Consider the following 144,179-nt stretch of genomic DNA (forward strand, 5'->3'; position numbering starts at 1 on the left):
TTGATCAAACTACTGTATACCAGTCCAGACACTTCAGTTTGTATTAACAACATTTTTCTATATGCAGATGATATGGAACTGTATATATCAGACCCACAAAATTCCGCATCAGCAGTCCTGACAGCAATAGCAGAATTTCAAAAGATATCTGGACTCAAAATTAATTTGAATAAAAGTGTGCTTTTTCTTGTGGACTTTCTAGCACACAATGTTATAACGAACACCTTCCCATTTATCATCACATATCAGTTTAAATACCTAGGGGTACGCATCACAAATAAATACACATTTTTATAAATATAAATATTTTCAACAAAACTTTGCTGTCTGCATGGAAAAACCTAAACAAGAAATGCATAGATTGTCTACTCTCCTTCTTACTTTGGCAGGGAGAATCAACACTGTCAAGATGAATATTCTTCCCAAACTTCTTTTTCTATTTCAAAGTATCCCCATATACATTAACAAATCATTTTTTAAGAAATTAGATTCAATCATAACCTAATTTATTTGAAATTTGGAACATCCATACATCCAAAGGGTGACCCTACAATGACCTAAAGTAGAAAGTGGCATGGCACTACCTATCAATTTTATTACTGGCCAGCAAATATACAAGCTATAAAACATGGAAATTGACACAAACTGATGAACACACACAAGCTTGGTCTGCAATAGAAATAAAATCCTGGAGTACTTCTTTATATTCCTTGCTTTGTACCCCAGTAAATACAAGTTATCGTCAATATACTAACAACCCAATTGTCCTTCATTCATTTAGAATATAGAACCAATGTACCTCATATTGCACCTCTACATGATAACCACCTTTTTCCACCCTCTCAAACTTACATAGTTTTTAATGTTTAGAAAACAAATGGGATTAAATCATTTAGAGACTTGTATATAGATAATGGCTTTGCATCCCACAAACAATTTTACTTCAAATTAAATTTCCCATCAACATAATTTTTGCACTACTTTCAAATTAGAAACACTGCTAAACAGAATCTGTCAAATTTTCCTCACCTGAAACTTCCTCACAGCTAATTTCTATTACAGAAAAAATACTGATCAATCCTGAAAACTCAAGCAGCATTTCTATAATATATAAAAATATATAAAAGTTCCTTCCTTTGAAAGATCTGAGAATACTGTGGAAAAAGGCTCTTTTACTTAACATTTCAAAAAAGCTAGCCATGCACAGAATTCACTCTAGCTTCATATGCACAAAGCATACAATTATTCAACTTAAAATCTTTTATCGAACACTTCTGTCTCATTTAAAATTATCCAAAATGTTTCCAGGTCAAGATCCAGCCTGCAAACATTGCAATCAAGCTCCAGCCTCACTGGGCCACATGTTTTGTGCATGCGGAAAAATAACATCATTCTAGACCATTAATCATTAAGTGCCTATCAGACAGCCTAATCCATCAACAGCTGAGTTTGGTGAACTCCCAGATGGGCTTAAAGTGGAGGAGGACAAACAAACTGTAATTGCCTTTACCTCAGTACTAGCATGCAGACATATCTTGCTCAAATAAAACAAACATAGCCCTCCTGTTTTTTTTTTTTTTTTGCTCTTTATTTCGCCTTATACAATTTCTTGTATTAGGAATTTGTTAGTTTTCACATACCTCTTGGGGTCAGAGCGCATGGTCATCCATTGTACAGTGCCCCTGGAGCAATTACAGGTTAAGGGTCTTGCTCAAGGGCCCAGCAGAGTAGGATCTCTTTTGGGAGTGACAGGGATTCATACCGGCAACCTGGATACCAGCACAGTAGGTAACTAATGTTCCATACAATTTGAAATTGGAAAAAATCTAATTCTCACTTAGAGGACATGTTCAAAACCTGGCAAGATCTAATCAATAACATTTTCAACTAAGCATTTATATTGGGGGAAAACTATTCTCTTCTTTCATCATACTCTGTTGTACACAAGTTCTCCGCTCGGTTTTGCAGACTGGTGGCACCCAGCGTCAAAACAGTATTACTGTTCCCGTGTGGTTTATTTTTCTTTTTCAGATCCATATTACTGATGCGGCTTTATAAATACACTGAAATTAAGCGCATATTGTTTATTAGTTTAATGCATGTGATTGTAATTAACCTGTAACAATATAATGGTCCACAGAGTGGTCAAACTATTCTAAATACCATAGCTGCTTTAACGTTGTTACTCTCACTGCACCTTCTTCTTCTTCTTTCAGCTGCTCCCGTTAGGGGTTGCCACAGCGGATCATCTTTTTCCATATTACTCTCACTGCACCACTTGGAGCATCTGATCGGAAAGAGGATTATCGGTATACAGCATCAAGCACACGCTGCCTCAGCCATGGTGTCAATTGAACTGCTTCTCACACGGCAAACGCTTCAAAACCTTTACTGTAAGGACCTTGCAGTTCAGAAACAGTTTCATCCCAAGAGCTCTAAACACAATCAATCAGTCCATCAACTGCTCCTTGTAGAACTGTTTGTACTTATAAGTACAATTACCTCACTGTAAACTTGCGATACAGTTATAATATTGCACAACCTGAGCCACTTTATAAAGCGTGTGTTTACATATGATGACAATATCATTTTCAAGATGAAATGCATCAAAATATGTTTATTAAATTATACAGATAAAAGATTAACTTTATTTAAATAATCTATATTGTTAATAATTAAAGGACACGGTGTCGCTACGCTAGCAAGGATCTGGCGCTCCGTTCACGGATTGTTCCTGCATGCCTCGCACTGTATGCTTCACTGGGACTGGCGTGAAGGATAGAATAATTAAACATGTACTACAAAGATATTTCAATGCTCCTTAAATGTTTTGAAGAATCGACATTATAAGCTTACAGATGGCTTAACATCTACTACAGAGCTGATTGTGTGGCAATTGGGTATTTGGAGAAAGAAAAGGAAGGACAGGAATTGGAGGTTAGTACGTTTGAAAGAGACAGCACTGCTGCAATAAATTATTTTATCGAAGGTCGCACACAATCACTGCGCCACCGTGTTCCCATGTTTAATAACATGTTTTAACTCCTATCATCATAAAAATGATATCACGTATACATCTCAGTATTTTAGTTATTCAGAGAACTGTAATATCATGAATGTAATGGATTCTGTGTCCTGTCGGAGGTAGAGAAAGCCGGTTTAAGAAGCACGTAGTGATTCACACACATAGAGCACATGGAAGATCAAATACAAAACAAAGCATTTAACGTACTACTTTAGTTACAATGGGATTTGAGAAACGTAAATTAAAAGATTTTAAGATTAAGTTTATGATGGTCTACTTTAATGACCAAATAAACTACGTGACTAAAGTGGAAATTTTGAGATTAAAGTTGACATTTCCTGCTTTTTCCCCACTGTGTGCATTTTTTTTTCTCTGTACCCTAATAAGCTTTCATATGACACTCAGATGGTGGGCTACGGCTCGCCTTTTCACTGCGACTTTGATATGCGACTCTTTTTTTATTTCAGGCACTGTGCGACTTTGTGAACTTGAGCTTTCGAGATTCTCCGACACGCTATGTTACTCGATCAGCTTCCTTTTCTTATTTATACCACTGTTTAAACCAACAAACAGTATGTTTTTCCTTGCTACCACTTGGTATGCGCTGAAATTGTTCTATTTTTCCTCATGGTTTTGCTATTGTCTTTTCACAGAATGCTGAGCTTAAGGGTTATTTATATTGACTTATATATTCAAAGAGGAGTAATTCTGGGAGGAGTTGGGGCGGGACAGCATTCGTGTGCATGTGCGTTATTTTTCACGTGAGATTGGGATTTATGTAGCGGAAGAATGTGGAAATTTGCGTACGCACAGATTCCTGCATCTGGATTTTTCTGTGCATACATACATTCCCGCTTTTGTGCTTACGCCATGTTAAAGTGTGAGTTCTACACGCAGCGTTATGCATGAGGCCCCAGTTATGGGAAATTCTGCCTGGCCCTAATAATGTCACTTCCAGTTCTGGGCCCACTGATGACATCACTTCTGGTTCTGGCCCCAATGATGATGTCACTTCTGGCTCCGGGTCTGATGATGCCACTTCCGGTTCTGGCCCCATGGATGACGTCATTTCCTCTGCTGGCCTTTAAAGCCACCATCTTTTTGCCACTAAGTCAGTTCTGTTCTGGACTCTAATCTGTACACATCTTTACAACAAATATAACTATTTTTGCATCCAGGAAACAATATACGGGTGGCTGCCCCAAACCTTTTTTATGTCTGTTTTTTATGGTCCATTCTTGTGACTATATATATATATATATATATATATGTGTACAGTATATATAGCGATGGGCAGCCACGGCTACTACCCAGCTGGGACGCCATCACAGAGTGGAAGGACCAGGGGAGAGGGCATTGGTGAGGCAATACCTCCACTGGAAAACCAGAGGGCAGCCCTCCTGGGTGGCTGTGGCACCATGGATTCCTGCAGGGCATGTTGGGAGGTAAAGTTTAGTGAAGCCCTGTTGGGTTCCATGGGGGCTTCCAGGGGGAGCTGCAGAGCCCTCTAGAGGACCTCCATCACACCTGGAATGAGCCACCAGGAACACTCCTGGGACCTGAATAAGAGGAGCCGCCTCACTCCATTGAAGAGCCAGAGTTGGGAAGAAGAAGACAAAACGTGAGAAGTGGTGGAGGCGGATGTACTGGCAGAAAGAAGGGACTGTAAATAGATGTGTTGCGGTGGTGGTAATGTGTGCACGTTTTGCTATTTATAAATACGGGTGTTGAGTTGAACCTGTGTCCTGCCTGTGTGTGTTCGGGTTAGGGTGGCTGTACTCCCCCGGTGGCTTGTCACTATATATATATATATATATATATATATATATATGTATATATATATATATACTAGCAAAATACCAAGCTTCGCAGAGTAAGTACTGCATTAAAATTTTTATTAAGAAGAAAATTAAACCTTTTCAAACTGAGGGAAAATATACCAATAATTATTTGTTAAGGATCTCTTTGTATACCACATTGTGAGTTCGGTCCTCCAGTTGTAATATGACCAAGCTGTGCACTGAGCCTACTCTTGAGCATGCAACGTACAGTTGGTCATGTGAACAGTAATCTTGTTTCAAATCTCAAATCTGCTGTCATAATCGGTTTGAGTTTCATGGTTTGTTTCAATTACGACCGTATTTGTAGGACTTGTGTTGAAGAGACTTTCGGCATCTGTCAAGCGTTGTAAGTATACAACCAGTTTCATTGGTAACTTTAAATCCAGCTTTTGAAAGTTTAAACATTCATAAACATCAAAGTGTCCACTACTGAAATCGTCACCTGTGAATCTAAGATGTTTAAGAGGCATTGGCGGTTGTCAAAAGGTGTAAAATATTTGGCCATTTCGGTACACTTGAAAGCAATAACCGAACAATTCACCGGCAGCCATCAACTCACATGCAGATGCATAGGTGAAGGGCTTAAGCATTTCATTCTTATAGTGCTCCTGTATAGAATAATTATCTCCTGTACTGTCATCAGTCCACACCTTGAACCTGTCCCAGTCATTCAATACATAAGACACAATGTTCCTCAAGAGTGAGCCTGATATGGCCGTGCAATATGTAACAAAGAGAATGGAAAAGGTAGATGCCGTCTCCGGGCATGAAAACCACTCGGTAAGTGACAGTTCTTTGATCGATGGTGATCACCTCGATAGACATGTTAATGGGGGTATGGTTGGAATGATAAAGGAAATGAGTACCTGAACAATGTAAAGTAAGTCTAAAATACCTACACAATAACTATAATCGTAATAAATGAACAATAAAACAGCGGAGAAGCCATGGATTAAATAAAAAGGCTGTAGTTATCAGCAGGGAGACGTGAATCCCGTGGTGAAGCAAGGAAGGGAATGTTGAGACTGGAGCGACAGGCGGCCTTATATAGGCAGGCAGCCAACAACGTGGGAGGCGTTGGGATGGGGGACCTCACATGGTGACCGAGCTGCTGTACATAAGTAGGATTCAGTTAGCGTTGGGAACCCGCGTACCAAATTTCTTGAAGATGGGCCCATAAGTAACAAAGACCATTGAAAAGAAATAAGTACCAAATTTCTGCCTTCTACCTACACGGGAAGTTGGAGAATTAGTGACGTTGGAAAGTTCGATATGGTGGCTGACAGTGGCGTCATTCCACCGAAATAAGTACGTACATTGGTTTCAGTTAGTGCAGGGAAGCCGCCTACCAAATTTCATGAAGATGGGGCCATGAATAAGAAAGTTCAACATGGCGAACATTGTCAACCGTTATGCGTAGAATTTTGAAATGAAAGCTGCTTAACTTTTGTAAGTGAGCTGTAAGGTATGAGCCTGCCAAATTTCAGCCTTCTACCTACACGGGAAGTTGGAGAATTAGTGATGAGTGAGTGAGTGAGTGAGTGAGTGAGTGAGTGAGTGAGTGAGTGAGTGAGTGAGTGAGTGAGTCAGTCACTCAGTCACTCAGTCACTCAGTCAGTCAGTGAGGGCTTTGCCTTTTATTAGTATATATTGTCACAAGAACGAGACATTGACAGATAAAGAGTTGGGGCAGCCACCCGTATATTGTGGTATCCTGGCTGCAAAAGTCGTTTTCTTTTAACAAAATACAGAGCACTGAAGTGCACACAACCGAGTCCAAAACAAGACTAAAGAAACAAAGGAAAAGGGGCAGGTTTTAAAGGGGGAGACAGGAAGTGAGGTCGTATGGATCCGGCACGTGGTCTTCCACCATTGGCTCAGAGTCGGAGGTGACATCAGAGGGACTGGAGCTGGTGTGGCCGACTTCCATTGGCTCAGTCCCGGAAGTGATGTCAGGTGATCCAGGTGAACTCCCCCGGGGATGGTCTACAGGCAAGGGAGAAAAAGAGTCAGTGCACTCTGCCACACCCCGGCATGCCTCGAACTGCCTTCACTCAAGCCCTTTAGCTGCCTCCCATGCGCACGTGTGTGACAAGGCCCCCCCCTTAGCCCAGACCCGACGGGTCGGGCGACCTAACCGAGAGGTCGTGAACCCGAAAGAGCATCAGCGTTGGCGTGGAGCGCCCGGCGATGAACGAGCGAAAACTTGTACGGCTGCAGGTCAAGAAACCCACCGGGTGACCCGCTGGATTCGACTCCTTGTGGAGGGCCATCCACTGTAGGGGTGCATGGTCCGTGACAAGGGTGAATTCCCGCCCAACAGGTAGTACCTCAGCTGAGTAATCGCCCATTTAATCGCCAGAGCCTCCCTCTCCACCGCAGCATACCTGGTCTCCCGGTCCAACAGTTTCCGCTCAGGAACATGATGGGGTGCTCCACACCATCGACGCTTTGGCTCAGCACGGCGCCCAGGCCTGTGTCCGGCGTCCGTCTGGAGGATGAAAGGCAAAGAAAAGTTAGGTGCCATCAAAACAGGTGTGGACGTAAGGGCCTGCTTTAAGTCACCAAATGCAGCCTGTTTTTCAGTCCATACCACAATGTTCGGGCCCTCTTCTTTGTTAAATCAGTCAAGGCGCCGCTCTCCAAAACCGGGTACAAACCGGCGGTAGTACCCGCTAACCCGAAAGGCTTGGACTTGCCGCTTGGTTCATGGACGGGCCATTTCAGAATGGCATCAATTTTGGAGCACTGTGGCCTTACGGTACCCGACCCACCAGGTAGCCTAAATATTTGGCTCGCTTAATCCAAGAAGCATTTCTTGGGATTAATCCGAGCCCGCCTCACCAAGTGTCCGTAATACCGCTTGGACATGCTGTAGGTGTTCCTTCCATGTGCTGGAATAGATGACCACGTCATCCAGGTAGGCAGCACTGTATGAGTTATGAGGTCAAGCACTTTGTCCACCAGACGCTGAAAGGTTGCTGGAGCCCGTGTAACCCAAATGGAAGGACACGATACTGCCAGTGTCCGCTAGGGGTACTAAACGCGTTTTTCCTTCGGAGTCCGTTAAAGGAACCTGCCAGTACCCTTCGTCATGTCAAGTGTGGTCAGGTATTGAGCCTGTCCAAGCCTCTCGAGGAGGTCGCCCACGCGTGGCATTGGATAAGCATCAAATTGGGAGACTTGATTAAGCCGACGGAAGTCATTGCAGAACCTCCAACTTCCGTCAGGCTTACCGACGAGCACAATGGGGCTGGACCAGGGACTATAACTTTCCTCAATCACACCTAGCTCCAGCATGCGCTTGATCTCAAGCTCCACTTCAGCCTTTTTTGCCTCGGGAAGACGATACGGGCGTTCTCGGACAACAACCCCGGGCTCTGTCACGATGTTGTGCTCAATCAGAGAGGTCCTTCCGGGTTCTCACTGACTACCTCCCAACGGTCCGGATAACTGTTTCCAGCTCCTGCCGCTGTCTGGGACTTAAGTCCGTGCGGTTAAGGTCGTGTGTGTGAGCGAAGAGTGAGCGGGCTGGCCGGAGGAGGGATCGGGGTCCCTGTCCTTCCACGGTTTCAGCAGGTTCACATGATAAACCCGCTCCTTTGGCCGACGATTGGGTTGACTCACCAAATAGTCGACCAGTCCCTTCCTCTCCTTAACTTCGTAGGGGCCCTGCCAGTGGGCAAGCAATTTAGAGTGGGAGGTAGGCACTAGGACCATGACCCGATCTCCCGCGGAACTCCCAAGAGGCGACGCGGTTGTAGTACCGGCCTGTGCTGCTTGAGCCTCCTCCATGTGACTTTTAAGGACAGGCCGAATTTTTCCAAATCTATCGCGTAACTGCGCGATATATTCCAGTATGTTTGTGGAGGGAAGAGCCTCTTCTTCCCAGCCTTCTTTCAAAATATCTAATATGCCCCGAGGTTGTCGCCTATAGTAGTTCAAAGGGGAGAACCCGTGGAGGCTTGTGGGACTTCCCGATAGGCAAAAAGGACGAGGGGGAGGAGCTGATCCCAGTTCCTTCCATCCTCGCTGACCACCTTACGCAGCATTTGCTTGAGAGTTTGATTAAACCTCTCTACTAATCCGTCGGTTTGAGGATGATACACCGAGGTCTTTAAATGCTTTATTTTCAGTAATCTGGCAGTCTCCTTGAACGTTTCCGAGGTGAAGGGGGTCCCCTGGTCTGTCAAGACTTCTTTGGGGATCCCCACGCGAATACCCCTAGTAATTCCCGTGCGATGGCTTTAGAGGTAGCTGAGCGCAACGGAACAGCTTCGGGGTATCGTGTAGCGTAATCCACGAGGACTAAAATGTACTTGTGTCCTCGGGCTGAGGGCTCCAGGGTCCCACCAGGTCGACCCGATTCTGTGGAAGGGAACGCCAATCAGTGGAATAGGAATGAGAGGAGCACGGTCCCTCCTAGGAATTTGTCGCAGTTGACACTCCGGGCAGGAAGCGCAAAAGCGACGAACCTCCTCATTAATTCCTGGCCAGTAGAAACGGAGCTTGATCCGCTCCAGAGTTTTTTCGGTGCCCAGGTGGCCACCTAGGAGGTGGGCGTGTGCTAGCTCACAGACCTGCCGCCGGAAGGTACGCTGCACTAGCAGCAGCCTCGTCTCCTGCCCGTCATGCATTGCTACACGGTAAAGGAGGTCATTATCTAGCACAAAGTAGGGGCCCTGTGGCATCGACTGATTAGTGCGCTGGCCATTGACAAGGACCACTGCATTTTTTACAAACTTCAGGGAGTCATCATTCCATTGCTCCCTTCTAAAAGAAGCCGGCGTTTCTTTAAATTGGAACCGCAACACGGAGAGAGGGTCAGCGCCGACCTCAATGGGCGTGGTTTCTCCGCTCCGCCGCGGCGTTGGTGGATGACGTGTTAGCCCGCGACGGCCCGGGAGTTGCCACGTCAGTCAGGGCGACCGCTTCGTCTCTCTCTGCCGGCTGATTACACGGCGTGGAGGCAGCTTGAGACGGGTTATCTCCGCCCATAACGAGGCCCAAATTAACCCCGGAGTGGTATGTGTCTCACCGCTTTTGATTTTAGACCAGTCCCGCCCTAGTATCACCGGGTGTGGAGGATCAGGTAGGACGCTACGGTGAGCTTACTTAACTGACCCTCCGTAACTGATGACACAGGGCGGACCTGTACCAGCGGATGTCTCCGTGGACACAGGTTATACCGGTCTTAAATTTAGCCACTGTTGCGGTTGCACAAAGCGGCGGGCAACAATGAAATGTTGCTGCCGGAGTCGAACAAACCTGTGGTCTTGTGTCCGTTGACGATCACCACGCCAGTATGTGGGACCGCCAACGGATTAGCCAGAGCACACCAACCCTCCTCACCCTCCACCTGCATTCCTCCTTGCCTCCAAGCGGTTTTGCGCCGCTGCCCGCGGACGCCAATACAGGCTCCGGATTGTACAGGGTGGGGCTAGGTCTTGGAACGTACCCCGGCTGAGTTTGACATGAGGACGGTTCTGCTCCCCTAGAGTGTGAGGCCGCCCTCTGCGTCTCCATAAGCTCTATGAGCTCAGCATGTTCTTGAACCGCCGCCCCAAACCGCTGGGTGAAGCCACGGGAAGCGCTTCCAGGAGCAGATAGCAAGCTACCTGCTCTATTATTTGGTAGGGCGTGTTTTCAAATGGCCGTAGCCAATGCCCTACCATTGCCCATAAGGACCAGGCTTGTTTGTTGGTTGGCCGTTCAGGGTCCAACCTCCATGTTTTTATTTTATTCACCTGCCAGTCTGGGGCACCCCTAGGTGGTAAATGGGGCTTTGGTTTCGCAGGGAGGCAGGCACTCTCCCCCAAGAGAGCATACTGAGTCCCTTTTGCCTCCCTCCAGGGCAGCCCAATTCTGTGAGCCCCACCCGCACACTCCCTGGCCACTCCAGATGGGCTAGTTATGAGTGCCGGGAGCGGAGCCCGCACCGGGTCACGCCGAACCACGGGGCACCCTCCCCGCCTGAATACTCGCCCCGCACGCCCCACCTGGGTATATTGCAGGTCCTGTCCCCTTCTCCTCCGGGACTTCTCCATCCTGCCGACTACGCCACTGTCACAAGAACGAGACATTGACAGATAAAGAGTTGGGGCAGCCACCCGTATATTGTGGTATCCTGGCTGCAAAAGTCGTTTTCTTTTAACAAAATACAGAGCACTGAAGTGCACACAACCGAGTCCAAAACAAGACTAAAGAAACAAAGGAAAAGGGGCAGGTTTTAAAGGGGAGACAGGAAGTGAGGTCGTATGGATCGCACGTGGTCTTCCACCATTGGCTCAGAGTCGGAGGTGACATCAGAGGGACTGGAGCTGGTGTGGCCGACTTCCATTGGCTCAGTCCCGAAGTGATGTCAGGTGATCCAGGTGAAATCCCCGGGATGGTCTACAGGCAAGGGAGAAAAGAGTCAGTGCACTCTGCCACACCCCGGCATGCCTCCGAACTGCCTTCACTCAAGCCCTTTAGCTGCCTCCCATGCGCACGTGTGTGAATATATATATATATATATATATATATATACAGTCAAAGTAAAAAGTATGTGAACCCTTTGGAATTATCTGGTTTACTGCATGAATTGGTCATAAAAAGTGATCAAGTGATCTGATCTTCATGTAAGTCACAGGTACTGATTTACACAAATTCTGACTGTAATGAGTTTTTTGAAATGTTATTAGCTTAACTTTTTCCAACCTTCAGTTTCACAGTTTGAATGGTTTATTCAATATAGTTAAACATTCTCTGAAAATCTGTGTATCTTTAGTTATAGGAGACTGTGTTTGTTCATTATTGTGACTGACATGAAGATACAACCATGTTTTATGCCTGTATCTTAAACCTCCTTTCATTTGAGCTCTCACTTGCACCACTATTTCCTGGTCTAATTCTTTTTGTCCTGCTTAAGTGTTAACCAAACAATATCTTGGTTACAAACATACTGAATTCCATTTTGCATTCTTGCAGTCTTGAATTTCAAATTCAAAACAAAGAATAGATAAGTTATAAAAGTTTAGGACATGCTAGATAGGGCTCTTAACATCTTGGCTCTGCACAATAGAGGGATTCTTTCTCCTTGCTTAGCAAGGCTACAGTAGGTACTTCACCAAAGCCTGGTAAGATGAGTTCACCTCATGGGCCAAGCCAGAATGAGTCATACTAGAATTAGGCATCTTATTTTGAGTTCCTCACATTTCTAAAACAGTATATTTCCTACAATTACTAGCTCTTAACAGAAGTAAAAAAAAAAAATCTAGCAGATCTAGCCAAATGGGAAGACAGGAGCTGTGGGACTATGCCAGAAGACTCTTCATCTTTCTTTGCAGGGATCACTTAATCAGAAACCTAAGATACTTTTGCAGACTGGTGCTGTTTTGTTACGGGAAAATGGTTCCAGGGATATGAACATAAGTAGGCAAAGAATCAGACAGAAGAGGTCCAATACTTCTATTTTATTTACTTAATCAACTATAATAATCAAACACATATAATGCAGACATACAAAACAAAACAATACTTACAGACATACAAAAAGACATAGAGCCATCATCCCAGACCAGTAGACTGAGGGGGCCCGCTTGTCAGTCTTGTCAAAGGACCAACTCATTTTGCCTTTCATTTACCGGCGGTGCGCTGTCCCCACGGTTGAGCCTCCAAAGAAACTGAGGGCGAACCTTCCTTATATACTAATTGAGCGTCCTTGCCCAAAGCGGCTTACGTGTAAGCAGTGTATACAGAAGTGATTAGTTTCAGCACACACACCTTCCACGGACGCCGTGTTGTTTTGCACTTGGTCCTGATGATGACGACACCTGGTACCAGGAGGCACACAAAAATAAGAATTGCGTAGTGAAGCCCCTTGAAGTGAAAACAAGTCAGCATGACCCTCTGGCCATATTCCCAGTACTTTTCCTTCTTGAAGCTGTTTTTATGCTGAGCCACCAACGCCCATCTGCTCTCTTGATCCCTCTCTTTAGAAAAATCCTTCCATTACATTCGCCCTCGCTCAGCGCAAAACCCAGCTCTTGCCCTTCTTGTTCTGATTGCAATTTTTCGTAAAGCACAAAATACATAACAGTTAAATATAGTCATTAAAGCAATAATAATAAAACAATTGTCCATAATAAATGCTTTTTCTTCGCTTGGAGAAATATTTTTCCAGTGAAATTACAATTTTTCTTCAACCCAGGTACTTTGCGCACGAGAGGGTCACCTCCCTGGGGAGCGGTTACTAGCACTTCACCCAAGGAGTTTCTTCTGATTTGGTATTTCATCATCCACATTGTCATTAAGAAAAGAATAAAAATCTTTAACTGAAGGTGTCCATGGTTCAAGAAATTGGATGCACACCTGTTTGACAGCAATTCTAGCAATAACTAATTAGGAAACTAGTAATAAGCAACAACGTACTATTAAGAGAGTAATTTCTGCTTCACTAACATGAACCCCCATAATACCCAGGTTCAAATAAAGTTAATACTAATTAATATTATTGGTGATGATACAGATGGCATAAATATTTATCTTAAATAACTCAAAAGTTCTCAGTTTTAGGTTGCCACCGCTGTGCACAATGATAATCGGAGATAAAGTCCTTACACACCTCACCATGCTCACATTTATTTTAACCCATATTTACTCAGAGCTCTGGCCGTTTATATGCACACGGCAGCTTCAGCAAATCATAGTTGAACTACATTACCCAGAAGTTCCATGTTTTGCTTTCTTACTCCCAAACACACGCACGCACCCACAGAACAAACAACAGGCACGCTCACACATTTTTAGCACAAACATATTTACACACACACAGAGAACAATTAATGCTCAGGCATACACATTGAATAAGTTCAGCACAGACATATTCATATACACAGACATTAGCGAGCGCCAGGTACCTTTGATGTTAAATACAGTGCACTTTTTCTTTTCACAACATTATATTCTTCTCAACGCTTGTTATTCTTTTTGGTGCTATCCTCCTACATTTTTCTGAAGGCTGCTTTACTTATCAGACTATAATATAAAACAGCTCTCATGACGTAACGGATGTTAACTCTAACACGATTCTACTCAGCTCGAAACGGCGCTGGTTTCTAGATCAAGGAGACTCCATTGCCGAAATGACTGCGATTAACGAGGAATTGCTTCCGTGGCGATCCATTCATGCGACAATTAGGGCAAATCCAACTATCAAGAAATCACGCGGTTCGATACTACAGCAAGACGGCACTCTCGTCAAAAAGACTAAACTGTCATTGAGAATATTAACTCAAAACAAACAACATGTAAGCTTCAACATAAATCACAAATAAACTCGAATCATGGCATAAGTGCTAACTACTGCGCCACCACACACTTTAACACTGAGCGATCGTTGCTTAATCTATATGGCATTCTCTTTATACATTGCTACGTGTACTGATAGCTGCTCGCAAATTTTTAGCCAGGTATTTATCTTGGCTATGCATAAGGCTGCCTTTTTCATTATCCTCGCCCGCTGTACCCGCGGCAATAATACAGCTACCTGGGATTCGGCCATCGAGGCCCGCCCTAACGCACCCACCAAGTCCATTTGCATTTTCTTAAGCGCGGCTAGTACATTTACTGGTGTTGGGGGGCCTAAACTTTGCCAATATTGTGCTAATCCCCCCCTACATCTCAATTCTCTGGCGCAGTCTTCCCACACCGTTTCCTCCCAACCGGGAAGAGGTAAAGGAGCTGCCTCAGGGTCTTTATTCTTCTTCTTAAACATCTCTGATTTCTTTTTGCCTCACTCAATAGTTCAATATTTTACCAGATTCCCCAAAATCCTGCAAGTGACGCCAAAATGTTTTGTTACGGGAAAATGGTTCCAGGGATATGAACATAAGTAGGCAAAGAATCAGAGAGAAGAGGTCCAATACTTCTATTTTATTTACTTAATCAACTATAATAATCAAACACATATAATGCAGACATACAAAACAAAACAATACTTACAGACATACAAAAAGACATAGAGCCATCATCCCAGACCAGTAGACTGAGGGGGCCCGCTTGTCAGTCTTGTCAAAGGACCAACTCATTTTGCCTTTTATTTACCGGGCGGTGCGCGCTGTCCCCACGGTTGAGCCTCCAAAGAAACTGAGGGCGGAACCTTCCCTTATATACTAATTGAGCGTCCTTGCCCAAAGCGGCTTACGTGTAAGCAGTGTATACAGAAGTGATTAGTTTCAGCACACACACCTTTCCACGGGACGCGGTGTTGTTTTGCACTTGGTCCTGATGATGACGACACCTGGTACCAGGAGGCACACAAAAATAAGAATTGCGTAGTGAAGCCCCTTGAAGTGAAAAACAAGTCAGCATGACCCTCTGGCCATATTCCCAGTACTTTTCCTTCTTGAAGCTGTTTTTGCTTGAGCGACCAACGCCCATCTGCTCTCTTGATCCCCCCCCTCTCTTTAGAAAAATCCTTCCATTACAGGTGCCTTGTCAGAAGCATTACACTTTCTGGTGTACTGCACTGGTCATCTTCTTGGTGCAAACCAGACAGTGTTCATCCCTTTCATCACTATATCTAAATCTATTAACTATTTACAGTATATATTTATATATTGCAAGAGTCAGCAACAATTCTGGCAGCATTAGAGCAAAAATACACTTGTATACAGAAATTCTCAAACACACATACTGTACATTCACATATTAGAATATTGAAGAAACTTGTTTTCTGGCTGTGATACATTGTAAGAATCAATTTTTAATCATCTTAATCTTTAGAACTATGAAGTAACAACTGAACCATTTAACAATGATAACAATGAGTTCAACTAATCAAGAAACATGTGACTAACACAAAACTAACATTCTGTTCATTTGTGACCATTAGATACAACCAGCACTGTATATCTGCCAAAGCGCTCGCTAATATTCATGTAATTCATATACTGAATCTAATTCTTCTCACAAGGAGCCTAATTTCTCATTCCTACAGTACTTTAATTCACAGTCTATATTTTGAGGCTACTTCATTTTTAAATGTTTTTCCATTCAGAGAAGTTTTCTGCTTTGCTTCATGAAGGAAGATGAGATATCCTTTGCACAACTTTTATATTAACTATATGTCTTTTAACAAGGTGGTTTATCATTCAGCTTGCTCATGGAAGAGCTACAGTAAGACTGCTTTTGAATCTTCTCTTTTATTAAAAGACTAGAATGTAATGCCCTGTCCTTTAAGGCTGTTTCTCCTTTCTTCTCTTTTGTACCACACTTCTTTTAAAATCTCCTCTCATTCATTGATTCAGTTGATGGGGGCAGGTAGATGTCTTGAGGCATAACTAAGGTTCAGGTCAGAATTGTAGGTATTCCTGCAAGAGAATAACTGTCCTACATGAATAATCACAATTGTTATCTAGAGTTCAGATTCTGACCAAGAATTTGCTTAATTGAAGTATGTAATACAAGAAAAAATTACTTACCAATTAAGAAACTGATTGTAACAATAACTTAAATTCACTGCTAACGTCTGAGAACAAGTAACGTAGAAGTACTGTAACATCAATTATTTATATATTATATTAAAAAAAAAAGAAAAAAAAAACACTTAGGCCAATCAAAATCTAATCTGTATCTCCCATGCCGGAAAGGTTGTCCTCCTCCAGGGCACACTAGTGGCAAATCTATGCCATATTCCATCCAACCATGTAAGTAGCTGTTTATGGATGAAAAGTGGGAAATTATGTCCCTGAGGCTTTCAAGGCATCTTCCACAGAAACATAACATTGAGCACAAAAAAAGAAAGAGATCATATAGTTTGAAGCAAATGTGGAAATGTGATACAGGGATTGTACTGCAAGGCTGTTCAATACCCATGCTCTGCATATAAAGTAATCTCAAAGCCACTGTGGTTTTGTTAGTTTATTGCCTTTACATCATAACTTCACTGCATCTATCTGTAAATCACAATAGGCTGTGGCTGCAAATGTCATTGCTCCTTCTCTAACTCTGGCATTTACCACAGTGCTGATATCTATTCATCCACAAAGTCATCAGAATTTTCTTTTTTGAATCTCATTGCCTTCTTTGTGATTTTTTTTCCTTTTGCCATGACAACCAAATTACTTCAGGAAAGACAATGGCAGAGCTTCTCCTTGTCAGGATGCTGTTTGTGAGTGGCTGGCTGATTTTCAAGTCTTTGTGCTACTTCCACTAACACAATCTAAGAGGGTTTGTGGAAATTTTAATTGCTTTTTGTGTATAAAGTAAACAGGTGTACACAAAGTTCTCTTTTGATTAAAATTTATGCACAGACTACATACAGTAGTTGACTTGAACAAAAACAATACATCTGGATGTTTTCCAGTCTATCCTTTGATTTAGAGTGGACAGCATGACCTGCATAAAATGTGTATTAGTAAAGACTACAATATTTGAAAAGGCTCAAAGAGATTATCCTGTAAAAGGAAAAGCCATCACATTGCCCAAATGTATCTAAACAAGGCTTTCATGTTTCCCCTCACAATTTGCAAAGAAACTGATTGCTTTTTCTATTTTGTTACCATAATGCAAATGCACTCATGCTTCGATTGCACACTTTTTCTCTCAAAAGCTAAGAATAATGGACGACAAGACAAACACCTCTTTGTATTCAAGCTTTTATTCTGAAATGTATTTATGAAAAATGTTACATTAAAAAATATATATATTTGAAAAGCTGTATCTTGCAGAGACTGTAAGTGCTGGCTGCAGTTCAAAACAATTTTCATGGTAATACTATTGGCGGTAGTATTAATTTCAGCCAAACATTTTTTAAAGACAATTTTCTCTATACTCTATATTTAGTTCTCACTGAAAATATGTATCAAACTTGTAAGAAAGCCAAACCAATTGTTGTTTGAGTATTTTGACTTATCACAAGTTTTGTTTCTTTGTAATACTTAACATAATTTGTTATTTAACTGCTATTAATAATCCATCTATATTTTCAAACTGCTTTGTTTATAAATATGTTTTTAAACTCAGTCTGGAAAAACTGGGTGGAAGGAAAATTTCACTTCTTAATGACATGGTCGGGATCCACAGTGTATACTCAGGCACACAACCACACTCTTATACTCTCTTATACATCAAAATTCATAAGTATGTCTTTATCCCTTTATTGAAGGTCATTAATCTTGTAAGTTTCTCCAGCTTACTCCCCGCTCAGTCTGTTTCTCAAGAGCCCCTATCAGAACCTCTATTGCCTCCAACATCATAGGAGCAAGAACATACCCCTGACAAACCCCAGAATCAACTGGGAATAAATGCATATGTTCTGCCTCCATTCTGCACAGCACTCTCAGTACCAGTGTACAGGCAGGCCATGATATCCAGCAACCTCAAGGGGATCCTGCGAAGTCTCAGGATGTCCCATAGGGCAGCTCGATCAACTGGGTCGAATACTTTACGGAAATCAAAGAAGGCTGCAAAGAAACTCTGCCGATATTTGCATTTGCGCTCCATGAGAACTCTCAGTACCAGGATGCATTCGATGGTAGACTTCTTAGGCGTAAAAACCAGACTGTTCCAGTCAATTTTAGGTGAGCAAGTGATCACGGATCTTATTGAGGACAACCTTAGCAACGACCTTACCCGGCACTGAGAGCAGTGTTATCTATAGTTGCCGCTATCCAAGCGATCACCTTTCCCTTTCCAGATAGGGAAGACAAGCCCCATTTTCCAGTCAGCTGGGATGACGCAAGTCTCCCTAATGGAAGCAAAGATTACTTGCAATGCCAGGAGTACAGCCTTAACACCAGCCTGGAGAAATTCACTCCGGATACCACAGATCCCTGAAGACTTCCCTACTCTCAGCTAGTTCATCACCTGTGCAATCTTATTAAGACTGGGAGGTTCACAGGTAATTGGAGGATCAGCCTCAAGAGCTGTGGACCCAGAGATATCCAACATCCTAGTCGAAGGATCAGCTTTAAACAGCTGCTCAAAGTAGCAAGCCCAGTGGGTCACAACTGCAGCGTCATCCATAAGGACAGATCCATCAGCCGTCCCGACTGCGACTCTCCGAGGAACAGATTCAGATGAACATATCAATTTGATTCCTCTGTAAGAAGGACATGGGTCACTAGACCATAGATATTGTGTCACTTGCTCACAGATTCATCTAACAAATGTCTCCTTATCTGCCCTCAGAGCTCTTGCAGCTGTCCTTTTCAGTTCCCAGTACAGATCGGAGTTGCTATCAAGTTGTGCGCTGCGACTCCTTTTGACGATATCCTGAGTGCCCTGCAAGATGTAACACCTCCTTCTCGGAACACTGGTAACACCAACACAACACTCAGCAACCTTCAGGGTCTTGTCATGGGAGGTCAGATTATCTCAGGGCACAACGTGAGCTACCACAGCTATGCTGATGACACACAGCTGTACTTATCAATAGCACCTGATGACCCAGATTCTATTGATTCACTAACACAATATCTGACTTGTATCTCAGAATGGATGAATAGTAACTTTCTCAAGTTAAATAACAAGAAAACTGAAATCTTAGTGATTAACAATAATGGATACAATGAGCCTATTAGAAATAAACTGGATACATTAGGATTAAAAGTCAAGACGGAGGTAAAAAGCCTAGGGGTAATTGTTGACTGTAATCTGAATTTTAAATCGCATATTAATCAGATCATTAGGACAGCATTTTTTCACTTAAGAAACATAAGTAAAGTTAGACCTCTTATATCACTGAAAGATTCTGAGAAATTAGTTCACACGTTTGTTTTCAGTCGACTAGATTACTGTAACGCACTCCTCTCAGGACTACCCAAAAAGACATAAATCGTTTGCAACTAGTGCAGAATGCTGCTGCTAGAATCCTAACTAGGAAAAGAAAATCCGAACACATTTCTCCAGTTTTAATGTCACTACACTGGTTACCTGTGTCATTCAGGATTGACTTTAAAATTCTGCTTATGGTTTATAAAGCCTTAAATAATCTCGCCCCATCGTATATATCGGAATGTCTGACACCTTATATTCCAAATCGTAACCTCAGATCCTCAAATTAGTGTCTCCTTAGAATTCCAAGAACAAAACTTAAAAGAAGTGGTGAGGCAGCCTTCTGCAGCTATGCACCTAAAATCTGGAATAGCCTGCCAATAGGAATTCGCCAGGCTGATACAGTAGAGCAATTTAAAATACTGCTGAAAACATATTACTTTAACATGGCCTTTCTATAACTTCAATTTAACTTAATTTAACTTAATCCTGATACTCTATATGTTCAATTCATCATAATAACTACTCATGGTGGCTCTAAAATCCGTACTGACCCCTACTCTCTTTCTGTTTCTTTTTCCGGTTTCTTTGTGGTGGTGGCCTGCGCCACCTCCACCTACTCAAAGCTTAATGATGCTCCAACAATGAGGGATGGATTAAAAGGCAGAACTCTACGTGACCATCTTCATCAAGCCCTTCCGTTAGAACCCTAAATCCAAAGAGGACTGTTTCATTTATGTTAGGTAGACACAGAGGGGACTGGGTGGTCTCATGGTCTGGAATCCCTACAGATTTTATTTTTTCTCCAGCCGTCTGGAGTTTTTTTGTTGTTTCTGTCCCCCCTGACCATTGAACCTTACTCTTATTCGATGTTAATTAATGTTGATTTATTTTGTTTTCTTATTGTGTCTTTTATTTTTCTATTCTTTATTATGTAAAGCACTTTGAGCTACTGTTTGTATGAAAATGTGCTATATAAATAAATGTTGTTGTTGTTGGAGGTCTCCCACATCACATTAGGATCAGCAGTTGCACCTAAATCCATAAGATCCTCACACGCTTGTCAGAAACAGCCCGATATTGGAGTCTAGGTCTAGCCTCATTTTCCTAGTAGGTGGTAACCTATTGGACCTAAGCTGGATCTTCACAGTAGCAGTCTGTGATCAGAATTCACAAACTGGGCACTTCTGTAGACCTTGTAGTTTTGTAAGAGCCTCCATTTTTTTTTTACAGTGGCTGGAGTGCCAATCCTGCAACCAACCTCCATGATTTCCCTACCCAACATCTGTGGATTGTCTACTGGCTTTAAAAATAAGATACAGTCATATGAAAAAGTTTGGGAACCCCTCTTAATTCTCTGGATTTTTGTTTATCATTGGCTGAGCTTTCAAAGCAGCAACTTCCTTTTAATATATGACATGCCTTATGGAAACAGTAGTATTTCAACAGTGACATTAAGTTTATTGGATTAACAGATAATATGCAATATGCATCATAACAAAATTTGACAGGTGCATAAATTTGGGCACCCCAACAGAAATATTACATCAATACTTAGTTGAGCCTCTAGATGCTTCCTATAGCCTTTGATGAGTGTCTGGATTCTGGATGGAGGTATTTTTGACCATTCTTCCATACCAAATCCCTCCAGTTCAGTTAAATTTGATGGTTGCCAAGCATGGACAGCCTGCTTCAAATCATCACATAGATTTTCGATGATATTCAAGGCAGGGGACTGTGACAGCCATTCCAGAACATTGTACTGCTCCCTCTGCATGACTACCTTTGTACATTTTGAACTGTGCTTTGGGTCATTGTCTTGTTGGAATATCCAACCCCTGTGTAACTTCAAATTTGTGACTGATGCTTGAACATTATCCTGAAGAATTTGTTGATATTGGGTTGAATTCATCCGACGCCTCGACTTTAACAAGGGCCCCTAGTCCCTGAACTAGCCACACAGCTCCACAGCATGATGAAACCTCCACCAAATTTGACAGCAGGTAGCAAGTGTTTTTCTTGGAATACGGTGTTCTTCTTCCACCATGCAAAGTGCTTTTTGTTATGACCAAATAACTCAATTTTTGTCTCATCAGTCCAAAGCACTTTGTTCCAAAATGAATCTGGCTTGTCTAAATGAGCATCTGCATATAACAAGCAACTCTGTTTGTGGTGTGAGTGCAGAAAGGGCTTCTTTCTCATCACCCTGCCATACAGATGTTCTTTGCGCAAATTGTGCTGTATTGTAGAACGATGTACAGATACACCATCTACAGAAAGATGTTCTTGCAGGTCTTTGGAGGTGATCTGTGGGTTGTCTGTAACCATTCTTACAATCCTGAGCATATGCCGCTCCTGTATTTTTCTTGGCCTGCCAGACCTATGTTTAAAGGCAACTTTGCCTGTGGCCTTCCATTTCCTGATTACATTCCTTACAGTAGAAACTGACAGTTTATACCTCTGAGATAGCTTTTTGTAGCCTTCTCCTAAACCATGGCACTGAACAATCTTTGTTTTCAGATCTTTTGAGAGTTGTTTTGAGGATCCCATGCTGTCACTCTTCAGAGGAGAGTCAAAGGGAAGCACAACATGCAACTGACCACCTTTAATACCTTTTCTCATGATTGGACACACCTGTCTATGAAGTTCAAGGCTTAACAAGCTAATCCAACCAATTTGGTGTTGCAAGTAAACAGTATTGAGCAGTTATATGCATTCAAATTAGCAAAATTACAAGGGTACCCAATTTTTTGCACAGCCAGTTTTTCACATTTGATTTAATTTCATACAACTAAATACTGCTTCACTAAAAATCTTTGTTCGGAAAACACCCCAGTACTCAGATGTTCCTAGGATATGAAAAATATACCACTGCTTTCTTTTTTGTTGAAAGTAAATAATTATGCAGGCCTCGAGGGTTTCCCAAACTTTTTCATATGACTGCCTCTGCTGACAATCAGTGTTAGTGTTGTGGCAAAACTGGACATTCAGGAAAAGAATAATACTAGTGTAAGGTATTACACTGCAGAAGTTATTATAAAATGGACACAATGAGCATGTTTGTAAACAAAAAAAAACACTCAACTAATACACTGTAGCAAAAAAAAAAGACTTTCGGAGAAACAAAAAGAAATGTCAACAAGATGAAATATACTGAGGATATGCAAAGTAACCCTCAGTCTGATGTTGAAGAGACCTTAAAGTTTCAGGCAGTAAAAATTGCTATTGAGTAACTTCACAGTTGGATCGTGCCACCGTGAGGATGCAGGTGAACACTGGAGCTGCACTGTCACTGGTGTTGGAAGTTGTTTATACTAAAATATTGAAGCATCTCACCTGACAAGTGACCAAGTTAACTTTAAAAACATATACCCCAGATTACATTCCAGCGAGGATAGTAGTGAATGCTAAAGAGGAAATTACAGAGGAAGAAACTACCACAATACATTGTTAAAGGAAGTTCTCTGGCACTGCTGGGCCATTCGTGTCTGGGCATGTCAAACTTAAATGCTTCACTTTTTCAGTGAGCAATGGTTCAGATTAGGAGTGGGCTGACAGTAGTACAATACTACTTGGAAAACCTACTTATAACTGGAAGAAATGAGCACCAGCATCTGTAAAACCTGGAAAATACATCTGAGAGAATTAAGGAATTGGGATTAAGAGTTCAGGTAAATATTGTACTTATGAGTTTTTTCAACCTTCTGTTGAATATTTGAGTCATGCGATTAAAAGGATTTCCCAAGGTACCCTCAAATATGAAGACAATCATGGAGGCCCATTCACCACAGAGTACGAATCAACTGAGATCATTTTTAGGACTACTAACTGGGTAGTAATTGATTGATTGATGCTACAATCAGGTTATGGCAGACAACCTTTTCTTTCTTTCTTTTTTTTTGTTTCACACCAAGCTCCTCTGTAACCAGCCACGTGGAAGCCTTATGCTCTGTACTGTACTCTATACTATGTTATTTTAACAATACACTGTAAACCATAGGTATTACCTGTTCATTTTGTATTAACAAAATGAAATTATATAAGCTTACTGTTCAATGACAAATAAAAAACATTAAAAACTAGCTGTGCTAGCTGAAATCTATGTAATCAACATAGACCTCAGCACAGACATTTGCAGTGCAATGCAATGCATATGTCTTTGTTATATACCATTTATTATGGGGTTTGTATTAATGTTTGTGATGTGCCATCTATTGGAATAACAAAGGCAATGCATTTTATTACTAAAGATGTGTGTGATGTGCCATCTTTTGGCATGACAGAGACATAGCAACTGGATAGAAACACAGATGCACAGACATTTATCCCTTTATTAAATTAAAAATAAAGTCTTTGTAAAACATGCTTTTTTAAACAAATTAAACATGGACTCAAATATTTTTCCATAATACACATGCTACAAAAGAAAATAATTACAAGCAACAATTCTAACAAAATGTTCATCATATTTATCAAGAAAATACAAGACTAACATGTTTATCAAGTTTATACAAAAATTCAATACATTTGGCTCTTAAGCTAATATGTTGATTATTTACTAAATAACAGAGGAAAACTATTCATCTATTCTTTTATGTGAGCTGCTGTACTTAACATAAGCTTGTTCACTATTCACACTTAAGACATGAAATGTCTGTTTCAAGCTATGGATAAAACTAAAGAACCATAAGTCATTTTTTCATTTCTGCCAAGATGTACTTCTATTTCCTTCCACTCCAAGTTCAGATGGACAACATATACATCTACTGTTTCTCTCTATGCACAGGATGACTTCTCAGATTCTCTGTTCCCTGTTTATTACTCCACTTCAGTTATTGTAAAAGCTAAAGTTTTGACTGTCCGCTATCTATTTACAGGAAGCTCAACAAAATTACATATGGAGTTTCTCATGTACCATAATACTTCACATAAAGGAGCACTACAACTATTACCATAAAAATAAATTTACCAATCATTTGGGTGAAATTTGGATAATTTTGATTGACAGTCGATCGATTGAAGCATCACTACTACTAACATATCATGCCAAGTTTGTTTATAATTTAGCTAGCATGCTAAAATCACTTCATGAACTTTAAAAATAAATCAACTAAGAAAAGGCTTTCAAAAAATACCAAAACAGCTTTGATACAAACAGAAGCTTTCACACCCTTCAGACCATTACTGCCCATTCAATTTGACAGTGACGTATCAGCCTATGGTGTAGCTGAAGTTATTTTACATATCATGGCATCTGGAAAATAACTTCCAATTGCTTTTGATCAAGAACATTAAGTAAGACAGATGCAAACAGAACTTGCAGTTATTTATGGAGATAAGAAATTGCACCAATTTCTTTGGTAGATGATTCTCTTGATAGATCATTATCTCTTGACATTCATTTTTGGAACGCCAAATTCTTTCACTGGCTGGTAGTCGAATGCAGCATTGGGCTGCAATTATCTGGGCATCAGTATTACATAAAAATGGTGGTCTGAACACCAAATGCAGATAGACTATTTAGATTTCCCTTACATGTCGCAATCTTTGAGCTTTCCCTGAAAGATTTTTTACTTGAGAGAAATACCTGCAGCTCCTGTAACTGCAGCACTAGCCAAAATGTTAAATATATATTGATCCTGTTCTGCCTAAAGTGGTGGATATGCTGACTCATCAGTGGAAAAGGAAACTGACAAGGAAATTAAAACCTTATCAAACTCAGTAGAAGGAGCTCACAGTTCAAGAAGAATCAAGAAGAAGAATTGTGGGACTACAGAGTATTCATTCCTCTACCACTAAGGAAGCAGGCACAAGATCCAAAGTTTGCATGAAAAAATTATATGCATTTATTTCTGGTGGCCAGGTCTAGACGTAAACTGTTGAGGAGACGGCCACAGCATGCTACCCATTGTCAGCAAATGAGAAATGCTCCTGAACAGGCTCCCTTGCATCTATGTTAGTGGCCAGAAGAGTCAAGGGAGAGAACTGATGTAGCTATTCCCATGTCTGTGGAAGATTGTATATTCTTGGTTGTAATAGGTGCACACACTACATGGCCCGAGGTTGTCATTATGAAAAGAATTACAGTACATCCGCAAGGTGCACTGAAGAACTACATTCTGTCTTAGCACATTTTGGACTTTCTCAGTAGCTTATAAATAACAACAGGCTCTTGATGTTTATCAGAATAATTCAAGGCATTCATGGAAGGCAAAAGTATTCAGCACATCAGTCAGCACCATACCGACAAACTAAAAATGGTCTCACTAAGCGATTTGTTCAAACAATGAATCAAGCCAGCAAGTCTTCTCCAAGATATGGAGAAGGCTTGTTGATCAGTTACTGCACACTTCCAGGGCTACTGGAGGGCAACATAAACTGACCGATCTAAATCTAGTACTTGAGATGGGGCAAGATACTGAACTAACAGCTGTGGAACACCAGTAAGATCAAATAAGAGTCCTAGGGTGTCCGCTGCTGACATGGCATTACCTGATACAAGATCTATACAAACACCCAAGACAGAAAAATGGACTTTGTTGTTATCTTCAGGTTGCCAGTATTCTCTATGAAAACAGAAGGCATCCAGACAAATTGTCTCTAGCTTATTAATTTGTCGACTAACCCTCTGCATAAGAGCACAATAATCCCCAGGGTTATTTCTGGGAACAGAGTCTACCCTCTTTCCTAAGGTTCTTTTGGTCAAGTGTTTAATTTGTTGAATTGGTTCATTTGCTGTTTAGAAGTTCAGAGGTCAGTTCTCTGATTATAAAGAGGGAGAAAACTTAAATTATATGGTTAATGTTAAGTAAAAATGAGCTCTGAGTACATGGCGATAAGAAAATAAAATGCTATAAATTGCCCCTTACCTGTCCTCTTCTTGTGTGTTACTTGCAGCTAATACCAACTAATTGTGAACTGCAAGAGGTAGGAGAGAGCAACATTGTCCAATATCCTCCTCTCTGCCAATCAATCATGGCACAAAATGAGGACACTGAATTGCAGTAATAAGTGATATAAATCAACATATTGTCCTTACCCAAAGTATATTTGAAGTGTTAATTACCTGTGCCAATGGAGAGACTCAAATAACAAAATACAGAAGGTCCTCGGGTTATGACACAGTTCTGTTCCTACAACAGTGATGTAACCCGAATTTGATGTAAGTTGAAACACACCCTAGCCTAAGTCACTTACCTATCCTAACACATTTGCAAAATCACAATTTACAACATAAAAAACACAACTAAGCCTCAGAAAAAGGAAAAGGACATAAATATACTGTACTGTACACTGTACTGTAGGAACAGAAAAAATGACTGCAAAAAAATTTTTTTTAAGTTTTTATGGGAGTGAGCGTTGTAAACTCGAAATGTTATATGTTGAGATGTTTTAACCCGAGGACTCCTTGTACTGAAATTGGCAATTCATGAAGCTGCTGTTATATTGAAAATTTTGAAAATGAAGCAATAAGCTGAAGCGTATCCGTGAAGACAACAAAAAAACATCTTTGCCAAGTCCTACTAAAGGTGGTTCTCGAAACCGCTGTCATGTACAGCACAGGAAGTTGAACTTTGAACTGTGAAACTTTAATTAATTGACTATTTACTCATAATAATAATATGTTTAAATAATATTAAGTATGAAGCTTCAAACAAATTAAAGTGAAAATAAAAGTATAAATAAGGAAACATTACTTATGTGGGCGGCACGGTGGCGCAGTGGTAGCGCTGCTGTCTCGCAGTAAGGAGAGATGGGTTTTCTTCCCGGGTCTTCCCTGCGTGGAGTTTGCATGTTCTCCCTGTGTCTGCATGGGTTTCCTCCGGGTGCTCTGGTGGTCCTCCCATGATCCAAAGACATGCAGGTTTGGTGCATTGGTGATTCTAAATTGTGTGTGTGTGTGCCCTGGCTGGCACCCTGCCTGGAATTTGTTCCTGCCTTGCGCCCTGTGTTGGCTGGGATTGGCTCCAGCAGACCCCTGTGACCCTGTGTTAGTATATAGCAGGTTGGACAATGACTGACTGACATTACTTATGCAATGAAAAGTATATTTTAATTATGTGTTATGAAAAGTAACTGTTAATTTCAAAACAATTGTTACATCATTTCAGAAGGCAAAGTCCAAAGTGGAACAAAAGTTAATTAAGAAGTGGGAGCAAAAATTTCTTTTGTAAGCTGAATGACATTTGAAAGATTACACTGATAATGCTGAACATAGAGGGAAGGTCTAAATCTGTGCCATTGCTGGTAGAATGTTACAAGAATATCCCTTTTTTGTATTTTATTTTTGTGCTTTAACAAGCAGGGTAAATTATTTTAATATTAATTTGATCTATATTTTTACATTATTTTGGTCATAGGGGCAGAGGTGGGATGTCAATTTAGGGGTTTCATAAAAAAGCTAAGCAGAGTTAGGAATGTTAAATAGAGGCCTGTGAGAGAATGGCCTACAACAGTTAACCAAATCTGTCAAATGTCTCAACACCTGTTGCTAGGACCAGTGATCTAGAACTGCATGTGAGCTTTGAAGGATAAGATTGGTATTTTTCAAGTTAAAGTTAATTTTTCACAATCATGATATATATTAGTTTGCCACATAAAATTGAAATTTAATGTGAAGAATATTTAAAAAAATAACTAGTCCACTTTTGTTTCCTACTGTCCCACTGTGAAGAAAAGCTTTAAAAGTTATTAAAATTTACATTTTGTGTATCATTGTACTTTGTACACAAATCAATAAATCTGAACTGATTATTGCACATCACTTGTATAACTGCACTATTAGGCAACTGTTTATAATGTACAGTATGTTGTTTAAGCTATTTGTTATTTGTATGTTATGTTACAGCTTCAAAGCTAACAAGGTAAATTCCTGTACATTAAGTACTGGAGAATAAAAGTGATTCTGAATACATTGCACTATATTGAAAAAAAAGCCTTAGATTTATGAAATAGCCAACATACCTGTATGTTGGTGTTTCCAATGAAAACAATAAAAAGGACTCGTGAAATGAAAATGGCATAGTGTACAACAGACCAATTTATCAATTTTTTAAATGCATGGTAATTTGCTCCTGCAGAGGATATAGTTGTAAAAGAATTTGGGATAATATAAATATCAATAAATACACTGGGAGAACATACAACCTCTGTGTAGAACTTGGCACCATGGGGCAGGAATGAAAGCTCTGCACTACTACTCTGCCTATGTTAAAACATTTGTACTAAACTTGCTAATCTTCAACACAACTAAATTTAAGTGAATTGCCAAAGAGGCCGAGTGTGTGCATCTGCCATGCGATGGAATGGCACCCTATCAGAGGATTTTTCTTGCCAGGCATCTGATACTTGCTGAGATAGGCTCCACCTGCACTGTGACCCAGGCATGAATAAGGTAGGTTGAGAAAATGCATGGAAAACTACTGAAATGCATTATACTACTATAAATATCAATAACTGATTGTTGAATGGAATATATTGAGGGCAGCAATTATTATTATAATCATCATCATCATCGTCATGTCTTACATTGAAGTAGAATGGGGTTTGCATCCTGGGTTCCCTGTGTGGTGTTTACATGTTCTTTACTGGTGCTCCATTGTCCCAACTCATGCAGTTTATTTGGATTAGTATTGATAAAGTTGTATCTGATGCTTGCTTGGATAGGCCCCAGATGCGCCATGACCCCTCACTGGATAAGCAAGTCAGGAAGATACATTAAAAGTTATAATGTATGTTCAGTTCTTGTCATTTGATTGTATGCTACATAAGTTCTCAATATTCTCTCCCACCAAAGGACACGTGCGCTTATCAACCTAGCAGAAGCAGGCAAAATAATGAAAAAAGCTCATGTATAAAGAAAGAATATAAGTCACTAGCCATACGCCGCATAATCAGGCCGGTTTTTTAATAATTTTTAAGCACAGGGAGAAAATCAACATTTGAAAAATCGGTAATGTAATAAATCAGCAAGAAAAGCAACACTGTAACAATGCACGGAACGAACCAACACACAATCAATCGTCCATGTGGTGCTCAGGCGCAGAGGGTGAAACAGGAGGAGAGGAGAAGGACATCCATTCCGCTCCCTCCGTCATGCTAGTCTCCTGATTTCTCGTCCAGTATGCACTGCCTACTCATGTGCCCACCTCCAACTTGTCACTCGGGTCGTTGTCGTCTTTGCACAGTCCAGATGCACCTGTGACTCACATAGACTTTTCATTGCTCTGTGCGGTTTTGGCTGCCTTTCTATATATAATCCACCAAGACACCCGACCACGGTAGTAGCGAGGTGGGAGGGGGGTGTCTACAAAGTGCAGGAGCATCTAAGAAGACGCATGTTTGTCATGGATGCGAATTGCTGTATGTAGCATGTAAAACAGTTTGCTATGATGCACGCGGTCGTGCGTCGTAACCGAAAACTCGATTTTTAAAGACTGCTTACTTCATTGTGACGACTGTAGGTGAATGAAAAGATGTAACTCTGGAGAGGGCAACATACAATACAGCGTTTTACACGCTGTATACAGCGATTCACATTCGCGACAAATTGTTTTACACGCTGCATACAGTGATTTACATCCACGACAAATATGAATCTTCTTAGATGGTGCTGTTGCGTCCACCCACGCTCTCGAAACATACACACTGCCTGGTCATGTGCCTGCTCGCAAGAGCAGCTAACAGAGACCCGCCCACCAACTGTAAGACCATGGGATACCCCTCGCAAACTGCTCTACACGCCGCATACAGCGATTCACATCTACGACAAAGAAACTGTTTTACACACTGCATACAGTGATTCACATCCGCGACATGATTTTTCTTAGATGGTCCTGTCGCGTCCACCCTTGCACTTGAAGCATACACACTGCCTGGTCATGTGCCCGGTCGCAAGAGCAACTGACAGTGACCTGGCCACCAGGTCTAAGACCATGGGAAACCCCTCGGAAACTGTTTTAAACACCACATACAGCGATTTACACCTGTGACAAACATGCCTCTTCTTAGATAGTCCTGCCGCGTCCACCCTCATTCTCGAAGCATACACACCGCCTGGTCATTTGGTGCCTTTGTGTGAACCGGTCAGGCACAGAGAAGGTCAGCTGCTGAGAGAGCATTGCAGGGCCTGCATTGGTGAAGCAGGTGAGACGGTAATGAAACAGAGGCACAGGGCTTATTAGTTTTTAAAGACTGCTTCCTTCATTGTGTTTTAACCTCTGTTTTTAAAGGATTGTTTTAAGGATCCCATGGGATACCCCTCGCAAACTGTTTTACACGCTGCATATAGCGATTGACTTCCGCGAGAAACATGCCTCTATGAACAGTCAACGTGGCTCAAAGGTGCATGTGGACTCTACGACATATGAACATAAATGACGCAGTTTTTCCTGTGTCGTCGCGTCCGAGTTGGTGGTCGTGGTTCTGCGAGTTGTCATCGTATCCAATGGTCTTAGAGTTGGTGGGCGTGGCTCCTTCCTGCGTGTGCCATGGGTGTCTTACTTGTCATCGGCTTAGTAAATCCACGCCCTTTCCGGCGTGTTTTCCATGGGTGTCTTGCCTTAGTGAATTATATATATAGATTGTAAGTGTGACTTTTCAGATATTATTGTCTAGTTGTTTACAGAACAGAGACAGCTGATCACATTTGGGCATCATCATTCAATGTCAATAACAGCATTTTGTGATGATTTTTTTAAGGTGAATCCATGCTCTTGGCCCTGAATGGTGCCACAGAGGAAGACAACCGACACTGTAAAGTACACGGATGATCTCCATTTAAAATTGCTGAATCATAACAATGGTTTGTGTTTTGATTTTTTCTTTCTTGAAATATTATGGATGCGCCATTTTGCAATATGTGTTTAATTTTAAGACAAGGGTCAGTACTCTAAAACATTTTTGGGTTGAAAAAAAAATGTATTCTGTTATGTTTAGGGCTTTTCTTCAAAATGAGACCCCCAAACCAATTAGCTCCATTATCAAATGCAAGAGCAGGCTACTTTGTTTTTTTATAATTTATAAAATATGCTTTACTTTAGAATGCAATTTTTATATGACATACTAATATAGACTATGACTATGAAGAAATACCTCGAATTAGGAAATACCAAATATTTACTTTAAAGGTCCTAAAGTCACCACTGCCTTCACATCTCTCATTCCTTAGTCTGAGAAAGAGAGATGGATAACCTGGGTATCCCTCCAGACCTGGATCTAGACAATGTGAGCATGGGTAGTATTTCAATAAAACTTGCCTTAACATGCATGATTTAATGGTTGACAACTGGAATGTGTAACAAGGCAGTGAGTCTAAAGATAGATAGATAGATAGATAGATAGATAGATAGATAGATAGATAGATAGATAGATAGATAGATAGATAGATAGATAGATAGATGCTTCATTAATCCCAAGGGAAAATTCACATTTTTAATTTTTTTTTAGATAGATACTTTATTAATCCCAATGGGGATTATATGCTACATGATTGCACAATTCAACACACTTTATTTGCATTATACAGCAACACATTAACAGAGTGCAAATGCTTACAAACCAATTCATTGTCTAAAGGCGCCTATATAGCAATGTCCATGCACTCAACTGCTCTGATTATCTGATTGGGAAAACCACATGTTGCTGTGAATTGTGCGGTGATATTTGCCTGTTCAACCACAGGGTAAGAAAATCCTATATATCTAGATGGCAAGCAGATAATACCATTCCATACAGCTGGTATGACGTGACTCAGTGATGACTGAGAAATACCTAATCGGTCTGCCATTTCACATTGAAAAGCGCCTGTGGCTAAAAACCCAAGGGTGGACAGAACTTGCAAATCTCAAGCAAAAGAATGGTTAGATACCTACCAGCCCTAAAATTTGTAAAAGCCTTACAGAAATTGAAAATGCAAATTGAAATGTTGATTAGATTCATATAGGCTACCCATTTCCACATTATACCTCAAATTAAATTATGTACACTGCAAAATGTTTCTTTTATTTGAACTTATATTTTTATAATTTGTTTTAACTATCAGTTTATAAAGGAAAGTTATAAGGAAGTAATATTTTGCATAAATTTAGGCCTGTTTAGTTTATTTGTGAAATATAATCCCATTCATCTTTAGAAAGCAGAAAATATTTTCCTGAACTGGATTTACATTGATTTGCAAAAAGCCTCTGAAGTATGGTGTCTTTTTAAAAGAAGCTTTATACATGTATTGGTCTACACACACATATCAAAGACTTTTTGTCAACATGAAGTACCCTCTGTCACTCTTCTACATGGAATATTGTACAGGGACCCGGAAAACACAAAATAAATAATTTATTTACTAAATAACTAAACAAGAATAGTTTAAACAAAAGATATACACAAAGACGAAAGAAAAGATGAACAAGGATTAAATTTATTGCCTTTCTGGGAATCACAACACAAGTCTGGTTAACTTTTTTGGTTATACCATATTTTCGGGCACCACAGAAAAACTCCCCCAATCATCTTCAAGTTTCCTTGCATCCTTTATCTCTTCATTTCCTTTATAAAGCATAATTTCTTTAAACCAGACCTCTGAATTCTCATCAAATTCTCATAAAAGAGAAGTGATGTTCCTACTCTTCCCCCTTTGTCCAAATCATGTCGTTTCTTGACATTAAGGTCTCTAGCCTTACTCTTCTTTTGTGAGATGGGTTAGGTTCCCCTAATGTCTGCCGAGTCATCTATTTGCTAATGTCATTCATAATTTATTTCCTTTTCGTTTCACAAGGTTCCATTGTCAGAATCCCTTTTTGACTGTACCCGTCCTGTGTGTTGGCATGTCAACATGCACTATTATTGTCAGCATGTGCATCACTCTTTCTTATAAAGCCTTACTTTGCCCCATTCTTGTTGCTTCCTCTTTTGCCTTGATCCCCTTGTCCAACGGGCTACCTATTAATACCAACAATGTTGTAATCTCTTATTACAAATAAAAAAGCACAATTGGATTTACAAAATTACTCCTACACAATGTAATTGCAATCTAAGTATTTATGTTTAATATTTTTGTTTTGTTTTATCCTTTACTTTTCCAGACACTTCCCCATTTTTTTAATTTAGCATATAAGCTACTGTGCATGTGTATTTCTTCTAGGTTTTAATCAATGGCCTTCTCTGTACAGTACTTTATGCAATAAATACAATAGATATATAAATACAAATATTTTCACAAGCTTTTAATAACTTACTGTTTCATGCCTTCATCCCTCTGCTGTAACAAGTATCAATGTTGCCATGATTATTAACTTTGTCTTAGCATCTTTGGTTGTAACTAACAATTCAGAACCTCAGGGAGTTTGAATGAAGCTAAGTGGCTTAAAACAGTATGCCCTCATTTCCAAGGACAGTTTTCACCCTGTTCATCAAAATGAAGCTCAGTAAACAAGAAGTCTAATTAAAGCAGCATATGGCCTATCACCCAGAGATTGTAGTATGCCTTTAGACACTGATGTCCTGTTTCACCCTTAGGAGATATGAGACATTTTTTTTCAGAACACCCAGCTGTTTTGTTAAATTAAACTGGCATGAATCCCAGAATATTGTATTTCACATTTTCCATTGCATTCTACCTCCTAGAACCTGGACATTGCAAGGGAGTATTGTGGTCTTTGTTGTGAGCCATCATGAATTGGACAAGGAGACGAGAAATTCTACATGGGGTATGTCTGTCTTTTGGATAAGGTTAACACGCAAATTTAAAGAAACATGCTTTAACACACCTATACATGACCCTTTAGCTGTAGTGTTGGACCGCAATACATATTTACCAAGGGCTTCCAAGTAGCCTATTCATTTTATACAAAAACGGTATATATGTAAATTCAACATAATTAATACAAATAGACAAAATTTACTCTTTAGCTGGTCAACATATTGTTTGATGGAAGTGCATATTGTATATTTTCTCTTTAATAATAAACATAGAAATTGTCAGGCTCACCTCAACGCACAGCTTGGACTCTGGAACAAATCTCCATCTCCGGGTGTGGGCATACTTATTGCCCCCAACTTGAAGCCTGTACATTGGAGTTTACCCTGGTGGATGAGAGGGTAGCCTCCCTCCGCCTTCGGGTGAGGGGATGGGTCCTGACTGTTGTTTATGCGTATGCGCCGAACAGCAGTTTGGAGTACTCACCCTCTTTAGAGTCCCTGGAGGGGGTGCTAGAGGGCATACCTTCTGGGGACACCCTCGTACTGCTGGGAGACTTCAATGCTCATGTGGGCAATGACAGTGAGACCTGGAAGGGCATGATTGGTAGGAATGGCCCCCCCCAATCTAAACCCGAGCGGTGTTATGTTATTGGACTTCTGTGCTCATTACGGATTGTCCATAACGAACACCATATTCAAGCATAGGGGTGTTCATATGTGCACTTGGCACCAGGTAACCCTAGGCCTCAGTTTGATGATCGACTTTGTGGTCGTGTTGTCAGACGTGCGGCCACATGTCTTGGACACTCGGGTGAAGAGAGGGACGGAGCTGTCAACTGATCACCACCTGGTGGTGAGTTGGCTTCGATGGTGGGGGAGGATGCTGGTTAGGCCTGGTAGGCCCAAACGTGTTGTAAGGGTCTGCTGGGAATGTCTGGCAGAGTCCCTTGTCAGAAGCAGCTTCAACTCCCACCTCCAGCAGAACTTCGACCATGTCCCGAGGGAGGTGGGGGACATTGAGTCTGAATGGGCCAAGTTCCGTGCCTCTATTGTTGAGATGGCTGACTGGAGCTTTGGCCGTAAGGGGGTTGGTGCCTGTTGTGGTGGTAATCCCCGAACCCCTTGGTGGACACCGGCAGTGAGGGATGCCATCAAGCTGAAGAAGGAATCCTACCGGACCCTTTTCTCCTGTGGGTCTCTGGAGGCAGCTAATAGGTACCGACAGGCCAAGCGGAATGCAGCTTCGGTGGTTGCTGAGGCAAAAACTCGAGCCCGGGAGGAGTTTGGGAAGGCCATGGAGAACCACTTTTGGAGATTCTGGTCCACCATCCGGCATCTCAGGAGAGGGACGCAGTGCAGTGTCAACACCGTATATGGTAGGGATGGTGCGCTGCTGACCTCGACTCGGGATGTTTTGCGTCGGTGGGAGGAGTACTTCGAAGACCTCCTCAATCCCACTAACATGCCTTCCAATGAGGAAGCAGAGCCTGGGGACTCGGAGGTGGGTTCCCCCATCTCTGTGGCTGAGGTCATCGAGGTGGTCAAAAAACTCCTTGGTGGCAGGGCCCTGGGGGTGAATGAGATACGCCCGGAGTTCCTCAAGGCTCTGGATCTTGTAGGACTGTCTTGGGGACAGTGCCTCTGGATTGGCAGACCAGGGTGGTGGTTCCCCCTTTAAAAAGGGGGACCGGAGGGTGTGTTCCAACTACAGAGGGATCACACTCCTCAGCATCCCTGGAAAAGTCTATTCGGGGGTTCTGGAGAGAAGGGTCCATCGGATAGTCGAACCTCGGATTCAGGAGGAACAGTGTGGTTTTCGTCCTGGTCGTGGAACAGTGGATCAGCTCTACACCCTTAGCAGAATCATGGAGGGTGCATGGGAGTTTGCCTAATCAGTCTACATGTGTTTTGTGGACTTGGAAAAAGCATTCGACCGTGTCCCTCTAGGAATCCTGTGGGGTGTGCTCCGTGAGCATGGTATACTGGACCCCCTGATAAGAGCTGTTCGGTCCCTGTACAACCGGCGTTAGTGCTTGGTCCGAATTGCCTGCAGTAAGTTGAGCCCGTTTCCAGTGAGAGTTGGACTCCGCCAGGGCTGCCCTTTGTCACTGATTCTGTTCATAACTTTTATGGACAGAATTTCTAGGCGCAGCCAGAGTGTTGAGGGGTCCGGTTTGGTGGGCTCAGGATTGGGTCACTGCTTTTTGCAGATTATGTTGCCCTGTTTGCTTCATCAGGCTGTGATCTTCAGCTCTCTCTGAATCGGTTCGCAGCTGAGTGTGAAGCGGCTGGGATGGGAATCAGCACCTCCAAATCCAAGATCATGGTCCTCAGTCGGAAAAGGGTGGAGTGCCCTCTCAGGGTTGGGGGAAAGATCCTGCCCCAGGTGGAGGAGTTCAAGTATCTCGGGGTCTTGTCCACGAGTGAGGGAAGAATGGAGCGTGAGATCGACGGGCGGATCGGTGCAGCGTCCGCAGTGATGCGGGCTCTGCATCAGTGTGTCATGGTGAGAAAGGAGCTGAGCCGTAAGGCAAGGCTCTCAATTTACCAGTTGATCTACGTTCCTACTCTCACCTATGGTCATGAACAATGGGTAGCGACTGAAAGAACAAGATCGTGAATACAAGCAGCTGAAATGAGTTTCCTCCACAGGGTGTCTGGGCTTTCCCTTAAAGATAGGGTGAGAAGCTCAGTCATCCGGGAGGGGCTCAGAGAGAGGAGTCAGATGAGGTGGCTCGGGCATCTGATCAGGATGCCTCCTGGACGTCTCCCTGGTTAGGTGTTCTGGGCACGTTCAACCGGGAGGAGGCCCCAGGGAAGACCCAGGACATGCTGGAGGGACTATGTTTCCCGGCTGGCCTGGGAACGCCTTGGGATTCTTCCAGAAGAGCTAGAAGAGGTGGCTTGGGAGAAGGAAGTCTGGGCCTCTCTGCTCAAGCTGCTGCCCCCGCGACCCGACCTTGGATAAGCGGAAGAGGATGGATGGATGGAATAAACAAAATAATGGCCAGAAAACACATGAATACAATTAAATAGAAACTATTTTGAGAAGCATAATACTCAGGATAATTAGCATTCAGTATGAAACACAGCAAGAATAATCTTCAGTCAAAGAACACTTTTCCCAAAGGTTAAACAGTGGACCATCATTAGCACCAATACACTGTGCAATGACCTTTAATGATTACATTGCCAATTGCAAATATAGGTCATAATTACATTGAGATCTTACCTGTTCAGTAGAAAATGAGAGTCCACAGGAAGGGTAGCAACAGAAGAAAGAAAGAAAGAAAGAAAGAAAGAAAGAAAGAAAGAAAGAAAGAAAGAAAGAAAGAAAGAAATTTAATTAAATATTGTTAGATTTTTTTCAACAAACTTTTGAGAGTCTCTTTGTTATTAAATTAATAAATGAGTTATAGAAACATGACATTTATTTTATATATCAAAGCACAGATTATTTCTCTTAATATTAGGTAATACCGATCTAATACAACACAGAACCACTTTTATTTATTTATTTGCAGTATTTATTTATTTATTTAGATTCGTATACATACTTGCACTGCTAATTGTATGATTTTGAGACACTAAGACTGCAAGAATTCAATATTCTCACACTTTTATTCCACAAGCTATGGTGTTTCCTCTGGAGAATCCTCACCATCACAATGGGGTCCATTTAGTTTTTCTAACTCTACAGAATAATCCCCGACAAAAAAGAACCTCTGCCTATGTTTAAATGTATGGTACTATGACACGGTATTTACATTTAAAAGAACAAGAAAATAATAATAAAAACAAAAACAATTTAAATTAAAAAAATAAATAGTGAATAGAAACTGGGGAACTAGTGATGTGATTGACTGAAATCCAATGCTTTTGAAATGTAACTTTTAACTAATCAGCTAATGAAATTTGTGATCTTTATCTTCAAAACTATAAAGAAACACAAAGATGAAAGAGAATGTGTAATGCTAGTTCCATGCTAAAATTAAAAACATTGTTACAAATAATTTTTTATCTTCAAGAAAATGCTTAAAAAACTACAAGTCAAACATTCTGTATTTACGGGTGAATTTTGACCTAATTTTTCCTTTTGCAGATGCATACTGAAGCTGCCCTATTTTTATATTATAGCAATGACACTTCTATTAAAAAAAATTGTCACTTTATAAGTAAGTATAGACAGTTAATGTGATTAAGATCATATTACTTGCCATTAACTCTAATACAAAAAGTATACATGCCAGAATAATTCTTACTGACTGATTTTGAGAATTAATATTTTTAATTTTCTTATCAAAGGCACAATAAATCTATAATAATAAGAAGCAACTGCTTAGACATGGGGAATGTTTTACAGATTTATATAGCTTAAAATGTATATTCTTCCTTCTTTTTCTATGGCACTTTGTGGTTAGTTATTTGGACACAGGTAAACAAAAGGTAGTGAGTTTGAACACTGTAACGTGACTTGAGTAACACAATTTCATTGATATGTTACAGATTTCCTTTATTTGTTTTCTTTCTAGCTTTATTTAATCTTCTTCAATTAGCCACTATGCAAGTATATTATTGTGGATGCCTACATGATGCAGTTAATTTTGAGCTTAGTTTACCGAGCTTTAAATGACACACAAAATTATAAAATATTGCATTTCTAAGATATATTTTAAAGAAATGTACATTTTTCTAATGTGAATTGGAATGACCTATATTAACATGTTTGCCATCTCCTTTTGTGTTAATTATTCCTCATGTTTTCACTTCCTGTTTTCCTCTGCCATAGTTAGTCAAGCTGATAAATCACATAGCCTGGCTTTTTTAGGGCGTGCCATGACCTACATATGCTGTGTGCTGAGCAAGGAACTTACAATTATGATTGTGACATCCTTTAGGGTTAATTATGAGCCAATACTAACTCATAGCCATACATTGTTTACTGCCTAGTAATGACAAACTCTTGGCCATCGCACAATGATCACTTAAGTCTGTTTATGAATGTGTGATATATAAAAGGTCTGCTTGCATTCTATAGAGATTGTACAACTGCACTAGTTTACAGGTTGCCTTATTTCAAGCTTCAGAGTCCTTTTCGTTTTTCATTTTTAGGAGCTTTTTTTGTTATTTTTTTGTAATTCTTATGTGTGTTGGGTGGAGGTTGTAGTACTTCTATATTTATTGAGGGCCTGTAAAGGCTAAATTCCCCCTTGGGACAAATAAAGTACTATCTTTCTTTTTATCTACATTGTGACATTTTTCTTTATAAAACCACATCTGCATCTGCTAATTGGTTCCTGTTTGTGCTTGATGGGTCTACAATTTTTTCCTTACCATACCATGTCCTTGTTTTCCTCTGCCATACTAATTTCGTTTTCCTCTCCACTTTTTAAAATGTCACTATTGGATTGTATATCTTTGTCCGAGCACAAAATCTTCAAGTGCTCATGAAAGGATAAAGAACTTGTGCAACATGACATGAACAGTTTAATCAAAATTGTGTCAAAACTGATTAATCTTTTAATGTTTTTTTACGGATGTAAAATTGCTTTTCAAAAAAAATAAGGGAACACTTAATCACCACAGTCTAACACCAGGTCCATTAAGCTTCAAGGATGTTAGTCTGTCCAGTTAGGTGCATAAGCAATTGTGAATCAACTCCACATGTTTTGCTGCAAATGAAAGTGACAATAGGTGCACTGGAGAGACCACCCTCAAAAAGGGAATGATTTTACCGGCGTTGGCCACAGACAATTGCTTTCTCCTTATTCTTCCTGACTTGTTCTTTCCTAGAGTTGTGTTTTGTTAGTGCCCGTGTCACTACTGGTAGCATGAGGTGACACCAGCAGCTGATTCAGGTTGCACAGGTAGTCCTGCTCCTCTAGGATGACACATCCATACGTGCTGTCACATGATTTGATGTGTCTTCCAGCACAATCGCAGGGAAATTGGTGGTTACATGAGTACTACTGGACAGAATGGCATCAACCCAGCAGCAGGACCAGTAACCACTCTTTTGTGTTAGTAGGAACAGGAGGACCACTGCCAGAGCCCTATAAAATGACCTCCAGCTGGCTACTGGTGTACATGTTTCTGACCAAACTGCCAAAAACAGATTCCATGAGGGTGGCATGAGGGCACGACATCCTCTAGTGGGACTTGTGCTCACAGCCCATCATCATGCAGCTGGACTGGTATTTTCCAGAGAATACCATAATTGGCAGCTCTACCATTGGTGCACCGTTCTCGTCACAGATGAGAGCAGGTTCGCAATGAGCACATGTGACAAATGTGAAAAGGTCTGGAGATGCCATGATGAACGTTTTTCAGCCTGCAACATCATCTAGCATGGTCAGTTTCGTGGTGGTTCAGTAATGGTCTGGGGTGGCATATCCTTGGAGGGTCACAACAGACATCCACATGCTAGGCAATAGTACCCCAACTGCTGTTTGGTACCAGGATGAAAATCCTCAATGCCATTGTCAGACTTTATGCTGGTTTGGTGGGCCCTGCGTTCCTCCTGATGCAGAACAGTCTTGCATCATGTAACCAGAGTGTATAGGCAGTTTCTTGATGACAAAGGCATTGCTACCAGTGAGTGGCCCGTACTTTCCACAGACCTGAATTAAATTGAGATCCTCTGGGTTGTTATGCATTGGTTCATCTGGAGCCACCAAGTAGTGCCAAAGTCTGCCCAGGAGCTTACTAATGCCCTGATCCAGGTTGAGGAGGTGATACCCTAGGAGGACACCATCCACCATCTCATCAGGGGTATGCCTAGATGTTGTCAGAAGTGCACATAGTCATGTGTGAGCCATACACACTACTGAGTCACATTATGAGTTGCCGTGATGAAATTCACGCAAGTTGGATCAGCCTATGATTTCAACTTTTGACTTTGATTTTTGGTGTGATGTTGAATCCAGCCCTCAATGGGGGTGATTTTGGTTTCCATTGACTGTCATTACATCATTTTTGTTCTCAACACATTACTTGGTATTACTCAGTAAAGATTTTTCTCTTGAATATTTCAGTCATCAAGACCCAATGTGTGACTTAAGTGGTCACTTAATTTTTGAGCAGTGTAAATTAACTTATATCCAGCAATTTTAAGAAGCCAACTGACAAGTCATTCCAAGATAAAAATGTTTTATGATTTTATTTACATTATTTGCATTAATGTAAAATTCAGTTTTCATTCTGAATCTGAAGCACTTTGGTCATGGAACCTGAAGTAATTTCTAATGAGGACTATATTTCGACAACACCTGTTGCAGCTAGGACAGACCTTGTCTTACCCTAACCCCAAACTAGTTCATGTATATTAGAGAATTTTTAAGATAATTTCTATGCAAAAATATAAATTGTATGATTAACATATATTAGATAAGAGCAACTAAAATAGTTTTAAAATTTAATTTATACACACAAGTGCAAAACTGAAGAAGGCCACAGAAAGAAGTAAAACTTAAATGTATGCAACTGAAATGAAAGAGCGATTGGACGTTAATGTTTTTCAATGGTACTAAAAAGGTAAATTGGACAATGCACTTCTTTTTAGAACTATCTATACAATAAAGAATTCATTTTGTACTTTAGAAAAAACTGCATCTATTCAAGGTAGAACACTATGCCATCACCCCTGCTGTGCAGAAAACAGCTCATGATATGTCATTAAAATAATATTTACAGTGGCACTTTGGCATATTTACGTAACAGAGTAGCAACTTGTCAATAAAATGAAGACAAGCAGAAAAAAATAACAGTGGGAGGGCGACCTTTTAGTTATAGGGCCCCAAAGCTGTGAAATGGGCTGTAAGACGTGCCCCTTCAGTCTCAGCTTTTAAATCCCTGCTGAAGACTTGCTACTTAAGTTTAGCATATCCTGAGAAGAGATGTTGATTAGTTGTGCATACTGGATCTCTGTTGTTAGTCATTACTACTAAAATATAAATAATACAATAATTATAAAACGTTACTAACACTGGCCTCTTCTGTTTCTCTTCTCGGGATCCTCATGTGGCACTTTGTGCCACTGCTCTACTGCCAAGTTGTTTGCCTGGCTAAGAAAAATTAATTTCTCATAAAGGAGCACTGAAATCAACAAGTAGAAGGGCCCTTTCATTAGATTATCTGGCATCATACTGACTCAGCTGTAGAATAGCCAGTAGTAGGGAGGCAGCTTTTTGGCCAAGGTCTCCAGGACTCTTACTGTGGCTGGCTTCTCTGACTCTGACAATTAACTATGGACAGATATTGTTGTTTTTAATTTATGTCAATTAATTTCTAGTTTGGTTTTGATGTATTAGAACATATTTGTATCTTGTATATATTGTATATATGTTAGTTCTGTATTTAATGTGTGGTATGATCTATTCTTGCATTTTGTCTTGAGAGTTGTGTTGTATTTCTGAGGTGGCAATGAAAGATTGGGCATCTAGCTTTGTGAAGAGTATTTCTTGTGTTCTGTTTTGTGTATTGTATTTATCCCATTTTTTGACACCCATGGCATGCCTAACCTACCTGGAAGGGAGTTCCCTTCTGAATTGCCTTTCCCAAGATTCCTTATATTTGTTTTTCTCTACAAGGTTTTTTTTTTTTTGGGTTATTTTAGACATTTCTTCTTGTCTTCTTAGGTAGTGAAGGCTGGGGGTGCTGCCAATAAACTGGGCCTATTAAAGGACTTTGAGGTGTTCCTTGTATTATTTTTGAGCTATAGAAGAAATAAATTGTTGTTGATATTGTTTCCTCTTTAAATTTTCAATATGAAGTTCAGAATAAAATTTGTAACAATCTGTTACAAATTAACATGTTACATAAATAAGATATATATAATCAGGGAAAAGATGCATATTGACTCTCAAACGCACACTGTGCAGCAAAGTGGTACAAATTGGAAATCCAAAACTTTAGAAACATATTTTTTACAAATTTTAAAAGGCAATATATTACTAATGCCCTTGACATGTATGTAATACTTACAGATCATACCTACTGCAGCTTTCATTTATTATTATTTTGTATCAAAATGAGGCATACACCTTTGTGATAGAGCCTCAAGCTTTTTTGCCGTCAAGACCCTGAAACTGACAGCAAAATGACATCATGCTTCACCAATCTAGGCCCTAGGATAAAACTAAAACCTTGCAACAAAATGGGCTTTTCTGCAAACAAAGACTTTTATACTAAAAGACATTCTTAGATACCACCAAGAAAAGTTTAGAAGGAAGGAGTGGAAAACACTACAAATCTCTGGTTCAAAAATAATTAAACTTTTTTATTATTACTATTTATTAGGAAAAAGCAAATATTTATCAAAAACAAACAAAAAACAAAAAGGAACAGAAGAGTGGGCCAAAAGACAATCCTGATCAAACAATGCAAGTCCAAAACCCAATTCCTTGTCACAATACAGAGCCACGATAATAAAAACCAGCAAATGACATACTTACACAAAGATGTTAACAGTAATGTCAGTCTGAACCTTTGCACTCTCTGCCAAGCAAATATAGTCTTAGGATGGTACTTCAGATGATGCACAAGACACAGTAGGCAGTCAAATACATTGATACAAATATACTAAACTAGCAAAATACCTGCGCTTTGCAGCTGAGAAGTAGTGTGTTAAAGAAGTAATGAAAAAGAAAAGGAAACATTTTGAAAATAACGTAACATGAAAGAACGTAACACAGGGCCCCTAAACTGTGGAATGGTCTTCCTGCTTCCATAAGAGATGCCCCTTCAGTCTCAGCCTTTAAATCCCAGCTGAAGACTCACTACTTCAGTTTAGCATATCCTGACTAGAGCTGCTGATTAACTGTACATACTGCATCTCTGTTGTTAGTCATTGGCACTAAAACATAAGTAACATGATAATTATATTTGAATACTAACCCTCACCTATTCTATTTCTTTTCTCGGTACCCAAATGTGGCAATTGGTGCCACGGCCCACCTGCCAAGTTGTTTGCCTGCCTATGGTAAAGTCATCCCTGATGGAGGATCACAGGAATCATGGGAAAGAGGGGTCCTTTCATCGCAGCAACGTTTCAGCCGTGGCATGAACAAATGGGGAGGCAGCTAGATGGATGAGGTCTCCAGGACTAAAAATATCCAAACCTAATTATGTCATATCATCTACTGTTAAACTGATTTTCTAAAATTTTTATTATTATGCTGTATTAAGGAATTGTTCTGTTCTGTGTATTGTATTGTATTGACCCCCTACTTTTGACACCAACTGCACGCCCAACCTACCTGGAAAGGGGTCTCTCTTTGAACTGCCTTTCCCGAGGTTTCTTCCATTTTCCCCTACAAGGTTTTATTGGGAGTTTTTCCTTGTCTTCTCAGAGAGTCAAGGCTGGGGGGCTGTCAAAAGGCAGGGCCTGTTAAAGCCCATTGCGGCACTTCCTGTGTGATTTTGGGCTATACAAAAATAAACTGTATTTTATTGTATGATTGTCAATGTAATTGTTTTGTCATGTTGTGAGTGATGAGTGTTGCTGTCATATATATATATATATATATTTTATTTCCATAAAAATATATCCTGTCTAAATTATACAAGTTAGAAATTAAGTAAACGTTAAAAGAACAAACATTCAAATTTCTTTACTCTTATGTAATTTTATATAAAAAATAAACTTAAATTTTAAATATCCCAAAAGATTTTGCACTCCATAAAAATATATCCTGTCAAAATTATACAAATTCAAATATGAACATGGTGCATAACAAAACCTGGAAATATAAATAAAATTTGTTCTTTTCAGCAATAACAAATCAAATCATTCAGTTGTCATTGCTCTTATGTCATTTTATCAGAGCTGGACGCCTGGCATCTTTTTTTGGCAACAAGTTTGTTTATGTTTGGTGTGAGGTTCTGTGTTGTGGAGATTCTCAGGATGGACTGCAAGTGCTCATCAGTGAGGTGACTCCTGTGTGCTGTTTTGTTAGTCTTCATGACTGAGAAGAGCTTCTCACACAGATATGTGCTACCAAACATGCACAAGGTTCGAGCCGCATGTAGACGGAGCTGGAGCATTTGTGCGGGAATGGAGTGAATAAACTGTGAGGGCCCTGCAGTATCGTACTTTGCCTTCAGTGTGCCATTACACTGCAGCTCAATCACCTCCATCTGAATCTGCACAGGTGCAGTTTCCACATCGACGGCAAATGGGTTGCGAAACAACTGAAAATTCTTTTTTTGTTCTTCAAAGTCACCAAAGTGCCGTGCGAACTCAGTGCACAGTGCGCTCAGTTTATCAGCAAAATGCGTATTTGGGAACTCTGTTGTGCCGACTTGGTTCAACATTACTTGGCAACAGGGAAAGTGGGGCAAGTTGCACTGGTGCATTTGTGTCTCCCATAAAAGTAGCTTCACTTGAAATCACTTTGTGATTTTGCACGGGTAAAAACGTCTGCTGAAGTGTCAGATTCTTCTTTAACTCTTCTGCTTTCTGTATCTTCTGCATTGCATTCAGGTCTTTCAGGTTATCTTGATGTTTTGTCTCATAGTGCCGTCTTAGATTAAATTCTGTAATTACAGCCACATTAGCTCCACAAATGAGACACACGGGTTTACCGGCAATGTCAGTAAACATATACTCAGCCTCCCATTGGTTTTTAAAGGCTCTATGTTCAGAATCACCTTTTCTCTTCAGCATCGTGTGGGCTAGCTTCGCAATAACTTGCAGCATCATAAGCTAGACTTGATTAACGCGGTAAGTGTTGGCAAGGCAGCTGAAGCGCTGCATTATGGGATTTGTAGTTTATTGTGTTACCAGCGCTTAATCTCCCCGGGCCATTAATAACAATAATACAGCATATAAAATGATCTCGCGGTCCGGATTTAATTACACGCCGGGCCAGATGTGGCCTGTGGGCCTTGAGTTTGACACATATGGACTAAATAGAACTTGAAAAAGATATATTTTTTCGAATGTAATCGCGCAATTCAGATCGAGTTGACGCGCACTACAGTACATCGAGCTATTGTGGTTTTGCCTGCGTGCCTCAATAAGTTACCCTCCCCTCGCTCTTACTTTTTTACCGTTCATTTAATGAATACACTGAGTATGGCTTTACCAAAACAATCATTGATCGCGAATAAAGTATCCATTATTCATAAAGCTTCAATTGGTGATCTGTCTTTCTGCATTAACCTCATATTTTTTCATACGTCTCAAACCAAGGGGATGCGAAGTTAAAATGAATAAAAATGTGTGCGTACATACTCAGTGCATCCCCTCTCGGGAATCGAACCTCGGAGCTAGAGGCGAAGCCTCTACTATTGCGCCATGGCGTGTGGTTTATCTATTTGAGCGTAGCAGTGTAATTCAGTTTTTGTTCAGCACTCTTTGGAACTGTTGCATTTTGTCTGCGCACTGCATCAGTTCACGTGAGCCGCTGAATATGGTTTTATGTCACTCGCTCGCTTCTAATTGTTTCGCTGCCTTCTTAATTATATAATGCATGTTTTCTTAAGCGCTTTTTGGAGCTCTTCCTGGTTTTCTACGTACTGCGTAATTACGTGGGAGGCGTGATGATGTCACACGAAACTCCGCCCCCCACGGCTTTCGAGCTCAACTCCATTACAGTAAATGGAGAAAAATAGCTTCTAGTTATGACCATTATGCGTAGAATTTTGAAATGAAACCTGCCCAACTTTTGTAAGGAAGCTGTAAGGAATGAGCCTGCCAAATTTCAGCCTTCTACCTACACGGCAAGTTGGAGAATTAGTGATGAGTCAGTGAGTCAGTCAGTCAGTCAGTCAGTGAGTCAGTCAGTGAGTGAGGGCTTTGCCTTTTATTAGTATAGATAACTACTAAATCATTATAAAACAAAACAAAATACTCAAAATATAAAATGTAAAAAAGATCAAAAATGTAATCAATAACATAATATGCAAAATAATAATTAAAAAACAAGAAAAATGTTAAACTAAAAGAAATTTACTATTAAGCTAGGGTTGGGAGACTATCTGATACAGACAGAGATCAGGATAGCTATACTGTTGAGGACCATGGTTGATTTGCACTAGTGAACTGCTGGTATTCGCCCACTTGTCCTTCACAGATGCCTAGATTTGTGTGACAGAGACTACAGGAATTTATGTCGATTTACCTTAGACAAAGACATCTCTGCTCAAAGTTAAAGGTAGACTGTCAATTCTACAAGACACATTTTAAGTAAATGGTGAAACACTTAATGGTAACCCAGGCACGATGTACTTTATAGAAGTTCTGCCTATTCTATAAGATAGGCAAGATATGACTGAGAAGATCAGAAGGTTTAACATGCAGTTCAAAGTATGGTCTGGATAGAAAGGAACGATAGGTTTCTGGGGCACTAGTGTGCCACACTGAGGATAGTTACATTTGTACCAAGAGCAAACCAAAGAAATGCACTGAAATTGTGCAAACTTACCACAGTCAGAAGCTGAGAAGTGTAACAGTAGATAAAAGAAAAAAACTCTTACCTCTCAGAATAAAAGATTCAAAGGATTTTATGTGAATTTGCTCTGCATTGGAATGGATTTGAGAAGGCTAGGCAGGTTACATATACAGTAAATGCATGCCTGGTTAGTAGTAATTACAGAATAAAGTAGCAAAAAAAGACCAAAATCAAATAAGGCATATTTTCATGCTTTTGTAAAAACTTTTGACCTCCTTCTGATAGCACTCTAAACTTGATCTGTTTCGCTCAATGGACACAACTGGTATGATTAACCAATGTACTGTAAAACCACATTTTATAGAAAAAATAGCACTAGCAATAGCAATAACCTAATCAAAGCAATGTACACAAGAAAAAAATGTAAAAATTTTATTACAGTATAATATTTGGCAAATGACTGCTGCATGTGATAAGCAATGTGATAAGCAATGTGACCCTCTACAATTAATCTGAGAATTTTCAGTCTGCACTTGTTAAAGTATGTTGAGACATTGAGGCTTCAAAATGTGCTTCAAGTAATCTTGGAAATATTCAGTAAAGCCTGTACCAGTACTTGTATTTTTTGGGATGTTCAGCGCAATCACTGACGTCTAAAGCCTTGCAGCCCATCTGCAACACTTGACTGGTTTGACTTGTGGCTCGAATTACGGAATGGGATGTCAGTGTATATAAGGCTACTGGGAGAGATGTTGAAAATCTGATATACAGTATAAAAGTAAAAGGCTGGCAATAATGTTGTTGTGTACCAAAGCCTCTTTTGTGCCCAGAGAAAAGGTATTCTTGGAGGCAGAGGAAATAATAAAAAAGAAATCTTCTCAGCCTTAGTACAGTTGAAAAATTGTTGTTTCTAAACAAAAATGAACAAAATCTTCCCTCACCAATAGGTTATACAAACACTTCCACTGAGTTATACTTAAGTAATGTATTTTCACATTTCATTGTAAGCATAGATATGTTGACCCTGAAGTAAACATTTTTTTAAAAAATGAACATAGAACTGATTTTCATATGCATTTGAAACATTATTCATAAAGGGACTGTGTTAACAGTAATACTGTTATTATAAAATATGTTGCACAGTAAAGTCCAGACTTACAACAATATTCATTTTCTGTATTTATAATTTCAGCAATGTTTGATTTAAAGGCATAATGATAGAGGGCAAATCTCTGAGTGGGCTTATAGTATGTTTGCCTGTTTCACATGCTGACAACAGTATTAGTAGTATTTATATGAAAAATCAAGAAATGAAGCTTATTTAAACCACGTTACTGGAATGGTTTGGTGTTTCATGAAGCTTCACGTCACCGTCACTACTTTGCACTCATCTTAACTTTGGATATAAAAACAAAAACATCAGTTTTAGTTAATAAAGGTTTTATTTTTTGTCTAAATTGGAAACTTGTGTAAATGGGAAACACATTTTAATGGAAAGGCTTCTGGTGGAGACTGAGACAGAAACCTCTAACTTGGTCTGAGAGCCAAACCAGAGCAATGGGTGCTTTGGGGTTTAATCAGAGATTTTAGGCTTGTTCCAGCTGCAACAATGATAAAGAGGGGTGTGTGTAGGTTTTAGGGTTATTGGGAGTAGACCCTAATGAATTTTCCCACATTGTACTAGATAAAAGGAAAAAACAAATATTATGTTGTTTATCTTAAATAAGAAATGATGTATTCCTTATTGGATAACTTTCATTAGTTGTATTTAAAGATTAGGAATATATTCTTGATAAAATAGTACATGCCGGTCTAAACCTATTGGTTGATGGAGGGTTGAAGTATAAAGTCTGCAAGCACTTGTGTAATGGGGATTAGTGGTGGGCGAATGAAGCCCTGTGAAAGTTTTGAGGTTGTGATAGCAGAAATGGAACATTCGAGAGATCAAATTGACTACAATGGCTGAAGCACAAAAAAAACTTAATCCTTCTAAAAATGTATATCCTCATATCACATTTATATCTAGTATTAGAAGGTAATCAATAAACATTGTTATGAAGCCAATGCATTATCCTGATCTTTAAGATTACATACCTATGGTTGCTATTTTACCCAGATTCAACCTATAAATTTCATAAAACAATGGGCATGAGTTACAGCACCTTTGGTTAATCAGGGGTATCAGAAGTACTATGTAACTAAGTGCTTTTCTGTATACAATATTTCCTAGACTCGTTACACGGTATAGTGTAAATTACATTGCTGGTTTCTGCAAGTGATTGTTCATACATAACACTATGCATAAGAAAATAATTTTTAATGGTGGTGTTGCTCAAACTCATAGTATGACAAAGCACCATAAATTATTTTGAGCGTATTTATTATTTACAGAATGTGAACAATGTGTGATTCCAGCATCATTTTGTTGTGCTAGATTTTATCACCAGAGCCCGGATGCTTTAAATGAAGGTGTCTTCACATTGTCTTGTATTTTTGCAAAACACATTTTCTGGTTGTCCTTCACAAATTCATAGTACTCACATGCAGATGGCCTTGGCCTTTTGGCAGCTTGTTCCATTTTATTTAGCTTGTTGTAACAATGGTTTTACCTATGCAAAGCATTTTTCCAAAATCAAGATCCATAATTTATACAGAGGTTCAAACAGGAACTAAGAGTGTATAATAGATCATCCAGGCTCAGAGTCAAAAACAGAAAGTAGCTGATACATGTAAACTACTCCAGTAATAAAATGGTCCATACAGAACGTTCTGGAAATTGATGTAAAAATCTGAGGTTTCCACAGGCTTTTATTATATTTTATTTCATTTTTACTATATGTTGTTGCAAACTGGTCCATGTAAGATAGTTGCTAATTAATAGTATAAGGAAGTGACTTGTAATTATGATGCCTTTCAAATTTGTTACTTTTAAACTCCTTAAGGGTTACTTTCTGATCAAAGGTCATCAGCTTTTATTTAATTTTTCAATGTCGAAAGGATGATGGGCAATACAATAAACACAATACAAATAATAGTGTAAGAACAGATTAGTAAGACAATCAGTTAACACCATCCCCTAAACCCTTACACCCAGCGAAAGGTGGAATAGAAGAGGTGGGTTTTAAGCCAAGCTGGGTCTCTCCTAGACATCAGCTGAGATTTTGGAACTACTAGGAGTAATTTTCTGGATGACCTCAATTCCCTTGGTGCCAAGTGGGTATTAAGGAGATCACAGATGGATTTTGGAGCAAGAGCTAAATACTAAGACAAGTAACCAAAAGTCAACTTTTATCCAGTCTTGGATACAGAATGGCTGTTGAGATGACCTTTTAACCTTTCACCAATCACCCCTGATGTCATGATCCTGGAGGCTACAGCAGGACCCACATCATTATGATTAAACCGCAAAAAAGGTTGTCCCGATAGTTTAAACAAAACAGTGTCCAAAAAGATGCTAAATAAAAGCCAGTATCTAAATGAAAACTCATATAAAGAAAATAACTAAAAATTAAATTCATTGAGTGTTAAAGTACCAGAAACAACTGCTAGATGATTTTTATAGCCTCAGAAATTTTTTTTCTTATGTGATTAAAACCTTTTCAAAACTTTTTACTTCAACTTAGTGTATGTGCCTCCTCACTTGCAACTGCTATATTCCCAAGCTAGAGTGGGGTGGGGTGGGGCCTGATGAGAGTGCTGGTAGATTTTGGCATCAGTGGCTGTGGTAGATGGGAGACCCTACAACACTGTCTCTGCTACATCTGGTCCTTCACATTGGCTCCAGCTTCCCATTGTTCTAAATTTGGGTTGAACACATCCAATATATATAAATATTTTTTTATTTTCAAAACCAGAATGGCTTCTTCAACAGAACATCTGCTTTAACAAGTTAAAAGAACACATTTTTATTTTTTACATAATACAATATTTGTAGATAAGATTAAATAGTTTATGTGTAAAATCTAAATACCATGCACAGTAATCTATTCCATAATGTAATTACAGTAGCTTCCATACACTTTTACCAAAACTTACTGTATTTTCAGAAAAACAATAAGTTGGTGTCAGTCCTGACAGCATTGAGTACAATGCAGAAACCAAAACCACCAGGCAGCATCAACCCGTTATTGAGTGCTTAACCCACACACACACAAACACCCACGATCAGTAGGTCAATTTTAGAGTCACCAAGCAGCCTAACACATGCATTTTTGTAATGCAAGAGGAGAACAGAGCTGATAAAAAAGTACCTATGCAAGGACATAACAAAAAACTCCACATAGACTCACATAGACTACTATAACATAAAGTATTTAGAATTTTCCTAATAATAAATTAAAATCTCTGTAAGTTGTTACATAAGCTAAAAACCTAACCCTAACCCTAATTGTATTCACAGCAATGCACATGATGAACGTGAAAACTGCTATTCATGGTGTTAAACATATTTTTTATGATTAATTTCTTTGTTTTTCCTGCTGTGTCATTCTAAAGACAGTTGCTTGCCTTCCAGGGTCCCAGAAAGTTGCATGGTTGAGATGCTATTGTAATGAGCCTTGGTCTTATGCAAATTGCTGATCACAAGTATATATATTGGAGGTAAATTAGTGTGTGTGTGCATGTTGATGTGTTGCATCACTTGCTGCCATATCTTGCTTTAAAAAAAATTCAGAAACTTTAATGAACTAGTATAGTATAACACTGTTTTTCAACTTGGCTGTACAGAATGAAACACTTTACCGTGTATATTTTGAGTTATAAATATTGTAGTGGGGGTTCAAATCAGGACTGGAACTGAAGCCAGCTTGAGGGCCAGAGATCTGGTATGTGACAGAGACAACAAAGAATAGATAGATAGATAGATAGATAGATAGATAGATAGATAGATAGATAGATAGATAGATAGATAGATAGATAGATAGATAGATAGATAGATAGATAGATAGATAGATAGTTGTTTATTTTTCCGCCACATCCAAACACCAAACCGATGTGTTTAATTTGTAATGAGTGCGTTGGAGTATTTAAAGTTTACAATGTGCGGAGGCATCATGTTGAGAAACACCACACTTTTCGCACCAATTTTCCAGAGGGATCTCAAGAGAGGACTGCAAAAGTGCAGAGTTTGATTGCATCCTACAACCGGTGCAGTACTACCATGGTGCAGTCATTCACAGCCCAAGAGAGAGCTACTGCAGCATCCCTTCGTGTTTCCTGGATACTGGCAAAAAAGAAAAGGCCATTCACAAACTCTGAAACCGTGAAGGACTGTATGCTGGCTGTCGTGGATGAGGTGATAAATGACGATAAAATTAAAATGAGCGTGGTATCTGCTATAAAAAACGTGCCTCCGTCAGATACTTCAAAAATTCGTAGGGTTGAAATTCTTGCTGCAGATGTGTATGAAACGCTGTTAGGAGACCTGATGAAAGCTGATACTATGTCTATAGCAGTAGATGAGTCCACAGACAGAACTGATACTGCTCAGTTGTGCATATATGTCCGTTTTTTGATGGCAAATGCTTCCGAGAGGAGCTGCTCGGCCTACTGCCGTTAGAAGGACACACAACTGGCGATATAGTCTTTGGGAAAATTTCCGCCTTTTTTTAAGACAGTGGTCTGGATATGAAGCGTGTGTGCATGCTTGTGACAGATGGGGCTCCGTTCATGACAGGGAAAGTGAATGGTTTGGCAGCACGTTGGTCCGCTGTTGCACCTCAGTTGATCTCCTTACACTGCATTGTGCATCAGGCGGTGTTGTGCGCAAAACTAAGCGGGGCGCTCAAAACGACAATAGACAGCGTTATGGCTATAATTAATTTTATTCGCTCCACATCAAGCCTCCAACACCGCTTATTCCGCATGCTGCTGTCAGAAATGTCTGCTGAGCACCACGACCTTCTTTTGCATAATGACGTGAGGTGGCTGTCCAAAGGCAAAGCACTGGAGCGTTTCTGCGGTCTCAGAGAAGAGATCATAACTTTCCTCCGCGGCAGCAAGCAAAAAGGCAGAAACGCACTTGAGTCGCATACTGGACGACAACTTCATGGCCGATGCCTGCTTTCTGAGCGACATATTCAAACACCTGAACGATCTCAATTTGGGACTACAAGGCAGAGACAAAACTGTCATCGACCTTGTGGAACAGATGCGCGCATTCAAGTTAAACTGGACCTTTTCGCAAATGATTTGAGCACAGGCCGAATGCTGCATTTTCCGACACTCCGCAAATGCATCTAACCCCCCGCACAAATCACGGATGTGATGACAGATTTCATTGCGATGTTGAAAAATAACTTTGCTGGTTGATTGGATGGACTTGATCTGCCCACAGAGTTGGCCGTTTTTGTCAGAGACCCGTTCACTGTTGAAATAGAAGGGGACTTATCCGCCAGAGCTAAGAAACTGGTCCCTTCCATTGACGAGGGGAAATTCACACTCGAACTTGTTGACATGCAGTCATCTGTAACCATGGCACAGGAGCTTTCCACTAACGGGCCTGCAATGTTTTGGACTGATGTCAACGCACATCAGTTCCCTAACATTAAGAAAGTAGCGATCGTCATGCTCAGTATGTTTGGATCAACATATACATGTGAGTCAAGTTTTCACACATGAACTCCATAAAAAGCAACTCTCGTTGCTCCCTGACTGACCATAATCTCCACCAATGCCTTCGAATTGCATTGACAACTTACGAGCCTAAAGTCACTGCTCTCGTTCAAAACAAAAAATGTCACTTCTCCCACTAAGTCAGCAGGGTAACTGTAGCCTACAATACATCAATATAATGTGGGATGCGTAACAGAGGCATGCCTAATCACACATGGTGATTTAAAATATGTTCCCTCAGTGTTGTTATAGTTGTGAATACTGTGCACTTTTTATTTTATGCACTTTGAGATGTTCCTGGGTCAAATGTGTGCAAGTTGTTTATTTTGTTTCAAAAGGAAACAATGTTATTTCTAATAGCCTACTACTGTGCACTATTTTGTTTTATGCACTTTGTGATCAGATAGGTCAGATATGTAGCCTAGGTCAGTTTTTTTTCTTTTGTAAGTGGAAAAAATAGGGGCTGCCTCAGATTCTGTTAATTCAGCTCTTTTGTATGCACCTTTTGCTCTGCAAACTGACCAAAGTTAAAAGAGAAACAATGAATAAACCTTATGTTTTTCACTTAATTTGTTTGTGTTGGTTTTAAAATTTGTCATTACGAGCTGCTTTGCCGCTAAAATGATTGGCCCAGCTAACCTTCTTGGTTTGGCAATCTGGCCCAACTGAATTTGTAATTGAATAGCCCTGGTTTAGTGTATCTTAGCAGGTTTATGAGCAAAGGTATCATTATAGAAGGAAACAAAGTGCGTTGTTTGGGAAAAGTCACTTGCTTTCCCAGGACACTGGAAGACAGATATCTCAGTAATGGACAGGGATACGTTATTGTTTCCAAAAAACGGCCAAATAATAAAACAAGAGTGGTAGCAGCTGAGTGGAGAGAGCAAAAGGAATGTGTCATCATGCAGTGCCCAGAATTCCTCTAGTACACAGCTTAAATTGATACAGGCTGTATTTGCAGAAATGCAAGATATTAGGAATGTTATTATTAAAGTTGTAAAAAAAAATATTTTACCAAATAAATATATATGATGCAGTAGTAGTCTCTTTATATTCAAAGTACAACATACAAACATCTTTGAATTACCACTGTGTTGATGTCCTAAGACCATGCATGTTTCTGTGCTATACTGTGTAGTACTGCACAATCCATCAAAATGCCGGAAATCTTTGTGGGGCTGTACAAAAGTGTGCCACCTGACAAATCCAAATACTGCCATCTACCTTTTAATGAACCAATGATCCATTATATCACTAATAATGTGTGAGAGTGCCTTTCATTATACCCCCTCTCTTGTGGTGGACCCACTATCACCAGAATGAAAGATTATACAAGTTGTTATTAATGTACTAAACTTAACTGTAATTCTGTCAGCTAGGCTTATTTACCAAGAAGCCAACCATTGCACACAGAATAACCCTAAAATCTGCCTCCTACAATACTATTTGATAAAATAAAGAAATTGTGGGTTAAGTCGCGCAACAATGTTAGTCAGACACATTTGAGCATCACGTATTGGTTTTATATTAATTGAATGAAAGTAGTTGCTGTTTACAAAAGCAAACTCATTTTGTGATTGTGTCTTTATAGCAACATGTGTGCAGTAAATTGTGCCAGTTACATTAGGAAAATGATCAATTGCTTCAAATTGCCTTTTGATCTCAACTTACTCAGCATGATGGTAAGAATATTGCATGTATCTGGGTAATATTAGAATACCAGATCCCTGAACAATCAGCCAGTCCATGCTGAAAATCCCTTGTTACCAAATATACTATGGCTGTTAAAACCTTTAAAAGAACAGAGATTGTGTGATTTTTGCATGTTGATCTCTGTAATGTAGGCTCCAATTCAGAAAACAACTCCAAGAGTATCTCTTGGAATTCTAAATTGCCAATCATCATAATGAAACAAAAAATTACAGTGATCCTTGAAAACCTGCTTTAACTTGTCATTGACGATATCCTCCAAAGGAACTACAGGTAATGCTGTCATTGCCAGTTATGCTGTACACAGTACACCCTTTTTATAGGCAAAATAGACTGGCTACATACTAAAAGCAATTGACATTATAAATATGCATCCGGTGTTAATACCAACATGGAAGACAGCTGTATTGAGAGAATATGTCAATTACCTCTGATATAATTAGCTCAAGAACATGGGAATGTGACTTATGGACATCAAAAAGTCTTCACTTAAAGATGGTCAAAACTTGCCATAACATTAAAGCAATTTTAATGTCAAGTTTGTGTTTTATAAATCCAGACTTTTGTGTAAGAAATGGTACAGAGTAAGGTTGGGGACACTGAGTCCGAACGGACCTTTTTCAAGGCTTCAATTGTTGAAGCATCTGCTAAAAGCTTTGATTGGGCAACCCTATTAGACAATGGTGAACACCACACATGAGGGAAGTTATCAGACTAAAGAAGGTGGCCTTCAGGGAAATGCACTCTGTAGGTTCTACGGACTCTGTTGAGGGGTACCAACATGCTAAGAGGACTTCTTCAGAAGTAATTGAGGAAGCAAAAGCTTGAGCATAGGAGGAATCTGGATAGGCTATTAGATGGCTTCAAGCCTGTTCTGGCTGTTTCATGCCTCAGAAGAGGAAGGAGTAACCTTGCCCTTACTGTGTTAAGCATGAGTGGAGAGCTATTGATCTCTTCTTTGGAAACTGTCAAGTGGCAGAAGGAACACTTCCTTGCTATTTGTTTCCTATATAAATGCAGTGAGAGCTGTATTTTAATACTTATTAGGTTGAATTCATTCTCTGTAGGCGTCATACTCTGTCAGGGTGTTGTCTTGTCATTGCTCCCGTTTGTGGTTTTCATGGAGAGGATAACAAGAATGTGATGGATTCCAGTTACAAAGGCAAGGGGTAGCACTCTTGCTTTATACAGATAATGTTGTACTGTTTACCTCATCTGACTGTGACCTTTGGAATAAATCAAGAAGTTGCTGCCAAATGCCAAATGTGAAGTGGTAGGGATGAAGATCAGAACATCTAAGTCTGAAGTCATAGTTCTCTCTGTGAAGAAGTTCAAGTACCTCAGTATCTTCCTCACAAGTGACAGAAGAAGGGAACATAAGTTCAACAAATGGACTGGAAGAAAGGCATGGTGGTGCAGCTTTAGCTGAACTCTCAGTTTACTGGTTGATCTACATCTCTGTCCTCACCTACACATATATGAGGTGTAGGTGATAAATGAAAGAATGAGATTGCAGGTACAAGTCAGAGAAATGAGCTTCCTCTGCTGACCAGACTCTCTGAGATATAGAAGCTCAGCAATATGGAAAAGCTACAAAGAACAGTTACTTCTCCCCACTGAAAGAAGCCATTTGAGGTGGTTTGAGCATATCATACCAATGCCCCTTGGATGGCTCCCCATGACTCAGGAACATCTGAGAATTACCCAAGATGAACTGGAATGTGTAGCTGGCAACAGGGAACTGACCTGCTTGTTCTGCTGCTGCCACAACCTTCATATGGTATTAGATGATCAGATGATATTTATTTTATATATAACTAAAGGGCTTGAATAGTGATAATTCCATGTCTAACCAGGGGGTGGCAAGGTGCACTGACTTTTTCTTTCAGTCATCTGCAGACCATTCACAGGAAATTCCACAAGTTTCCGGCACCCGCGATGACATCACTTCCTGCCCAGATGATGTCACTTCTGGGTCAGGTGCCTGTGATGACGCCACTTCTGGTTCCAGACCTTTAAAGCCGCCATCTTTGCCACGTGTCATCAGTTCTGTTTTGGACATTGAACCAGACACAACTCCTCAATAATTAACCCTTTTGCAGCCAGTGCATAATACACCGGTGGCTGCTCCAAACATTTTTATGTCTCCGTTCCATTCCTGTGACAATAGTTATAGTATACAGATTTTTTTAAAATGTCAAGATTATCTCCTTGTACTAAAATATGTGAATGACAAATTTACATAATTTTTGCTTTATATTGTATGATTCTTGTACATATGCTTTTTCTTTTCTTGCATAAACTTCAAAATAAAACACATTCAGATTAATCAAGCGGCTGGTGTGGCATTAAATAAAAGTTATACCACTAGAAAAAAAATTAGTTATACCACTAGAAACAAAAAAGGGAATTGATTAAAGTAATATACTGTACATATATAAATCAGTGGTAGTGCAGTTTTTGGGAGGACAAACTAAAGATGCACTTATATATTATATAGGGCCTTTCACATCAATCTATCTATCTGGTCATTCCACATGCTCTTGTGGTCCTCATCATAGTGTCAATGTACATCTTGGTCTGTCCAGTACCAGACCCGTAGGGCAAATCCAAGCTAAAATGTATTACAGTATTTCCACAATGCTGCCCAATCTGATACCAGCTTTCCAATTTCTATTGTGCTGCAAACGTTCAGTCCATGACATTCACAGTCCCTTTATTCTTCCCATAACTTGCTCAACAGATGTGGAAAGGAACGAGTGCACCTGACAATTTTATAACACGCCTGCCTCTAAATTCCCCAATCCTCTGCCAACTTGCCTAGGTCCCGATTCTGCCAAAACCCACACCATAATGTCTGCACCAACCCTTCATAATCTTCCAATAACCTGCACTTCCGTTTGTCTTATAGCACATCCATAGCAAAAATCCAATCCAAATCTTATTCTGCCTCTGCTAATTGAGTGCCCAGTCCTTGGCCATTTCTACTATATTCCATAAATCCACATCATACAATCACATGTCCTCTAATTTTTCTCAAGTCTTGCATCTCAGTTTATCATTTACACCACCCACAGAGTCACTCCAACCCTATTTTTATTCTACACTTGGTACCAGTCTGCCCAATCCTATGCAAGTTTGCCAAGCTTACTTCACCTGGGTGCAAATTCACATTGTAAGATGAAACCCCCCACATTTGAAAACATAACTTGCCCCCATCCTGTCTTGTACTGGGTCCAACCTAAATCTTATATCTGTGTTTATGATCAGGATACCTATATTTCATTGAATACAAATTTTGCCATCCTTTATTATATGCCTGAAACTTTCTCAATTACTTTCTGGTTAAATTGAGTCATTTCACTAAGCCTGCAATGTAGCCTCATGCTATTGTTTATGTTTCCCAAACTTTTTTTCTATGGTGGTTCGCTTTTTGTAACCAAAAACACTACAAGGCACACTGCTATTGTACTAACCACAAACACCTGATATTTCACCAACATGCTCAACTGTCAGAATAGGCAGGAGTACTGGAGAAGCTGGTGAAAAAAGCAGCTCTGAGATCAGCGTTCACAGACACAGTACACAGTGAACACTTTGGGCGCAACTCCAAGCTGCAGTTGTCTCTTTGCCCAACCTTCTATGCTTATGCCCTCTATCCGTCGGTCCTGTGAGACTCACTGGCAACCACACACCCATTCATATGGACTCTAGCAGCCAGTAAATACACCCAAGACCATAAAGTGCTGTGTCTGCAACATAGCGATTGTGAAGCTGCTTTTATGCCAGCTTCTCCAGGAAGTCCATCATTCTCTGACAGGTCTTGACCACTTGAGGAATTCTTAAGTCAGGTTGATCTGGTCCAAACTCCTTTATCTTCTTTTTTGCTTCAAATAAGCAGTTTATAAAGGGGTTTTTCACTAAAGAAATAACAAAATTTTCTTTGATTTTCGCAGTTCCACTTGAAGTTTATATCTCCCTAGTCTTAATTGCTCATCTGTATTTACGTTAATGACCGGTGTGAACTGTAAACCACTGATGTGAACATATAGTAGTGAGTCAATGAATGCCAAATTACATTAGATTAAAAAAACCTAAAACAATACTACTTTGCTGCCAATAAATGTGGAAGAGTGCAGAGCACAGAGAGCTTCGTCCCTGGAAAAATCTCAAAGCAACCAATTAAAGGGAAGCCTTTAGATCAAAGACTTATATATACTCTCCCTTGGCAAATACTTCTCACTCTGGAAATATAGGTATAAACACAGAAATTAAACAAATATAAGTAAGAACCAAATTTTAATGGATATTGACATGTGCTGATAACAGGCATGTTATGCATATATATATATATATATATTTCATGATTTTTTTGCACTACCTAATTAATTTAAGCAGAGTTTTTTAAATATTTAGAGGAGCAGCCTAGCACCCCACATTACAAACCGCCACCAATATAAATATATATATATATTAAACTAAATGCTTGCAGAGGCAATGTAACTATAGCCTGCAGATTAAAACTCCCAGCTATTCATTTTCCTATTCCTTGATTAAAAGGAATATCATCAAAACAGAAACTGTTCTCTACTGAGTGCAGCTAACAAGCTCTACATGAAAATTACTTTATATGTGACAAATACTCAGTCCACACAGCCATAATGCTTTAGTGTGGCACCAATCAAAGCCAAGCAGTGTAGTTTATATATGTACGAGGCAGCATCATTTGTGTCAACTGTGGCATAGTAATTACATGGCTTAACTGTCATGGATGCTCATTAGTGAGAACAATGTTGTGACTAAAGCTTTACCATTTAATTTTTTAACCTTAATTGGCTGCATTAACATTACCTATCTTATCTTAACTAAGGTCAGGCCTTTTCCTCCTGGATGCCTTCATTCTGCAAGATATCTGAAAGCATTTACCAGTTGTATGTGTATCAGGATTAGGTGTTTCAAAAATGTCATAAAATTGTTTTTAATTGATCTCTGGTAGTGTCACCACTACCCTATCCATATAGGCAAACTAGGCACTTAACCGAGGGCAGTCAAATATACCATTTCTTACCGTAACATGGTCAATTAGGAACTTGAAGATGTGGAATAATAAAAATTTTAATCAATATATTAAATAATAGTTGAACAAAGAATCGGGCTGAGGACCTTTTGACCTAGGGAGGGGAAGAAGATTTCTGTCAAACTGCTGACCTTTTAGTCTGCACTCAGGAAACTGTTAATCTTAACAAACATCTAGGATTGTAAAATCAACAGCAACAGACTTTTTCAGTTCATCTTTAGTGGTTGAACAATGTTGTAATTTTTGGGCATATTACTGAATCCCCCCAAAGAATTGTGTAACCTTGTCACATGATAGGCTATCTCTGTAAGATGTAAACATTTCTGTTATAAAAAGGAAACTCACCCCCCCAAGATTGGGCTTTTGCTGGTAACTGTCAGTGACATTAGCTGGCAGAAGCTGCAAGAGTCTCTCTGCCAATAAGAATAAAGAAATTACTTTTTACTTTACATTTGCTGTCAGCCTGCTGTTTGCCTCGAACCTTCGTCCACAAAGACAAACCATGTCATTTTACCACTAAAATCATGTTAAATGGCTGAGGTATGTATCAGTTTCAGCTTGAGTTGGTCATCTCTAGGGCACCAGTTGTGTTCAATGGGTTGAGACTGTCAATCAGCAGCAGAGTGTACCAAGTTTAAGCCTACTAAAACAGCCTGCAAATACAAAAAAGAGAAGGCTTTTAAAAGCTAAAATTAATTAAAACAATAATAATAACCAGGTTTCCATCCAAGGAGTTTTTGCGAAAAAATATTTAGCGCTTCAAATTTTTTTACCGATATAGCTGATGGAAATGCTAATTATCGATAAAATGTTGTACATGTCGACATAATATTTTTCCGTTTAACTTTAGTGCATAAATTCCATATCGGTACTTCAGATGTCGCAAAAACTACATTGGAAACACTTTTGTCGGAAAAAAGGGCTTTAACGCAAATAAATGTGTCACATAATACATTTTCATCACGTGCAATCAAAATGAGAATGGCGGAGCGGTTCGCATGGTCTGATGAAGAGATTCGTTATTTCTCGTGATGAGCCAAAGCAGTAGCGGATAGGCTGGGTCTCCTGCTACTAAAAGGGGTACCTGAACTTCCTCCACATCAACTGTAGCCTGGGGGTGTCTCTCAGGATGTCTAAATAATACAAAAACCGCAAAGGTAATTTACTGTGCCAGTCAAACTATTTAATAAACCGTGTGTTTCATTATCTTAACATTTTTTTCTTATTATTAAATGGCAGATGTTTTAGCATATATGAGAAATTCTCTCATTAATATTAACTTTAGTTTTTTTTTGATTAAACGTCGTTATTTTGTATTAATTCAAATTTCAGTTTTAATTAAAAACCTTAAGGGAAGCAGGTTACAGTACTAATTCAGTTATTATCGCACTGAGAAGGGATGTTGAAAGGTGGGCTCACCTGTACAGATCTGATGCTGCAAACACAGCTGAATCATGGGCACTTCCAGGAGTGCCAACGCAAATGTCTCGTATCATGCACCTGTCATCAACAAGGGCCTGGAGAACAATAGATGGCCACCCTTTGCGATTAATGTAATCGCGTTAGCCTTCCGTCGGGGGAAGAATATGCACATGCATGCCATCCAGCGCACCGTAAATCTGTAGCACAAGATGCACCAAGGAATTGCGGTATGCAATTTCATTGGCCTCCGCTACAGTCGGAAGTCTGATATAACACCGCATTCATTTTTCTTTAATAGCGGTGCACACAGCATATACACATCGATGGATGGTAGTTTTACTAACCTCGAAAGTTTCTCCAACTACTCTATACTCGGCGCAGGTTGCCAGCTTGTAAAGGGCAATGGCAATCCGCTTTTGCATTGGAACTGGTGGTCGGTGGCAACCTGTGATGGGTGCAACATCAGGACTGATGAATCCACACAACATCTCAAACGTCGGCCATGTCATTCTAAAATGTTGCAGCCAGAGATTTTCTGTGAAGTGTCTCTCCAACACCTCCTTCCAAAAGGTCTTATTCCGTTGTCTCTCCCATACCTGTGGGTTTCGTCGCACTGGGGTACTTTCTTCGAGCTCTAGGGCTATCAGACAAGCATCTGCTTCATTTTGCTGTCGTCTTCGGATATTATGTATAATTCTAATTATTTATGAAACTGAAATAACAGTAAGCTAGCAAATTTCAAAAAACTGCCTGAATAATCTCTCCATTTCTATGTTTCTTTGTTTAGTGGAGGGGGTGTAACGTGGAAAACAAAAGGTAGATAATTTGCGACATACACAAAATTATGTATGGAAACGGCTCAAGGGCAGATTTTTTTTCGCGATACAACAAAACTAATGTGGCAGTTCGTTTTGGGGGGATGACGTCATCATGCACACCATTTTATCGATAAAAAGCCAGTTGGATGGAAACAGGCTGGAGACAGCAAATTTCACACATTTTTTTTTACGTATATTCTGTTTGTCGATTAACAAAATGTTCCAAAAAACTGGATGGAAACTTGGCTAATGACACCGGACTGTCTTAATGGACTGACTACCACTTCCATAAAGTATGAACTGGAACAGAAAATTGAAACATACTTTGAAATTTAGACTTTTTAAAAAGGTTGAATGCTCAAACTTCTGAAAAGGAAATCATTTTTAATGCAATAATATAATTAATGTAATAATTAGGGCCCACGATTTACTGCGGCAAGAAATCATAAATTCCGCGGCATGTTTTTTTAAATTCCGCGGCGTACCGCAGCAAGGCAAATGCAGTACCAGAACTCCATAAGACTAATTCGTAACCCAAGCAAAATAAATAAAATTTTTCTTATTCTTAATCCTTAATAATAATCAATCATAATTTGTAATACTAATCAAATAGGTATATCAAAGCGTTCACATCCGCACATTTTAATCCACAGATTTGCTTTAGGTAAACGATGCTGAAACATATGTAGGCATAATATTATTCTCAATAAACTATCGAATAATGTTTCTAAAGTTATTGTTTATTTACTGTTGAAGAAAACGGCACTGTAAGCTCATAGATTTTCTTGTGACAGAGAATATCGCAGTGGTGACAATACCGATCCATATTTTGAGAACGAACATTCCACATCAACAGAAGAGATCGGCAACGCGATGTAAACTTTAGGAAGAGCTGCTAAGCAAGCCTCTAAGGCACGCCAAAAAGCAGTGATATCAACTGGAATTACTTCACGAGAGACTATGTCCAGATAAGCTTGCCATTCATCTGCTGCAGCCATCATTGTTGGCACTGACTGTGCATGACCAGCAAAATTCTTCGATAAGAGTGGTAGCTGTCGTGGATCAAATATTCTCACAGATCTGAATAGGTCTATTGCCGGCTGTTTGGTTCACACAAAATATTCTTCAAGTTTAGCAGCAGCAGCATTGTGCTTTGCATCTTCACAGCTGCTGGTTGCAATTGGAAATCCGGACAATTTCAGGCAAGACAGTAAGTCAGAAACTTTGTTGTAGACATTGACAGCCATGAATGACTGTGCCTCAAAAGAAGTCAGAGTGTTCATAATTGGCTGGCAGTGCACAGATACAAATTCAGGTTCAGCTCTCAGCTCGTTAAGTTTATCAGTACTTTGCAGCAACGCCGACAGCTTCTTTAACTGGACTGTAGCTCCACTGTGTTCGATTTCAGTAGCAATGAACAAGATATTAATGAGATGATGCAATAGGCTAAAGAAAGAACTTAAAGAAGTAATCAAAACTAATCATACTAATGTCAATATGCCTCAAATGGTGAGATTTCATTCAGATTTGGCATTTTCTGCGGCAGTTAGGTTAATTCCACGGAGTGGTGTTTTACTGCTGCAAAACCCTAAATTTACCGCGGTAAATTATGGGCCCTAGTAATAATTCCTTTTTCATTAAGTACATTGTCAATCTGGCCTGTGCAAAATGTTTTCCCCATAGACATCTGGTGGTTATTGCTTGTGATGTTGCTTATTCAAAGGAGTGGAACAATACTGTTTTACATAGTGCAAAAGAATGGCCTGAGTCTGTGCTTGGTAATGTTTTATGCTAATGAAGTGTATTGTTAAAAAATACTTAACTTGTTGCCAGTAGTGAGGGCTGAATGTCAGAGCAGTGAATTGTAAACTCAAAGTTGTATGTTTAATCTCAGAAAAGACATTGGACATCTATACTTGTATATGATTGAGATGACGATAAATTTAACTTTGACTTGACTTGATCCTCCAATTAGCTTGGCACCACCCAATCTCACTGAGACTGCACAGGTGGCAAACCAGTTGAGGGTAGGGAGGGCGGCAGGGATATCTGGGGTGAACTTCTCCAGGCTGGAGGTAAAGCTGTCCTCCTGGCATTGCAAGTAATCTTTGATTCCATTTGAGAGATGGGCTTCGGGCTTGTCGTCCCTGTCTGGAGAGGGAAGGGTGATCACCTTGATTGTGCCAACTATAGGGGGATAACTCTGTTCTCATTGATTTTGGGGTTCAAAATGTGTGTTCTTGCTCTTTCCTTGTTGAATGCTTGCATGGGTTGGGTGTTGGCCAGGGTTGTGGGGTCCAGCAGCTATGTGAAGAAAGATTCACTTCTCTTGACTTTGCGGATGTTGCTGTGATCATCGCGGAGTCAATGGAAGCTCAGATCGGGGCTCTTGAGAGACTGGGTGAAGAGTGTCTGGGCCTGCGAGTGTCCTTGACAAAAACCAAGATCCAGGCCTTTAATGACCTGTTCAGCACAGCCAGTATGTTGAGAATGTTGACTTCATTGAGAAGTTTACTTACTTTGATAGCACTCATGTCTCTGGTGACTACTCTTCCTATAAAGTGAGTAAATGTATTGGCAGAGCATATGGTGGTCATAAGGTCACTGGAATGGAGTGCGTGGAGCTGCTGATATTAGAGTCCTAGTGCTTCCTATTTTACTATATGGTTGAGAGACATGAATGCTATGCAGTGACCTGAGAAGACAGGACTCCTTCGGTACTGTGTCTCTTTGGAGAATCCTTGGGTATGGATGGTTTGACTTTGTATCAAACAATTGTTGCTCATGGAGTCCCGAATGAAGCATGTTACCAGCATTGTGAGGGAACAGTCAGTTATGCCACTACGGCCATGTGATTCCCTGAGCGTGGTCCACCTTGCAGGATCTTCATTGTTGAAGACCCCAGTGGCTGGACCACATCAAGGGGATGCCCACAAAACACTTGGCTGTAGCAGATAGATGGCCATTTCCAGAGGGTGTGACTAGGCCATGTATCTGCCAAGGGGGGTTGCATAATGGGATCCTCTGCTGTTTCGTCATGTGGTAGGTGTGGGAACACGCTGTACCAGTGCATGCTCCCCAACCTGACCTGATCTTCACTGAACAAGGGCTTCCTTAGTACCGTTATTTTTTTTCTTTGTGTGTTTATTCTGTTGTGTTTTTTTAAATTATTTTGTGGTTTATGTGATTAAATTTGGCTTTGTTTAATTTCTTTTGATATTTTATTGCTTATTTAGTATTTTCTTTTTTACTAATCATTTATTAATTTTCTTTTTGTCTCCTGCATATGCTAATTTAGTTTGCTACAGTTCTTGCATTTTATATTTCAAATGTTTTAGATCAGGGGTGCCCAATGCATCGATCGCAATCAACTGGTAGATCACAAAGGTAATGCAGGTAGATCGCGTTGCATTAAAAAAAAATGTTTAAACGTTACATCTCCTTTCTTCTAACACGCTGATCATCCCACATGCATGATCAAACACGTGAGCTACTGCAAAACTCCGGCTGTGATCTAGTTAGCATTCCAATTTATATCAACTAATGAAGGGATTTAAAAAAAAATTGTTTGAGGAGGGTATGAGCTTAATGTGGAATTAGAAGAGGATTTTTTTCAGTCACAATGTCACAATCGAAGTGCGTTTGTCTGATCTGTCAATCTATCATTGCTATTCCAAAGAAGGAAAATGTGGAAAGGCATTTTCGAACTGTTCATAAAAACTACGAAACTGACTTCCTTCCGAAAAGCAATCTGAGAAAGAGAAAGGAGAGGGAACTAAAATAGCAGTTAATCGAACAGCCATCATTTTTCACTCAGCTGAATTCAAAAGCTCCTTGTCTGCATTATTCAGTTCTACTTATTTATGCGACTCAGCCTTTTCCGACATGAAGATTATTAAATCCAAATATTACAGTACATAAGTATTCACAGCCTTTGCTCAATACTTTGTCGATGCACCTTTGCCAGCAATTACAGCCTGAAGTCTTTTTGAATATGATGCCACAAGCTTGGCCCACCTATCCTTGGCTAGTTTCGCCCATTCCTCTTTGCAGCATCTCTCAAGCTCCATCAGGTTGGATGGGAAGCGTCAGTGCACAGCCATTTTAAGATCTCTCCAGAGATGTTTAATCGGATTCAAGTCTGGGCTCTGGCTGGGCCACTCAAGGACATTCACAGAGTTGTCCTGAAGCCACTCCTTTGATATCTTGGCTGTGTGCTTAGGGGCTGAAAGATGAACCGTCGCCCCAGTCTGAGGTCAAGAGCGCTCTGGAGCAGGTTTTCAAAGAGGATGTCTCTGTACATTGCTTCAGTCATCTTTCCCTTTATCCTGACTAGTCTCTAAGTTCCTGTCACTGAAAAACATCCCCACTGCATGATGCTGCCACCACCATGCTTCACTGTAGGGATGGTATTGGCCTGGTGATGAGCGGTGCCTGGTTTCCTCCAAACGTGATGCCTGGCATTCACACCAAAGAGTTCAATCTTTGTCTCATCAGACCAGAGAACTTTGTTTCTCATGGTCTGAGAGTCCTTCAGGTGCCTTTTGGCAAACTCCAGGCCAGCTGCCATGTGCCTTTTACTAAGGAGTGGCGTCCGTCTGGCCACTGTACCATACAGGCCTGATTGGTGGATTGCTGCAGAGATGGTTGTCCTTCTGGGAGGTTCTCCTCTGTCCACAGAGGACCTCTGGAGCTCTGACAGAGTGACCATCGGGTTCTTGGTCACCTCCCTGACTAAAGCCCTTCTCCCCCGATTGCTCAGTTTAGATGGCCAGCCAGCTCTAGGAAGAGCCCTGGTAGTTTCGAATTTCTTCCACTTATGGATGATGGGGGCCACTGTGCTCATTGGGGCCTTCAAAGCAGCAGAAATTTTTTTGTAACCTTCCCCAGATTTGTGCCTCGACACAATCCTGTCTCGGAGGTCTACAGACAATTCCTTTGACTTCATGCTTGGTATGTGCTCTGACATGAACTGTCAACTGTGGGACATTATATATACAGGTGTGTGCCTTTCCAAATCATGTCCAATCAACTGAATTTACCACAGGTGGACTCCAATTAAGCTGCAGAAACATCTCAAGGATGTTCTGGGGAAACAGGATGCACCTGAGCTCAATTTTGAGCTTCATGGCAAAGGCTGTGAATACTTATGTATATGTGCTTTCTCAGTTTTTTTATTTTTAATAAATTTGCAAAAACCTCAAGTAAACGTTTTTCATGTTGTCATTATGGGGTGTTGTGTGTAGAATTCTGAGGAAAAAAATGAATTTAATCCATTTTGGAATAAGGCTGTAACATAACAAAATGTGGAAAAAGTGATGCACTGTGAATACTTTCTGGATGCACTGTATATATATATATATATATATATACATATATATATATATATATTATATATATATATATTATATGCATTTTTAATGGAGGTAGATCATTTCCACCTGGTCATTTTAAAAGTAGCTTGCAAGCCGAAAAAGTGTGGGTACCACTGTTTTAGATCATCTCAGTTTCTTCACTTTTTATGGAAATCCACACAGTTTAATGAATGTTTCATTAAATCAAGACATAGAACAAATAAACAATGATAAATTAAAAAAATAAGTCAAGGAATCAATAAATGCACAAACTTTTATTCAGATTTTTGATTAATTAAAGTAGTCACCTTTTGCTGATATAACAGCCAAACTGTGATAGCACTTTTGATTCAGAATGTCAGTCACTCTGTGTAAGTCACTAACTCTGCCTCCAGTAAAAGAACCCCGGACCATCACACTTCCTCCTCCATGTCTGACAGTTGGTGTCACACATTGAGGAACAATTCTTTCACCAATTTGACACTGTACAAACACCTCACTTGATAAAACGAAGATTTCAAATTTTAATGCAACAGTCCATAAGACTTTCTTCCAGTCTGCAGTAGTCCACAGCTGGTATTTATTGTCCTTTAACCACTTTAGTGTTAGACCCGAGCGTTACTCTGGCTATGAAAACCACGCTAAAATCTTTACACCCGAGTGTCACTCGAGCAACTGCACAGATGTGTCTTGCATAAGCATTAGAACCAAGAATCACTTGAGCTGTAAAAGTGCTGTCAGTGCTGCCATTCTCTGGAGAAATTACATCTGAGTCTTGGTTTTCACTAATTATGAAATATCTGCACTTTAACAACAATGAAGCCTTTGATGAGAATACCCATCCAGTACTCAAACTGAAGAAAATTTGGGAGATATACAAGGCCTTTGTAGCAAAATTTCAGAGCACTTATATTCTGGACTGTTAAGTCAACATCAATGAAACTCTCATGGCTTATAAGGATAAACTGTCATGGATACAGTACATCACGTCAAAAAGAGCAAGATCTGGCATAAAGTTTTATGAGCTTTGTAAATCTAAAATGGAATACATTTAGAATTTGGTTCTGTACACAGGGTAAAGTGCTTGTGCTAAAATGGAAAGTCAAGGAAGATGTTTGTCTTCTTAGAACTGTACATAATGCAGCTACAGTCACTGTACAGGCAAAAGGCAACAAGCAGGTCACGAAGCCTTGTGCTGTGGTCAATCATAATAGCACTATGAGTAATGTAGATCGTGCAGATCAAGAATTGACTTTCTGTCTCATTATGTGGCGGAAACAAAAGAAATACTATAAAAAAATATTTCATCATCTGGTGGAACAGTGCATCTGGAATGCATTCTTGTTATAAAAATAAAAAGCTAGTGAAACTGTATATCATGCAAACTTGACATGCTAGCTTGTAGAACAAATCATTGTTGCACTGCCACCCTCCACATTACTGCTAAAGAGATGCAGTCGACCCAGCACATTGCAGACCAAACCGGAGCATCTTACTGAGAGATATTTTATTGATTATATACTGTTCCAACTTTGATTAACTTATTAAAGTTGTTATTTTTGTTATTATTCTTCGTTTCATTTTATTATTTTTATTCAACATTACTATTATTAGTTGTATCATTATTATACTTTTGAGATTAAATAAAAATTTAATTTTTCATGCCAAAAAAATGCAATGCTTTTTACATGTTTTTTGGAATAACCTGCAACACTAAGGATGTTAAGTAATGGCTTTCTTACTGCCAGTCACTCTGTCAAACCTATAGTACAAAATTTCCTCTTCAGAGAAGAAACTGAGACTTGCTTTTTAGACCACTCTTAAAAGGTGCTTGAAGCTGTTGTGCTATGTAGCTCCTATCATGCTTTGCTATCATCATCTAGCATAATCTTTGTATGGAAGGAAATTAGCCCAATAAAGGTAAGACTATTGAACTTGAGCATAGCAAGGTGTCCTTTAGCACTCTATGAAAAGTTCAACCTTGACTATAACCAAGATATACATTTATATTTAGTTATTTAGCTGGCAAAACACTGTATTTACAAGGACCTGAAAATTTGAAAGCCCCTGTGTCGCCTTGGCTACGAAAGTTTTTATCCTTCTTATGCATATCAAAACAGTTTAAAATCCTGCTATGGTAGCAAGCTTCCCTTAGTGTTTATTTGCACAATATCGTTTTGCCGGTATGTGATTTGTTTACTTAAGATATCTCTTAATGTAACTGCTTGCTTTCTTCACTGAGTGTATTATCCAGCTTGTCAGGCAGACTTTCTTCTGCTCAGTAAGCCACTGCTGCGGCGTTTTTCTTTATATAGTTTGCAGATTTTATTTTGAATGTATGCCTTCCTACTGTTTTGTAAATTGAGTCACTTACACTGTATAACTTTCCTGAAGTTGATTTTTTTTTTACTTCTCATCTCATTATTCTTGGCGGCAGCTCTTAGCAGCATGTAGTCAGAATAATCGGTATGCCCTATTACCTCAACTCACATAGTAAAGCAATTTTTTCTTATTACTACTAAAAGGAAGAAAAGAAGATCTTTCTTGAATTTCATGTTATAACAAACTTTATAAAATATGTTTTTAACAAAATGAATTTTGTTTTAAATGAATTAGTGATAATTTACAGACAAAACAACACAAAATAACTAAGTTGCTGATTGTGCACAATTACAATTCAAAATATCCATCCATCCCTTTTTTTCTAGCTTTATATCTCTGTATTCACAGTAAAAATTTGCATTTGGCAATTCGCATAACCTAAAGAATAATAATAATAATAAAAACCTTTGTAATTAATTTCTTCTTTGCTGAGGATGTCTGGCCGTAATAATTTTTATGAAATGGAACTTGCAAAGCTATTCATTTATGACAAATGTTAGGAATAACAAAAGTGAAAGGCAACCTTTATTACATTGACTGATCATTATGGATAACAGGTTAATGTGGTAATCTCATGGTAATTAATAGGGTGACCAGATTTTCAAAGTTCCAACACAGGACACTTGTGCAACATGTATGCTCAATCTCATTTGTTTAATTTCCCCTTGGGATTAATAAAATATCTATCTATCTATCTATCTATCTATCTATCTATCTATCTATCTATCTATCTATCTATCTATCTATCTATCTATCTATCTATCTATCTATCTATCTATCTATCTATCTATCTATCTATCTAATGCCTCATTTGTTTAAAAGCAAGAATTCAATGCATGGGAAAAAACACTTTCACAAATGAACACATAAGATTACACACAGTGATTAATTTAGAAATAAAAATTAGGCAGTACTGTTTTTTGTGTACTTCTCGATCATCCTTGTGATGCTGTTCAAATTTAACACATTTTTAATTAAGCTTTCCTCATTGGAGTTTTGAGAGTGCTATTATAAAAATATTACATTTAACTGGAAGCTTGAGTATGAGGGGTTCACCTTTGATGTTTGTACGTGCTGTTCTAAATTTATTTTATTTTTTATCAGAGCAATGTCTTATTAGATGGACAGCCTGTTAAAGCACTTTGATATTCTTTAGTTATTAATCCGGATGCATAGCCTGTAAATGGGACTGCCCCAGTCACCTGGACGTCTGGCCACCTTAGTAAGTTATAGTGACAGTGAAATAATAAATCATTACAATCAGAAGATAACAGAGTCATGAGTCTGGTTTAGTGTAAATGTTTATTGCTGTGTACACAAGTCTTTTACACCACAGGGTACTTCATTCATATCTAGCTTTCTTATATTTTATACTTTTAGGGTTAGTAAGATCATTTAACTTACCTGTTACAACTTAAAGCATCGGCTGGAGTGAGATGCATGCAGATTTACTGCATGTGCTGAGCTGAACTTGTCGACAGAGGAGTTCTGCATGTACATAACCAGTCACTGATAACTTTCTATTCTGTGTATGCATTCTGCTAGTTTTTCATTATCTTGTATTGGGGATCTGTTTGCCAAAAGTAGTGGCTACCAGAGGTGAAGAAAAGGGAAATTTAAAAATTTAAACAGTAAACTAATTTGTCGTTGAAATCAAACAGAGCATTTCTTGATTTGAAGACAGATCAGTTTGCAAATTCCACAATGCTTTTCAAAGGGAGATTTTCAAATTTTAATACTTCATAAAGTTTTTTCTGTTCAAGATAACTCAATGAAAATTGAAGTGTTTCAACAAATTTCCCTGAAGAACAAGTGCCCATTTCAATAAAATTGGTCCATGTGAGACCATGTTGTTTCATTTGGACATATAGATTCAAAGACAGACAGACATAAATAACTTTTGCAATAGGTGCTTCACGCATTATATGTGAATGCACATAAAAAATGGTGTAATTAACAAAAAAAGCATTCAATGAAACCTTTTTAAGAAAAGAGGTCAGACAGGTCTGGGTAGGCTTACTGAAGTGGTGCAGTGGTAGGCTGCTACCACACAGTAAGGAGATTATGGGTTTGTGTCCTCGGTCCTCCCTGTGCAGAAAGTGCTTTGAGAAGTGAAATAAGTGCTATATAAATGTAAAGAATTACTATTGTTAAGGCCACAAAAATTCAATTAATTGTTGTTTACAAAAGTATTGATTCAGAAGGGAGTCTATGAAATCACATAGTATAAGACCTTGCGCTACAACAAATTTGCCCTGTGAGGTTGCATGCACATATGGGCCCAGCAGTTGACTGGCTTCTGTCCAGGGCCATCCCCTGTCTTGTGCAAAGTGCTTCCAGGATAGGCTGTGATGCCTTGTGACTCTGAACAGGATTTAGCAGGTTAGAGATGTTATACTGTGATACTTTATCAATATTATGAGCCTTATAGCAGAGTGACTCTAGAACATCATATTTACTAATATGTTTAAGTGTACAGTACCTATATGCATGTATGTATGTACAGTATACTATACATCAATTTTGTACAGTATTTAAAATTTGAACTACACTTTTAATATTTGTAAATGTATCAAGTGTTCAAAGCCTGGTTTCTGAGAAACATGCTATATAGGAATACACTTACTTTAATCAATTTATTTTGTAATATGAAATCTAATTCAATTAAATTCATTCATGTGTATCACTCTTTCCTAAGTGCAAACTCAAGAGTACTTAGAAGTATGTAAAACTATTAAAATGTTACAGTAAATTAAATCATGCACATGTAAACAAACACATTAATTAAACATGGTAAAGCATAAATAAAACTGTCCCATGACCTGACACTGGAATATGGGAGCTTAGAAAATTAAGATTTTTTAATGATTTTTTTTTTTATTTGAAGACATGTACTATAATAGAAGAGTTATAATACAATAAACAAACACACATTGCTATACATAAAAGATGAAAAATAAGTCCTATTAAAAACACATTTAAAGAGCTACTGTCCTGGAGACTGTCTATATCACATGTGCATGTCCTTCCTGTGTGCATGTGTATTGGTGCTTTTTTCTGTGTATTCAGTTTTCCTCTACTGTTTTAAAGACAGGAAGGCGAGGTAGACTGGCGATTTACATTTTTTTCTGTGCAAGTGGGTATGGATAAGTGATAGAGTGGTGCAACATCCAGGGTGGTTCCTGCCTTGAGCCTGATGCTACTAGGGTAGTCTCCACTCCCCCAAATGTTACCTTGATCAGAATATGATAATAAAGATAGTTTGCAAAATGGATGAACTGTTAAATGTAAATAAATAAATTTAAATAATTGTTATTTATGTGCATCATAGTAAACATAAGCTTTACAAACTAATCACAAATTTTGTGTAAATTATACTGTCATTTGCACCTACTACCTGGTATTTTTGAAAATGTAATTATATTAGTATTGTGTATTAAAATACAGGTATATGTTAATGTTGTACTTACTCCAATGGAGTTTGCATTATCAGTGTTACAATTAATCTACAGTTTAAATGAGTTTTAATGCTAAGTGAAACTATAGTATATTGTGTTCAATGCTTTCACACATCACTTCTGACGATACTATAATTTCCAAATGATAATTTGCAAGCAGTGACCTCTTTTTGCTAATTCTTGGTCTTTAAGTTTCCCAGTTCTGTCTCCACAGTTAAGAGTTGTGACCTTACATAGATTATTTAACCAGTCTGTTCTCTAAATATATAGTACAACATATACATTATTTGATGAGAATGTGACATTCTGTTCACCATAGAAATGTATTTTGCCAATTTAGAGTTGCATATTTGGATTTGGAAATATTTTTCAAATAAAAGAGTGCAGTATTTTTCAGAAATTTCGAAAGTGTGAGTATCTGAAAAAAAAAAAAACGTGTTTACAGTAACATTTCTTCTGAGATGTGCCTACTGCTTTTATCAGAAATAAAAACATACTTATTTTGATTCTGATATGGTATTAACATCAACTGCGTTAATGATTCACTTTGAACCAGCAACCTAGTGGTTTACAGTTCAGTTCCTTAGCCAGTGTGACCATGGCGTATAACCTTATTTTTTCAAATTATGTTTACTCACTTCAGCCTGGTTTTGTTAATCCAAATTACTTTGCAAACTATTACTGAAAATACCTAAATTATTACTCCTTTGCATTTCATCCACCCCCCCAAATGAATTAATAATAATAATAATTGTTATTATTATTATTATCATTATTATTATTATTTATTGTTTTAGGGGCGGACATAGCACTTATAATGCCTTCTATGGATATACTACCAGGAATCCAAAACCGTCCCCTTGTTTACTTTACTACACTCAACTAAAATTGATTTTTTGTTTATAAAAATATAAATATGAACATTATCCAACCTGCTATATCCTAACTACAGGGTCACGGGGGTCTGCTGGAGCCAATCCCAGCAAACAAACCCTGGGCAGGGCACACAAACACCAAGCACAATTTAGAATCACCAATGCACCTAACCAGCATGTCTTTGGACTGTGGGAGGAAACCGGAGTACCCGGAGGAAACCCATGCAGACATGGGGAGAACATGCAAACTCCATGCAGGGAGGACCTAGGAAGCGAACCTAAGTCTCCTAACTGTGAGGCAGCAGCGCTACCACTGCGCCACCGTGCCGACCTGTTTAAAAGCAGGTCAAAAATAATTAAAATTACAGAGTAAAAGATTCAAATCATGTATTATTTGTATGGAGTTTCTCGTCCCCCATGTTTGCTTTACTCTTTTTCCATATGCTCTGCTTTCCCACCCAAATCTCCAGTGACATGCATAGTGGCTTAAGTGGTTATTACAAATTGTCTTAATGTACACGTGAGTGGTCCCTTCAAAGGAATGGCATCCTGCCCGGGGATGTTTCCGGATAGGTGCTCAATGATGATGGGGTGGTCTCTGATAAACTTGAAATACTGAAATGAAAATAAGAAGGTTGGAAAATGTTATGGTATGATAAAAAAACATTCTTAATGAACCATCTGACAAACAAGCAGTCAGTATTCTGCTCAGTTTGTTTAGGTTCTGCTTAATACTCAATACATTCACTAGAAATGAAAACAATAAAATATAACAACTTATGCACTCTTACTTTAAAGGTGACAGTCTCAATCTCACCCCTATCCTCAGTTCCCACCAATGCTCTAAACTTTACTTGTGCTCATATTAATGCCATGAGAATCACTAAAAGGTGTTGATATGCAAGAAAAAAAATAAAAAGGATAAAACATTTTCATATGGATTGTGCAAGTTTGATTTAAAGATGTGTTGCTTGGTTTTCTCAGATTTTGCTTCCAGGGTTGTGAGTCACCATTTGCTGAACAATCACCAACAATCCTCTTTAAAACACTGTTGTTAGCACTTCAAATCCTACATGCTATGACATTCACACCTTTGCTTTACTTAGCACATCTCTTTTTAACTTGCATGCTGCACTTCAAGGCCATTATAACTAACTATTCCATTTATATGAAATACTGAATACTTTATTAGTGACTATATTGAATTTCTAAACCATGTACAAAATGTATTTCAGTTGTTATATAAAATCTACACAGTTTGAATCTCTGGGTTAACAAACCACATTTTTGCATGAAACTATACTGAAGTGCTTTATACCTGAAATCTAACAATGCATTTTGATAGCATTGGACTACGTCATATCACAACTGTGTTGCATGGTGTTATTAACACTGATAAATGGTCAATATACAGTGGAACCTTGAGTCACGGTCATAATTCGTTCCAAAACTCTGGTCGCAACCCGATTTGGTCGTGACCCGAAGTAATTTCCCCAGTAGGATTGTATGTAAATACAATTAATCCTTCCTGGACCGTACAAGCTATATTCAAATATATATATTTTAGAGATTTCTAAGCCCAAAAATAGTTAATTATACCATAGAATGCACAATGTAATAGTAAACTAAATGTAAAAACTTTGAATAACACTGAGAAAACCTTGAACACAGAAAACTAACATTGCAAGAGTTCACGCTATAGCCTTACGAACCGCTCTCTGTAAACACTTTTTTTAATGAGTTTTAAGCACAGGGAAAAAATTAACATTTGAAAAATCCATAATTTATACAAAAACTAACCATAAACAACCAAGAAAACTAACCTTGCATGAGCCGAGTTCTGGAATGAAGGAAGTAAGGAGGAACTGGGTGGAGAGAAGATTACAGTTTTGAGGTAAAGTTTGTGAAGATGCAGGTTCACTGCATGCTCCCATTTTGCTTCCGGGATCCCTTAAACCCGTCACCGTCGGTAATGTTACCGATGAGCATGACAGTGAGGCACTACAATGGAGCAATTGGATGGTGCAAAAAGTCCCAAGTACTTTTATTACAATCAACAAAACAACAATCAAAAACAAAGTCCAAATTAAAGTGCAGTGCTTTCAGAATCCATCAATAAATAATGATCCCATAAACACAGAAGTAAAGTGGAGGTTAAAATGCAATAGAAAAAAGTCTTCATTAAATACAATGAAATTAAAACAATGCTTGAAGCAGTCTCTTTAAAAACAAGCCCGGTGCATTCTTTAACTGCCTTCTTGGTCTTACTGTCTTCTTTAACTGCCTTCTCACGCTCTCTCTCTCTTGCTCGCTCTCTCACGCTCTCTCTCTCTCACTCGCTCTCTCACGCTCTCTCTCACTCGCTCGATGGACAAGGAATGCACAGGGAGAGACTGAACATGTGCAGAAATCAACGGCGCGTATGAAATGGAAAGGAAACTGGCTTGTTTGTCACCCGAGTGTGTGGTCGTGAACAGAAGCAAACTTTTAGTGAACTTTTTGGTTGTAACCCAATTTGTATGTGGTCTGAGATGTTCATGACCCGAGGTTCCACTATACTACTCACTGAAAACACTTTTTTCTATCCTCCAACTGTTAAGATATATGGATAATTGTCCATAGTGTAGCCATTGCTCCTGCATAGTCATTAACTGAAGCTACAGTGGTGTGAAATACTATTTGCCCCCTTCCTGATTTCTTATTCTTTTGCATGTTTGTCACACAAAATGTTTCTGATCATCAAACACATTTAACCATTAGTCAAATATAACACAAGTAAACACAAAATGCAGTTTTTAAATGATGGTTTTTATTATTTACGGAGAAAAAAATCCAAACCTACATGGCCCTGTGTGAAAAAGTAATTGCCCCCTTGTTAAAAAATAACCTAACTGTGGGTATCACACCTGAGTTCAATTTCCGTAGCCACCCCCAGGCCTGATTACTGCCACACCTGTTTCAATCAAGAAATCACTTAAATAGGAGCTGCCTGACACAGAGAAGTAGACCAAAAGCACCTCAAAAGCTAGACATCATGCCAAGATCCAATGAAATTCAGGAACAAATTAGAACAGAAGTAATTGAGATCTAATAGTCTGGTAATGGTTATAAAGCCATTTCTAAAGCTTTGGGACTCCAGCGAACCACAGTGAGAGCCATTATCCACAAATGGCAAAAACACGGAACAGTGGTGAACCTTCCCAGGAGTGGCCGGCCGACCAAAATTACCCCAAGAGCGCAGAGACGACTCATCCGAGAGGTCACAAAAGACCCCAGGACAACGTCTAAAGAACTGCAGGCCTCACTTGCCTCAATTAAGGTCAGTGTTCACGACTCCACCATAAGAAAGAGACTGGGCAAAAATGGCCTGCATGGCAGATTTCCAAGACGCAAACCACTGTTAAGCAAAAATAACATTAGGGCTCGTCTCAATTTTGCTAAGAAACATCTCAATGATTGCAGAGACTTTTGGGAAAATACCTTGTGGACTGATGAGACAAAAGTTGAACTTTTTGGAAGGCAAATGTCCCGTTAAATCTGGCGTTAAAGGATCACAGCATTTCTGAAAAAGAACATCATACCAACAGTCAAATATGGTGGTGGTAGTGTGATGGTCTGGGGTTGTTTTGCTGCTTCAGGACCTGGAAGGCTTGCTGTGATAGATGGAACCATGAATTCTACTGTCTACCAAAAAATCCTGAAGGAGAATGTCCGGCCATCTGTTCGTCAACTCAAGCTGGAGGACAATGACCCAAAACACACCAGCAAATCCACCTCTGAATGGCTGAAGAAAAAAAAATGAAGACTTTGGAGTGGCCTAGTCAAAGTCCTGACCTGAATCCAATTGAGATGCCATGGCATGACCTTAAAAAGGCGGTTCATGCTAGAAAACCCTCAAATAAAGCTGAATTACAACAATTCTGCAAAGATGAGTGGGCCAAAATTCCTCCAGAGCTGTAAAGACTCATTGCAAGTTATTGCAAACGCTTGATTGCAGTTATTGCTGCTAAGGGTGGCCCAACCAGTTATTAGGTTCAGGGGGCAATTACTTTTTCACACAGGGCCATGTAGGTTTGGATTTTTTTTCTCCCTAAATAATAAAAAGCATCATTTAAAAACTGCATTTTGTGTTTACTTGTGTTATATTTGACTAATGGTTAAATGTGTTTGATGATCAGAAACATTTTGTGTGACAAGCATGCAAAAGAATAAGAAATCAGGAAGGGGGCAAATAGTTTTTCACACCACTGTAAGTTGCTCCCTTTTGCCTCCCCTAAACAGCACAAATGCCCAGTATTATATAATGGAAATCCCATTATTCTTAAACAGTCACAAGAAGGCTTCCTGGCTTTTTATTCTACTGTCTGCAAATACAATGATTTTTTCTGCATTTTTACTGCAGTACTTGCTTGCATGTACTCTAGATTTTTTTTAGAGAAACCATCCATATTAGATTTTTTACAAACACTGAATTCATAGTTGAATATAATATGCTGTTTTAGTGTCATGCAGTAAATGTTAGTAGACAACAGACTTGTCTGTAAGGATTTTCTCCTGTTACTTAGTCATTTAGTATGCCCAGTAGATATTTGTTGAGTCTTTTACACTACTGACAGTCTGTTTTAACAGTCTGACAAAGGTCTTACTTGGTTTACTTTTAAAACAAAAATGGACCAAAATAGTTACAATCTACATTTAAAATTACTACGATAATGCACGTAACATCACTATATTGCACTTTAGGTTTCATTTTATTCAAAGCCCAATTGTCCATTATCAGACCTACATAATCCATAAATAAGCAATAAGCAAGCACTCCTTAGGCCAGAACCTGCCTTAGAAAAGACTCCCTCACACATCTCCCCCAAATACACACCCATGAACAGACATACTCTCGAATCACTCAAGGATGCTCTCATTCAAACATTAACTCATCACACACACACACCTTACTTTGTACTTATGCAGGATAGGGAATGGGAGGTTTCCGCACAGCTTTTATGAAGAACTAGATATGCTACCTTTTGAAGACAGATAACAGAAAAAAAATTAAAATATATTTAATACTTGATATCTCTTGACATACATGCACACTCTACATTCATCCTATGACATTTATCCTTGTGTGTCTCAACCTGTGTTGGTGTATACTTCTTCTCCCGATCACATTCCTGTAAAGCCTGCTTCTGAGACTCTGTCATTTCTGTCTGCTTTTTGATTACCACCTATAGTAGGCAGGCCCCCATTATCCACTGTGAAACCATTATTACTATTCTTGCAAATACTTTCCACGTTCTGGAGGTGACTCTCAGTGATCCTTTCTTTGCCTGGTGCTTCCTGTCTCGATTGCAATTGACTGACCAACCATAGCCAAAATGACCAAAGCCAAAATGACAAATTAGATTGTTTCAAGGGACTGGGCACAAATACAGAAATTAGCATTTTATTATATATGAGGAGGGTCCCAAAAATTTCCAGAATCAGTCAGTAGCATGGGGATAGAGTGTGCCACTGGGCTTACAGTCTTCTTGATCAGTCATCCATGTAGCATGGTGCTGAATTGATCAAGATGTATATTTCAAAGATTTGTTCTACAATTGCACAGGTAACTTTGGTGTTTTATTTTTTGTCCAAGCAGAAAAACACGCATCAGGTCATCAAACATCAAAACAAAGAAGACTGAGTGTTGTTGTTATTAATGGACTTGTTAATAAAGTGTTTCCTCATGAACAAATCATTAATCAGAAACATTACACTAAACTGGTTTGGGAAAGGGTCAGGAAAAAAATGTTTGGAGCAGGGGCACATACATATTGGAACCATGGAACAACACACTTGCACACAGTGCTGCACTATGACAGTGTACTTACCGCATTGATCAAAGAGGTTTTGACAATAAAGAATGTACTGTAGTTATTGTTTCACTACTCCTATATTTGGTATATCTCAATCCTTGTGACATTTTTTGCTCCCAAAATTAAACTTGAGACTGAAGAGAAGACGATTTGCTACCATGTTAGAAATCAGGGGAAAAAACTAACAGGAGGCTCTAGACACGGTAACATAAGTTGAGTACAGGAAATTGATGTATGTTGTATAATAAAGTTTTTTTTTTTAAACAATTCTGGAAATGTTTGGGTCGCCCCTTATAGACAGAAAATAATGTAATTATCACATTATTTATCTTATGCATGTGCTAAATTTATTAATTGGTATTTTCTGTTTAGTAACCAAAAAAGAAGCACGGAAGTACTCCCTAGTCATGGGGATGGAAGAAATGAAGTACTTCCGGGCTGAAGAAAAAGAAGAGTTTTCATCTGACCCGGAAGTGCTATGGAATCACATGGTCTGAAGGACAGAAGCACTTCCGGGTCAAGCACTATACAAAGGACTATGGGAAACCCAGCAGACTGAGCCGGAGTTGGGGGGGAGTGTGACAGAGCTGCTGGGTGGAGAGGAGGATTTATTATTGTATTGATTATTGATAATTGTTGTGTATTATGGAGGTAGAGGTGCTTTGTGCACATTATTGAAGAGATTAAAATCATTTCTGGGACTTTTACCTGGTGTCTGAACATGTTGTCTGCGGGTTTGGAGGAGCGTTAGCGACCCCTACTGTCACAACAAATATATACTTATTTAGTATTCAAATCAGAATTTTGGGCTAATTGAGCAATCCCACTGCAAATTTATTTGATCTATATCGAATGTCAAAACTAAAATGAAATTTTTAAAACAAATTATTGCACTACCATCCATCCATCCATTATCCAACCCACTATATCCTAGCTACAGGGTCACAGGGGTCTGCTGGAGCTTATCCCAGCCAACATATGGCGCAAGGAAGGAAACAAACCCTGGGCAGGGCACTAGCCCACTGCAGTATCGCACTACCTTCAGGCATAAGATAGGCCTGTCTCAGTATTCCCCTTGTGACATGATAAAAGAGAACCTGAAATTATTAGTGTCATTCTAATTTTTATTTCTTCAGGTAACTTCATAGTGACACGGAAGGCAGGCTTGCATTCTTAAAATTCTAGTGCCTAAAGTTAAACTATTACTATGAGTGTTTTCTGTATAGAGTTTGAATATCTGTATATCCTCACAGGCCAAATTATGTGGTCAAGTCAAATGGTAATAACAAATTGTGTCTGAAAGTGTCTGTGTGCTTGTGTGCTTTTTTATTGCCCAAAACTAAATAAGCAGCTTAAGAAACTTCATAACTGGATAGATTTTGATTTTATTTCCCCCATCATATTGCAGTTCGTTTAAAAATTCAGAATAAAAAGTGAATAAAACTGAATAACATATATTAATGTGGAAGTCCCTGGTTACAAATGTTACAAAGATTAAATTGAAAACTACCCTCCAACATGACAACAGAACTATGATTTAAGCATACGGCGTCTGATATCCTAATACTGTATATATTATATTCTCTTTGCTAGTTTGCATTTAGTACATCTAGAGAGGGTAAAAACAAAAAAGACGGCAAAAAGAAAATACATCTACCCTAGTTAACCGAAATGATGACCCCAGTGGTTTTTTTATTAGCAAGATATAACCTGAAACGACTGAACATGACAATCGGGGATTTCTATATAGGTGACTTTTAACAAACTTTAATACGATATTTGCTATGCAAAATGAAAAAGAACATAACCACTGAGTGTCATTTTTTATAACATTTTTATATAAATTCAAAGGATCAATATCCGATGATATTCAAAAACTTCCTAAAAGAAAGTGTTATTCAAAAAAAAGACACAGCCAATTAATACTATACACTGTCTTAACTGAATGACATCTCAACAGTGTGATAAGATTTTCAAGTACTAAAACTCAACATAGAAAGTAATTGGCAAAAGTAAAGAAAAACAAAACAGTTTCATAAAAACTATGTCATTTTCTGTGCTCTTAATATTGTATTTTGTGCCCTATAAACTGTGTAACACTATGTCTTGTTCTTATCACCACTTTTTTGCTCTTTTTCCTATTTCCTTTCCATTAATTTTCTGTAAAGCCTAAACATGCAGGGCTTTATAGGGAATCATGTCCCATGGGTGCTGCATGTATTAGGGCTGCATTTACCTGGGGGATATACAGGATTTGTCTTTGCCACAGCTCTTTATTCTGGTATGAGTTCATGCTTGCTTGCAGTGTTTTTGGACCAAGTTGTTTAGAGTTTGTGTCATAGCTTTCAGATAGTACTTGTACTGTGTATTGTTAATAATTTTTTATTTTTTGGAATTTCATGTATGACAAATGTTTGTTTATTGATACTAAATGTAAAAAGCATAGTTACATTGATTGGGTTTCTCTCACCAGGTTTTGACTGGCATTTTTTACCAAAAATTGTCAAAGGTGAATCTGATTGCTGTTTCTGTAAACCACAAGGACTGGGGTGATATAATAGAGTTTAAAGAGCAATTATTGCAACAAATTTTGACAGCTATGAGGACTCCTTAATTAACAGCAAAACATTTTAGTGCATGACTGTTATTTTGAAAAGACATGGTAGGGATATATTTTTAATTTTATTATTGAGTGTGATTCTATCCAGCAATCTATTTTATATTGTTGCTTTCATGCAGTACAATGAATCAGCAAATTAAATTAAACTGCTTAAATAAGACTTTGCTATTAGTACTGGCTTCAGTAAGCTGTCCCCAAGCCCAATAAAATAAAAAAGGTTTTCTTGCTTTGCACAGTGTCGGGAAGGAGCAGCTTCCAAAATTATGGAACACCACAAGATGCTGTGCTGTGTAAAATTAATTTACCTCATTACAATTCACATGGTAGTCAATTACTTCAACATTAAAGAAGAAATACACAAAATAAAATAAAACCAATTCTTTTCCACAGAGTAATATAATACAATCATACCTTACTCTTCTCCAACACCATCTTATACAAATCCCTGACAATGCAAGTGCAAGGTTTGAATTTGGATATTACCCATAAGACATCAGATTAGTTCCATTTGGGGTAATTCCATTGGCCCAAAGAAAGTGAAACAGGTGACTATCTCACTGTTTGTTCACATATATTTACTTATTTTCAGGATGCAAGTAATGGTGATCTTAATGGTTTGACAATTTAGGAAGGAAGGTGTTGTGATGTGGGATTTTGCATATAACTTGATAAATGTTTTGTATGTCTTTATTTATAATTTAGGCAAACCAAGTGGTGAGAGGTATTCGTGTTTGCACAACAACCCCCCTTTTTACGACTGTCTCTTTGTAATTTTATGACAGGATTTGGGGGAGGGGGGATGTGTCTTAAACCAGTTTGATCCCCCACACAAAGCCAGGTTTGCTTAACATATGGTCTTGGGGGGGTTGCAGGTGTTAAATGTACTATTTCTCCCATTGGTCTGAGATATGGCTGTTTGGAATGGGCTTGTCTCAGAGGCCTTTAAGTACCATGATGTCCTATTGGTTCTAGGAATTGGAGAGAACATCTATAAATGTACTTGCTCAACCACATTCTCTCTCTCTGACCCACATATGATGAAGAAGCATCTCTCTCTCTAACCAACATATGATGAAGAAGCATCTCTCTTGCTAACCTGTGATGATGAAGACAACACAATGAAGAGCACAGCTCAGCAGCCATATTGAACAGACATGTGGCTGAAAGCTGAGCACCAACGATGCCTTAACTAGAGACATTTTAAGTAACTACAAGTCTGTGTGCCACCTGAATTACACATCACCATTTTATCAGGTTGTATGGTTGCCAATATTCAAATGTACTTTGCATTTTGTTATTATTTATGAATATTATCAGTAATACATTATTTTATGTGTAACTTAACTCCTGCTTGTCTTTTTACTACTTCTAATTGCCTGAGGTTATAGATATAGAGGGAAGGTGAGGAAGAAGTTATATAAAATAATATCTTATAAACAGTGGTAAGTCTGTGAGATTAGGCATTCTAAGGCTGCATATTAATAATACAATAGGGGAAAGTAGAGCAATACATATATTACTCTACCAAGATAAAACAGAAGGCCAATTAAAACAACGAAATGGACTAAAATATAAAACAAAAGGTAAGGTATTATGGATTTCTACTTGAAAAGCATTTTTGTAGAGGCAGAGCTACTATAGCTGCATTGAAGACCATTTCTGGCCTTTAAGGCAACCTACCCAGTAAATCTATCTTGGCCCCCCAATTTCCTCACACATCCTTAACATTTGAGTGCTATCTTGATTGTTACTCTATATTGCTTTGATAGGAGTTAATGTGAGTGTGGCATTTGATTTTCTGGCCCTTCATACTTTTTTGCAACAAATATAGCCAGGAAAGGCACTGGCCTGCTGTGACCTTCTAATTGAAGTGCGTTTAAACATGATATAAAATGTGTTTTTTACTGCACTTCTAAGGTATGTCACAATGATATTCATTGTAGGGAAAATATTATGCACTGAAGATTGATTGTACGCTGGATGCTTTCGGAGACACTATGAATTCAACCTTTCTACACTATGAAGTCATCCTTTCAACCTAGCTACACTAATAATAGGATTTGTGTATTACTGTGTATTTCAGTACAACATGTCAATCTAGCCAAACCTCTTTAAACAGATCTATATCTGTACCATTAACTAATTATGAACACAAAGTCATGTCCATCTTAATAAAAGGAATGTGTCTGTGTGTCTGCCTGTGTCTGTCCAATTGCAATGTCTCTGTCAATCCAAAAGGCGGCACATCACAAGACTTTGTAGTATCAGCACGCATTGCATTTTTCATTCCAATGAATGGAGCATCTTAAACATTAGCACTGTTTTTACAAATACCATACCAACGGACATATAACAGAGAGATATGCATTGCATGCTGCACTGTAAATGTTAACACTGAGATCTACGTCAATTATTTAGTAATCAACCCATCTTAGATGCGTAGCGCAGCTTGTTATATATGTAAAACAATCAGCATTATAGACATCTATTCATTCGTTATTAAACCACCAAAGATAATACTTTTGTGTTATTTACACATGCAAACATATAGTTTTGAAGGCACCCCAGAAAAACATCTCAAATGACCCCTTAAACTAAGACGTAATGTGATATCAATTGTAAAATAACCTGATTAAAATATTTCTCCACTGCTTTGATTAATGCACTTCTAAAGCTTCTAATGCAGTATACTACCAACTGAGAAAGACGTTATCTGACTTGCTCTGTACAGCTCCAGCTAAGCTAGTAAATGCCTTTGAAGATACTAAGGCACTATTCTTTTTAGGGTTTGAAAAAAAACTTTACATACAGTATATCCTGTAGTCTTAGCAAACTACATTTATTTTATTATTCTTGCTAAGATGCATTAGCTCTATAGGAATAAATGTGCTGCTACCATGCAGAGAGGGTGATCTTGTTTGCTTCAGAGGAAATCAAATTTACCTTGTAAATTCTGCTACTTTAACCTTGAGATTTATCTTTTTTTTATAGCATTTTTTAATGATGAAGCCAGGTGCCACCACCTGTACAAATTGGGTTTAGTGACTGTTAAATTGCTCATTTTCTCTTTTCTGTGCTCTTTATTTGGTATAGGCTTATCTCAGACATGCCATCCTTGGGAAAGGTCATGTAATTAAATAGTTGCCATATTCCTGCAGGACCTTTGAATGCAGATGGGATTAGTAAGAGCATGGACAATTACGTTATTAAATTACACTTTTCAGAAATACTTGGGGCAGAATGAAGCACAAAATAAATTAGGTAACTTTGATTTAGAATATCTTCTTCCTGTAATAAATAAAAAATATAAAACATTCAAACAAAATCTGATAACACGACAATAAAAAACAGACTAAAAGAGTGCTAAATAAATAAAAGTCAAAAATGGAAGATAACAATAAACAACAGAATCTGAATTTATTGTAGAAAAATTTTTCGTTAAGGTTCATTCACTGGTTGAATTCCATATTGTGTTTGAGCGGATCACACACACTGGCTGAGTTCAGGGCTATAGGTATTCAGTTACTGTATGCTGACTCATTAGGACTTAATTCAAGCTTCAGTTTTCAGTAGAAAACATAATGGTGTGTGGGTGGAAAAACAAATTCTTAGCATGAGTTTTCTCATATCATGAATGTGAAGCAGTATGATAAATCAGAAGGGAAGGATTGGGATTGTAATATGTCAGTTCAATGAAAAAACAGGTTACACAAACAAGGATTGGGACAATATACATAGAGTATAATTATTCTCTAATACTGGAGGTATTAAACCACTTTACTAAAAACTTAAAATCTACAACATTTTTTTCCAGAATGTAAGAACATGTTTTCTATTTTTTGAATTTAAGGAGTATTCCACCCAAAATAATATTTTTTTATATAATACCCCATGTAGTTTGTAGTTTTAGCTCAGGAAAAAAATGTTATCTCATGTTTCTCTGAATAAAGTACAGTTAATCAGTTAAAGTACAACAAATATACAAATAGAAAGGATCCAATAGTGCCTAATGATCGACAATGTGAAAAACATTCATGGCAAAAGAAAACAAATTTTTCATATAACTTGTGTTGTATAATCCACATGTCTGTTATCAATTCATATGCTCAAAATCTGCAAAATGCATACATGTTTTGCTAAAATATTATTAATGCTTAACTTCTAGAAAACTCAGCATACAATATATACAATGTAAACAATACGAACATGCATATCCTCATAATATAGTGCTTTTGATTTGAAGACTCTCCTCTCCTCCTTTACTCATTGATCAATTACTGTCTTTAAAAATATAATTTTTGATTGGAGTGTTCTTTTAATATACCAAACATGGGACTAAAGCAGGTTCATGACCCCCCTCTGACTCATGGAGAAACCTGGAGCTTTAGCAGAGCTATCATTCCCTCACCTCAACACTGTCAATATTGCGTCCTGTTGACATTAGAAGAGGTGGATAAATTTTTAAAGTACATCCTCAAAATGGACAGAGTTTTACTGATTCATCTCCTTAAGCTAAATCAATCACTTAAAAGTGGACACAAGTGCAATACATTCAGTTTCAATAATTCACATTGTTGATCTATATATCAGCTATACCTCAGGAAATTGCTATAACTATGTGTTCCCCCCATCAAAGAGGTATACATTCTGTGATTGTGTTCTAATTGCAGTAATTAATTATATAAATATATGTTAAGAAATTGACTTATAGCTCCATGGTTACAAGCATCTTGGGATTTTTTTAATATAAAATTGTGCTTTATACAGCAAGCATCACTGGTTAGCAAAATAAAAACATTTTTATGAGGGCGGAAAAATCCCATAATACTGTATGGGAAACACAGCTTCTGCTAGTGGAAGACAATACAATTTACATGTTTCTTTTTAGTTTATTGATTTTATGCCTGCCTTGTTTATTAGGCAATGCTGCCTGACAAGTCTTAGATCACAATTCAATTCAAATTCTTAGCTTCAGTACCAGCTGTTTAGAGTGTGCATTATTCCCCTCATGTTCCCATTGTTCTTGCCCCAACTTTATACAAATACTTTTACTTTCAAAAAGGTATGTCCAGAGTGACTTACAGTCATAGCATTACAACTATGTATGCATTTCTGGATAACTGGAATTTTAAGATTCACAAAAGGAGAATGTGGAACAGAGAGAACAACTGTAAGAAGTTGAGAGGACAGGAATCTGAGACATACAGACATTCTCCTTATGAGTTGAAATACACATTTTGCACCTAAAAACTTTGTTTTGGGTTGTCGCTGTTCTAAACTAGGTGTTCCCAAAAAGTTGCAAAAACACTTCCAATAATGCCCACAAAAAAAAATAGTTGTCACTGAAATTGTTTAAAAGCTCTGCCTCTGTCAATTGCAAGTAAATACCAACCAGTTAACAAGATCTGTTAACCAATGCAATCTTTAATGTAACCATGAGGCGTGGAATTGTGAAAATGTCAATAACTTAAAGGAAATTGACAAAATCAGCTACCTTCTCTTGAAAACCTGATAATACTATATATTCTTGCTTCTGTAATAATTTGTCCATTCATTTTCTCAATCCACTTTTGGAACCCCAATCTTGGTAGCATTGGGTTAAGAATGCAGAAAACCACTTAGCAGGGCTCAGGGCACATTCATACACATAATTAAAGAAAATCCTTTACACCTAGCTATTTTAAATTCACCAATTAACCTGACATGGGGGAGAAAAACCATCGTGCCTGAAGAAGAAAATTACATATAGGAAAACAAATTGAAAGCTTTAACAAAGGATAATGTAAGCTTGAAAATATAATTACTAATAGAAAATTAATTCAATGTATATAAGTAATTTTTAAAAACTTAAAAATTTGTTGTATGTCTGTAGTACTAGAGGTGTAATTTTGCTTGACTTATCACTATAAATTCCTTAAATAATAGTTGAAAGTATATTTCATTTCACATTTAGAACTATACTTTATAAAATTAAATCTGCATTTAACAGTAAATTTCAATCATTCACAATAGTGTTGAAATACTTCATACTAACCGCTGTTTTACATAAGTTATAAATAAAACTCTCCAAAAATGTATAAACAATGCAAAACTTAAAAGAAACCTGGTGAGGAAATTATTTGTAGGAGTGACATGTTTTTTTCTAATAATGAATTGAAGTAGTAAAGAAGTAAAATATGTTCCCTACTTGTTTCAATTCTTGCTTGAGAAATTAATAATTTTTAAAAGTCAGATAATTAAAATGTTTAATTTTGTGAGCTCTGTGACCAACCACTGGATTAAATGGGCTTGGAAACTTCTAAATCTGACAAATATTTCACAACCCAGGGTAGAATAGATTATATTACCAACATTGTATATATTCATATTAAACTATTCATATAATGTTAATAAACTAACAGTTTCTGAAATCCAAAAAGATCTTAATCTGTGACTAATTTACTGTCAGAATTTAATACCTCAGGAGGTAATATTAGTGTTTTTTGTGTGACTGACATCTGTCTGTGGATGAAGGGCAGAAAATTTTATTATAATGTGTGAAGGCAAAGAAATGGTGACTTCATCTGAGCTACAAGTTCTGAAGTGAGGTATCTAAGAAAGCTGTGATCGGAAACACATTAGCAAGACTGACATATTAAAGTGCACATAATGCAGTCAGTTGTATGAACAGAATGATTGCTGGATAATATAATGACTTCAGCCTAATTAAATTCCATTAATGCATTTTCACTTAGATGCTTGATTGTTACAAATGGAAGCTGAGCATGATGAATAAAATATTCAATTTTAACATTGCAGATTATATTACAATGCTGAAAATCACATTGATCGATCCTTTGAAATGTGTTCTACTATGTCACTTAGTATGGAAAATGGAGTGTAACTGAGATATTACATACAGTACTTGTTTTTTGAAAAGTCAAATGACATTTTAATTGTATTAATAGGGAAACCAAGAGTAACTTACCTTATGTGTTTTTATTTCCATATTGTGAACTATTTAGCTTGACCTTTTTAGAATGTAGGATTTTTTTAAACTGACAAATTGCTATTTTGTTTTTCATTCATATACAAAAATTAAATATTATTCATATGTATATTACCAGTGACAGTATAATACATATACTGTCTATATAGTATAAACTAGTATGATTCTGAAGAAGGCAAAAACCATTAAACTTTATTTTCATGTTAAAAAATAGAAATGAATACCAGAGACACAAGTTTTTGGGCTGTATGAATAAAAACACAATAACTAGTTACACGAACAGCAGAGAAAGTACAGAATAAATTCAGGGAAGAAAAGGGAATGAAATACGAGAGTGGGTGCAAAAAGCAGCCACTAGAGAAGCTGAATTTATGGGTAAACTCTCAGCTGTAGGATCTTGAGTGAGGGGACACTACCACTATCTGCCAGTCTGCACAGCACCATTCCATCTGTAGTTCACTTTTGGTGGGGCAGTGTCTATATTTATTAGGAGTAGACAGTGTACTTGGAATTTAATTAAAAATATGGTACCTATTTTTTATCAAGCAGCTAATGTAAAGTAATATACAGTGTCCTGCACAGGCTTATAGATCTTCTAAAATTTTCAAAGGTTGCTGGAGTACAAATGATTCTTACATATTTTGCTCCAATCTGTATGCATTTTTGTAAACTTACATGCTCAAGAAAAGAAACTGTAAATGTGAAATTATTTGTGACAAAAACAACTGAACAATGATCAATTGCATAATGAATACAGAAATAGGTACAAAATTTTTTAAACAGGAAAACAAAGTACTGTGAAACTGATTAAAATAAATCGAACCTAACAATATACTTTCATTAATTTATTGTAACTACACTATGGACTATGGCTAGTTGACACTACAGTCTCTACAGTTCACACAGAATTGCACAGCAAATAAAAAACATCCAGTGAGCAGCAGTTTTCTTGGTTAAAACATTTTTTGATGAAAGAGCTCAAAGGAAAATGGTCAAAGTTGGTCAAGCTACTGCAACAGAAATGCCACCAATGCTAAAACAGCCACTCTTTAAAATGCCAGTAAGAAGATATACTCGTCCCTAAATAATTGGCTAAAATCAGAAGGAATTAATACATTTACTTGACCTGTGCCTGAGTGCTCATTTGTGAACCCTTTTCCCCAGACACCCTCCCCAGCAGCCAAATCTTAATCCCTGGTTTGAAACAGACATAAAGAAAAAAGATCTAAAAAAGAAAAGATTTAACATAGTCCATGACATGATGAAGAAACCTGCAGTACAGTTCCTACTGTAGGATGGAGTGGAAAAAAAAATCAGTCCTCAGACTAAAATGGCTTCCCGGCTAGCTGTCCTGAAGAAACTTAATCACCAGTCCGACAGGAGCACCCAGAGAACCTCATTTCCTGGCCTCTTCTCAGGGATTCATCGCACTGTTTCAACTTTGGGGTGGCCACCCACAAATAGCAGACCTCCCTGGGTGAAATCTGATCCTGAAATTCTTTCTCCTTGCCTTCTGCCTTTTTATCCCCTTCCTCGGTCCACCATTCCCCTTAAAAAGAAAAGTTTCCTGCCGAAACATCCTTTCCCTGCTTAGTTGTTATAGAAACATGACGCCAGAAACTGACAGCTGGAATATTTATCGGGTGGGATCCTCTCAGCACTTGGTTGTATACAAAAGTGCCTGAAGGGATATTCCTTAAGCACCCTCCCAGCCACATTATGCAGCGACGGCCTTGCTACAATGTGTGGAACATCTTCTAGACAAATGTTAGCTGTCTTTATACCAACCAATTACCATATGAATTTCATAGCATAAATATACATGGTTGCTGACCCTCTACCTGTACATTCCCTTTTGGTTATGGCCTAGCCTTTTTCAAACAGATACTTCCATTTGGATAATATTCATGTCACAAAGTCAATGTCATCTCAGGCTTATTCAATTAACACAGCAGCACCTTCAGTTTTCTACAGTGTCCGGTACAATGCCCATAACTTTATCTAAATCCAACAGAACACATTTAGAATCAGAATGAACTTATGGTTAAAAAATGATCAGGAACTGTACGACACTATTGATTCACCATAGGCCAAAATCACTAAGGGATGTTTCCAGAACATGACTAAATCCATGCCTCAAAATGTCTCTAAGGGGAAAAGAGAGTAATAAATAGAAATAGATATGTGAACCATTTAAGGGTACACAAAGTGTATTAAATATTTTGATCCAATGGACTTGAATTATCTTAGTTGTTACAGGTATGGTTCTTGTATTGTGTGCTTTAATTAGCTGTAATCATTTTTCTAGTCCATTTCAATATGTTTTTTTCCCACTTACTGTATTGATATTTTTGTATTTTTAATTTGTTTCCTGCAATCAGTTAATCAGTATTTATATTACCAGTGTACTCCAAATGCCTACAGCCTTATTATAATTTCATCTTTATTAATGTAAAGGCTAAAATTAGACCTCTTTTCTTCTATAAAAAATCATGTAACCAGAAATATTTATGTAAATAGAATGAACCATTTTAGGAAAAATATTACAGTTAAAAATGACATTTATTTGGGCCCCTATGTTCTAAAAAGTTAGTTTTGCATAGAAAAGGTTGTCTGCAAAATATTGCTTAAAGCATTACAGCAAGTCTCCCACACACATCACAATACAATAGATAGGAGTAACTGAAATAACAAAAATATGTGCTCATTTGCACCGTGTCTTTTGTGACTAAAATCCACTTAACATGTTTTTCTGTGCAATGTCACAAAACTAAACATTACAGAATGCCTACTACAATTATCCTACGAAAATGATGAGTAAACCAACAAGCATATTATAGTCAGCCAGCAATTTATACTGAAAGCTAATTTTAAATATCTGTTGATCAGCTGGTCACAAATTTAGAATGTTGCCAATTTTCTTTTTGTTTGTTCATTTCGCACAATAGGTAGGTCAATTGTATTCAAGTGGTAAATTGTATAAGGGCACATTTCTCTTTTTGAACTTTTAAGAAGCCCATTAATCTTCACTTATTTCACCTGGCAAGGCAACTGGTAGTTGGAGGTATGCTTTGCACAAATGACCCCTCACTTACAAATCTCTCCCCATGCAACTACTTGTAGTGCCTAATATACGAGATAGTTTAGAACTGTCTCTTGTGTTGCACATAAATCATAGAAGGCTAAAATCTTTCATGTTGCCCTTATCACATACTGTAGATAATGAATGAAATAGACTAACCTTTACCGAATCTCTATATTGTTTGTTTGAACCCCTATGGAAATGCATAGTGATTGTTAGTGGGATATTTTTTTCAAATCTTGACCCACCCTCCAGTTTCTTTTTCTTTTTACTTTGGGAAGACATCTGTGTTATTGTGAGGTGAGTGGGACTCACCAAGTTTCTTATGGATTGCCAAACTCTTATACATACTAAACTTAGCACTAGGACACATACAAAATCCATTCACATTTGCTGTTTAGCAATGATTATGAATGATGCATGTACAACCAATCAATCCTTAGTACTCAACTTAGAGATTCATTAGGTCTGGCTTGAAGAAACCGGACAGGTATCCGCATTGTATTCGCAGGTATTCCCTAGACACTGGAGGCTAATAAACCTTAGTTATCGATGCATACCAACAGGGTGTTACTCCTTACTATGCTGCTCACTGTTAAAAGGCATCCCTCCTCCTCCACTAACTCTGCGGTAAAGAAGTGGAAATCCAACCATACCAGGTACACTATATTTACCTAAATCACAGAGCGTATTGAAGTTTAAGACGGAGGTTTATTTATTAAAATAGGAGAATACATAGCAGCAGAATCAAAAAAGTCTGTATGTAATGCCCTAAATATACCCTTGTTCAATAGTCAAAAAGCTTAATAATAATAAAAATAATAATACATTTCATTTCGAGGCTCCTTTCAAACACCCAAGGACACTGTAGAAACAATATAATCATAAAACCAACAACAAGTAAACATGCATGTAAACATACCCATATACATATAGAACTGAAAATAAACAAAGTCAATAAGAATACAGCCTAAGGTCATGTAGTGTAAGCTAATCTAAATGAGTCTTAAAACGGGATTTGAAAATGGGTAGGGAATCTATGTCCCAAATGTTTTGTGGTAGTGAGTTCCAGAGACTAGGAGGACAGACTAAACACTTTGGAACCTATGGTTAACAGGCATGCAGGGAAGATGATGAGGAAACCAGATGTGGAGGACCTAAGAGTGCAGGTGGGGTTGTAAACATGTATGAAGTCGGAGAGGTATAATAAACAAAGGTTATGTTTAAATATAGAAAGAGTAACACATTAAATATAGTTAATGCTATAAGTATCAGAAATAAGGCAAGCGAGTTGGAGCTGTAGCAGAGTATAATTATTACATTACAGCAATAATGGAAACCTGGCTAAATAATAAAGATGGGGATGAGTATAACATAGAGGGATACACATTTTTAGGAAGGCCGGACAAAACAGAAAAGTAGGTGGAGTTGCAGTTTATGTGAAACAGAATTTAAATTCAAGTCCTCTCCAGTTGGAAGATGAGCTCTTAGTGAGGACTTTTGGCTTCGCCTGGAAAGCAGTAGGGAAAGAGGCCTTATTTTAGGAGTGTGTAATAGATGACCCAATGCAGACAGTAATTTCAACACACATCTTTTTAGTAATATTAAAAAGGCAAGTTTAACTTAATTTTTCTCTTTGTAAAAACTTGATTGCTTTGTATGGATTGTAATTAAATTAATAAAAAAAAAAATTAAAAAAAAGGCAAGTTTACAATGGAATATTATAGTCATGGGGGACTTTAATTACCCAAATATTAATTGGGATAACCTTGCAAATGGAGGAGCACAAGAGTGCTTCTAAAGAGTTTTTAGAAGTACTCAGTGACTGTTTTAAAACACAATGTGGAGTGAGGCTTGCCTGGATTTAGTATTTTGAAATAAGATGGAATTGAGGGTGTAGATGTGACTGAAGCACTGGGGTCAAATGACCATAATGTAATACAGTTCTCTGTGTTTCGGAGAAGTGTGAATGCAAAGAATAAAACCGTTAATTATTAGCAGGGCAAATTTTGAGAAGATGCGACAAAGTCTAAGGAGAATAGACTGGGATAAGCTTTTAAGTGTGGAGATAGTCAATGAGCAGTGGAACAGGTTTAAAAATGTTTTACATGTAATGCAGGACAGGTACATACATAAATTTGGAATTTATAGGAAATTCAAAAAAACTCCACAGTGGGTAAATAAAGAGTTCAAAAAGAAGCTGCAAAGGAAAAAACAGTTTTAAAAGGCATATAAGAAAAATAACTCCAAAGTGAATTGTAGGGTGTATGAAAACATGAGGGGAACCATTGAGAAGGATATTAGGGAGGCTAAATGACAGCTGAAGAGGAACACAGCAGATAAGGTAAAAGAAGACCCTATGAGATTCTTTCAGTATTTTAGTAGTAAAAGAACAGTCAAGGAGGCGGTCAAGTGCATCAGAAATAGTAAAGGGAAATTAAAAGATACAGAGAAGTTATAGTGGGCAATTTAAACTTGCACTGTCTTCACAAGTGAGGGAGTGAATAACCTTCCTGTGGTAAATGGGACTACTAAGGAGATACTGAAGAATTTGAAAACTGTAGAGGGATCAGTACTGTTCAGATTAAATAGGCTGATATCAAACAAATCACCAGGACCAGATGTTTACCCTCGAGTTCTTAAGGAGGATAGCGAGTACATATATAAACCCCTGACACATATTTCTAGGAAGTCACTGTGCACTGGGGAGATTCCAAAGAACTGGAAAATGGCAAAAATTATGCCTTTATATAAAAAGCGTGAGAGGGTAGATCCAAGCAACTATAGCCCAGTAAGCTTAGCATGCATCAGAGAAAAATTAATGAAAGGAATTACTCATAATAAAGACCGAACAGCACATGGGAAGTACGGGAGTTTTTCTGAACAGTCGCAGGAAGAGGGAGTTTGTGTTTTACTAACATGCTGAAATTCTACGAGGAAGCAACAAAAGGATACAATCAAAATGGAGCATATGATATTATTTATCTTGACTTTTAGAAAGCATTTGATAAGGTGCCACATGAGAGGTTGGGCATCAAACTAACAGATGTTGGAGTTCAGGGTGATGTTTTTGGATGGATGCAGAACTGGCTCAGACACAGGAAGTAGTGGCTGAAGGTGCGAGGAACCTTATCAGAATTGGCTGATGTTAAGAGTGGTGTTACACAGGGGTCAGTGCTAGGGCTGCTTCTATTTTTAACATATATAAATGATTTAGATAGGAATATAAGTAACAAGCTGGTTAAGTTTGCATATGATACCAAGATAGGTGGATTGGCAGATAATGTGGAATCTGTTTAATCATTATAGAAGGACTTGGACAGCATACAGGCTTGAGAAGATTTCTGACAGATGGAATTTAATTTCAGTAAGTGTAAAGTACTAAACATAGGAATTAAAAATGTAAGGTTTGAATATACATATGGGATGTCTTATAAATTTAGACTACACCTTATGAGAAGGATTTAGGATTCATAATGAACTCTACACTATCAACTTCCCAACAGTGTTCAGAAGCCATTGAGAAGGCAACCAGAATGTTAGGTTATATACCACGATGTGTGGAGTACAAGTCTAAAGAAGCTATGCTCAAGCTTTATAATGCAATGGTGAGGCCTTATCTGAAGTACTGTGTGCAGTTTTAGTCTCCAAGCTACAAAAAGGACATAGCAGTGATAGAAAAGGTCCAGAGAAGAGAGACTAGGCTGATTCCATGGCTAAAGAGGATAAATTATAAAGAAAGATTAAAATAGTTGAGCCTTTTCAGTTTAAGCAAATTAAGATTAAGAGGTGACATGATTGAAGTGTTAAAAAATTATGAATGGAATTAGTACAGTGGGTTGAGACTGTTATTTTAAAACAAGTTCATCAAGTATACAGGGACACAGTTGTAAACTTGTTAAGGGTAAATTTTGTACAAACGTTATGAAATTTATCTTTACACAGAGAACCACAGACACTTGGAATAAGCTACCAAATAGCATGGTAGACAGTAAGACTTTAGGGACTTTCAAAACTAGACTTGTTACTTTTTTTAAAGAATTAAGGGTATAGGACTGTCAGGCTTTGTTGGACTGAATGGCTTGTTCTCATCTTGATTGTTCTAATGCTATGGGTTACTTTGAAGGTAAGTAAAAAGAATTTTAAAATCAATGTAAAATTTTAGAGGAAGCCAATAAAGCTACCTAAGATATGGAGTTATTTGTTTTATGGAACATGTAATAAACTACATGTATAATATAATATAATACAGGCAGGTGAGTTCTGAACAAGTTGGAGTTAAAGAAGCTTATGTGGAAGACCAAAGAGAGGAGAATTGCAATAATCAGTGTGGGAAGTGACCAATGTATGAGTAAGGATAGCAGTGCTATTTAGTGTAAGGGAAGGTCACAAGTAGGCAATTCTATGGAGATGAGAAAAAGATGACCGAAAAACATTACTGATAAACAGAGTACTATCAAAGATAACTCTCAAACTCTTAACCTGAGGGGAGATATAACTGAGGTACCATCAATGTTAAGTAAGAAACTATTAGATTTTGATAAGTATACATGGAGCCAGTGAGGAGAACCTCTGTCTTACAGCTATTGAGCTGGAGGAAACTGGAAGAATATTAAGATTTTATTTCAAGTAGATAATCCCCATGGGCTCACCACCTATGGGAGGGGCCAAGGAGGTTGGGTGCAATGTGAGTTGGGTGGTGGCCGAAGGCGGGGACCTTGGCGGTCTGATCCTCGGCTACAGAAACTGGCTCTTGGGACGTGGAATGTCACCTCTCTGAAGGGGAAGGAGCCTGAGCTAGTGCGCGAGGTCGAGAGGTTCCGGCTAGATATAGTCGGACTCACCTCGACGCACAGCTTGGACTCTGGAACCAATCTCCTTGAGAGGGGCTGGACTCTCTACCACTCTGGAGTTGCCCCGTGAGAGGCGCGAGCAGGTGTGTGCATACTTATTGCCCCCCGGAGCCTGTGCATTGGGGTTTACCCCGGTGGACGAGAGGGTGGCCTCCCTCCGCCTTCGGGTGGGGGGAAGGGTCCTGACTGTTGTTTGTGCGTATCGCGAACAGCAGTTTGGAGTATCCACCCTTTTTGGAGTCTCTGGAGGGGTTGCTAGAGGGCATACCTTCTGGGATTCCCTCGTTTTGCTGGGAGACTTCAATGCTCACGTGGGCAATGACAGTGAGACCTGGAAGGGCGTGATTGGTAGGAATGGCCCCGATCTGAACCCGAGCGGTGTTTTGTTATTGGACTTCTGTGCTCGTCACGGATTGTCCATAACGAACACCATGTTCAAGCATAAGGGTGTTCATATGTGCACTTGGCACCAGGACACCCTAGGCCTCAGGTCGATGATCGACTTTGTGGTCGTGTCGCCGGACTTGCGGCCATATGTCTTGGACACTCGGGTGAAGAGAGGGGCGGAGCTGTCAACTGATCACCACCTGGTGGTGAGTTGGCTTCGATGGTGGGGGAAGATGCCGGTCAGACCTGGTAGGCCCAAACGTGTTGTGAGGGTCTGCTGGGAACGGCTGGCAGAGTCCCCTGTCAGAAGTAGCTTCAACTCCCACCTCCGGCAGAACTTCAACCACGCCCCGAGGGAGGTGGGGACATTGAGTCCGAATGGGCCATGTTCCGTGCCTCTATTGTTGAGGCGGCTGACCGGAGCTGTGGCCGCAAGGTGGTCGGTGCCTGTCGTGGCGGCAATCCCCAACCCGTTGGTGGACACCGCGTGAGGGATGCCGTCAAGCTGAAGAAGGAGTCCTATAGGACTTTTTGTCCTGTGGGTCTCTGGAGGCAGCTGATAGGTACCGCAGGCCAAGCGAACGCTGCTTCGGTTGTTGCTGAGGCAAAACTCGGGCATGGGAGGAGTTTGAGAGGCCATGGAGAACGACTTTCGGACGGCTTCGAGGAGATTCTGGTCCACCGTCCGCCGTCTCAGGAGGGGGAAGCAGTGCAGTGTCAACACCGTATATAGTGGGGATGGTGCGCTGCTGACCTCACTCGGACGTTGTGGGTCGGTGGGAGGAGTACTTCAAGACCTCCTCAATCCCACTAACATGCCTTCCATGAGGAAGCAGAGCCTGGGGACTCTGAGGTGGGCTCTCCCATCTCTGGGACTGAAGTCACCGAGGTGGTCAAAAACTCCTTGGTGGCAGGGCCCCGGGGTGGATGAGATACCGAGTTCCTTAAGGCTCTGGATGTTGTAGGACTGTCTTGGTTGACACGCCTCTGCAACATCGCATGGACATCGGGACAGTGCCTCTGGATTGGCAGACCGGGGTGGTGGTCCCCTCTTTAAAAGGGGACCGGAGGGTGTGTTCCAACTATAGAGGGATCACACTCCTCAGCCTCCCTGGAAAAGTCTATTCGGGGGTTCTGGAGAGGAGGGTCCGTCGGATAGTGAACCTCGGATTCAGGAGGAACAGTGTGGTTTTAGCCCTGGTCGGAACAGTGGACCAGCTCTTCACCCTTAGCAGAGTCCTGGAGGGTGCATGGGAGTTTGCCCGACCGGTCTACATGTGTTTTGTGGACTTGGAAAAGGCATTCGACCGTGTCCCTCGGGAATCCTGTGGGGGTGCTCGGGAGTATGGGGTACCGGACCCCTGATAAGAGCTGTTCGGTCTCTGTACAACCGTGTCAGAGCTTGGTCCGCATTGCCGCAGTAAGTCGAGCCCGCTTCCAGTGAGAGTTGGACTCCGCCAGGGCTGCCCTTTGTCACCGATTCTGTTCATAACTTTTATGGACAGAATTTCTAAGCGCAGCCAGGGTGTTGAAGGGGTCCGGTTTGGTGGACTCAGGATTGGGTCACTGCTTTTGCAGATGATGTTGTCCTGTTTGCTTCATCAGGCCGTGATCTTCAGCTCTCTGGATCGGTTCGCAGCTGAGTGTGAAGCGGCTGGGATGAGAATCAGCACCTCCAAATCCGAGAGCATGGTCCTCAGCCGGAAAAGGGTGGAGTGCCCTCTCAGGGTTGGGGGAGAGATCCTGCCCCAAGTGGAGGAGTTCAAGTATCTCGGGGTCTTGTTCACGAGTGAGGGAAGAATGGAGCGTGAGATCGACAGGCGGATCGGTGCGGCATCCGCAGTGATGCGGGCTCTGCATCGGTCTGTCGTGGTGAAAAAGGAGCTGAGCCGTAAGGCAAAGCTCTCAATTTACCAGTCGATCTACCTTCCTACCCTCACCTATGGTCATGAGCTATGGGTAGTGACCGAAAGAACGAGATCGCGAATACAAGCGGCTGAAATGAGTTTCCTCCGCAGGGTGTCTGGGCTTTCCCTTAAAGATAGGGTGAGAAGCTCAGTCATCCGGGAGGGGCTCAGAGTAGAGCCGCTGCTCCTCCGCATCGAGAGGAGTCAGATGAGGTGGCTCGGGCATCTGATCAGGATGCCTCCTGGACGCCTCCCTGGTGAGGTGTTCGGCACGCCCAACCGGGAGGAGGCCCCGGGGAAGACCCAGGACACGCTGGAGGGACTATGTCTCCCAGCTGGCCTGGGAACGCCTTTGGGATTCTCCCGAAGAGCTGGAAGAAGTGGCCGGGAGAGGGAAGTCTGGGCCTCTCTGCTTAAGCTGCTGCCCCGCGACCCGACCTCGGATAAGCGGAAGAGAATGGATGGATGGATGGATAATCATTAAGATAGGAAAGGGGAAGGACAGAGTTGGGCTTTGTGGACACACAAAGCTTAGTGTAATCTGCATAACAATGAAAATTAATTCCAAATTTCTTTAAAATGCCATGTATAGTGTACTGTGGACACTAAAGGGCACCAAAGAGCCCCAATTCTCAATCATGAATTCTTAGACAAGTCCCAGATATAAAACAAAGGGTTTTATTTTAGGCGAAATACCTCCAAACAGTGATTCCAAGCACAATTCCCTTTTCTTCTCCTCCACTACTTCTCACCAAAGACCCTGACAGGGCTGCATTTCTGGAGTTCAACTCCCATACCACCCTACGGATGTCCTAGTTCGGTTTAGCTTGGAGGGATACTGCCACGTTACTGATCTACTCTCACTGATCCCATTCGACTGCTCCTTCCATTATGGCCTCCTGGCCAGGCATGAATCATTCGTTTATCCCAGCCATGATGCACATCCTTCCTCTTTGGCACTTAACAATACTATCCCTAAGGATATGAAATCTTTAGCATAGAACCAAAGAAAACCTCCATGCAGGACAGTGACAGAGATGAAAGCTTGTCTTTCATGTAGCTTTTTTGGCTCAGACATCAGGCTGATGCATGGACAATGTCTCTTTAGTTTACCTGGAGTCTCTGTGTCACTTTGAGATGTCTATTCTTTATGCAAAACGCACCTCTTGGTAGGTAGGATCTTATGATGTTACACAGAGATAATTGGATAACTATTCTGATGATGAACAGCTTGCCCCAAAATTTTTAATGATAAAAATATGTGCACGTGCCTTATCTTGTCAAGACTGTTCACCAATGCTGCGTTACTTTCCCTTAGAATAGGTTCGCTCTGCCAAGTGTTTGAGTCATAGATTGACAGGTAACTCTAACCTAGGATTATAATGTGAGTTTATACACTGATATAAGCTTAAAGAAAATGTATTTAAACTTAGAGAAATAAATAAAAGTATAAGCCAAACATAAAGCAAAGTCTCATGGAGCCTGTCTGTTTGAAACATCTGTGAGTAATTTTTCAGAGTTCATTGTTGTTTATCTGAGCAAAAAACAGTCCACCGTGGTCTTCTAAGGAAAATATTTGCAGTTACAAAATGGAAATGTTGTCCTTACAGGATAATCTTCATCATTAAATTAATTCATTGGTTTACTTATTTTTAACTATCTTCATACAAGATTCCCTACCTTCACACTCATACATTGGGAGTCTGTGTTTTATTTACTCTATATATGCATAAAGGCATAGTAACAAAAAATATATATATATTGAAACCTCATATGTACATTTTACTCATTTTGCTATTAAAATAAAGAAACAGCAAAGTAAATAAAGTTGACAGCTGGTTGGTTCTTCCTTCTCTTCAGAATGGATTGTACTGCTCGGATTTTATTTGATTTTATTTTGTAAAAATGCTTTCCTTTAAAGAAATTCACAAAAATATTTTGAACAATGTATAAAAGAAGCAAATAGTCTACAGAAGATTATAACACAATTACAGATACCTAAAATATATAAAGGTTGCAGGGCTAAGATTTTTTTTTATATTAAAGCCAAAAGTAAATGAATCCTGATTAAAATAATAATTGTTGCTTGCAGTTAGCTTACTGATTGAAAGCTTTACCAAAAAATATAATTTCATTTGTGCTAAAAATATATTAATATAATATTTTTTGGAAACTAGCAACTTACAGAAGTTGCAACAAAAGATAAATTAGCCAATATTTGAAATACTCAAAGCATTAAAAATAATGGCAAAATAACATTTGAAAGATTTCTCCTTCATTTATAGTCCTGCATCACAGCATAAAAAAAACACAGTTACAGTTCAGGAGTTCTAAAAATATCATCTAAAATACAGGCAAAGTTAATTAAATTTATTCTCACATTTAACAGTATGATATATTGTAAATTGAGTATAATTTAATTGGAATCGTTCTCCCAAATAGGATAAAGAGTTTAGTATTGTAGGAAGCCCTGAAAAAAGTGATATAGCTTCTCAGCATCACATTTAGACAGTTGATGTCTTTTTGGCATCTAGTGGACATCTTTCACTAGATGCACTGGACAACCATTGGACAGAAATCTAAAATATGGTATAGGAATTTAATTTCTCAAGAAACATAGAAGCACCTGAAAATTCCCTAGGAAGACCTGGAGACTGTTGCTACGGAAATGAAAATCTGATCTGCTTTTCTCTGCCTGTTACCATCACAACCACAGACAAACCTCACCCAAACAAGTCGATGGAAAGCTGGACCACTTTTCATGCTGCATTTTTTTTCTTTTACCACTTACATATTGGTTAATAATATCTTGGCTTATCAAACTGTGCTTGGAAGTCTATAATAAACTATATAACATGACATGTGTCCAGCCCTTCTATGGTTATTGGATTAATCTTTCTGCAACTTCAATTACTCAAATGTGTCAAAGGACTCTTTTTGACATGTCTGCTGTGGACATTGTTCCAGCTTTCAACAGAAATCATGGAAGGTTTATCAAATTAGATCAAATTTTTTACATATTAGAATGTCATAAAGCAGCACGGTGCAATGCTAATTGGTGACACATGGCGCTGGGCAGACTAAAGAATTGTCTAGTGTGTATGCTATACTTTCGCACTTTGTGCATTATTTTCTAAAAACACAGTTTTTGTGTATGTTCCAAAATTAAACATCTAACTAGAATATGTAGGCTACTGGGATTTTAATCCATTTTTGTCTAATTTTATCAAGCTTTCAAAGGTTTCTATTTCACATACAGTAATATGGCAAAGAATTATAATAGGTTGTTATGGTTACATACATATGTTTAAGTGTAGTGTTCAAAAACTGTGTTTATGTACATAACTGTATACATTGTTCATGCAAAATTTCACTATATCCATACTAAGACAAAATGACATGGTACAAATCATACCAATGAGATGTTGTTTGTTTATAAATAAAAATATCTTAAAAATTATGCATCTTGTAAGCTGTGATGTAACCTTAATAAAATAATAATAATAATAATAATAATTACATTTATACAGTGCCTTTGTAGTTACTCAAAGTGTTTTACATAGACGGGGGGAACCAATTCAATCACCACCAATGTGTAGCACTCACCTGGACGATGAGCCATTATTGCACCAGTACACTGACCACACATTAGCTATTAGGTGGTAATGGGGTTAAGAAGATAGCCAATAAGAGATGGGGGATGATTAGGGGGTCAGAATGGATAAGGCTGTGATGGGATAAACCCTATTCTTATTTGAAAGATGCCCATGGATCTTTAATGACCACAGTGAGTCAGGACCTCAGTTTTACGTCTCATCTGAAGGACAACACCATATTAACAGCACAGTGTCCAAGCCACACAAATTATTCACAATTTCTTGAACTCAATTAATTTTCTTGTTTAATTTAATTACACTTACATGTGCCTGCTTTGTTATGTCATGGTGTTATTGGAAGTGTTTTTGAAAAAGAATATGACCATAATAAATTCCTCCATCTGGATATCACAAGCCGACACTACATTAAAGCAACATCTATCTAATATTTAATATCTATCTTGAGTCTAATGTCTACACTGAACTTTTCCTTTTATATTTGGCAATACCGTTATGTTTGTTAAGGAAATGTTGAAGAAAAGTTAATCAATGGCATGGTTGCAAAAAGGAAAGATGATTATATTTATATGGGATATCCTGCAGGGATCATATAGTGTGAACATTGAGGAGGCTATTGACTGCACTACTGACTATATAAACTTCTGTATGGACATTGTAGTTCCAGTAAGTACAGTACGCTGCTATGCTAACAACAAACCATGGATTACAAGTGACATTAAGGGTCTTTTGAACCAGAAAAAAAGTGCTTTTAAAGGCGGTGATCAGCATGAGCTCAAGCGCGTGCAGAAGGAACTCCGAGTCTAGCTCAGGGCGGCGAAGGAGAAATACAGGAGAAAGCTGGAGCAGAATTTTGTAGAATAACAGCATGAATGAAGTGTGGGATGGGATGAAGATCATCACTGGCTGCAGCTCAAAGCAGGGTGCCACCATCGAGAGAGACGTGAAGAGAGCAAACAAGATGAACAAATTCTTTAACAGGTTTGACCACACTAACCCACTCTCACCTCGGAGTACTGCACCCTTCACCCATCCTTCTGTTGATACCAGCATAGGAGAGATATCCCCACCCACAATTAGAGCAGCGTAGATGAGCAGAGAGCTGAAGAGACTTCGTGCCAGCAAAGCAGTGGGTCCAGATGGAGTATCGCCACGACTGCTGAAGGAATGTGCGCGGAACTAGAGAATCCTCTACAGCACATCTTCAACCTGAGCCTGGAACAGGGGAGAGTACTGAGACTTTGGAAAACATCTTGCATCACCCCAGTCTCAAAGGTATCATGTCCTAGTTAGCTGAATGACTTCCGGCCTGTCGCTCTGACATTACATGTGATGAAGACCATGGAGCGGCTGCTGCTTCATCAGCTGAGGCCACAGGTCCACCACACCCTCAACCCTCTGCAGTTCTCATACCAGGAGAAGGTGGGAGCGGAGGATGCCATCATCTAAATGCTACACCGATCCCTCTCCCACTTGGACAGAGGCAGTGGTGCTGTAAGAATTATGTTTCTGGACTTCTCTAGCACCTTCAACACCATCCAACCTCTGCTCCTTAGGGACAAGCTGACAGAGATGGGAGTAGAGTCATACCTGGTAGCATGGATTGTGGACTACCTTACAGACAGACCTAAGTATGTGCGTCTCGGGAACTGCAGGCCTGACATTGTGGTCAGCAACACAGGAGTGCCGTAGGGGACTGTACTTTCTCTGGTCCTGTTCAGCCTAAATACATTGGACTTCCAATACAACTCGGAGTCCTGCTACGTGCAAAAGTTCACTGACGACACTGCTATCATGGGCTGCATAAGGACTGGGCAGAAGGAGGAGTATAGGAACTTAATCAAGGACTTTGTTAAATGGTGCGATTCAAACCACCTACAACTGAAAACCCAGCAAAACCAAGGAGCTGGTGTGTGGATTTTAGGAGGACCAGGCCCCTCATGGACCCCGTGATCATCAGAGGTGACTGTGGGCAGAGGGTGCAGACTTATAAATACCTGGGAGGGCAGCTGGATAATAAATTGGGCTGGACTGCCAATACTGATGCTCTGTGCAAGAGAGGACAGAGTCAATTATACTTCCTTAGAAGGCTGGTGTCTTTCAACATCTGCAATAAGATGCTGCAGATGTTCTATCAGATGGTTGTGGCGAGCGCCCTCTTCTACACGGTGGTGTGCTGGGGAGGCAGCATAAAGAAGAGGGACACCTCATGCCTGGACAAACTGGTGAGGAAGGCAGGCTCTATTATAGGCACAGAGCTGGAAAGTTTGACATCCGTGGCAGAGCGACAGATGCTGAGCAGGCTCCTGTCAATCATGGAGAATCCACTGCATCCACTGAACAGTATCATCTCCAGACAGAGGAGCAGCTTCAGCGACAGACTGCTGTCACTGTCCTGCTCCACTGACAGACTGAGAAGATCGTTCCTCCCCCACACTATGCAACTCTTCAATGCCACCCTCAGGGTGTAAAAGTTAATATTATACAAAGTTATTGTCTGTTATACCTGCATTTTTATCACTCTTTAATTTAAAATTGTTTTTATCAGTATGCTGCTGCTGGAGTATGTAAATTTTCCCTTGGGATTAATAAAGTATCTATCTATCTATCTATCTATCTATCTATCTATCTATCTATCTATCTATCTATCTATCTATCTATCTATCTATCTATCTATCTATCTATCTATCTATCTATCTATCTATCTATATCATGCTTATTAGCATTAATCCTTTTTTCAGCCAAGCATTGGTCCTATTTTAATTATATGCCAGGTATTGTCCTTTGATTCTTTTCAGGATACACACAATGTTCACGGATTGTTCCTGCCTTGCGCTGTATGCTTGCTGGGGCTTGTGTGACACTGGAAAGATAGAATAATTAAACATGTACTACGAAGATATTTCAATATTCCTTAAAGTTTTGAAGAATCTGCGTTCAAAGCTTACAGATGGCTTAACGTCTGTTACAGAGCTGATTGTGTGGCGATTGGGAATTTGGAGAAAGAAAAGTAAGGACAGGAATTGGGGATTAGTATGTTTGAAAGAGACAGTACTGCTGCAATAAATTATTTAATCGAAGGTCGCGCATAATCACTGTGCCACTGTTTTCCCATGTTTAATAACATGCTTTAACTCCCAGGGGCCTCATGCATAATACCGTGCATAGAATTCACACTATAATATGGCGTAAACATAAAAGCGAAAATGTTCGTACGCACAAAAAAATCCAGATGCATAAATCTGTGTGAACGCTCACTTCCATGTTCTTCCACTCCATAAATCCCGGTCAGTGTGAAAAGTAACACACATGCACGCGCCTGCTGTCCCTCCCCTACTCCTCCCAGAATTACGCCTCTTTGAATATGCAAATCAATATAAATAGCCCTTAAGCTCAGCGTTCTGTGAAAAGACAATGGCAAAAGCACGGGGGGAAATAGAAAAATTTCAACGACTACCAAGTGGAGGCAAGGGAAAATGTACTATTTGTTGGTTTAAAAAGTCGTATAAAAGTTTTCAATGTCGCACAGTGCCCGAAATAAAAAAGAAGTTGTCAGAAGTCGCCATGAAGAGTCAAGTCGTAGCCCACCGTCTAAGTGTCATATGAAAAATTATTAGGGTACAGAGAAAAAAAAAATAGGCACACAGTGGGACAAAAGCATGAAATGTCATCTTTAATCTCGAAATTTCAACTTTAATCACATAGTTTATTTTGTCATTAAAGTAGAACATCAAAAACTTAATCTTAAAATCGTTTCATTTACTAGTTTCTCAAATCCCATCGTAACTAAAGTAGCACGTTAAATGCTTTGTTTTGTATTTGATCTTCTATGTGCTCTATGTGTGTGAATCACTACTTGCTTCCGGGCTTTCTCTTCCTCCGACAGGACACAGAATCCATTACATTCATAATATTACAGCTCTCTGAATAATTCAAATACTGAAAAATATACGTGATATCATTTTCATGATGATAGGAGTAAAACCATGTTATTAAACATGGGGACACGGTGGCACAGTGATTGTTCCTGCCTCATGCAAGATGCTTGCTTTGCTGTGTGCGACCTTTGATTGAAATAATTTATTGCAGCAGTACTGTCTCTTTCAAACGTACTAACCTCCAATTCCTGTCCTTTCTTTTCTTTCTCCAAATACCCAATCGCCACACAATCAGCTCTGTTATAGACGTTAAGCCATCTGTAAGCTTAAAACGCCGATTTTTCAAAACTTTTAAGGAACATTGAAATATCTTTGTAGTACATGTTTAATTATTCTATTCATCTATCCTTCCAGTGTCACGCCAGCTACAGCAAGAATACAGCGCAAGGCAGGAACAATCAGTGAACAGAGCGCTAGCTACTCGCTAGCGCTGCAGTACCATGTCCTTACATGTTTAATTATTAACAATACAGATTATTTAAATGAAGTTAAAGTTTTATCTGTATAATATAATAAACATATTTTGCTCCATTTCATCTTAAAAATGATACCGTCATCATATGTAAATAAGCACTTTATAAAGTGGCTCAGGTTTTCAGTGAGGTAATTGCACTTATAAGTACAAAGCGTTCTACAAGGAGCACTTGATGGACTGATTGAGTGTGTTTAAAGTTCATGGGATGAAACTGTTTCTGAACCGCAAGGAAAGGGTCTGAAGCATTTGCCATATGAGAGCAGTTCAATAGGCAGCATGGCTGAGGCAGCGTGTGCAAGATGCTGTATACCGATAATTCTCTTTCCAATCAGCTGCTGAGCTGTGATTCCCCACTCAGATACAATTATATTGATACAGGTTAATTACAATCAGATGCCTTAAACTAATAAACAATATGCAGTTACTTTCAGTGTATATGATAAAGCTGCGTCAAGGATGTGGATCTAAAAAAGAAAGGGTAACCACACAGGAACTAGCACTGCTTTGATGCTGGGTGCCGCCAGTCTGCAAAACCAAACGCAGAACTTGCGTATGTAAAGGAATGAGCTACTGTGGAAATGTGCGTGGCTTTTACATCAAGTTCAGGTTTTATACATCGCGATTTGAGCGTGGAAACGTTGGTATGTAACATTTTTGTGCGTCTGCACTGTTCATACATGTGTTTATTAACATGAAAGGCTTAAATGAAAAAAAAAGCTTAAAAGAATAAAATGTATTTTTTTGTAATAGAAAACATGTATGTCCTGTAGTTTATCTAAGGTACAATATGCATTGTACTGTATATTTTTGTATTGTTTGCCTTTTAAAAAACCAACACATTTTTCAAGATGTATGGCTAACTTTTATAGTTAACTTAAAACTTTATAATTATAACTATATAACTAGGGCTTATGTGTCATTAGATTATGAAATTGTATCATATACTGTACATAGGATCCATTAGCACAAAGTAGTCATATAAGTTGATAGAATTTAAACACCCAGTCTTTAAAACGGACCGCAGTAAAGAGGTAGGCAATAGAGGGAATATTGCAACTTGTAAGTAAATGAGCTATGAATGAATAGAAAAATAGCATTAGGATTCAAAGAAAGATGAAGCTAGTAAAGAGGAAAGAGATAGAGAGTGGTGTGGAGACTGGGTATCTTTTTTATTATAAGGATAATATGGCCACCTAGGTGTGTTCTAATCATATCTAAGAGAGAAAGTTACTCATAAATAGTAATGATTGTTTCATTCAATTCTGGATTTATCACACAAAGATGTATTCTATGACTGCTTCTGAGTTTAACACTTACCATGATTACCAAAGTGACATTACATTGGTTCCATATGAGTGAGGATGTGGATGTGCATGCAGAATGGTGTGCCTTAATGGACTGATGTCTCATGTAAGGTTGATTTCCATCTTAGACATAGGGCTGCTGCTGGCATAGACTTCCATTATCTATTAGAGAAAGTGTATTCAGGAAATGGATAGTTGAATGTAGAGTATTTACCTATACAAACTATGATCATCCTAGTACTTCCTATAGTAGTTACATATTCAAGCTATCTATAAACATTTTAGAATGTTTCTCACAATTTTTTTTATAGGAAATGGTTCATTAAGAAATGTTTTTCAAAAATCAATATATGACTAGTTCATTAATTATTGTACTGTTATACAGTTGTCACACACGTGCGAGTAGGAGGCAGCTAAAGGGTCTGAGTGAGTGTAATAAAACATCTGACCAGGGGGCGGTAGAGTGCGCTGACTGTCTTTCTCAGTTCCCTACAGACCCAAATCCCGCAAGGTTCCGCCGCCTCAGAAGATGTCACTTCCAAAGCCGGCCCCTTTGATGACGTCACTTCCAAAGCTGCCCCCTTTGATGACGTCACTTTCGAAGCCAGCCCCTTTACTGATGTCACTTCTGGTTCCGGCCCCTTTGCTGACATCAGTTCCTCTCCAGACCTTTAAAACCTCCATCTTGGGCTACTATAGTCAGTTCTGTTTTGGACTCTGTTATATGCACATCATGCTTCTGATTTGAAAACCCTTTTGCAGCCTGGGCAAAGCAATATACGTACGGCTGCCCCAAACCTTCATGATGTCTTAGACTCTTAATTCTTACACAGTACAGTACTAATATATCAAACACATTATAACTTGTTTCAGAATTATTCTGCAAGAAATATCCTTGTTACCAAATTAAGTCACTTTCACAAAAAAAGCTCTTAATTCAGCAAGATCATTTTCAAGTTTTGGTTACTGTCAACCTAGCCCACAATGAAATTATATAAAAATCCATTCAAAATAAATTACATTCTATGGAGAGTATTGATGTGTGGTTTCTAGGAGGAATGAGAAACAGATTTCAATCATAATTATATTCTTAACACAGATAAATGAATGAGTTGAGGTGCATGATAAAACAAGTGAGAGCAATTTTATGCACTGACCATTCAAATATTTAATGCTGGTAACAAAGCTGATATATTGGTGCTGGAGAGACAATGTTTTATGTCATCCTTTCAAAGTCTTCACTATGCAAACCAGCAGCGACACAGTTTGAACCAGAACTGGGTAGCCTGTAAATAACCTGCACAAAATGGCATATTCATGTCAACAATGCAAAAGTTTTGAAAAGTGTGCAAGATACAGATTATGTTTTATGCCAGGGTTCCCTGGCTTATACTTAAATATCTTTATTTTGTTTATTTTTTGTATCAATCATTAGTTACAATCAGTTTTCTTTATCTTGTTCTGTTCATTTATTATTTAGTAGGATTAGTAGTTTTGGATAAGTTGGTGGGTGGCATGGTGGCGCAGTGGTAGCGCTGCTGCCTAGCAGTAAGGAGACCTGGGTTCGCTTCCCGGGTCCTCCCTGCGTAGAGTTCGCATGTCTGTGTAGGTTTTCTCCGGTTTCCTCCCAAAGACATTCAGGTTAGGTGTATTAGCGATCTTAAATTGTCCCTAGTGTGTGCTTGGTGTGTGTCTGTGTGTGTGTGCCCTGCGGTGGGCTGGTGCCCTGCCCAGGGTTTGTTCCTGCCTTGAGCCCTGTGCTGGCTGGGATTGACTCCAGCAGACCCCCATGACCCTGTGTTAGGATATAGCGGGTTGGAAAATGACTGACTGACAGGATAGGTTGGTAATAAACAATCGGAGGACATGAATCTTACTAATGTCACATGTGCTTCCAGTGTAGCATGACCAATTAGCTGTCCATGGTTGAATTAACTACCAAAGGTAGATATCAATCTGAAGAAGAGAATATGAATCAGTGGAGATTGTCAATCAACATATACAACATCAATATCATGGCGTGCAGGCTGCAGCACCTGCATGCCAGGAAGATACTATTCTAAACAATTAGACAGAGCTTGTTACAACTTAAGGATATGGGAATTTTGGTCTGGATCTTGTACATTCCATTGGGGTACAACAAACTGAAACTGTAGACAGACTGGTCAAACAATAATTAAAGAAAGCTAAATATTGTTTTAAATATTCTAGCAAGTAAGGTGGAGGGAAACAATTGAACCAAACAAGCAATATCTTCAATCTGGCAAGAAACGTAAGATAATGAAATAAAAAGAAGACATCACTATGGCATTCAAAAGAAAGTTACATCTAATTGAGTGGAAGAAAAAAAAATTATATCAAGGTTGTCAAGGTAAATGATTGGCCATGTGGGACTAAATTCTACTGTACTTCAGATTGGCAGACATTATACTGGGATGTGCATATACATAGGAAACGGTAGAACACATACTTCTGAAATGTAAAACATATGAAAAAAACAGGAAGAGTTAATGTGACAGAATATCATCTCAATTAATACTCCATTAGGATATGGACAATGACTTAAAGATCACAAGATAGTCTGAAGATTTTTAAAATTGATAGGACTGTATTATAGTATAATTTAGAATTAGAAGTACGCAGGAAATGGCACTTTCATTTGCTCCTCAACATACCCTAGTTCAGTAAAGCTGGTTTGACAACCATTAAAAAAATGGAATAGAAGAAGAAGAAGAAGAGTTCTTTGTGGTTCATTAAGTGAATATTTTTGGAGATAATTGAGAATATTGTTCTTCTATTTGACTTTCCATTTTTCATGAATTTTCACTTTGTTTACTTGATTCTTCTTCTGGACTGCTTATTGGCTCTGGGTTACATTAGATTGCCATCTGGCAACAATTTTTTTGCCATTCTCAGCCTTTTCTTGTCTTTATTCATTTGTGAAAAATATCCAGATTTGTTATATATATTCTTGAGAGACCTATTGCTAAACAAGCTGGAGTTTTAACAGTTCTCCCTCTTCTTGATATTCTGGGGATTCTCCTGGTATTTTGAACTTTATAAACCTGTTCTCCAATTTTTGGATTTAGTCAGGCCTTTTCTTTGGGTCAAGCTTACCTGGGCAAAACCTATTCTGGAGCAGACAGGGCAGAATTTCGGCATGTTTTTGTGAGCCTTTTCACAGGGTTCACCCATTTTGCTGTTTGTGGTGCCAGAATTAAAAATTCTAATATCAAATGTCACAAACTTGAGTTGACTCTATTCCAGAATTATGTGCAAGGCCTTCAAATGGGCTCAGAGGCCAGGCCAGGCCTCCTTCCCTGCCTAGAAAGAACTCACCTAATTACCCAAACCTCAGCTCTACTGGCCTGCTTTGGCCTACACAGGTCTAAAATGGGTTTAATGCCTCAAAACTATACTTAAATGTTCTAAAATACACCCTACTTACATAAAACTGGTTGTTCACTGTTATTAGTGTTTAAATGATTGTATTTTGCCAAGTACAGTTCAAAATAATTCTGTTAACAGTAAATTGAATATCACCTCAATAATATCATAAAAGTACCTGTAAAGTCTAAGATGACAAATAAACAAGAGAATTTTTTTTTATTTCTCTTCTAGTATATCCCTAACTAAGGAAACTTACACCAGGCAGTTTTCAGCTACCATTATCTACAGTTACAGCAAAACATCATTTATAAATACAGTACAAAGAATATATTATGTGCTAGTCTTCACTTGAGACTCAGGCATTTGTTTTCTGGTATAGCAATGATTTGTTAATGTCTGAAACAAGTTCAAAAACATTGCCATCTCTGCTTCATTTAATTAATGAAAACAAAATAATTTAAAGAACAACATAGCAATTCAGCTCACTTTAAATTCAGTTTGCAAAGTTAATATATTTGTGTTTTACAAGTTGGAAAACCACTTACGCAAGGAAGGCAAAACTCTTCAGGAGAGCCATTACATTTAAAAAGAATTCATGGGTCATAGTTTTGTGGAAACATTTGCTTTAAAGAGATGCTTAGAGTAAAAAGGTTAATAGCCAGCACTTTATAGTTAAATGCGATCATTAAGTAAATGAATTGAGTTTAATTCCCAATTGATTGAGCTAAAATGTCCAGTTGAGCCAATTTTCTTTCATGCTACACTAAAAGCTTCTTTCTGACAATAGTGGAAATGATGCCTTAAAGAAAAGTATGAGGCAAGGTGTGGAAATGAAGAGAAAGGTAAACAAATACTTGTTTGCTTGGTACCAGTTGTTTTTTTTGTTTTTATCCTGTGTCAAAATTTAGTTTTCCCTCATTTTATTTTAACTTAGCAGCTATGGTCTCAGACTATTTTTAATTGCAGTCAGCTCCTTTTTTCTCATAATTGTTTATATATATATATATATATACAGTGGACCCTTGACTTATGAACTCAATTAGTTCGCGAGGGCTGGTTGTAACTCAAGTTGGCGGTAAGTCAAGACTATTTTTCCCATAAGAAATAATGGAAATACCCATAATGCGCTGCGAACCTCCCACAGCAACACTTACTTAATAATAAAAAAGGGTTGTATAATGTGCATAATTTACCAAAACACCAATAATTTTTCTAATGTACTAACCAAAAAGTTATAAAAAGTGCCTAGCCTGCCAGAAACAATTTCATACTGTACTCACCATTTAATTTGACATCTTTGGGCTGCAGGAATGGAGGAGGAGGAGAATGAAACGGAAGGTGGTTATTGTTTAGAAGGAGCCTCCTTATGCAAATCTTTTTTTTGTAAAATTGTCGAGATGGTGGATTTTGACATGCTGTACATATTAGCAAGATCAGTCACACGAACACCACTCTCATATTTTCGCACAATTTCCTTCTTCGTTTTGATTGTGATCGCTGTTTCTCAAGTTAATAATGACAGTAGTCGAGCACTCAGTTCAAAGCTGGTCGTGTTGTGAACTGCTGTAATAATACACTCCAAAACAAACCGGGGCTGACTCAGCCTGATGACATCATCATGTGCCGCGCTAGCTAACATCCCTTAACAATTGCTTTCTTTACCTTCGTTACCTTCTCTTCCTTCCTTAGCAATTATGCGTCTTGTTTGCCATGGTCTTAGTGAATTATATATATAGATAAATCACTGCACTGACCGAAATTACATCCACAAACACATGTATCTGGGCTCCGACTGACGCTTACGAATGCTCTCGGCTGTTTGTTTACAATCGCACAAGCGGATACACGTGACCGCATTCAGGTCGTAACGCAAGATGTTGGTCGTAAATCAAAACAAAAATTTGGTCGTAAATCTAGTTGTTCGCATGTCAGGCCGGTCGTATATCACGGGTCGACTGTATATATATATATATATATATATATATATATATATTGTGGCTGGAGGCTGGGGCAAGACCCAGCCAGGATGCCTGGAAGTACCGGGTGGTGGTCTATACGTCCCCCTGGCCCACGAGGGGGCAACTGCCCTGGATGATGAGGGGACCATGCGTACGGAGCAAGGAGGCTCAAACGCACTGGGGCCCATGGCCACCACCAGGGGACGCCCTGAGCGTCGTCGAGCCCGGTAGATCGACACTTCCACCAAACCTGGGACGGTGGAGGAAGGACCTTCCGGGGACGCCCGGAGTACTTCTGGGTGCTAGTGCGGCACTTCCGCCACACCAGGAAGTGTCGACAGAAGGTCATCAGCAAGCACCTGGAGCACATCCGGGTGGATATAAAAGGGGCCTCCTTCCTACAGTTGAGGAGCTAGAGATGGGAGCTGGAGGTGGACGAAGCTCCAATGACGAGAGGAAGAAAGGTGGCCCACGGACGTTAAAGGCCCGAGGAATAATTGCCAATGAATCTTATTAAATTGATATTAGAATAAATTATTGCTGTGGACTCAGTTATAAATATGCATCTCTCTCTTTGTCTTTGGAATTTACTAAAACCAAAATTAACATGGAAAAAAAAACGCATCTCTCTTAAAAATCATGTGAAACATTCTAATAACTGGCAGCATCAGAGGCTGGTTTAATTTTTACAGCACAATGTACAGTGAATGGTGTAATCGACACATATATTCTATATTTGGTCTTGCTGTTTAATTTGCAACAGTATAAATATAGAGTAGATATTTTAAACTTTTATATAGCATCTTTCCACCTTAAATAGTTGTTTTACAAATACCATAAACTTCTTATGCTTTTATGTAACCTGCACAAATGTGAAAAATATCACTTAGTTAGAATCACAGTGTCAAACTGTAAAAAAGGATTAAACATGAAACATTTTTCTTGGTAGTTGAATACCTCAGCCACTACACCACACTGCATGATTACACATATGGCATTTTTGGCCATAAATCTAATTAAAGATACTTACCTAAAATTAAGAAACATGCAATTTATAAATAATTTGTAATTTATTTATTTTTAAGAATTACAATGCAAAAAATAAAGAAAAACAGCTCATATGCATGCCTAAAGAATCTTCATAAAATTTCAAAAGAATTTCATGGTTTAAGGACATGCTTCAGAAAGAATAACACAGAAAGATTTAAATAGTGAAAACTGTTGTACATTTAAATTCCTCTTTTCTCGTTCTATTTTTTTAAATGCTAAATGACACAAGAATGAAAATCACATTTATTTTGATTTCTGTCTATATAGGGCTTACCCCATAATATAGGATGTGATGGCAGATCTATTAGCACCTACTGCAATATAAATAGATGGGATTTACAACATTGAGAAATGGCAACTAATAGTAATGCAGGCAAGACAACGATTAAAAGATAAACTAGTGTCCACAGGTAACATTACAGGATTTCATCCATTGGACTCATTTAGCTGTTTCCTTAATCACATAGCAGAGCACAAAGTGAGGGCAAAGTAAGCAAACTAAACAAAGGAACACAGAGATTTTGACTTTACATGTACAAGTTCAATTATTGAGATGTGCGATTGAATCTTTTTAATATATGTTTCTTTTTATTGTTTTATAATGTGCTTACAAATACTGTCATGAAATATATCAAAAATGATAAGACGTTTTCTTTCTATTCATTAATTTGATTTGTGTTTTAAGTTCTTTGTAGTATGCAAGGACAGGAGCACGGGGTCTGTGTGTCTTGTGCATTACATTACTATAAAAATCTTTGCCTACTTTAGCGTTTAAGGTTTATTGACGTTAAATTGGCACAATTATATGTCTGTTTTTTATTTTTTAAATAGTCCATATTGCGCTTATTTCTTCACTAATAAGATGTTAAAAATGCAAAATGTTCTGTAATTGATGATATGACAGTCTGCGGTGGGCTGGCGCCCGGCCCGGGGTTTATTTCCTGCCTTGCGCCCTGTGTTGGCTGGGATTGGCTCCAGCAGACCCCCGTGACCCTGTAGTTAGGATATAGCGGGTTGGATAATGGATGGATGGATGGATATGACAGTAAAACAGAAACAATTATTATAAAAATGTGTGATGATGATTTAAATGCAGATGTTCGTGGTTACACTGAATGCATGAAATGCATAGTGAAGTAAGTGCATCTATGTAAAATGCATTTATCCAAAGTAATATCAGTGACACTAGATCATTTTATTTAGGATTCCCAAACATCATAGGTGCAATAGAATGCACTTGTGTGAAAATAACAGGAGTGCTAAGTTAATTGGAGACTGAAAATGTAAATATTTTTATGCAATGCACAAATTCAGAGGTGCAATGTACTTCGACATGGGTCTGCTATGGACTGCACCAAGCCTCTCTCACTTTTCATAGCAGATGCATTGCTATTTTTTCTTGATCAACTACTTAAAACAGTGCCGATGTTTCTGTTACATGTTCTTCTATATTATGACAAAAAAACTCTATAAACTTTTAAAAGCTGACCCTTAATATTTTGTGTATCCCATCAGTTTCATGCTTAAAATCACAGGTAGTTAATCTTCAGATATTGCACTCTCCTTTGTGCCTTCTGAACTATGACAGTTGTTATTGATAATCTGTTGTCAGGGCTGCTTAAATCTCATGAGTGCATGTATAATCATGGATTGCCCAAATCTCTCTTGAGTTAACAAAAAATATTTTGTAGTAATAGAACCGACTGAGCCTTGTTTTTGAACACATGACTTATTCAAGGGAAATTTACTGAGCTAAGTTTTGATTTCATACACGTACTTCATGGAATAATCTCCCAGAAATAACCATAACAAAAAATGACAAGAAAGAGAAATGTCATATAAACAGACTATGATCTAAACCAGTGAGTTCTAACAGTTGTTCATCAACAGGGTTTAGTCATAAAACAAATCAAGAAGTCTCATCTGTCCAAAAATCTAAATGACCAAACACTCATAAAGATTTGAAAAACATCCATAAACTTAAACATAGGAGTTACTGCACAACTCCACCATATTAAATTGCGATTCAGTTATTATTCACACATTGTTGCTAACAGGAAAAAATGGCAGCTACTCCAACCCAAGGCTCAAAAAAAATGGAACTGCGGTGACATCACAGAAATTCTGATTTTATTCAAAGTTATTCAAAAGGCACAGGAAAATAAAAGTTAAAGAGAAAAGCAAATTATTCTAATTCTAAAACCTTTACATTATACCATAGCTGAACCACAAAACAAGGAAAGTGAAGATGTTTATGTGCTCCTTTGCTATTTTATGAACTTTATTCATAAACTGAAATTCATCTCTTTACCTACAATATAAAACATGTGTTGTAAATCAGTTAGTGGTTGTCTGGCTTTAATAAACTAAGTTAGATAACATGAAGCAATGGAAGGTAATACTTCTCAATTCAATTTGCAAGGACATTAGCCAGGACTTCACCATCCATGTTTATAAGACAAATTGCTCTTTTTGATTCTAAGTGTAAACTGTTTTAATAAGTTTTTCCATGTATGAAGTTTAAAGTTATGGAATACTGAAGATTTTAAGAAATTCGTTTATTTCAGCATTGCTTTTATTAGTAGCAGAATATGTAATCTTAAATTGGTGTTCAACAATGCCTCTCAATATTTAAAAAAAATTTGAAACAGTACAGGTTCTCATTTCTCTGATACTGGTGTGAGTGTATTTCTCATGTATTTTATATTCTATTACCTTATTAATATTTTCTCAGCTTTTAAAGGATGTTATCACATCTGCTTCACAATGCATATGGCATGATTTCATTAGTAATTTCTTTATTTCTCTTGCGCTCAATGAACCTATTAAGGAACTAATCTTTTTTTAAGGAGTTCTGAGATTTGCCTAATTTAATTATTTCCATTTTTCTCCTTGTGTGTAGCATACCGTTTTGTGAACAGTATGGACAACCATTTCCCACCTGTTTGGAAATTCAAATAAGATTGTCTTTAATTTCCATTTCAAAAGGCATTGTTTCTGGCATAAGATATGCATTAAGCTATATAAGTAGTTTCTTTCGCAGCTATTCTGTTTCTTCCCTTATTTTACATTTCAAATTTATTTCTGAACGTATCTTGCTGCTTAAAATATCTGACATTACTTACTAAGTTGTAGTTTCAAGTGCTGAAGCTTTCCCTTAAGCCAAATCTTGGCATTTGGTGTTGCAGTCTAATGACATTGGCAACAAATCAAGACATGACAAACACAACAAAACTGAAAAGGTGTACTGTTTCTCTGGACTCATTGATTAGTGAAGTCTCACAGTAGGGATGATTTCTAAAACTGAACTCTAAGATTCAAAGAGTGTCGCCTTATTCCTCTTTTTCTTTTAAATGGTGCTCTAAATTTGAAGACGATATTTTACTTTTTTATTTTTGATTCTGACATAGTACTTCACATGGACACATTTAAAAATGTACATATTTGGATTGTTTGTAAGAAATGCTGAATCTCAAACATGTGTTTTTATGATAATGTGGTGAGGAACAAAATCCATTTGATTTTTTCCATGCATCTCAATCAATACATGTGCATAATGGCAAACTGTTTTGTACTTTCTTAGTTGTCTACTTCTTTTTATGAGCCAGTATTTACACATGAAAAATCAATTGACACATGTCAATGAATCTAGTGCTAAATGTACCTCAATAATCAACCCTCTCCAAGACACTGAGTAAAGCAAATGTCAAACACTTTTATTAATACTCTTAAACAAAATGGGTTTTAATTGTTAAAATGTGGTTTAAATACTGGGCTGCAAGAATGTGACTGGACTGCTTTTTAAATTAAAAGTCAGTATTGTCCATGCAATTTAAATTCAGCAATTAATTTGGCATGTGTGACAAAAGCTCATGCTGACATAGAAAACACACAAGGTCAGCCACCGTCAATAATCACATTTATGTTTTCTCTATTATTTAAAAAAATATTCATACAGGTAAATTTTAGGAATAATATACCAGTCACAAATTAGTTACGCCACTATATGATTTACAGCTGATTGTTAATTGCCAGCAATTTAAGAAGATAAAGGAAGTGCATAATTTTAATAATCAAATCAATTAAAGCACAAAACATACAAAAATTAACCCTACTCCTGTGTGCTGAAAGCTGTGATTGTAATAAGTATATTTTTGAATTATGCATCCAATTAAAATGCAAAACAATGTTAATTTGAGACTACAGACAGAGATGATGTCAGTGTCTAATAAATGCAACATATTCTAAACATTGCAAGAGTTGGCTTTAAAATCAGATAGAACATTTTTTTTGCAAAGTGGGAGTAGACTCCAAAGCAAGAAAAAACTCCCAATCAAGCAAAAACACCAAAAACTATTGTTTAAATGACGTAAATAAATGCCTAAGCTTGTAACATCTCACATCATGCTATTTGAGCTTGGCAGTACTTCTCACCTCTTATGTATGCCTTTGCCTGCTGATTTCATTAACAAGGTCTTAATTGAGATAATACATGTGATTAAAATAATCACTTTGTTGATTAGAATGTTTACTTTTTCTTTAATTATTCACTTCCCTAGAAAAACATCTGGAACTTCAAAGTTCTAATCTTCATGTAGGAAAGCTAGAAGGAGATGTTATAGTTAGCATTTCAGAACACACTTTTATGAGTGAAGTGAGTAAAGACATACTTGACTCTCAGTGCAGTCAGAGACACAGACTGCTAAATAAAGCAACCTCACATTATATTATAACCTGAAAAAATGTTATAAAGATAATGTTTCCTCTGCTAATTGGTTGATGATATTTGATGACTAGATTAGATTAGATCTTTATTGTCATACACTGCGTGAGCATGTTGAAATTCCTTTGACACAGTGGCATTATGGGAGGTGGGTTGTGGGTTGGATATATACAATAATCAAAATAATAAGATAATGTGTAAGTAAATAAGTAAGAGTAGCAGAAAAAAATGCCTAATTTACATAGTGCAAAATGGAACTGTACACACATACAGCTCACACGAAATTACAGCAGAAAAAAAATTGTAGATAGTAGTATACATGTAACCTATAGCACAACTACACATAAACCAACATTTGAGTACAGATCTGAGTGAGATTAGGTTACTGAGAGTAACATTATGGCCTGAACCTGCTGTCTTTCTGACTAGGGTGCTGTTGATGTGGAGTGAAGTGTGGATGCATTTCCACTTCATGATGGCAATGAATATGAAAAAATATTATTTAAAAGCAAGTTATTTATTAATAATTACTAGTTTAATTTGCACTGTAGGCATGGGTGAATGTGCCCTGTGATAAAATGTCATCCTGTCTAGGATGAATGTGCTTTTCTTTCAAAGCAGTTGAGACTGAGGCTCTGGCTCTCAATGACCATAAAACTGCTTTTTCTTCCTGTTACAAAACTTCATGTAAATATGAAACTGGATGAGTACATGAATTAATAAGCATTTGCAGTTACAAACAAATTTCTTTTTAATTAATTGTCATACTTTGCTTTTGTCATCAAATTAAGCTCAGTATTATTAACTAAGCAGATTATATATATATATATATATATATATATATATATATATATATATATATATATACAGTTTGGGCAACCTTGTTAATAGTCATTATTTTCCTGTATAAATCGTTGGTTGTTACGATAAAAAATGTCAGTTAAATATATCATATAGGAGACACACACTGAGTTTTGAGAAGTGAAATGAAATTTATTGGATTTACAGAAAGTGTGCAATAATTGTTCAAACAAAATCAGGCAGGTGCATAAATTTGGGCACCGTTGTCATTTTATTGATTCCAAAACTTTTAGAACTAATTATTGGAACTCAAATTGGCTTGGTAAGCTCAGTGACCCCTGACCTATATACACAGGTGAATCCTATAATGAGAAAGAGTATTTAAGGGGGTCAATTGTAAGTTTCCCTCCTCCTTTAATTTTCTCTGAAGAGTAGCAACATGGGGGTCACAAAACAACTCTCAAATGACCTAATGACAAACATTGTTCACCATCATGGTTTAGGGGAAGGATACAGAAAGCTGTCCCAGAGATTTAAGCTGTCTGTTTCCACAGTTAAGAACATATTGAGGAAATGGAAGACCACAGGCTCAGTTCAAGTTAAGGCTCGAAGTGGCAGACCAAGAAATATTTCGGATAGACAGAAGCGACGAATGGTGAGAACAGTCAGAGTCAACCCACAGACCAGCACCAAAGACCTACAACATCATCTTGCAGCAGATGGAGTCACTGTGCAACGCTCAACCATTCGGCGACTTTACACAAGGAGATGCTGTATGAGAGTGATGCAGAGGAAGCCTTTTCTCCGCCCACAGCACAAACAGAGCCGCTTGAGGTATGCTCAAGCACATTTGGACAAGCCAGCTTCATTTTGGAATAAGGTGCTGTGGACTGATGAAACTAAAATTGAGTTATTTGAGCATAACAAGTGGCGTTATGCATGGAGGAAAAAGAACACAGCATTCCAAGAAAAACACCTGCTACCTACAGTAAAATATGGTGGTGGTTCCATCATGCTGTGGGACTGTGTGGTCAGTGCAGGAACTGGGAATCTTGTCAAAGTTGAGGGACGCATGGATTCCACTCAGTATCAGCAGATTCTGGAGACCAATGTCCAGGAATCAGTGACAAAGCTGAAGCTGCGCCGGGGCTGGATCTTTCAACAAGACAATGATCCGAAACACTGCTCAAAATCCACTAAGGCATTCATGCAGAGGAACAAGTACAACGTTCTGGAATGGCCATCTCAGTCCCCAGACCTGAATATAATTGAAAATCTGTGGTGTGAGTTAAAGAGAGCTGTCCATGCTTGGAAGCCATCAAACCTGAATGAACTAGAGATGTTTTGTAAAGAGGAATGGTCCAAAATACCTTCAACCACAATCCAGACTCTCATTGGAACCTACAGGAAGCGTTTAGAGGCTGTAATTTCTGTAAAAGGCGGATCTACTAGATATTGATTTCATTTCTTTTTTGTGGTGCCCAAATTTATGCACCTGCCTGATTTTGTTTGAACAATTATTGCACACTTTCTGTAAATCCAATAAACTTCACTTCACTTCTCAAATATCACTGTGTGTGTCTCCTATATGATATATTTAACTGACATTTTTTATCATAACAACCAATGATTTATACAGGAAAATAATGACTATTACTATTACTAATGAAGTTAATAATGAAAGTGCAATTATACTTTTTGTCATGGTTACTTAACGTCTACTGGATTTTTCTAACCTATGCATAAAACCTACAAATCTATGTTTTTTTGTAGATGTAAGCAGAGGGAGATACTTTTTGATTTGACCTAATTTGATTGACCTAATATGCTACTTACAGTAAAAGTACCAGCTAAAAATAATGTTTTGCAAAAAATGATAAACAGTGTAAAATGGCTAGAATAAAATACAATGCATATATTAATAACCTGATTATATAACATTTACAGTGAAGGCAAGAATGAAAATTTCAAAAATTTCAGGACAGTGTAAAAGATAAAAGGGAAACACAAGAATAAATTACAGTGCTTTATTGTCTTTACTTTTAATGGCTTTATGCACAGTCATTGTGAAATACTAACATACAATACACTTAGAACTAAAATGATTATACATTAAGAGTCCTCAGCAATTGGTTTACTTTATGAAAAAAAATTCAAATGGCAGCTGCCTGGCAAAGTAGTAGCGGAAGCAATTTCTTCTGTAGAATAAGAAGACAAAAAACAAAATACAGGGTCAGTAATAGCTTCTACTTTTGAGGAAATTACTAACACAATATTTGTACTATGAAAGCCTGATCAGTGGCTCTAATCATTGTATGATAGGGCCTCCTTACCCAAGCAAGCAAATAATTTCACAGCTTTCAGGACTTATAACTAAAGGCTCATCTTCCCACAGGAGTTTTACTTCTCCTGGAACCCTTTAGAAAACTATCATTTTCAGATCTTAGTGTTCTGCTTAGTGGAGTTCATATGCTCCAGTGCATATGCTTTGATCATTTCTTTTAATTAATCAAGAAAAAAAGATTTTTAACTCTAAATGCTGGATGGAGGATTTTGAAATGGAACCTAAGTTCAACCAGAAGCCAACATTGAAGGTCTAAGAACATCCTTCATAGTTCCAGTGATTATCTATTTTGAATTAAACTAAAACATATAGATTAAAATGATTTCAGTAACCTTTAAATAATATATTGCTGTAGTCAACTTTACCAGAAATAAATGCATGAATTACCTTCATTGTACAATATTTTGCATCCTCGGAAAATATATTAAATGTAGATAGATAGATAGATAGATAGATAGATAGATACTTTATTAATCCCAAGGGGAAATTCACATAATCCAGCAGCAGTATACTGATACAAAAAAATATTAAATTAAATAGTAATAAAAATGAAAAATGAAAAAAAAATAAAAATAAAAAAGCAGACAATAACTTTGAGTAATGTTAGCATTTACTCCCCCGGGTGGAATTGAAGAGTCACATAGTGTGGGGGAGGAACGATCTCCTCAGTCTGTCAGTGGAGCAAGACAGTGACAAAAGTCTGTCACTGAAGCTACTCCTCTGCCTGGAAATGGCACTGTTCAGTGGATGCAGTGGATTCTTCATGATTGACAGGAATTTGCCTAGTGCCCGTCGCTCTGCCACAGATGTTAAACTGTCCAACTTTACTCCTACAATAGAGCCTGCCTTCTTAACAAGTTTGTCCAGGCATGAGGCGTCTTTCATCTTTATGCTGCCTCCCCAGCACACCACCGCGTAGAAGAGGGCACTCGCCACAACGTCTGGTAGAACATCTGCAGCATCTTATTGCAGATGTTGAAGGATGCCAACCTTCTCAGAAAGTATAGTCGGCTTTGACCTTTCTTTCTTTCTTTCTTTCTTTCACAGTCACCTCTGATGATCACAGGGTCCATGAGGCACCTAGGCCTCCTAAAATCCACCACCAGCTCCTTGGTTTTGCTGGTGTTAAGATGTAAGTGGTTTGAGTCGCACCATTTAACAAAGTCTTTGATTAGCTTCCTGTACTCCTCCTCCTGCCCACTCCTGATGCAGCCCACAATAGCAGTGTCATCAGCGAACTTTTGCACGTGACAGGACTCAGAGTCATATTGGAAGTCTGATGTATATAGATTGAACAGGACCGGAGAAAGTACAGTCCCCTGCGGCGCCCCTGTATTGCTGCACACAATGTCAGACCTGCAAGTCATTCAGCTCACTAGGATGTGATACCTTTGGGACAGGGGTGATACAAGATGTTTTCCAAAGCCTGGGGACTCTCCCCTGTTCCAGGCTCAGGTTGAAGATGCGCTGTAGAGGACTCCCCAGTTCCAACACACAGGCCTTCAGCAGTCGTGGCGATACACCATCTGGACCCGATGCTTTGCTGGTATCAAAGTCTTCTCAGCTCTCTGCTCACATGGGCTGCTGTAATTGTAGGTGGCAATGTCTCACCTATGCTTGTATCAGCAGAAGGATGGTTGGATGATGCAGTACTCCGAGGTGAGAGTGGGTTAGGGTGATCAAACCTATTAAAGAAGTTGTTCATTTGGTTTGCTCTCTCCACGTCTGTCTCGATGGCGGCACCCGCTGAGCTGCAGCCAGTGATAATCTTCATCCCATCCCACACTTCCTTCATGCTGTTGTTCTGCAACTTCTGCTCCAGCTTTCTCCTGTACTGCTCTTTCGCGCCTGAGCTGGACTCGAGTTCCTTCTGCACGCTTGAGCTCATGCCGATCACCGCCTTTAAAAGCCCTTTTCTTCTGGTTCAAAAGGCCTTTGATGTCACTTGTAATCCATGGCTTGTTGTTAGCATAGCAGCGTACTGTTCTTACTGGAACTACAATGTCCATACAGAAGTTGATGTAATAATTTGTGCATTCAACAGCCTCTTCAATGTTCTCACTATGTGACCCCAGCAATATATCCCAGTCTGTAGTTCCAAAGCAGTCTCTCAGCGCCTGCTCTGCCTCAGGGGACCACTTCCAGAATGAGCGTGTGGTTGTAGGTAGTTCCCTCACTCCTGGTTTGTAGTGAGGCTGAAGCAGAACCAGGTTATGATCTGCTTTCCCAAGTGCAGGCAGCGGGGTGGTGCTGTATGCGTCTTTAACGTTTGCATACAGTAGGTCGATAGTCCTGTTTCCCCGGGTGTTACAATCCACATACTGGGAGAAGGCAGGTAATGTTTTGTCCAGCGTCACATGGTTAAAGTCTCCAGCGATTAGCACAAGTGCCTCAGGGTGCTGCGTTTGTAACTTAGCAACTCTGGAATGGATTATGTCACTCGCTATCTCCGCTTTCGCTTGAGGGGGAATGTAAACAATAACAACAATCACTTGTCCAAACTCTATGGGCAAGTAATAGGGACGCAGACTTACGGCCAACAGTTCGATGTCCCTGCAGCAAGTGGAGATTTTAACGTTTACTTGTCCTGAGTTGCACCACTCTGTATTGACATAGAGAGTGAGTCCTCCTCCTTTCTTCTTCCTGCAGGTACTTGCGTCTCTGTCCGCTCTAACTGTGCTAAACCCGGGTAGCTCCACGTTAGCATCTGGGATGGTAGTTGTTAGCCACATTTCACTAAAACACAGCAAGCTGCATTCTCTGTAGGTTCTGACATTTTTCACCAGCACAGCCAGTTCGTCGATCTTATTTGGTAGTGAGTTCACATTTCCCAGGATCACAGAAGGCACCGACAGTTTATAACGCCATTTTCTCTCAAGTTGTCTCGATTTAATCTTATCTTTTATCTTTGCGCCTGCTCGGCTGCCCCGATATCGTCTTCTTACCTCGTCAGGTAAATAAGGAACCACACCGGCATGAGCATTTCTTCTCAGTGCTTTATGCTAACTACTTGAATAGGCGTGTCTCGGAGTGTAAAAATTCATGTCAAGTAGTAAAAATAGTAAAAAGTGTCCAGGGAGCAATTCCACATAAAAAAAGTGGTAGAAGTGATCAGTGAAATAGAGAAATAGACAAAAAAAATAGATAAAAAGGTAAAAAGATAAAGTCATACACGGAGCTGCTGGAAAGGCTGCCACTCGGATGCAGCGCTGGAAATACGATTTATACGATGTACTACATGATTTAACTAGAAATTGTAGGTTTTAGACAGTATGGTTATGTGTGTCATAAAAGATAGAATGGTGTCATAGATAATGTCTAAATTACATATTAATTCAGTAAAAATAATGATCTGTCCTTCAAAGTTAAAAAGTGGAAGTAATTTTTTGCTGTCTGGCTCATTCCCACTGCTTAAGAATTAAGAAGCCTTTGAGCACTTGCTAATTCTAATACTTCAGAAAGAAAATGTATGTTTTAAATTGATATAAAATTATTAAGCATATTTGAGTCTAGATCTGACCAGTTTAGAGTATTAGCAACTGTGACAGTTGATTAAGATGCACTGATGTCATTAACATGAACTTTTTTCTAATTTTGTTGGGACTGGTTATAGGACATAAAGGAAAGAATTTCATTTTAGAAATTAAGGATGATTTTTGATAAATTGAAATTACTAAAGCCTGGATGCAAAGAACAGCAGGGTGTAACACCACAAACTACTATAGTATTAGGTTGATAAGGAAATTCATATATATTAATGTTTGTAAGAAGTTTACATGGCAGAACACATTTCAAATTTGTCAAATTATTAAATGCGCTAAATGTGGGGATCATTTCTGTTTTAGTTTAATATTGAGAAACAGTATTCATAGTTTATTATAATACCCATAGATTTTTTGTAGTGTTGCACTTTAGATGTCGACCTGTTCTAGCATTACCTGTGAATGTATTTTGTTCATTTTAACTGTCTAGCTTTTTACTATATTCCATTTCTTCTGTCTAATTGCTTTAGTTTTATGGGAATATGCTCAAAGAGCATACAATCCTTTTTATCCAGAAATACTGTCATTAGTAGCCATTGACAAAAAGAAACATACCAATATATACCTGACAGTACGTTAATGCTATCAGCTTTGAAGTAATGAATGTACACAATCTTACTTGAAACGAGAAGATTTTTGCTTAAACTAATAAATGAATTGTATCAAATATCAAGGCATCACAAGTATGTTTCAGTGAAGGCATGCCTAATTTCTTTTTGTCTCCATTAGTGCATGTTATTATAAATATGACTAATTTCAAATGAGCTCCCAGAGATAGAAAGGCCAATACATTTGCTAGTCATTGTAAGGAATTAAACCAGCTTAGTGGTCTCAGATCAGGTCTCAGAAAATCAAACCTGTATCAGAAATAGGAACACCATATTTAAGAACTTAATATGACAGAAGCCTCAAGAGGTAAAGAAAAAACACAAAGTGTGATAATGAAATAGTGGAATCCCCATTGGCACTGGATTGAGTAAAATACTGTATACAAATGAGCTCTTAGAACTAAGAAACCATGCTTCTTTATTAGCATCAGCTTTTAAGAAATTCTTGTCTGGCAAACCAGATGACAATATTTAAAAATAATAATAATAATAAAATATATATATTTAGATAATGAAACTCATTCTTTTTGGTTATAGCTTGATTTCCATTTGGAGTGTCTTCTGTTTTTTTGTGGGGCTGGCTGGGGTGTTTGTAAAAAATCTAGTGATTTACCTCTTGAGGAAGAAATTGCATCAAATATTTGAAATATTAAAAAATGTGTGCTTCAGAATAAATTATTAGTCTAAACTATTCTCAACTGTAACATAATTCTGTCATTTTTGATAGAGGTCCATAAAGTGCTACATCCTTAATAAAGGTTCAAAAATCAGAAAATTACAACATATTTTATAAACAATAACCTTGAAATAGTCTTAAATAGTATCCCACATGTTTGTGCTTAAGATTTGTTATTTGTAACCATCTGGGTGAGGCTCTTAGAAGATTAGAATTGCCAGTAAAGAATCAAACATCAACAATATTATCATATTTGTGATCAACAACAACAAAGCATAAAACAATATTCAACATGCCTATATTACAGATCCCTATTTTTTTAAAGTTTTGTGAAAAGTATTAATTTTGATCCCATTAGGGGGCATGAACAACTTCACATTCTTCTCTGTTGCTTCTTATCATAAGGATGTAATTTCCTAAAAAAAACATGGTATGAAAATGGCCTAAAAAAAGGATTTTTTAGGTCTTGATGGGGAATCTTGATGCCTTGCATGCCTAGAAATCAAGACGAGTTGAATAGTATACAGTAATCCCTCGCTAAATCGCGCTTCGACTTTCGTGGCTTCACTCCATCACGGATTTTAAATGTAAGCATATCTAAATATATATCACGGATTTTTCGCTGGTTCACGGATTTCTGCGGACAATGGGTCTTTTAATTTATGGTACATGCTTCCTCAGTTTGTTTGCCCAGTTGTTTTCATACAAGGGACGCTATTGGAGGATGGCTGAGAAGCTGCCCAATCAGAGCACGTATTACGTATTAAAGAAAACTCCTCGATGATATACGATATGCTTCCCGCGCGGTGCTTCGCACACTTCAAAGCTCTAACAGCCCGTATTGATTTTTGATTGTTTGCTTTTCTCTGTCTCTCTCACTCTTTCTGACATTCTCTGCTCCTGACGGAGGGGGTGTGAGCAGAGGGGTTGTTTGCACAGAGGCTGTTTGCTTAGAAGATACGGATGCTCCTCTAAAAAATGCTGAAAGACTACCTTCACATTGATCCCTTCATTGTGGCCGCTTTATCGGTGCTTCGATAATGTAAAAGCCCAATAGCCCTATTGATTTTTGATTGTTTACTTTTCTCTCTCACTCTGACATTCTCTGCTCCTGACGACACTCCTTTGAAGAGGAAGATATGTTTGCATTCTTTTAATTGTGAGAATGAACTGTCATCTCTGTCTTGTCATGGAGCACAGTTTAAACCTTTGACTAAAGAGTGTTATTTCATGTCTAGAGGGTTCTAATAATGTTAAAAAACGTATTTAGAAGGTCATAAACAGATTTTCTATGCTCTAGCTGTGAAAATATTAGATTTATAAATAAAGAATCCTACTTCGTGGAAATTGATGTATCTGTCTGGAGCAGATTAACCGCGATAAACGAGGGTTTACTATATAACTGTGCGGAGAATATTTATAAACAGTGTGGGAGAGTTTCTAAGGGCTTAAAATATATAAAAATAACCATACAAACATATGGTTTCTACTTCGCGGATTTTCACCTACCGTGGGGGGTTCTGGAACGCAACCCCGCGATTGAGGAGTGATTACTGTATCATCAGGGCCACTCAGCTCTGTTACTGGTGGTTTACAGTGGCTGCATGTTTTTGCTTTTACCAGTTTTTAATTAGAACCTATTTATTTACTATTAAAGCAATATGTGTTTGGGCTTATTTTCGGTTAACTCATTTTTATGATTCAAAACCCTTAGTAGCCTATTTGAGTTTTAAACACCTACATTAAGATTTTAATTATCACTTGTTTTTCCTAGCCAGCTATCAGTTAAAAATGAGGTGCAAAGGACAAAGGACCCACCAGCACTCCAGCTAATGTGCTTCCATTTAACCCTGGGCTGATACAAAGTTTTGAAATAAACAAGTGAGAAGAGAAGGGCCAAGAGATACAAATCTGTTCTGGACTACAAAACCTGTGTATAATATTCTCAGAAAATGAAAAATGTACAATGTGATAAAGATTTGTTTTGAAAGAATAAAAGCAGTAACGAGCCATTTAATTAATTGCCAAGTTTCATTATCTGCTAGGCCTGGCTTTCTTAATTATAAAACTGACTGGAATGAAAACTACAGTGTGAACATCTTAATATTGAGGGAGTAAAATAAACAAAACACACTCATATAAAGTGCATAGTTTGGGCTAAACCTTTTTGATATAGAGCCCTCCTGTTAGTAATGAGGGCACTTGTCAAATACTTCTTTTTCTCCAACCATTGTTTTCTTCTGTATAATTTCTTTACTGTACCACTACAGTGCAGTGACAAATGATCACCCAGTATATATTTTCACGTTTTTTTTTATTTCAAATTGATTAAACTAGGATAGTTTTCTCAGATATCTAGAAACATTTATCTACCATGTCAAATCAAGTGGAATATTTTGAAAGTCTTCAAAAATTTAAACTAGAGGAAAAACAGAATTTGAAAAGAAAACTTAATAGAGACTGGTGCTCCCACTAACTTTAAAAAATAGACCAAGTGTCTTTAATAAATTATTACTTGCAGGAGGTGGTTCAAAAATACTTCTGCAGAAGGATGACTACTTAAAAAGCTTAAGACTTGGACAGTTTTTCCTATTTTTTTTACTGTATTGTTTACAAATGGGTTCCTCTTTTTGAGGTGCACCATAAGGAATAATGTGTGGCTTGCAAATAAAATTTATAATTGTAATCCAAGAAAGACTCCTAAATGTGATGAGGACTTTACACTTTATTAAGGTACAATGCATGTCAATTGGAGATAGGTTGCATTTTGCAACCACCCCTAGTTATTATGCCCCCTGTAGAGAATAGACTTGAAGTTTTGCTCAAAGACATTCTTATAATCTGTCAGTATTGGCATTCAAAATATCAAAAGATACAAGTGTTAAAGGTACAGAATTCCCAGAATATGCTTTTGATCTTCTTCTTGGTAATAAAGAAGAGACACTCTGTCCTCTCATTATAATCATTCCTGACGTCTACAAGGCAAAAAGTATAGTGTTAGATCCTAGAATAGGAAAGATACCATGCCAAAACCGGCATTATCTGTCAACACTACCAACTAGATGCTATACATAATTAGGGCAATGTTTACCCTACAATCATTAACTTAGCCCAGTTATTCTATTGCTCTCCTACTGTACTTCAGAGTGTGCTCTCTCTTCTCAAGTGCTTGATATGTTTTATGTTTATTTCATTCATTAAAGAATTTCAAAATGAAGAGGGGAGTGCAATGTCTGATTTACTCGGTTTTCATTAATGAGAATCTCTCCTTTCTGGCTTGATCACTCTCTTTCCTTTTGTTATGCATTTAATTATCCAATCACTTCTACATTTCAATCAATATTCCCTTTTAAGTTATGTATGCTCTAAATAATTCAGGAGTCAGTTTTGCATACCAAAGCAACTTTTAAAATTTTAGGACATTAAATTGCATGAAATAAATAACATTAATGAATGATAGACTCTTGGTTAAAAACACAACCAAAATCCAGAAAGTCAAAGTAGTCTAATTTCAAATAAGCAGTATATAAGTATTAATGTTGGAAAAACATCTAATCAGTAGTGTACTAATCTTTTACTGGGGACAATTAAACTAATTCTCCTTTGGTTACACATTTGACATTGGTGAATTAAACAAATAAATAAAATGTTTAGGATGAAAAGTATTTTACTCACTGCACTATGTTTGAAAAAGGTGGGCTGAAAAAGTTGCCAGCTGGAAAGACTGAAATGTATTCAAATAACATATTTACACAATGCAAAAGCTTTGTTAAGGAACGTGAATTTAGGTTTTGCATTCAACTCCTACTACCTTCAGATGAAGGTTTTTAGCCTTCTATAATGAACACAGTGAATGACTTAGTGACTAATGACAGAATATTTTAACTGCAGGGGTAATGGAAAGATAAACTGTTTAATTCATTTCTAACATTTATTTAAAACACCATTTACATATACATATGATTGTTGTTTTTTTATAATGCTCACAAATGGGCTGTATTAATTGAAATGAACTTTTATACATAGTTAGTTGTTAGTTAGTGCTGCTTCCTCACAGTTGCTGACGAGTAGGGTCAAATGACTGCCTGGGCACTGTATGTGTCACTTTTGAACATTGTTGCCATGTCTCCAAGAGTTGGCTATTCCAGTTTTCTTCCTACGTCTCAATGACACACAGGTTAGGTTGACTGCTGACTCTATCCTTAGCCCAATATGAGTAAGTGTGAGTGTGTGCACACTCCAGTAACCTAATAACCAGATCACTGTTGGTTCCTGTGTTCTGACTAATACTGCCAGGATAGGCTCAGTTCTCTGCTACCCTAAATTGTAAGAACCAGGTGAAAGTGGATGAATAAATGCATAGCCCTCAAAAAATAACAGGCCACGAGCCTGGGTAACCTTTGGCCTGGTATTAGTGACAAGCCAGTGATTCCAGTAAAATTGAACTTGCAGCAAAACTTACAATTTCTCATTGCAAAAACATTCCTGAAACTATGTCATTTCACAGCCACTGAAATTTGCGCTATTGGTCCAGGAATGAAGGTGTATATATGAAAACCCTTTTCTCCTATATGTAATCTCATTTTAAAACTTGTGGCATTACTGAAGAGGGAACTACAATTCCCATCAGGCAGAGGCAGAAGGTATGTGCTGGGAAAAGGAGGATGCCTTGGTTAGTGTGAACAACATTTATACAACAACAGCAGCAGCAAATGTGGAAATGCTACTAAGATCACAAATGCAGCATTTTTATTTTGCCTCACTTGATTATATCTCTTGACTAAAAATGTGTATTCTTGTCTCATCAAGATTTGTGTTCAGCCATGTTAAATTTCCAAAAGTTACTTTCCTTGTTTATTTTAATCTGGACTTTTTTTTCAGAGAAATTCCTCAAGTTTCAAAAAGATCACGCTGTGTTTACCAAACCTCTAGTGACAAAGCTGTGTCCTTTATACTCCCACTCCAAAAAAAAAAATCCCAAAAAACATCACACATAACACAAATTTTACTAGTAATTTCACAAAACTGTATGCCGGCAATAGGAATTTGACTGTACTGTGAGGGTTTTGCCATATTTTAAGCAAAAAATAAATGCAAATCAGAAATGATATAATAATATAATACCCCCATAAGTTAATCCTGTCAATGAAAAAGATTTAACCAAACTGTGTAGAATAATTTCTCAACAAGGACTTGTTTCCTTGTCCCAGGATCAACAGTTTTTTTTTAAAGAAGTCTCTGATATGCTCATTGAAAATCTGTTTGACACAGTGAACATATCATTAGATACAGGCGTCTTCCCAGACTGTCTAAACACTGCCATTGTTAAGCCTCTGCTCAAAAAAAAAATTTGTTGTTGACAAATTCAGACCTGTTTCTAACCTGTCTGTCTAGTGCAAAAACTACACTCGTTAAAGTAGTAAATGACTTGCGGGTTAATGTAGACAGAGACTTGAGTGCACCACTTGACACCATAGACCACATTATTCCTATAAATCACCTTAAGGCTGTAAAAGCCAATCCCAACCATGGAGCTAATGCTCACAGCTCAGTCCCTTGCCCTTTCTCCCCTATTAAACTGAAAATGTTGAATGTAATACTTGAATACATCAGCTGCAGTAGAAAAGAAAAAATCCATCCATCCATTTTCTAACCCGCTGAATCCGAATACAGGGTCACGGGGGTCTGCTGGAGCCAATCCCAGCCAACACAGGGCACAAGGCAGGAACCAACCCACCACAGGACACACACAAACACACCCACACACCAAGCACACACTAGGGCCAATTTAGAATCGCCAATCCACCTAACCTGCATGTCTTTGGATTGTGGGAGGAAACCCATGCAGACACGGGGAGAACATGCAAACTCCACGCAGGGAGGAGCCGGGAAGCGAATCCAGGTCTCCTAACTGCGAGGCAGCAGCGCTACCACTGCGCCACTGTGCCGCCAAAAGAAAAAATGAAAAAGGCAATTATAAATAAATTGTACTTGAATAATAAAAATAAAAACTTACATGGTTAAAAAAAGCGTAGAGCATCACCACCAGCTGCCTATCTTGCAGCTATCAACCCTCTATCAGGATGACGATGGGGAGAGGATATTTGCTACAGGGAACTTCAGAAAATCAGAATGTCAGGACACTCTTCTCAAGTGTCTTATTTCATAGTGATAAGTTACATATAAAATCCTTTGTGAATGCTCCCATACTTAAGAAAAATATAGAGGACACATCAAAGTGCACCGAGAAACCAGAAACACCTTCACCACAACAAACTCATACTGCCAGATACTCTGCTGTTGTGTAGATTATTACAGCATGTTATTTATTTCTTACACTGACAGCTGCTTCAACCTTATCTACATAAGACCTTATATCACAGCTCCTTCAAGTAAGAACTGTTTATCAGTATGGCAGTCAAAATCATCGCAACTACCACCCACTGTGCATTGTCATCTATCTTTTTGTAGCACCTGACATCTGCTCTCTTCTATACTTTAGTTCCTGTCAGTTCTTTCCTTTCATAATGTGCCCACTGTAGACTTTAGTATCTAGTCAGGGTATGCAATAAACATAAAATAAAAAACAGTGAGTAATATTTTTCAAAAAGGACGAAACTTTTTCTAAAATAAAAACACAAAACTAATTTGAATATATGTAAAACGCAAAACATACCCCTGTTATGACTGTGCTAGTTATTATTCAGCGCCTCATCACTGGGTACATTGAGTGAATGGAGATACCTAAGTACATTTTACCTAAAATAACTGAAATTAAGACTAACACTAATAATAGGTTACAAGAGAGATGCATTTATAGTTTTTAATCAATTTTGTTTTTACAGCTTCTTGTCATTAAGATACTATATGGTATATTCATAGGAACAGTTACACTGCACAACTTTGGGATACGATTTTGTGAAACTTCTGCAGGAGTAGTACATTTATAATTAGATGTAGATTTTAAATTGGTTCCTAATTCAATAAGTTTAGTACAGCCCTATGAACTTTGGTATTTGATTTCAGTATTAAGTGTATCAATCTTTCCTATGACCTGACTATTCTTCTGAAAAGCACATAAAGACAGTATATTTTACAGGTTTCCAGGTTAAAAGGACTCTTATTTTCTTCAATTACTTTCACCACAGGCTCCTACTTTACAATACAGAAGAAAACCCCAGCATAGTAATCAACACAGTTTTCCTCTCTTTTCTCCTCTGTAGGTGAGTTTTGTCACTAATAACTCCAACTCACCTGGCTCAGGAAAAGAGACTTATTTAAATGTAGGCTTCTATAACATTATAAGGGCATGCCAGAAGTACTTCCACATTACATGTCTGAGGACAGGGAAGCTTTTCCAAAGAGTTCCCTCTAGTGGCCCTACATGTCCAGAAAAGAGCTGCAGTTCAGCTTCAGTTTCTAATGTAGTTATGCAATTGTTTAATGTGAGGTGATGACAGAGGTATGCTGCCAACCAGAATGCTGCGGTAATATTTGCCCCAGCAGGCATCCTTCACTGCCCCTCTAATACACAGACTTGCCATTTGGGAAAGGTATAACCAATCACTCTGGCAAAGAAATCAATCCATACCCATCTCAGTCTTTATCTAATTATATATTATACACAGTATATATATACATACACACAAGCATACACACACACACACATATATGGATATAGTCACGCATGCATGTAGGTTTTTACAAATTTATCAATAATTTACCATGTTGAACAAGAAGTAATCTAATGTTCTGATATTTTTCAGGTAAGGAAGATAAAAGTTTCAATGTAAGGTAACGATTTTAGGGAAATAAGGCAGCAATTTCAATTTAAAATAGTTATTTTCAACTAGCCAACCCGCGGTGTACCATACGCCGCATAATCAGGCCGGTTTTTTAATGATTTTTAAGCACAGGGAGACAATTAACATTTGAAAAATCGGTAATATAATAAATCAGCAAGAAAAGCAACATTGTAACAATGCACGGAACGAACCAACACACAATCGTCCGTGACTGAAAACTGGCGGACCGTCCTCGCGCCTTCTCCTGCCAGATGGAGGGATGGGGGTGCATGGCGCAAAGTGTAGAACGGGAGGAGAGGAGAAGGACGTCCATTCAGCTCCGTCCGTCATGCTAGTCTGCTAATTTCTCGTCCAGTATGCACTGCCCGCTCATGTGCCCACCTCCAACTCGTTATTTGAGTCGTCGTCTTTACACAGTCCAGATGTACCTGTGACTGACGTAGACTTTTCATTGCTCTGTGCGGTTTTGGATGCTTTTCTATATATAATCCACCAAGACACCCGACCACGGTAGTAGCGAGGTGGGAGGGGGGTGTGAACAAAGTGCAGGAGCATCTAAGAAGTGGGAGCGTATGAGTCGCAATTAGTGGGAATTCCACGGTTTGCAGCCCGAATGGGGTTCAACGGCTTACCCACACCAGGTAGACACATGCTCAATGTCATGCATAATTATTTATTGAATGCTAAACACTTCTGGAAAGATACGGTTGTCTAAAACGGGTTGGTGTGAGAATACAACAGTAAGCGAATGAAAAGATGGAACTCTGGAGAGAGCAAAATACAACACAATAGTGAACCCGCGGCATAACAAACACCGCATAATTATTTATTGATGGTTGAACACTTCTGGAAAGACACAGTTGTCTAAAAAGGGAGGGTTTGAGGATACAACAGAAAGTGAATTAAAAGATGGAACTCTAGACTTTTCATTGCTCTGTGCGGTTTTGGCTGCCTTTCTATATATAATCCACCAAGAGACCCGACCACGGTAGTAGCGAGGTGGGAGGGGGGTGTGAACAAAGTGCAGGAGCATCTAAGAAGACGCATGTTTGTCGCGGATGCGAATTGCTGTATGTAGCATGTAAAACCGTTTGCTATGGCGCACACGGTCATGCGTCGTAACCGAAAACTCGGTTTTTAAAGACTGCTTACTTCATTGTGTTTTAACCTCAGTTGTAAAGGAATGTTTTAAGGACCCCATGGGATACCCCTCGGTTTTGGCTGCTTTTCTATATATAATCCACCAAGACACCCGACCATGGTAGGAGGGGTGTGTGCACAAAGGGTAGGGACATAATGAGTGGGAACGTATGGGTCACTCTTAGTGGGAATTCCACGGTTTGCAGCCCGAATGGGGTTCAACGGCTTACCCATGCCTCTCTGCGCTGGGTAGACACACGGTCAATCTCATGGATAATTATTTTTTGAATGCTAAACACTTCTAGAAAGACACGGATGTCTAAAACGGGTTGGTGTGAGAATACAACAGTAAGTGAATGAAAAGATGGAACTCTGGAGAGAGCAAAATACAACACAATAGTGATCCTGCAGCATAACAAACGCCGCGTGGCTCAGACGTGCATGTGGACTCTTACCACAGACGAAAGGGACTAACTGGGTGGTCGGTGAGTTTTTGCATCCGGACAAATGGGCAGGCAGTGTGAATGCCTAGAGAGTGAGGCTAGATGCCGGCCGGTGAAAAAGGAGTGTTGGTGGGCAGAAAAACGTCTTCCGTGTTCCTTCAGGAGCATCTAAGAAGACGCATGTTTGTCGCGGATGCGAATAGCTGTATGTAGCGTGTAAAACAGTTTGCTATGGTACATGCGGTCATGCATTGTAACCAAAAAGTCGGTTTTTAAAGACTGCTTACTTCATTGTGCTTTAACCTCAGTTATAAAGGATTGTTTTAAGGATCCCATGGGATACCCCTCGCAAACCATTTCACATGCTGCATATGGCGATTCACCTCCGCGAGAAACATGCCTCTATGAACAGTCAACGTAGCTCGGAGGTGCATGACATGCACATGACATTGACCTGACCTGCACTGCATGTGGCCTCTACGACAGACGAATATAAATGACGCCATTTTTTCTGTGTTGTCACGTTCAAGTTGGTGGGCGTGGCCCTGCGAGTTGTCGTCGTATCCAATGGTCTTGGAGTTGGTGGCCGTGGCTCCTTCCTGTGTGCGCCATAGGTGCCTCACTTGTCAGCGGCTTAGTGAATCCATGCCCCTTCCGGCGTGCTTTCCATGGTTGTGTTGCCTTAGTGAATTATATATATAGATAATAATAATAACCCTGCAATAGGGGATGCACAAACCAGTGTGTTTTTTTGTGCTGGTCCGAAGCCTGGATAAATGGAGAGGGTTACATCAGGAAGGGCATCCAGTGTAAAATTTTGCCAAATCAATATGCGGACAACGATACAAATTTCCATGCTGGATCAGTCGAGTACCAGGTTAACAATGGCCTCCACCAGTACTGTTAGCCAACAAGGTGCTGGTGGATATTGGCCTACTGTTGACCAAAGAAGGAGAAGAAGAGGGATGAGATGTGCCCAGAAAAGAGTGTCAGACAGAGTAATGATTATGAAGCTGGAAACTGAAGGTGTGATGATGAATGTTGATAATGTATATGCCCCGCAAGTTGGGTGTTCAATGGATGAGAAAGAAGATTTCTGGAGTGAGCTTGATGAGGTGATGCACAGTGTACCCAAGGGACAGAAGGTGTTGATTGGAGCGGATTTCAACGGACATGTTGGTGAATGGAACAGAGAAGACGAGGAGGTGATGGGTAGGTATGGTGTCAAGGAGAGGAATGAAAAGGTCAGAGGACAGTGGATTTTGCAAAAAGGATGGACATGCCTGTGATGAATATGTATTTTAAAAAGAGGAGGAAACATTGGGTGATGTAGAAGAGTGGAGGAAGATGCACACAGGTAGATTATATCCTATGCAGAAGTGTCAATCTGAAGGAGATTAAAGACTGTAAAGTGGTGGCAGGGGAAAGTGTAGTTAGGCAGCATAGGATGGTGATCTGTTGGATGACAGGAAATCAAGAAGAAGAGGAGAAGAGGGAGGGAAGAGCAAAGGATCAAATAGCAGAAGTTGAAAAAGGAAGAGTGCAAGGTTGAGTTTAGAGAGGTAAGACAGACACTGGGTGGCAGTGAAGAGTTGCCAGACAGCTGGGCAACTGCAGCAGAAGTAGCAAGAGGGTGCTTGGCATGACATCTGGACAGAGGAAGAAGTGGTAGAATGGGGAAGTACAGGAGAGTATACAGAGGAAGAGAAGGCAAAGAATTGTAATGGTCAGAGAGATGCAGAAAGTAAACAAGAGTGCATGGAGATAAGGCACAAGGTTGCGAAGGCTAAAGAAAAGGCGTATGATGAGTTGTATGAGAGGCTGGAGACTAAGGAGGGAGAAAAGGACCTGTACTGATTGGCTGGACATGATGCTAAGATTTGCATTGGATGTGACAAGGATGGACAGGATTAGAAATGAGTACAATAGAGGGTCGTCTCAGGTTGGACGGTTGGGAGACAAAGTCAGAGAGGCGAGATTGCATTGGTTTGGACATGTGCAGAGGAGAGATGCTGGGTATATTGGGAAAAGGGTGTTAACGATAGAGCTGCCAGGCAAGAGGTAAAGAGGAAGGCCTAGAAGAAGATTTACGGATGTGGTGAGAGAGGACATGCAGGTGGTGGGTGTAACTGAGTAAGATGAAGAAGACAGGACAATATGGAAGAAGATGATCTGCTGTGGCAACTCCTAACAGGAGCAGCTGAAAGAAGACATTTTCAATAATAATGGTACCAGAGAGTGACAACAAATTGCATTTTCATTAGCAAATGAAAGCAAATATTTCACTGTACTATGTGTATGTGACATTAACAACCCTATAATAATACACACACATTATATATATTGTCACGGGCGGCAGGGTCCCATACCCAGCCGGGACTACTATATAGCGCCTTTGCTAGGAGAGGACAGCCGCCCTTGTTGCTATGAGGGTCACGAGAACCGAGCTGGGAAGCTCAACCCTATAGGGGCCCGTGACCACTGCCAGGGGGCGGGTTCAGGTTCCTGAAGCCCTGGAAGCTAGCACTTCCGCCACATCAGGAAGTGCCGGCAAAAGTTCGTCAATGGGCACCTTGTACATTGGGCAACATAAAAGGGGCCACCTTCCAACAGTCGGGGAGCTGGTGTTGGGTGGAGGAAGGCAAGGCTTCGGAGTGTGGAGAGAAGGCAGCCCGAAGAGGACCATTGTGAGGCCAGAGAGAAGGGTGATTGGTGCTGGAGAACTGTGTGCTGTGCGGGACTATTATTGGACTTGTAAATAGTGTAAATAAACCATGTGTGGTGGACTGGAAAACGGTGTCTGTCTGTCTGTGGTCAGGCTGTCTTTCACAATATACATATATACTCTGTATACAGATGATAGAAAACAAACATGTTCATGATCAACGTTAGCTTCCTTAATACTTTCTACTATTAAAGATGTTTAACATTAATGAAGGTGAGTCCTAACTGAGCTCAAGCATCATATATGAGTGAAAACATGTTCTGAAATTCATCTTAACCAAGACAAGTTTTCAGAGGCTGATTTACAGAGCATTCTCTAATGTTTTTTTCAACAGAGTGAGTTACGAGTGGAAGAGTATAACCTTCTTAAAATGTTCTTCCAATTCAGGGTCATAAGGAACAGGACCTCACACCAGTCCATCACAGGCCCACTCAAGTACACTAACGCAGGGACATCTAAAAATCACCACATCAGAAGAAAGCCTAGAGTACCTAGAGTAAAACCACAGACTTGGGGACAATGTGCAAATGTGCAAACTCCATACAAGCAACAAACTGCAATATTCAAATCCAGTTTGCAGTATCTATGAGGCAGCAGAGATAACCATTTATCCACTTTGCCACCTGTACCCCACTTAGCATTATGTTTTTTCTTGGAAAAGCCAAAACCATTGATTTTTTTTCAACAACAAAAATGTTATTATGTGTAATAGAAAAAGGTAAATACCAAATTTCCAACATAATCACAACATGGAAGGTATGTATAGTGTCCAATGCAATACTAATGGATATGTAGAATACATGTCTGTGGTGGGCTGGCACCCTGCCCGGGGTTTGTTTCCTGCCTTGCACCCTGTGTTGGCTGGGATTGGCTCCAGCAGACCCCCGTGACCCTGTAGTTAGGATATAGCGGGTTGGATAATGGTTGGTTGGTTGTTTCATGTGGTATGCTTTGAAACAGTAACCAATGCATACAGGCATTATTCAAGCTGATGTGCTGTTTCTTCTGTCGCTTATACAATTTTCAGGGTATGTTAGTGCCTAACCTGTATGATCATATTCCCTTGTAACCCATGAGACGTTTGCCAATACTTATGTAATGTTCAAATCTTCATCATATTTTTTATTTTGTCCCACAGTTTGCACAGTATCTGTGCTGGGTGATTGACTTCATCATAGTCATCATTATTAAAAAATGCAGGTATTTCATAAGTAAAAAATGACAAATTACTCATAACTTTGCCAAAAATTAGTGTCTTCAAGAACCAGTTTGTGGACAAATACCATCTCTGGACTTATTTAGTTACTTGTCCTTCAGTGACTGGAAAACACCTACATGTCAGCTGCAGTATCAGGTTGCAAAAAGCAAATGGTTTACTCTAACTTTTCTGACACTACTCAGCATAGATGTTCATTTCAACTATTTTCTCCACCAGACTATCATTAAAAAAAGAAACTGTAAGGAGAGCAGATAATCATGATCAGCAGATATCTATAGACTGGGGTTACCCGTAAATGCGCAACAAGGATTGTCAGCAGTAGAATGAAGCCAATGCCAAACACAAACATCATTAAAACTTGGCAGGTCAGAATCTACTGAAAAGTTGTTAGCTTCTCTGTCTGTGTGAATGTCTGATCACCAATTCGCAGTGTCGTCACTATTGCTTGATTTGAGCCAAGCTTTAGTTTCATTTTGTTCTAAAACTGTCTTTATAGCTTTTCATTTGCCATTGTGCTTTTGGTTGAAGGCTCTGTTCCACTCATGAATATTGATAAGCTACCATGGAGTTACCACAAAGTTGTAGAATACATTGAAATATTCATGTTTTTTTTGTAGTATGACTTTATTTCATCCCCTCGATAGCAGAAAAATACTGTCTCAAGAGTTATTCAAGCTTAACACTGTACAGCGGAACTTTACCTGTCACCTGAAATCTAACTTGGGTTTAACCTTATTAAAAAAAATTCTAAGCCTGAGTCACACTCAGTATTTATGCCAAGGAAGTTAAACAACTGAGTGTGAAATACTAATGTTATTTTGAGCCACAGGACCGTATTAAACATATAAAACAACTTATCATGAAACTATGATCATGTCTTGTGTAAGAGTTTTTCATTATCCTGTACATATTTTACTATGATCCTGAAGAAACCTTTAATTGTTTGTCCTATGGTATCTTGTACATACTTAGAATGTAGTCCATTCGGGGATGTTGTTTTATGTATATTCTGCTTCTGTACTTGTGCAACAAAATGAATACTTGCTATTCATTCAAATTAAATTAATTGTGGAATGAAAATGTGCATTTTTTTCTCCCTTTGTGTTTGTAACTGTTATTGATATACAGCAAAGTTAAGTACAACCTAGGTTTGGGTGGTGTCCAATTTGAGGATGTGTGAACTTGGTCTTGCCTGTTTGCTAATGATGCTGTCTCCATGGCCTAATCTGGCACTGGAATGTTTTGAGGCTGAAAGTGTATCAGCTGGGACAAATACCTCCAGATTAGAGGTCATTGTCATCTTTTACAAA

Source organism: Polypterus senegalus, chromosome 9 (assembly GCF_016835505.1).
Source record: "Polypterus senegalus isolate Bchr_013 chromosome 9, ASM1683550v1, whole genome shotgun sequence".
NCBI lineage: Eukaryota > Metazoa > Chordata > Cladistia > Polypteriformes > Polypteridae > Polypterus > Polypterus senegalus.